Source organism: Argopecten irradians, chromosome 7 (assembly GCF_041381155.1).
Source record: "Argopecten irradians isolate NY chromosome 7, Ai_NY, whole genome shotgun sequence".
Lineage (NCBI taxonomy): Eukaryota > Metazoa > Mollusca > Bivalvia > Pectinida > Pectinidae > Argopecten > Argopecten irradians.
Genome location: NC_091140.1, coordinates 1406496 through 1550674, shown reverse-complemented (window position 1 = coordinate 1550674; position 144179 = coordinate 1406496). Strand labels below are relative to the sequence as shown.

Here is a 144179-nt window from a genome sequence, read left to right as displayed (position 1 = left end):
TACGTAATACCCTTTGAGTACGATACTCTACTTAACTTTACCTAGTCTACCTAGGTAGTGTATCGTACGTAATACCCTTTGTGTACGATACTCTACTTAACTTTACCTAGTCTACCTAGGTAGTGTATCGTACGTAATACCCTTTGAGTACGATACTCTACTTAACTTTACCTAGTCTACCTAGGTAGTGTATCGTACGTAATACCCTTTGAGTACGATACTCTACTTAACTTTACCTAGTCTACCTAGGTAGTGTATCGTACGTAATACCCTTTGAGTACGATACTCTACTTAACTTTACCTAGTCTACCTAGGTAGTGTATCGTACTAAATACCCTTTGAGTACGATACTCTACTTAACTTTACCTAGTCTACCTAGGTAGTGTATCGTACTAAATACCCTTTGAGTACGATACTCTACTTAACTTTACCTAGTCTACCTAGGTAGTGTATCGTACGTAATACCCTTTGAGTACGATACTCTACTTAACTTTACCTAGTCTACCTAGGTAGTGTATGTACTAAATACCCTTTGAGTACGATACTCTACTTAACTTTACCTAGTCTACCTAGGTAGTGTATCGTACGTAATACCCTTTGAGTACGATACTCTACTTAACTTTACCTAGTCTACCTAGGTAGTGTATCGTACGTAATACCCTTTGAGTACGATACTCTACTTAACTTTACCTAGTCTACCTAGGTAGTGTATCGTACGTAATACCCTTTGAGTACGATACTCTACTTAACTTTACCTAGTCTACCTAGGTAGTGTATCGTACGTAATACCCTTTGAGTACGATACTCTACTTAACTTTACCTAGTCTACCTAGGTAGTGTATCGTACGTAATACCCTTTGAGTACGATACTCTACTTAACTTTACCTAGTCTACCTAGGTAGTGTATCGTACGTAATACCCTTTGAGTACGATACTCTACTTAACTTTACCTAGTCTACCTAGGTAGTGTATCGTACGTAATACCCTTTGAGTACGATACTCTACTTAACTTTACCTAGTCTACCTAGGTAGTGTATCGTACGTAATACCCTTTGAGTACGATACTCTACTTAACTTTACCTAGTCTACCTAGGTAGTGTATCGTACGTAATACCCTTTGAGTACGATACTCTACTTAACTTTACCTAGTCTACCTAGGTAGTGTATCGTACGTAATACCTTTGAGTACGATACTCTACTTAACTTTACCTAGTCTACCTAGGTAGTGTATCGTACGTAATACCCTTTGAGTACGATACTCTACTTAACTTTACCTAGTCTACCTAGGTAGTGTATCGTACGTAATACCCTTTGAGTACGATACTCTACTTAACTTTACCTAGTCTACCTAGGTAGTGTATCGTACGTAATACCCTTTGAGTACGATACTCTACTTAACTTTACCTAGTCTACCTAGGTAGTGTATCGTACGTAATACCCTTTGAGTACGATACTCTACTTAACTTTACCTAGTCTACCTAGGTAGTGTATCGTACGTAATACCCTTTGAGTACGATACTCTACTTAACTTTACCTAGTCTACCTAGGTAGTGTATCGTACGTAATACCCTTTGAGTACGATACTCTACTTAACTTTACCTAGTCTACCTAGGTAGTGTATCGTACGTAAATAACATTTGAGTACGATACTCTACTTAACTTTACCTAGTCTACCTAGGTAGTGTATCGTACGTAATACCCTTTGAGTACGATACTCTACTTAACTTTACCTAGTCTACCTAGGTAGTGTATCGTACGTAATATACCCTTTGAGTACGATACTCTACTTAACTTTACCTAGTCTACCTAGGTAGTGTATCGTACGTAATACCCTTTGTGTACGATACTCTACTTAACTTTACCTAGTCTACCTAGGTAGTGTATCGTACGTAATACCCTTTGAGTACGATACTCTACTTAACTTTACCTAGTCTACCTAGGTAGTGTATCGTACGTAATACCCTTTGAGTACGATACTCTACTTAACTTTACCTAGTCTACCTAGGTAGTGTATCGTACGTAATACCCTTTGAGTACGATACTCTACTTAACTTTACCTAGTCTACCTAGGTAGTGTATCGTACGTAATACCCTTTGAGTACGATACTCTACTTAACTTTACCTAGTCTACCTAGGTAGTGTATCGTACGTAATACCCTTTGAGTACGATACTCTACTTAACTTTACCTAGTGTACCTAGGTAGTGTATCGTACGTAATACCCTTTGAGTACAATACTCTACTTAACTTTACCTAGTCTACCTAGGTAGTGTATCGTACGTAATACTCTTTGTGTATCCAAACAAACCTAAGACTTCATGTCTATAACTATGTGTTCATATAGGTATTGCGAGCAGATCAGGACCGGAATGGAAGATACACAGAACATTCGCCATTTCAGGAATGAGGGACTTTGGCTTCGGCAAGAAAAGTCTAGAAGGGAAGATAATGGAAGAGGTGGAAGTATTTCTGAATGTTCTGGACAAGACGGAAGGACAACCAATCCACCCAGAACAATGCATTCAGACCAGTGTGGCTAATATTATATGTGCTATAATATTCGGCAAGAGGTTTGAGCACGAAGACCCCCTGTTTAAGGAGCTAGTAGATATGATCAATGAGAATATGTCTCTTATTGGTGCCGCCGGACTCCTCAACATCATACCTAGTCTCCGACATATCCCAGGGGACCCTGTCGGCGTAAAGAAAGTTCTGGGTAATGCAGCCAAAGTCATCAAATACCTTTATAACGTTATCGACGCCCACAAAAAGGACTACGACGAGGAAAACATCAAAGATTTTATCGACGTTTACCTGAAGGAGATAAAGAGTAAAGAAGGACAGGACACTTCCTTCACAGGTGTGTTTATACATTTGATAATAATGATGCTATCATTGTCTCATGTTGATACTAAGGATTAACACGAAACGTGTGTAATATAATCACCAGGTTTTGTTTCTGTTTTTACCCGTTATCGTGATGAATATTATTTCTCTCTCTTTTTTTTCTGGCGTAACCCAACACCTATTATATTGATTCCTTTTTAGCAATTGAAACCAAGCTATTAATCAGCATTATCAACAATATCAACAGTGAAATTCGATTGACAGTGTTTACCCATTACAATTGTTAAGTCATCAAATCAGTATTCTTATTTACAATGGAAAGTAATTCATACTCTAATAAGAAAATGCCTGAACAGACACTTGGTGGTAAAATTTATCCGAAAACTTTATATGATTACATAAATTACATCAGAGGAAAATAGTAGAGTATCTGTTTAAAACGTTTTTGGTTATTTCTAATGCACAAAAGATCGAGATTTTTAGTCTTTAATGTAAAATAGCCTAAATATGACTATCTTTTATATTGCAGTGTCACAGCTGATGAATTCAATAGCAGATTTATTTCTTGCTGGCATGGAAACCACAACTACCACTCTCGCTTGGGCGATTTTGTTCTTCATGCACAACCCGGACGTACAAGAACGATGTTACGAGGAAGTAAGGAGGGTGATAGGTGAAGGTCGTTTCCCCTCTCTGTCAGACCGACCAGACTTGCCGTACATTGAGGCCACCATCACTGAGATCCTCAGACGTGGCGATATTGCACCGCTAGGTGTGGCTCATGCCACGAGTGAAGATGTCATCTTCAAAGGACATTTGATTCCCAAAGGAGCCATGTTAATTCCACTTATTCACTCTGTGCACACTGACCATGAGCTATTCCCAGAGCCGAAAAAATTCAATCCATCAAGGTTCATCGACAAGGAGGGAAATTTCCAGGGATCGGATCATGTCATACCATTCTTCTTCGGTAAATACAATTATTTTTATAACCTTGCGATTTGATGTTATGTTTTAATCGAATAAAAGTGTATGTGTCAATTACATATGCTATAGTATGGAATCATCTGTTTTAATTGTGCTGCCTTTTACTTCAGGTCGCCGTGTGTGTATGGGTGAGGCCCTGGCCAGGTCAGAACTGTTTCTCTTCCTCACCTCCATGGTACAACGGTTCCAGTTTAAGCCAGTCGATCCTGATAATATCCCAACTCTCAAAGGCCTTCTCGGTGCGGCATATAAACCCTGTCCGTATACATGTGTCGCTCAGAAAAGAATTTAGAATGATCGCTGACTTGTTTTCGACAACTAAGTATCACCAAAACGTTCATCTACTTAACCTTCCTATGTTGACGGCAAAAATGAAACGAACATATGCAAGACTGAAGACCCGGATGACCAGGAGAAAGTCATTCGCAAGAAAGAATTATATTAATAAGATTTTCTCAGCAGAAATGCATTTTAAGCTGTTTTGAAATAGTAATGTACTGAAAGCACTTTAACGTCATGTGGGAAAAAGGGGAAAATATCCCATTCAAGTTTGACATTGGTTTTGACTAAAACAGATTCAATTTGAAAAAGGAACATATAAGGGGTTGTCCACAAGTGTTGACATCTGCTACTATAATTCGGGATTATCGTGGATATGCATATATATGTAAATATGTCACTAAGAAGAAAATTTAGAATGAACAATGAACCTTGTCTTTTGTTTTCGGTCGCTAAGTATCGCCGAAATGTTCATGTATATAACCCTCCTATGTTGACGGCAAAACTGAAACGAACATTTGCAAGAAGCCTCAGATGACCTGGAAGGAAGCTAAACGAGGGAAAGGATTATATGAACATTTGATAAGTAGACATATTTGAAAAGTGGTTTAGCATCAACTACTGCCGTCGTTTGTAGGAAAGGTTAAATAGTTGATGACATTACTCTGAGCATATTCTCTCTCACAAACACACACCCAACCTCCAAAACCCCCTCTCTAAACTGCAATGCGTAATAATATGTATTGTATGTCACTGTGAATATGTTATTTCTTGGGAACGGGCTTCCTAACAGTTGTATGACTTGTACCTGATTCCATTGACCATATAGCAATGAAATATGGTTCAATCATGATCAATAATTCATATAAGTTACACGTAAAAGAAATACATAAAAATGTAAGGAAAGTGTCATTTATTTCCTTTCATAAAAAATGCACATATTTTTTATACAAGAAATAAATAAATCTTTAAAACTTTGTACCTCTTCAATATTTTGTGAGAGAAAAAAACCAACTAGACAACATGAAATTTGTTTAAGTTGGTTTAGGACCAAAAAAAAATAAAAAAGAAACGGAAACGGATGACAACAACTGAAAGAATATGTAATTAGCCTTGGCGCTAGAATCTAGGACATTACGTTGTGTCTTCTTCAGGATTACAATGATCACTGTACCCAACCGGATGTGGGTAACTGTAGTTACGCTCTACAAAAATGTTTAGAGTGATTTAGGTCAGATTCACTCAGATTTCGCATGCCTCATCCCAATCTTTGATGGTTTCCTCGTCGTAGTCCTTCTTGTATGATAGAGTTATAGTACCCACCAATAGTCATCTTCAGCTGTCCCGGAAGAGAAAGGTGTTGCTTATTATAAATGTCTGCCTTACAAATCCATGATTAATCCGGGTACAATCACAAATAAGAATCGGGCGGCATCGACAGATTAATTAAACTTAGGTAGGCATTGTAAAACTAATAGGATCTTCTTTCGAATACCGGGTATATGGTGGCTGGAAACGGACATACAAAATAAAAATTATTGCGTGGAAACGAAATATCAAGGAGCTTATTATCATTATAAAAATATGAATAAAAAAATATTGTTGTGTTGGAACGAAATATCTTTTTAGTTGGGAACGAAATAACCATTGCGCTCTTTGTTAAACAACAATGTTTCACCTATGGCTATTTCAAATGTTGCAGTCTGCAATTACATCTATGTATATCATATCAATAGTCTTTGCGATTAGTCATTAATAATAATTTTGTGTTTAGTTTATTAATATTGTATATTTTGTATGTATAATCGTTAATTTGAAGTTTACAGTGTATATTTTTGAATTTTGTATTTTGCCTTCAATATTTTGTATTAAAACTGTACAAAACCTCGTATATGTTTTATATTTAAATAAAATTAAATGACTAATTATTAATCAAAGATAACCTTTGTTGTAACACAACTGCACACAATCAAATGGAATATAGAAACATAATAAACCAATGTACTAAAGCCATATATGTAGTATACAAATGTTTTTGATATGAAGCATGTTGTTATTTAAGTGAATATGAATATATAATACGAAATATGGAAACATTTAATTGGATAATGTAACATGTTGTCGGTCATATCCATCAATAGTGACTTGATTACTATCATTTCGTTCATATGTGATAATAGCTCAATAATAATTTCGATCCAACGCAATAATTATTCCTTTTCCTCGCAATAATATTTCGTTCAAACGCCAAATTTTGGTCCATTGCAATAATTTTGTTCATGTCCGTTCCCAGCCACCGTATTTATAGTATTATTTTTTTCAAGACTTGTTTACTGTTTTATGCTATGTATTATCATATTCGCTGAAATAATAGCTTCCTATGTGCTTTTAGATATAATATATACGGATCTAATACATTGTACTATTATGGTTCAATATTTCCTTTTGCTTGTATGCAATTGTATTACAACGAAAGCTATATATCTGTGATCAATAATTAGTTTAAAAAACAAAACATAAATATGCAAGGTTTGAGTGAGTTTTTGTTAACAAAATATGATGTTGAAAAAAAGCTATCAATTAGAAATGGATGTATTGAGAAATTTGATCAAATATGGATCAATTGGAAATATATTTTTGAATAGTTCTTGAATACACAAATATTCTATTCACTCCACTACAAATATTAAACCAAAATAATTAAATTCCAAATCTTAATGTGAACAGAATACTCAATACACAAGTAATTTTCTTAAAAAAATTGTCCCCTTTAACTATAATGGCTCTAAAAATATATATATTTATTGTTTAAATTGATGCATGCTGTGCGAGAGCCCTCCTGAACGAGGACATTATTGTTCGGGGAGTTGACCACAGGGCACCCCAACCCTGGCAGCTCTCACCAAATTACTGATGTTTATATACATTTGTTGCTATGCCACAAATGTATATACACATCATATACAGCTGGGGGAATAAAATATTTGTACTATGAAAAAAAAAAAAATTAGTATTTTAGAAAGCAAAATAACGAATTGAAAGAGTTTTTTCTACTATTTTATTGTAAAACGTTGAATGAAAATACTTTGAATACAAATTCAAATAATATAAACCACAAGCTTTAAATTAATGAATTCAAAATAAACTACATATTTATATTCGTTTACCAGAGATTTTTTTCTTATAATTTTGTTCGGCATAATAAAATAATTATGTCACTATGTGTCGGGATACATCTAGAATTGTCCCCATGGAACGAACTATTTTCTCTCGGGCCTCGCCCTCGAGAAAAATGACTCTTTCCAGGGAGACAATTCAAGATGTATCCCTCCACAGAGGGCCATAATTGTATAATGCAAACACAAAGGCACTTTTAATGACTAATTACAAAGAATAGTGATATGAAATAATTGCAGAATATAACATTTGACAGAGCCAAAGGTGAAACATTGTTATTTTGTTCAAACGCAAAATTATTTCTTGAGAATGTAATGATATTCTGTTTTCACGAAATAATTATTTCATTCCCACACAATGATATTCGTTCGGGTGCAATATTATCTCGTTATAACGCATCAATATTTTGTTCCCACGCAATATTACTTCTCTCGAACGCAATCATATTTCGTTTCCACGCAATATTATTTTTCTCGAACACAATAATAATTCGTTTCCACGCAATATTATTTCTCTTGAACACATTAATAATTCGTTCTCATATTCTCGTAATATTTCATTCGAACGCGGTTTTGTTTTTGTTCGTTCCCAGCCATCGTAGAAATGTTACTTAGGAAACCGAAGTTATTCCTGGTGGCAGTTATTGTAAATCTTCCCCAGACTTGTCAACTTATCGGACATACTACTTGTGTACCTACTCTTTGAACTCTTCGAATTTTGACAGATGACATTATTTCTCGGAAATTGATCAAATGGACATTGAATGTTCTTACATCGTGATGCCATATTGCTTGAATTAAAGACCATATTACCTATAAACATCTTGGATGGTACTGATGCGTCATTTTTGGTCCCGTCATCATGTGAATCCTCCTTCCTTGGTTGTTTCGGCGCTGTTCACTATAACCTCCGGAGGTGCGCCGACTGGGGTGATCAGGTCCTAGCCCGGAACCACTCAGCTGTCCGCTAGTATATTGCAACACTGTTGTTCTGATAGGTAATGTTTATACACAACTTGATGTTACTGGTGTTGCCCTCTCCACTGCTCCTCTCTCTTCTTCCACAGTCACATTGATGATACTTCAGCCTTTCTGTAGAGCCGCCATATCAATCTTCTTCTCTCTATGCCAGCGATGCTGATGATCCGCAGGGCCCTCCACATAGACTGCCCAACGAAACCACGAAAACCAACCTCTACAGGAAGACACTACAATCTCCATCCCCGTTGGTGACAGTCTGATACCAAATCTTGGTATTTTGCTTGTTTTCGCTCGTAGGCGTCGTTGATACGATCTTTCCACGGCAATGTCAACTCCACCAGAGCAGCCTGTTTGGACGATAAAGACCAAATTACTATGTCTGGCCTTTGATTGGTTACTGCTATTTTTGGTGGAAACGTCATCCAGCCACTCAGATCTGCCCTCAGCTGCCAATTCCTTCAACACCGCATTTCACAGTTTGTTCTGCGACCTTGACGAAATTGATAAATTTCAAGCCGCCTTTGTCCCTCTTTGGTCTCTTTCTGCTGCTCTCCAAAGTATCTGAAAGTACAGAAAGAACCTTGTCGCCAGGTGTACCGTCCATCCTCTAGGGCCACTCAGCTAGAAGAAAGGATATGTTCTTAATGGGCTGATCTTCCACAGAGTTTGCAAGCTGGGTCGTCTGTCATTCCCCACGTTGCCACGTTAGATGGAGTCGGCAATACGTCGTATACAGACTTTATTGGAATTGCAGTCTCTGAGGCTCCATGCACCAAATATCATTCCATGACAATTTCTTTTGTCGAGCGCCTTCCCAGTTCAGCCAACTTCCTTGTTTCTTCATACCAGTGGCTCTAACCATTGGTGACTGTTCTTCCATTGCACGAACTTCCTTCTAAACATAATGTCTCCTCTCCTTCCTCTCCTTCTAGTTTGATGTCCTCCACTGTTCCCCTGTTGTCACTCCAAGCCCTTGTCTGCCCAAAACTACTGTTCCAAACATGTCCCCATGTTGAATTGGTGATTCTGCCTCTTCCATAGTCTTCTTTGCTGACCATATACGTCCTGTCCTGATGTTTACTCTTGCCTTGACATTCCGGCTGTCCCTCAGCATGAGTAACTGCCTGACCTTTGTCACCTTGAATTCATCCATCAATGATGTGAGAGGAAGTTGCAGCCTACTTCCAGAACTGTAAAGTCCTATGCTACTGAAGCTTCGTTGAACAGACGATATCTCCTAAGGTATCTACTTGCCAGCCTTTCCATTGACTCGACAGTTGTCATTGGTACGTCATAGACTAACAGCAGCCACATAACCCTTGGTAATGCTCAATGTTGGTATATCCAGGTCTTGTATTTTCCTGGTAAGCCACTCCTATCGATAGTGTCCATCCATTTCTCAAGCTGCCTCTGTGTGTTGTTAACGTTGCCAGTATCGCTGAGTGAGTCGTCAAAGCATTTTCCCAGGCACTTAACTGGCTTATCGGAAACTGTTGGAATAGTTTCCTCTGCAGTCTAGAATGCTTCGTTCTTGATTTTTCCCTTCTTCAGAACTAGACTTCTGGACTTGGATGGTTTAATATTCATACCGGCCCATACAATTATATCTTCAATTTCCTGAAGAGTCCGTCGTGGTGCCTCTATGACTGTCTTTGTGCTGATGGTCACGTCATCCATAAATGCCCTTACTGGGGTTTGTCTAACTCCAGCTCCCATCCATGGTCCCCTACTCATCTTCTCTGCTGATTTTACCATTAGGTTCATGGCTGCAGCAAAGAGAATCACTGACATCGTACAGCCCGTGACTATCTCGACCTCTTAACGTTGCCACGAGGTTGTGTAGTCCTGGACTGTGAATCTAAGCTCTAGCTTATCAAAGTAACTTTCCAGCAGATGTCGTGTCTTTTCCGGCATATGATACCGTTCCAGTTTAAGTTGGACCAGCTTGTGCGGCATGGAACCGTATGCATTAGCTAGATCTAGCCAAATGACAGCGAGCTCTCCTTTCATCTCCTTTGCTTCTTTGATTATCTGCGTCAAGACGCTGGTATGTTCCACACATCCTGACACACATGGAACCCCTCCTTTCTGTACAGATATGTCGATATAGTTGCTATGCAACATGTAATTGGTCATTCTCTTCGCTAGTATTGCAGAAATATCTTTCCTTCGATGTTCAATAAGGATATGGCCCGGAATTGCTTGAGTGTCTCAGATTGTTCCTCTTTTGGTATGAAGCTTCCCGCTGCCTGGTGCCAATAGTTTGCCAGCTTTCCTCTTCTCTATACTATCCTCATAAGCCGCTACGGTCGCTTTGTCAATCTTGGGAAATTCTTATATACTCTAAAAGGTAAGCCGTTGGGACCTGGTGATTATGCTGTTCTTGCTTTCCTGATGACATCTTTTACTTCCTTCAACTTTGGTTCAGACTCATCAAACAAATGTTCTGGTTCTTCTGCCGAATTAGTTTTCGTTGTTCTCAAGCTCCTCATCCCTCTTAGAATCGCTGTGCGTGTCGTGCTGATGCTTCTCGACCTCTTCCCTCTTTGCTTTCAATGTTCCAGACCCTTTGCTGCCAAGGAGGTGTGATGTAGATTGGAAAGGGTTGGCTGTGAATCTTGCGCATGCTCTCTCCCTATCCTTCCTTCTTCGTCTACTCCTTCAGCTCTTCTTAAAAGTTTCAACTCTGATGTTTCTGAAAAGTTCTGACAATGCAGGTCTTTCTTCAGTTGCACCCCTGAATGATTTTGCAAGCCGTCTCAGATCATTCCTGTTGCTCCCATTCTTAGCATACTTTGGTTGTTTTCTCTCTTCTGCACCATATCTATCAAAACCTATATTATACATTATCGATGTCATGCCTTAGATCTTCCTAACGACTCCTCCTGCCAAAAATGCGTTTAAAATAGCATCTTCATCCACATCAAACTTCTCAAACTCTGCTTTGTTTGCACTTGGTAGCCACTTAATCTTTGCTTCCCTGCTATCAGCCAGGTTTGGTTCCTGTAACCCGACCTCCGAGGTATGTTGACGGCGGTTTTCTGTTGTTGACTCATCATTCAGGTTGGCCTCATCATTGTCTGACAAATGGACGCTGTTGTCACCTTCTCCGTCTCATCTCCACCTCAGTCTCACCAGGTTGACTTGCGCGTTGTGTCAAACGCAGAATAGGTGCCCGGTGTGGATCTTAAGTTCCCGTTCATTTTTCAAGGTCTTACCACAACTACAAGTACTGCCATTGTTCAATCTCTCAGGCCTTGATCGATCCGGTGTCGTATCACTTGTGTCCTCCAGATTAGGTCGCTCATCCTCCCCCGCTCTCGCGCGACCTCGGGGGTATTTCTCGAAATATCTGTCTATAGCGGAATCAAAAGTTTCTCCTCGCGGAATATGTGCTTCAGTCTGCTAAGCCTTCACACCCTTGGTTGCTGTCTTTCCAGACTGCCTCCTGTCTATCCAGGTTGTCTCTGCCCTATTCGCAGTCGTCATCCAGACTTTCCTGGCGGTCATCGGCCAGATGATAAAGTTTCGAATTCCAATGGCTATCTAACGCAATTCCAGTTTTTTTTATATTTGTTGAATATTTTGTAATGACTAACCAGTTTTTATGATTATTTATGGCACGTATAATTTTAAACACTGATACTACTAGCTTTCAATTTCACTGTGGTAAGAATTTCTAGCGGATTCATACAACAATTTACAAGCGTATTTTTCACTTCTTTATTTATTGACTTCACTAGCTCTTGGTGGGAAAATATGTTTGCAAAGTATGATTCCATAGAATATACCAAAAGCTTGAAATCTTTATTTTCCTAATAGGATGAAAAATAATGAAAAATAGTGATTATCAAGTCTAAAAAATAAGACTCGTTTAATGTATAATTTCCTTTATATCAAAGCTTTTTTCTGGAGTTTACTTCCTTGATATCAAAGCTTTTTGTCTGGAGTTTACTTCCTTGATATCAAAGCTTTTTTTCTGGAGTTTTCTTCCTTGATATCAAAGCTTTTTTTTCTGGAGTTTTCTTCCTTGATATCAAAGCTTTTTTCTGGAGTTTTCTAAATCAACAAGCAACGACAGTGATAGTGTGGTGTAACAACTGTATTACACGTAAAGGTATTGATCCTGCATGCTAACAATCATCAGTGATTATCATTTATTAATTTTATTTGTTTACTTACTTACTCTTTTGCTCCATCAATATTCCCTGTTGGTTCTGTAATAGTATTGCGTTTGAAAGGAAATCTAATACAAATTAAAAGTCACAGATGTTGCAATTGACAACCTTTATTAAAACAAAACTGTGTTCCCACATATAAATAAAATAACAGCATTTTCTTTAGTGTGTCACACAAACATGTAAAATCATCAATGTTATTTCAGCTATTTTTGACATAATCATTTTGTCAGAGTTCTCCAAACTGTATTCTATGAAAAATTCCTAGTGCCCCTAAATACCTGATACAAATGACTTCGATAATACCCTGTGTCCCATATTCAATATACTAAAGTAACTTTTTGTACTTTCATTTATTTAAAGTGAACAAACCTAAAAATTATTTAGAACATAATTTCTTTTCTTTTTATGTGATTTTCTTAATATTTTTTTTTTGGTCTGGACATGTCTTTCTTTCATGTCTTTCGTATCTTTTTTTCAAGAATAATAATATCATTTTTTAACATCTTCAAGGATAACATTATCATTTTCAAGCCTTCAACGATAATATAATTTTTACACACCTTCAAGTATAATAGTATAATTTTTTCACGTCTTCAAGGATAATATAATTTTTTCACGCATTCAAGGAAAATATTATCATTTTTCACGCCTTCAAGGATAATATTATCATTTGTTTCACGCCTTCAATGTCTTGAAGAATAATATTATCATTTTTTCACATCTTCAATAATATTATCATTTTTTCATGCCTTCAAGGATAACGTCATTTTTTCACACCACCTTCAAGGATTATATCTTTTTTCATGCCTTTAAGGATAATATTATATTTTTACACGCCTTCAATGATAATATTATCCTTTTTTTCACACCTTCAATGATATTATCATTTTTTTCACACCTTCAATGATAATATATCTTTTTTTTTCACACCTTCAATGATATTATCATTTTTTTTCACACCTTCAATGATTCCTTTTTTTTCACGCCTTCAATGATAATATTATCCTTTTTTTCACACCTTCAATGATAATATTATATTTTTACACGCCTTCAATGATAATATTATCCTTTTTTTCACACCTTCAATGATAATATTATCCTTTTTTTCACACCTTCAATGATATTATCATTTTTTTTCCATGCCTTCAATGATAACGTTATTATTTTTTTACACCTTAAAGAATAATATTGTCATTTTTTCACATCTTCAATGATAAAATCATTTTTTCACACCTTCGAGGATAACATTATCACTTTTTTAAACCTTAAACTGCTTTCTTTTAATGTATTTCCTGTGTTGATAACAGTGATAAATATATATAGGTATTATATCATGCAAATTATTATTTTTTTTTTTTTATTCACACCAAATAAAGTTAGTATTCATTGTAATAACAAAAATGGCCAGCCAAATAAAATATTGTATAAATAGCTAAAAGTGCCAGCATTTTATAACATTCTAGATTCATCATAAAAAAGAAGGTTTTAGGAAGGAACATTGTTGTTTTTATTTATACAGGTAACTGTTGTTTTTTATTTATACAGGTAACTGTTGTTTTTATCTATACAGGTAACAACAAATAGTGACACTCTGTAGATTGATATGATTCCATTAGGCAGATGGAGAAGGCCTGGGTACCTTATCATACATTTCTGTGACAAATGAGGACAGATGGAGAAGGCCTGGGTACCTTATCAATGATATATTTCTGTGACAAATGAGGGCAGAATTCAATCTGTAAATCTGCTTCACAGTATTGGATTCAATAATGCTTACATGAAATTATCATAGAAACATTGATTGTATTCAAACGTTTCTTCATTTGTATATTTTCGTGTTCATCTTTTACCTGATTCAACAACTTCTTCTGATTCAAAGAGGAAAAAACAAATGGTTATTCACAAATACCACCCCACAGATATGTTTGAACTCTTCCTATTCTTTGTCTGGAATAGTTGATTATCAAATACCAGGTACACACTTGCACACCATGAAATTCACTTACACACAATCAAACTCAACAAAACATATTGATTTAAAAATTCCCCATAACATTTATGGCATTTCCACAATATTTCAAGATTTCAGCCACACAGGTAAATTTGTGCCAAAAAATAATTAATGAAATGTTTTTGGAGCACATTGATTAATAGTTTAATATAATATTTTAAATAGCACCAAGAAACAGTTTTTTTTATATGAAAATAAATGGACCAAATCACTGAGTCAGTATGGATCTATTAGGCTACAATAATAGAACAAGAGATCCCAGACGGATCTGGGCGCCAACCAATGAATGATCTATGTCTGACAATAGAAAGAGGGATCTGGGCGCCAACCAATGAATGATCTATGTCTGACAATGGAAAGAGGGATCTGGGTGCCAACCAATGAATGATCTATGTCTGACAATGGAAAGAGGGATGTGGCTGCTAACCAATCAATGATCTATGTCTGACAATGAAAGAGGGATCTGGGTGCCAACCAATGAATGATCTATGTCTGACAATGAAAAGAGGGATCTGGGTGCCAACCAATGAATGATCTATGTCTGACAATGAAAGAGGGATCTGGGTGCCAACCAAAGAATGATCTATGTCTGACAATGAAAAAAGGGATCTGGGCGCCAACAAATGAATGATCTATGTCTGACAATGGAAAGAGGGATCTGGGCGCTAATTAATGAATGATCTATGTCTGACAATGAAAAGAGTGATCTGGGCGCCAACCAAAGAATGATCTATGTCTGACAATGGAAAGATGGATCTGGGCGCCAACCAATGAATGATCTATGTCTGACAATGAAAAGAGGGATCTGGGCGCCAACCAAAGAGTGATCTTTGTCTGACAATGAAAATAGGGATCTGGGTGCCAACCAAAGAATGATCTATGTCTGACAATGGAAAGAGGGATCTGGGCGCCAACCAAAGTATGATTTATGTCTGACAATAGAAAGAAGGATCTGGGCGCCAACCAATGAATGATCTATGTCTGACAATGGAAATAGGGATCTGGGCGCCAACCAAAGAATGATCTATGTCTGACAATGGAAAGAGGGATCTGGGTGCCAACCAATGAATGATCTATGTCTGACAATGAAAAGAGGGATCTGGGCGCCAACCAAAGAATGATCTATGTCTGACAATGAAAAGAGGGATCTGGGCGCCAACCAATGAATGATCTATGTCTGACAATGGAAAGAGGGATCTGGGTGCCAACCAAAGAATGATCTATGTCTGACAATGAAAAGAGGGATCTGGGCGCCAACCAATGAATGATCTATGTCTGACAATGGAAAGAGGGATCTGGGTGCCAACCAAAGAATGATCTATGTCTGACAATGGAAAGAGGGATCTGGGCGCCAACCAAAGAATGATCTATGTCTGACAATGGAAAGAGGGATCTGGGCGCCAACCAATGAATGATCTATGTCTGACAATGGAAAAGAGGGATCTGGGCGCCAACCAAAGAATGATCTATGTCTGACAATGAAAAGAGGGATCTGGGCGCCAACCAAAGAATGATCTATGTCTGACAATGGAAAGAGGGATCTGGGCGCCAACCAATGAATGATCTATGTCTGACAATGAAAAGAGGGATCTGGGCGCCAACCAATGAATGATCTATGTCTGACAATGGAAAAAGGGATCTGGGTGCCAATTAATGAATGATCTATGTCTGACAATGAAAAGAGGGATCTGGGCGCCAACCAATGAATGATCTATGTCTGACAATGGAAAAGGGATCTGGGTGCTAATTAATGAATGATCTATGTCTGACAATGAAAAGAGGGATCTGGGTGCCAACCAAAGAGTGATCTATGTCTGACAATGGAAAGAGGGATCTGGGCGCCAACCAAAGAATGATCTATGTCTGACAATGGAAAGAGGGATCTGGGTGCCAACCAATGAATGATCTATGTCTGACAATGAAAAGAGGGATCTGGGCGCCAACCAAGAGTGATCTTTGTCTGACAATGAAAAGAGGGATCTGGGCGCCAACCAAAGAGTGATCTTTGTCTGACAATGAAAAGAGGGATCTGGGTGCCAACCAATGAATGATCTATGTCTGACAATGAAAAGAGGGATCTGGGCGCCAACCAAAGAATGATCTATGTCTGACAATGAAAAGAGGGATCTGGGCGCCAACCAAAGAATGATCTATGTCTGACAATGGAAAGAGGGATCTGGGTGCCAACCAATGAATGATCTATGTCTGACAATGGAAAGAGGGATCTGGGCGCCAACCAATGAATGATCTATGTCTGACAATGGAAAGAGGGATCTGGGCGCCAACCAATGAATGATCTATGTCTGACAATGAAAAGAGGGATCTGGGTGCCAACCAATATGAATGATCTATGTCTGACAATGAAAAGAGGGATCTGGGCGCCAACCAATGAATGATCTATGTCTGACAATGGAAAAAGGGATCTGGGTGCCAATTAATGAATGATCTATGTCTGACAATGAAAAGAGGGATCTGGGCGCCAACCAATGAATGATCTATGTCTGACAATGGAAAAGGGATCTGGGCGCCAACCAATGAATGATCTATGTCTGACAATGAAAAGAGGGATCTGGGTGCCAACCAAAGAGTGATCTATGTCTGACAATGGAAAGAGGGATCTGGGCGCCAACCAAAGAATGATCTATGTCTGACAATGGAAAAGGGATCTGGGTGCCAACCAATGAAATGATCTATGTCGGACAATGAAAAGAGGGATCTGGGCGCCAACAAAAGAGTGATCTTTGTCTGACAATGAAAAGAGGGATCTGGGTGCCAACCAATGAATGATCTATGTCTGACAATGAAAAGAGGGATCTGGGTGCCAACCAATGAATGATCTATGTCTGACAATGAAAAGAGGGATCTGGGTGCCAACCAATGAATGATCTATGTCTGACAATGAAAAGAGGGATCTGGGCGCCAACCAAAGAATGATCTATGTCGGACAATGAAAAGAGGGATCTGGGTGCCAACCAATGAATGATCTATGTCTGACAATGAAAAGAGGGATCTGGGCGCCAACCAAAGAATGATCTATGTCGGACAATGAAAAGAGGGATCTGGGTGCCAACCAATGAATGATCTATGTCTGACAATGAAAAGAGGGATCTGGGTGCCAACCAATGAATGATCTATGTCGGACAATGAAAAGAGGGATCTGGGCGCCAACCAAAGAATGATCTATGTCTGACAATGAAAAGAGGGATCTGGGTGCCAACCAATGAATGATCTATGTCTGACAATGGAAATAGGGATGTGGCTGCTAACCAATCAATGATCTATGTCTGACAATGGAAAGAGGGATCTGGGTGCCAACCAAAGAATGATCTATGTCTGACAATGAAAAGAGGGATGTGGCTGCTAACCAATCAATGATCTATGTCTGACAATGGAAAGAGGGATCTGGGTGCCAACCAATGAATGATCTATGTCTGACAATGGAAAGAGGGATCCTTTCTACGCTTTTCAAACTTCAAGTACAAAATACATATGAAATTTGAAAAAGATCTCTTCTGCACTTTGAGAAATAGTGGTAACAAACTTCAACTATCAAAATCCAAGATGGCTGTCGGTCCCAAAATGCAATAAGCACAACTAGAGCTGGAGGGGATCATGATTATGAAATTTGAGAAAAATCCCTTCAGCACTTTCTGAGAAATAGCGGTGACAAGGATTGTTAACAGAAAGAAGGACAGACGATCGGGCGACGGACCATGGAGAAAAGGCGATTTGAGTAGTCCACCATCTGATGAAAAAGAGAAAACTTAATTAAAAGTAACACGATAAAGCTATTAAAGATCCCCATCCTATTTCAACATTATATGTTTATTAGATGAGGGCCATCCATTATACCAGGTGTCCATCCACAGCTACTGAAAAGATCCTCTGTACGTTGATACAAGATGTGCCATCTTCACACAACAACAAGATTCTCTGTAGATTTGATACAAGATGTGCCATCTTCACACACCAACAAGATCCTCCGTAGATTTGATACAAGGTGTGCCATCTTAACACAACAACAAGATCCTCCATAGATTGGATACAAGATGTGCCATCTTCATACATCAACAAGATCCTCTGTAGATTGTATACAAGATGTGCCATCTTCACACAACAACAAGATTCTCTGTAGATTTGATACAAGATCTGCCATCTTCACACATCAACAAGATTCTCTGTAGATTTGATACAAGATCTGCCATCTTCACACAACAGCAAGATCTTCTGGTAGATTTGAAACAAGATGTGCCATCTTTACACAACAACAAGATTCTCTGTAGATTTGATACAAGATGTGCCATCTTCACACAACAACAATATTCTCTGTAGATTTGATACAAGATGTGCCATCTTCACACAACAACAAGATTCTCTGTAGATTTGATACAAGATGTGCCATCTTCACACAACAACAAGATCCTCTGTAGCTACTGAAACAAGATGTGCCATCTTCACACAACAACAAGATTATCTGTAGATTTGATACAAGATGTGCCATCTTCACACATCAACAAGATCCTCTGTAGATTTGATACAAGATGTGCCATCTTCACACATCAACAAGATCCTCTGTAGATTTGACTACTTTCATCTTTCTAAATAGATTCTCTATCATTTTCTTCGCAATTTCTTTCACTGCAAATCATATAAAGGTAGTTTTTAACACCAAAACGCTTCAATGATTTTCTTTCTCTACATATTTTACAATCTTTATTCTTATATTATTCTTATATTTATCCACATCCTAATCAATATGACCACCAATGATAGTTTCTAATGTCGGTAAAAACATTAAAATGATTAAATAATTGACAATAAATATCCCACTGTAGAACAGACAGTCATGTATTTAGATACACATACAACACATGGTATCACAGACAATAAATACCTTTCTCTGGTTTTCCAGTGCCTCCTGGTTTTTCTGTTACCTTATGAGATAATGCTCTCGCAACACTTTTGAATGCATCCTAGGTTTAAATACAAAAAAAAAAAAATAAAAAAAAAATAATAAGATAATTTCTTCAATGCAACACATCTAATAGCTGTGAACATGCATGTACTTGTGATTAGAGTTACCTCCCTTGATAGTTTTAATCAATAAAATAATTGAAATAATAGCTTATTGTAAAAAAATCAATTACAGAAACCTAAGATTTGCTTACACACCTACATGTTGAATAGCAATAAATTAAAATGCTAACACAAGTAAAGGGAAAAATTGGAATATATAGCAATATAGGCATAGAAATGTCAAACAAATCAACTCTTGTACAATACACCATATAAGATATCTCGTAAATGTATTTTTAAGTACTGATACAAAATTTCCTTATATAGTTCCAGAGGTACCATATTCACCGTAATCAGCACCCCGTCTCTAAGGATTTAAAGTTATATAAATGATAAATGCCCCAATTTCCTTGATATTATTTTACCCCCACCCCCCTTTGTTAAAATTTGTGAAGCGCCCTGGGCACTAATTACATGGAATATAGTACTATTATTAAGTCACCTTTGTGGGTATCCTGCCTGCCTTATAGTGTGGTGTCAGGTACTTCACAACAAAGTCAGCTGCAACCTTCCTTTTCTCCACACTAACCACCCCGGAGGTTGAGGGATCTTCAGATGACCTTGAACTCTGACTTACAGTATTTTGTCCATTCGATATTGATTGATTTTCTGATGACCTCGAGCTGTGACGTTCAGTGCTTTCTCCCCTGGGCCCTGAGGTTTCTGTAGATGATGTTTTGGAACCTAAGTCCGATTCCAGTCTACTTTTCTTTGGTTTACTGGCACTTACCTAGTATTATAGAACTATTATTTAATACATTAGATTTACATCTTCATATCAATATTCTTTTCATAATTAACTTCTTAAGACAAATGACATTTTCTTTCTTTACACCTATAATTTGTCAGTATCAAAAAGCATTTAAAGATACCAGAAATGACAGGCCTGGGAATTCGAACAAACCCATGGATACAGAGGTTTGAAATTCTTAATCACTAAAAAGATAAATGTTTTCCTCAAATTGTATTGATTTTTCACAATTATGTCATTACTACATGCAGCAAATGCAAGAAATAGAAAAATCATATATTTGTGTCTCAAAATCTATGGGATAATTAAAAGTCTTTGAAAGTGTAGAAATCAAACTGTTTATACAATTCATAATGTTCATAGTTACAAAACATGGCAATGGCTGCTCATCATTATCAAAATTACCTTGTCGTCTAACTTTCTCTTTTGGCACAGTTTGATGTCTGATGGAGGTTCATGGCCGTTGACAGGTTTTATAATATCACAGTTTCTGACCTCGGTATCATTGTCTGTATTGGAATTCATCTTCATCTTAATATTGGAAGTCAAATCACAACCGGAGTTCCCTAAACTATCGTCCTCATCATCACATCTCTTGGAGAAAAAGTTTGTGATCTGTGGGACATTCTTGCTTGTTTTGTCTTTTGTTTTTAAGTTAGATTTTCCCGACTTGGATTTTGATTTTGTTGAGTTTGAAGCTTCTTTCTGATCAAAATCAAATGTTACTTTTTTAGATATCACGGTGCTGGCTTTTTGAAATCCAGAGAATTTTGTTTCTTTACTGGAATGAGAAACACTTGGCTTGATGACAGCTGGCATCACATTGTTATTTCCTATAGTGGTAAAGAGTCCAGGAGATGAGGAGGGACTTGGCCCATTCTCCGACTTAATATTCCCAACACAAACTGGTGACTTAGAACTTTCATCACTGTCAGACCGCCATAAACTTGGCAGAGGGGGATCACTCTTCTTGTGGTCCTTTCTCAACATTTCCGCTGCTGAGAGAAAAACAGCTGGCTTTGATTTGCTTTCTGTTTCTTCTGCCTTTACACTAGCAAGCATGTCTGAAGCGGTAGTGAACCCACAACCCTTTGAGTCGGAAGGGGAAGTTTTTACGTCTCCGGGGTCAGATTTCGGTACTAAAGACACATGGAGGTCTTTAGAAGACGTACACTTCTTTATCTCATTTGTTGTTCTCATCACTGCTGCCTTGTAAATATTGGCCATCTTGTTGACCTTGAATATGTCATACTCAAGGTCAATGGCACAACATCTTGGTTCGTAGTCCTGTCCTTCAAGTTTGTGGGGTACATCCTTGTAATACTGACTGAAGTTATCCCTCATTGCCTTCTCTAACATCCCCATACAATACTCTCTACCCTGGAATATATATATAATATATTACATAAGTTTGTGGAGTACATCCTTGTAATACGGACTGAAGTTATCCCTCATCGCCTTCTCTAACATCCCCATACAATACTCTCTACCCTGGAATATATATATATGTATAAATAGTATCATAAGTTTGTGGGGTACATCCTTGTAATACTGACTGAAGTTATCCCGCATCATCGCCTTCTCTAACATCCCCATACAATACTCTCTACCCTGGAATATATATAAATATTAACATAAGTTTGTGGGGTACATCCTTGTAATACTGACTGAAGTTATCCCTCATCACCTTCTCTAACATCCCCATACAATACTATCTACCCTGGAATATATATAAATATTAACATAAGTTTGTGAGGTACATCCTTGTAATACTGACTGAAGTTATCCCTCATCGCCTTCTCTAACATCCCCATACAATACTCTCTACCCTGGAATATATATAAATAGTAACATAAGTTTGTGGGTACATCCTTGTAATACTGACTGAAGTTATCCCATCGCCTTCTCTAACATCCCCATACAATACTCTCTACCCTGGAATATATATAAATATAACATAAGTGTGGGTACATCCTTGTAATACTGACTGAGTTATCCCTCATCCAATACTCTCTACCCTGGAATATATATAAATATAACATAAGTTTGTGGGTACATCCTTGTAATACTGACTGAAGTTATCCCTCATCGCCTTCTCTAACATCCCCATACAATACTCTCTACCCTGGAATATATATAAAATATTAACATAAGTTTGTGGGTACATCCTTGTAATACTGACTGAAGTTATCCCTCATCGCCTTCTCTAACATCCCCATACAATACTCTCTACCCTGGAATATATATAAATATTAACATAAGTTTGTGGGGTACATCCTTGTAATACTGACTGAAGTTATCCCTCATCGCCTTCTCTAACATCCCCATACAATACTCTCTACCCTGGAATATATATAAATATTAACATAAGTTTGTGGGGTACATCCTTGTAATACTGACTGAAGTTATCCCTCATCGCCTTCTCTAACATCCCCATACAATACTCTCTACCCTGGAATATATATATAATGTATAAATAGTAACATAAGTTTGTGGGGTACATCCTTGTAATACTGACTGAAGTTATCCCTCATCGCCTTCTCTAACATCCCCATACAATACTCTCTACCCTGGAATATATATAAATATTAACATAAGTTTGTGGGGTACATCCTTGTAATACTGACTGAAGTTATCCCTCATCGCCTTCTCTAACATCCCCATACAATACTCTCTACCCTGGAATATATATAAATAGTAACATAAGTTTGTGGAGTACATCCTTGTAATACGGACTGAAGTTATCCCTCATCGCCTTCTCTAACATCCCCATACAATACTCTCTACCCTGGAATATATATAAATAGTAACATAAGTTTGTGGGGTACATCCTTGTAATACTGACTGAAGTTATCCCTCATCGCCTTCTCTAACATCCCCATACAATACTCTCTACCCTGGAATATATATAAATATTAACATAAGTTTGTGGGGTACATCCTTGTAATACTGACTGAAGTTATCCCTCATCGCCTTCTCTAACATCCCCATACAATACTCTCTACCCTGGAATATATATAAATATAAGTTTGTGGGGTACATCCTTGTAATACTGACTGAAGTTATCCCTCATCGCCTTCTCTAACATCCCCATACAATACTCTCTACCCTGGAATATATATAAATATTAACATAAGTTTGTGGGGTACATCCTTGTAATACTGACTGAAGTTATCCCTCATCGCCTTCTCTAACATCCCCATACAATACTCTCTACCCTGGAATATATATAAAATATTAACATAAGTTTGTGGGGTACATCCTTGTAATACTGACTGAAGTTATCCCTCATCGCCTTCTCTAACATCCCCATACAATACTCTCTACCCTGGAATATATATAAATAGTAACATAAGTTTGTTTGGTACATCCTTGTAATACTGACTGAAGTTATCCCTCATCGCCTTCTCTAACATCCCCATACAATACTCTCTACCCTGGAAATATATATAAATATAAACACAAGTTTGTGTGGGGTACATCCTTGTAATACTGACTGAAGTTATCCCTCATCACCTTCTCTAACATCCCCATACAATACTCTCTACCCTGGAATATATATAAATATAAACATAAGTTTGTTGGGTACATCCTTGTAATACTGACTGAAGTTATCCCTCATCGCCTTCTCTAACATCCCCATACAATACTCTCTACCCTGGAATATAAAACCAAGAGGCCCATGGGCCTTAACGGTCATCTGACTATTAGTACAATACAACATAATCGTTTAAAGATTTTAGCCTATTTGACCACTGTGACCTTGATTGAAGGTCAAGGTAATTCATTTGAAACAAACTTGGTAGTCCTTCATCCCAGCATGCTACATGCCCAATATCAGTACCCTGGGCCTTCTGGTTCTTAAGAAGAATTCATTTAAAGATTTTAGCCTATTTGACCCCTGTGACCTTGAATGAAGATCAAGGTCATTCATTTGGACAAACTTGGTAGCCCTTCATCCCAGCATGCCACAGGCCTAATATCAGGTCTCTAGGCCTCTTAGTTATTCACAAGAATTTGTTTAAATGATTTTAGCCTATTTGACCCCTGTGACCTTGAATGAAGGTCAAGGTCATTTATTTGAACTAACTTGGTAGCCCTTCATCCCAGCATCCTACAGGCCAAATATCAGTACCCTGGGCCTTCTGGTTCTTGAGAAGAAGTCGTTTAAAGATTTTAGCCTTTTTGACCCCCGTGACCTTGAATGAAGGTTAAGGTCATTCATTTGAACAAACTTGGTAGCCCTTCATCCAAGCATGTCACAGTCCCAATATCAGTACCCTGGGCCTTCTGGTTCTTGAGAAGAAGTCGTTTAAAGATTTTAGCCTATTTGACCCTCGTGACCTTGAATGAAGGTCAAGGTCATTTATTTGAACAAACTTGGTAGCCCTTCATTCCAGCATCCTACAGGGCAAATATCAGTACCCTGGGCCTTCTGGTTCTTGAGAAGAAGTTGTTTAAAGATTTTAGCCTTTTTGACCCTCGTGACCTTGAATGAAGGTCAAGGTCATTTATTTGAACAAACTTGGTAGCCCTTCATCCCAGCATGCCACAGGCCTAATATCAGGTCTCTAGGCCTCTTAGTTATTCACAAGCAGTTCTTTAAAGGATTTTAGCCTATTTGACCCCTGTGACCTTGAATGAAGGTCAAGGTCATTTATTCGAACAAACTTGGTAGCCCTTCATCAAAGCATGTCACAGTCCCAATATCAGTACCCTGGGCCTTCTGGTTCTTGAGAAGAAGTCGTTTAAAGATTTTAGCCTATTTGACCCTCGTGACCTTGAATGAAGGTCAAGGTCATTTATTTGAACAAACTTGGTAGCCCTTCATCCCAGCATCCTACAGGGCAAATATCAGTACCCTGGGCCTTCTGGTTCTTGAGAAGAAGTTGATTAAAGATTTTAGCCTTTTTGACCCTCGTGACCTTGAATGAAGGTCAAGGTCATTTATTTGAACAAACTTGGTAGCCCTTCATCCCAGCATCCTACAGGGCAAATATCAGTACCCTGGGCCTTCTGGTTCTTGAGAAGAAGTTGTTTAAAGATTTTAGCCTATTTGACCCTCGTGACCTTGAATGAAGGTCAAGGTCAGTTATTTGAACAAACTTGGTAGCCCTTCATCCCAGCATGCCACAGGCCTAATATCAGGTCTCTAGGCCTCTTAGTTATTCACAAGAAGTTATTTAAAGGATTTTAGCCTATTTGACCCTCGTGACCTTGAATGAAGGTCAAGGTCATTTATTCGAACAAACTTGGTAGCCCTTCATCCCAGCATCCTACAGGGCAAATATCAGTACCCTGGGCCTTCTGGTTCTTGAGAAGAAGTTGTTTAAAAATTTAAGCCTTTTTGACCCCTGTGACCTTGAATGAAGGTCAAGGTCATTCATTTGAACAAACTTGGTAGCCCTCCATCCCAGCAACCTACACGCCAAATATGAGTACCCTGGGCCTTCTGGTTCTTGAGAAGAAGTCGTTTGAATAAAAAGTTTACGCACGGCGCACGGCGGACGGCGGACGGCGACGGACGGCGCGGACGGCGCACGGCGCACGGCGCACGACGACGGACGGTGCATGATGACAATAGGTCATCCTGACCCTTCGGGTCAGATGACCTAAAAATATCAACATAAGTTTGTGGGGTACATCCTTGTAATACGGACTGAAGTTATATCCCTCATCACCTTCTCTAACATCCCCATACAATACTCTCTACCCTGGAATATATATAAATATTAGTTTGTGAGGTACATCCTTGTAATACTGACTGAAGTTATCCCTCATCGCCTTCTCTAACATCCCCATACAATACTCTCTACCCTGGAATATATATAAATATTAACATAAGTTTGTGGGGTACATCCTTGTAATACTGACTGAAGTTATCCCTCATCACCTTCTCTAACATCCCCATACAATACTCTCTACCCTGGAATATATATAAATATAAACATAAGTTTGTTGGGTACATCCTTGTAATACTGACTGAAGTTATCCCTCATCGCCTTCTCTAACATCCCCATACAATACTCTCTACCCTGGAATATATATAAATAGTAACATAAGTTTGTGGGGTACATCCTTGTAATACTGACTGAAGTTATCCCTCATCGCCTTCTCTAACATCCCCATACAATACTCTCTACCCTGGAATATATATAAATATTAACATAAGTTTGTTGGAAATACTCAGGAAATACTAATGTTTTTATGTCTTGGTTTACATGAATGTTTCGACATAGCATTGATATCAATCCATGTACTATAATTTTTACTATTTGACACATCTACCTATTTACTATTTAGTTTTACTTTGTCACCCAAAACATCGTTATAAATCATATTGGACAGTTGTATCACCTTGATGGTCAGTTTTGGAATCTTGTGATTGGCAGCGTCCCTGAGAGGACAGTCAGGGTCGGGTTCTTCATCAGGCTCCTCCGTCACAGTCGAGGTGGACGAATCATCGCCTCCCTGGATAAAACACACATTACATATTTAAAGTTCATTTTTAGTTATACAGGTCTGGAGATTATTCAGCTATCTACACAACACTATACTCGACATAGTTATATAGGGGAACGTATTGATACAAGTTCTCCCCCAATAGTTTAATTATACATGCTTATTACATTTTTTGTATGCACATATCAGAACTTACAAAACTGTTTCATTGATCTCAAAACTAACTATACTATACAATGTATTCAGCTATTGACAAAATGTCTGGTACTCAATTAGACAATGAATCAATATTCTTTTTTTTTTCAACTCGATAGATAAACATTTTTGATAATCAATAAATTGTACATAGTTATATTTGATAAGAACACAAAGTGACATCACTTGAGCGATGATAAACAAATTATATTTCCATATTAACCATAAATGGTGAAACTGTATTTACCCCTTTTCTCTTTTTGAATTCTCTCATTATGAAATTGTGTCGTTGTTTTTTCTCTAGCTGTTCCTTCTTCTCTCGTCGGTAAGCTGCATCATCATCATCATCAGCACCATTATCATATGATCTACTATAACTGTCATACTCGCTGTAAACAGAAATATAAATAATGCTGAACTCAAACAATCTACAATAACTGTCATACTCGCTGTAAACAGAAATATTTTAAATAATGCTGTACTCAAACGATCTACAATAACTGTCATACTCACTGTAAACAGAAATATAAATAATGCTGAACTCAAACAATCTACAATAACTGTCATACTCGCTGTAAACAGAAATATTTTAAATAATGCTGTACTCAAACGATCTACAATAACTGTCATACTCACTGTAAACAGAAATATAAATAATGCTGTACTCAAACGATCTACAATAACTGTCATACTCGCTGAAAACAGAAATATAAATAATGCTGTACTCAAACGATCTACTATAACTGTCATACTCGCTCTACTCAAACGATCTACAATAACTGTCATACTTGCTGTAAACAGAAATATAAATAATGCTGTACTCAAACGATCTACTATAACTGTCATACTCACTGTAAACAGAAATGTAAATAATGCTGTACTCAAACGATCTACAATAACTGTCATACTCACTGTAAACAGAAATATAAATAATGCTGTACTCAAACGATCTACAATAACTGTCATACTCACTGTAAACAGAAATATAAATAATGCTGTACTCAAACGATCTACAATAACTGTCATACTCGCTGTAAACAGAAATATAAATAATGCTGTACTCAAACGATCTACAATAACTGTCATACTCACTGTAAACAGAAATATAAATAATGCTGTACTCAAACGATCTACAATAACTGTCATACTCACTGTAAACAGAAATATAAATAATGCTGTACTCAAACAATCTACAATAACTGTCATACTCACTGTAAACAGAAATATAAATAATGCTGAACTCAAACGATCTACAATAACTGTCATACTCGCTGTAAACAGAAATATAAAATAATGCTGTACTCAAACGATCTACAATAACTGTCATACTCACTGTAAACAGAAATATAAATAATGCTGTACTCAAACGATCTACAATAACTGTCATACTCACTGTAAACAGAAATATAAATAATGCTGTACTCAAACAATCTACAATAACTGTCATACTCACTGTAAACAGAAATATAAATAATGCTGTACTCAAACGATCTACAATAACTGTCATACTCACTGTAAACAATAATATATAAATAATGCTGTACTCAAACGATCTACAATAACTGTCATACTCGCTGTAAACAGAAATATAAATAATGCTGTACTCAAACGATCTACAATAACTGTCATACTCGCTGTAAACAGAAATATAAATAATGCTGTACTCAAACGATCTACAATAACTGTCATACTCGCTGTAAAGTACACATAGTTATCATCTACATCCTACTCAAATAATCTATATATGAAGTGAACTGTTCAAGGTTTGTCAAGTAAGATACACTAATAATGATATCATATCAATTCCTTGTGTTAGATCTATTGGGAGACAACTTGCATCACTACCTTCCCCTATATAACTATATCGAGTATAGCTTCAATGGTATGACTAGTTTAACGGTGTGTACCTCTTTGCACCCCTCCTCCCTCCCCCATACATTCCAGGGTCATCGTCGTCATCATCATCCTCGTAGAAGTAGATCCCACCGCCGCCACCTTTTTTGTTGTTGAAGTTAGCGTAAGAGCCCGTCTGTAGATCGTGGATGGCTTTTGCCACCCTCTTTGGTTCCTTACAAACATCACATGATCCCTCACACTCCGGCTTCACGTCTCCAAAGTAACGAGCTATCGCCCAGTGTCTGCAACTACAAATGAAACAATAGAACTAGGATCTTAAATGTGTGTTCATTTCATATGAAATTTCATAAAACTTGCCAAGGTTTGCAAAATAAAAAACGTTGAGATGAGTTTCATAAAATCTCATATATAATGAACATAAATTTAAGACATTTTATTAATTATAGCAAGAACTTAAACGCCAAATTATAGCAAGAACTTAAACGCCAAAACATGCTGCAAAAATCTAGCTGAGGCAGCCATTTTGTCTGGCTATCCTCGAAATCTTGATGTCCTGACATCATTTTAATGTTTCCGTCATGATGTCATAATGGATTTCCTGCTTGGCACAGATAATGAAAATCGAATTGGCTTTCGTTTTTTTTTTTTTGTGTTTAAAGAAATGTATGACTGACTCTATGTTCCTGTTCCATAAACATTTCTTAATACAGAGATCGTCATAAGTTGCCTGTAATATTTACTCTGTAAGGGGACACCTAAATAGGTCACATGCAGTTTTAACACTAAATACTGTATCCTACAATAGGCTAGGATAAAAACAGCCTAGTTTTGTTTGAGGTACAGAGAGACCATTGTTAAACTCGGAGTTGTCTGAATATGAAGGAGAATCACTTATAGTTCATATCTCGTTATAAAGATCACTTACTCTTGGTCCTCACAGTACTTAACTATTGCCTCAAAACTTTTCTGGGCAGCTTTCTGCTTTTCAGCTGTAACAGCTTTGTCAGCTTTCTGGAAACAACACATGTATTACTTATAGATCATACAGCTTTATCTTTGATCAACCCTCTTGAAGCCATCTGGAAACAACACATGTATTACTTATAAATCATACAGCTTTATCAGCCATCTGGAAACAACACATGTATTACTTATAAATCATACAGCTTTATCAACCCTCTGGAAACAACACATGTATTACTTATAAATCATACAGCTTTATCAACCCTCTGGAAACAACACATGTATTACTTATAGATCATACAGCTTTATCAGCCATCTGGAAACAACACATGTATTACTTATAGATCATACAGCTTTATCAGCCATCTTGAAACAACACATGTATTACTTATAGATCATACAGCTTTATCAGCCATCTGGAAACTACACATTTCATACAATCAGAATATCTTAATCACAATTGATTAAAAACACTTGTCAGGATGGACTTCTGTTGGACATGTTTGTATTTGGTCCACGAGTAGACCCCCAGTGAAGTGTACAGATGAAAATTTCCAAAAGATTGATCTCAATGTCATATGTCATAGAATTCCATTAAACATCTTTGACAATGTTCCACTCACGCTAAATTTTGTTGTTTCTTTCTGAATCAGGAAGGCAACTGTGTCTCTTTCATTTCTGGCGTAGTAAAGCCTACAGTAGGACTTGTTTCCATCCCTTCCTGCTCGACCTGACTCCTGGTAATAGCCAGCCATAGATTTAGGCAGAGTCCAATGGGCTACAAATCTGTAACAATAGTAATAAAATTGGACTTTTCTCAACAAGATTTCTCAGTACAAAACTTCTAGGAACATTATTTCTATGAACAAGAATTTAAAATTAGATTTCGTTAAACAACACTTTTCAGAACAAAATTTCTCTGAACAAGACTTTAATAAACATGACTTATGGTATCTGAATATTATTTCCCTGGACAAATCTCCTAACAACATTCAGACTTTTCTGAAACAAGATGCTATTTCTTACCTGACATTGGCCTTGTCAACCCCCATACCAAAACTAATAGTAGCTGCTATAATGGGGAAGTTTCCCTCCATCCAGGAGGACTGAATCTCCTCTCGGACATCGTTCTTCAGACCAGCGTGGTAAGGTTTGGACGGCATACCAAGGCGAGTGAGGTGAGAGGCCACTTCATCACAAGCATTTCTAGTTCTACAGTACACGATACCACAGCCAAACTCACTCTGTAAATAAGTATAAGGTTATGATCAATAGTTGATAAATATAGCTATGATATTTTAAATTTGATTAGTTAATGATCTATGACATCCTCAAACTCTCAACTTTATTTGTGATGTGGTACAGCTGAGCTGCGCCATGTGAATACAGAAATTAAATGTCCCTACAATATACATATTGTACATTAATATTGATATTCAAATTAGTTAAAAGACTGGGTATACATTTATTGGCAAATCATAGGTAAAGACCATCACTTTTCAAGTGCTAATTTCAATTAATATTGTCAGAAATAAATATATCCTGTTTCATCAAATAAATACTATTAAACCATGTGTTTGTTGAACAGGTGCTCAGCCCTTGAAAAATTTTCAAAGATTCATTTTTAAGTAATATATAATCATATATTTTTTCAATTAGATATTGCTATCAAAAACCACTTTCATAAAAATTCAAAATGCTGAAAATTAAGGAAATTAGTCAAAAATGTCATTAATATGCATTATTTGTCATAGTTTGAGATCAGACATTTTGACTGTTAATGATCGATCGCGACCAACCTCAGATTAATGGAACACCCTGTATTCCTCGAACTATTGATCTGGTCCCCTGCTGTTTGAGTTATGGGGGTTTTACTGTATTCCTAGAACTATTGATCTGGTGCCCTGCTGTTTGAGTTATGGGGGTTTTACTGTATTCCTAGAACTATTGATCTGGTCCCCTACTGTTTGAGTTATGGGGGTTTTACTGTATTCCTAGAACTATTGATCTGGTCCCCTACTGTTTGAGTTATGGGGGTTTTACTGTATTCCTAGAACTATTGATCTGGTCCCCTGCTGTTTGAGTTATGGGGGTTTTACTGTATTCCTAGAACTATTGATCTGGTGCCCTGCTGTTTGAGTTATGGGGGTTTTACTGTATTCCTATAACTATTGATCTGGTCCCCTGCTGTTTGAGTTATGGGGGTTTTACTGTATTCCTAGAACTATTGATCTGGTCCCCTGCTGTTTGAGTTATGGGGGTTTTACTGTATTCCTAGAACTATTGATCTGGTCCCCTGCTGTTTGAGTTATGGGGGTTTTACTGTATTCCTAGAACTATTGATCTGGTCTCCTGCTGTTTGAGTTATGGGGGTTTTACTGTATTCCTAGAACTATTGATCTGGTCCCCTGCTGTTTGAGTTATGGGGGTTTTACTGTATTCCTAGAACTATTGATCTGGTCCCCTGCTGTTTGAGTTATGGGGGTTTTACTGTATTCCTAGAACTATTGATCCGGTCCCCTGCTGTTCCAGTTATGGGGGTTTTACTGTATTCCTATAACTATTGATATGGTCCCCTGCTGTTTGAGTTATGGGGGTTTTACTGTATTCCTAGAACTATTGATCTGGTCCCCTGCTGTTTGAGTTATGGGGGTTTTACTGTATTCCTAGAACTATTGATCTGTTCCCCTTCTGTTCGAGTTGTTGGGGTTATACTGTATTCCTAGAACTATTGATCTGGTCCCCTGCTGTTTGAGTAATGGGGGTTTTACTGTATTCCTATAACTATTGATCTAGTCCCCTGCTGTTTGAGTTATGGGGGTTTTACTGTATTCCTAGAACTATTGATCTGGTCCCCTGCTGTTTGAGTTATAGGGGTTATACTGTATTCCTAGAACTATAGATCTGGTCCCCTGCTGTTGGAGTTATTGGGGTTTTACTGTATTCCTAGAAATACTGATCTGGTCCCCTGCTGTTTGAGTTATGGGGGTTTACTGTATTCCTAGAACTACTGATCTGGTCCCCTACTGTTTGAGTTATGGGGGTTTTACTGTATTCCTAGAACTACTGATCTGGTCCCCTGCTGTTTGAGTTATGGGGGTTTTACTGTATTCCTAGAACTACTGATCTGGTCACCTACTGTTTGAGTTATGGGGATTTACTGTATTCCTAGAACTACTGATCTGGTCCCCTACTGTTTGAGTTAAGGATGTTTTACTATATTCCTAGAGCTACCGATCTGGTCCCCTGCTGTTTGAGTTATGGGGGTTTTACTGTATTCCTAGAACTATTGATCTGGTCCCCTACTGTTTGAGTTAAGGATGTTTTACTGTATTCCTAGAACTACTGATCTGGTCCCCTACTGTTTGAGTTAAGGATGTTTTACTGTATTCCTAGAACTATTGATCTGGTCCCCTACTGTTTGAGTTATGGGGGTTATAGTGTATTCCTAGAACTACTGATATGGTCCCCTGCTGTTTGAGTTATAGGGGTTATACTGTATTCCTAGAACTACTGATCTGGTCCCCTGCTGTTTGAGTTATAGGGGTTATACTGTATTCCTAGAACTATTGATCTGCTCCCCTGCTGTTTGAGTTATGGGGGTTTTACTGTATTCCTAGAACTATTGATCTGGTGCCCTGCTGTTTGAGTTAAGGATGTTTTACTGTATTCCTAGAACTATTGATCTAGTCCCCTGCTGTTTGAGTTATGGATGTTTTACTGTATTCCTAGAACTATTGATCTGGTCCCCTACTGTTCGAGTTATGGGGGTTTTACTGTATTCCTAGAACTACTGATCTGGTCCCCTCCTGTTTGAGTTATGGGGGTTTTACTGTATTCCTAGAACTACTGATCTGGTCCCCTCCTGTTTGAGTTATGGGGGTTTTACTGTATTCCTAGAACTATTGATCTGGTCCCCTGCTGTTTGAGTTATGGGGGTTTTACTGTATTCCTAGAACTATTGATCTGGTCCCCTGCTGTTCGAGTTATGGGGGTTTTACGGTATTCCTAGAACTATTGATCTGGTCCCCTGCTGTTTGACTTATGGGGGTTTTACGGTATTCCTAGAACTATTGATCTGGTCCCCTGCTGTTCGATTTATTGGGGTTTTACAGTATTCCTAGAACTATTGATCTGGTCCCCTGCTTTTCCAGGGTTTTACTATATACATGTATTATACTTTGGTCAACACAGATTCTGATTCCAACCTAAGATTTTTTATTAAAATATCAATTTCTCCTTATGATACAGAAATAAGACACAAACTAATTTTAACTATATATAGCGCCGTAACGGGCGCTATTCTATTTATCTGCCACCCAGATTGCATTTATATCTCCAATAAATGCAATCTAACAATCCTTTAAGTGTTAAATATATACAGAGACTGGAGTGCACCAATAGACCAGACACCTATACATGAGGATGCCACACTATATGTAGTGTACCGGACACCTATACATGAGGATGCCACACTATATGTAGTGTACCGGACACCTATACATGAGGATGCCACACTATATGTAGTGTACCGGACACCTATACATGAGGATGCCACACTATATGTAGTGTACCGGACACCTATACATGAGGATGCCACACTATATGTAGTGTACCGGACACCTATACATGAGGATGCCACACTATATGTAGTGTACCGGACACCTATATACATGAGGATGCCACACTATATGTAGTGTACCGGACACCTATACATGAGGATGCCACATATATACGTAGTGTACCGGACACCTATACATGAGGATGCCACACTATATGTAGTGTACAGGACACCTATACATGAGGATGCCACACTATATGTAGTGTACCGGACACCTATACATGAGGATGCCACACTATATGTAGTGTACCGGACACCTATACATGAGGATGCCACACTATATGTAGTGTACCGGACACCTATATACATGAGGATGCCACACTATATGTAGTGTACCGGACACCTATACATGAGGATGCCACACTATATGTAGTGTACCGGACACCTATACATGAGGATGCCACACTATATGTAGTGTACCGGACACCTATACATGAGGATGCCACACTATATGTAGTGTACCGGACACCTATACATGAGGATGCCACACTATATGTAGTGTACCGGACACCTATACATGAGGATGCCACACTATAGGTAGTGTACCGGACACCTATATACATGAGGATGCCACACTATATGTAGTGTACCGGACACCTATACATGAGGATGCCACACTATATGTAGTGTACCGGACACCTATACATGAGGATGCCACACTATATGTAGTGTACCGGACACCTATACATGAGGATGCCACACTATATGTAGTGTACCGGACACCTATACATGAGGATGCCACACTATACGTAGTGTACCGGACACCTATACATGAGGGATGCCACACTATATGTAGTGTACCGGACACCTATCATGGATGCCACGGAACTATCGAGGCACACTATACACACCTATACATGAGGATGCCACACAATATGTAGTGTACCGGACACCTATACATGAGGATGCCACACTATATGTAGTGTACCGGACACCTATACATGAGGATGCACACTATAGTAGTGTACCGGACACCTATACATGAGGATGCCACACTATATGTAGTGTACCGGACACCTATACATGAGGATGCCACACTATATGTAGTGTACCGGACACCTATACATGAGGATGCCACACTATTGTAGTGTACCGGACACTATACATGAGGATGCCACACTATATGTAGTGTACCGGACACCTATACATGAGGATGCCACACTATAGTAGTGTACCGGACACCTATACATGAGGATGCCACACTATATGTAGTGTACCGGACACCTATACATGAGGATGCCACACTATATGTAGTGTACCGGACACCTATACATGAGGATGCCACACTATATGTAGTGTACCGGACACCTATACATGAGGATGCCACACTATATGTAGTGTACCGGACACCTATACATGAGGATGCCACACTATATGTAGTGTACCGGACACCTATACATGAGGATGCCACACTATATGTAGTGTACCGGACACCTATACATGAGGATGCCACACTATATACGTAGTGTATACCGGACACCTATACATGAGGATGCCACACTATATGTAGTGTACCGGACACCTATACATGAGGATGCCACACTATATGTAGTGTACCGGACACCTATACATGAGGATGCCACACTATATGTATGTACCGGACACCTATACATGAGGATGCCACACTATATGTAGTGTACCGGACACCTATACATGAGGATGCCACACTATATGTAGTGTACGGACACCTATACATGAGGATGCCACACTATATGTAGTGTACCGGACACCTATTACATGAGGATGCCACACTATATGTAGTGTACAGGACACCTATACATGAGGATGCCACACTATATGTAGTGTACAGGACACCTTTACATGAGGATGCCACACTATATGTAGTGTACAGGACACCTATACATGAGGATGCCACACTATATGTAGTGTACCGGACACCTATATACATGAGGATGCCACACTATATGTAGTGTACAGGACACCTATACATGAGGATGCCACACTATATGTAGTGTACCGGACACCTATACATGAGGATGCCACACTATATGTAGTGTACCGGACACCTATTCATGAGGATGCCACACTATATGTAGTGTACAGGACACCTATACATGAGGATGCCACACTATATGTAGTGTACCGGACACCTATACATGAGGATGCCACACTATATGTAGTGTACAGGACACCCTATACATGAGGATGCCACACTATATGTAGTGTACCGGACACCTATACATGAGGATGCCACACTATATGTAGTGTACCGGACACCTATACATGAGGATGCCACACTATATGTAGTGTACCGGACACCTATACATGAGGATGCCACACTATATGTAGTGTACAGGACACCTATACATGAGGATGCCACACTATATGTAGTGTATCTACCATACATAGACATAACAATCAGCCATAAAAGCTATACTACACAACTGATTTAAGCATTGAACGTCTTTCAGTTGGCATTCATAGCCAATATGAATGCCAACTGAACAGAGGAAAATTCCATGAAGCGCGCTAGCATTTCATTTAGAATTTGCCTTTGTTCAGTTGGCATTCATTTTGGCTATGAATGCCAACTGAAAGACGTTCAATGCTTATATTTACATTTGGTTACAATTCTATGATGAAATCCCAAGGAATTTTGCATCTATAGTGAAATATAATCATTCATTATCGTCATGGATGGAACAGCCATTTGAACAGCTGTCTTCCGCAATCGCTGGCACGACAATTGTGTGGTCATAATGATAATAACATCACAATAGGTGCTTGAAGTTCATTGTCTATATGACTGCCAACTGCGCTTGGTATTAAAGGTTACATAGTGGGACTGCAGTGAAAATGTTAATATATAGTCATGAATCAATCCCCACAGTAATTTCAGATATCGGTCATCTGAAGTTTGGACATCAATATCTGTAAAACCACTTACCCAGTTATCAATCTCTGATTCGTGTCCCTTCAAACAATTCAGTGCAGTCCTTGCAAACTGATTAAGGTCTCCATATGGATTTCCAATCACTTCTTTCATGGCAACATCATAAAATAGATTTGATCGGAAACAGCTAGACTTGAATTTCTTTACAGGAGTTTTCAGCTGAAGTTGTTTCTCGATGTCTGTAACCACCTGAGCTGTTGCCGTAGCTGTAAGAGCAATACAGGGAATACCTGGCATCTTTTTACGTAGCTGGCCCAGTTTGAGGTAGTCCGGTCGGAAATCATGTCCCCACTGTGATACACAGTGAGCTTCATCAACCACCAAATATCGCAACAGGTTTTTCTTGATGAGGCTATCAGCAACTGCTTTGAAGCCGTCAGTGGCAGCCTGTTCTGGAGTTATATACAGGAGCCTTGTTCGAGGTTTGGCACTGTTTAGGTCTCCAAGGACACGCTTTTTTTCCTTTACAGTCTGTTTGGAGTTCAAAGTTTCCGAAGGAATCTTCAAATGATCCAGATGTTCCAACTGATCCTGCATTAGCGCTATCAAGGGGGAGACGACTAGTGTAACACCAACTTTTCCATATCTTGCTGGCAACTGATAGCATAAGGATTTTCCTGCTCCAGTGGGCATAGAAATAAAAACATCATGGTTTCCTGAAATGGATCATAGTATTGTAAGCAAAGTTTTGTGTAGAAATGAAATACCGTATTCGACCTAATAAGAGCTGCCCATGTCCCTATAAGGGCCCTCCCCTTTTTTGAGGCCTCATTTCAATGCCCAGACATAAGACCCAAGCTATCAAAACTGTATGGGTTTGTAATAATTTCGTCTTTGAAAGCACCTTTTCATTTTTTTATCATTTAAATGCCCTGGGCAGTTATTGGGTCGAATACAGTACATAGAATGCATGAAGGTAATTGTCTATCCTAAAGTAATTTGAAATTTGCATTAATTAATATAAAGATGCCAACACTAAATATAGTGTTATCATGCATATAACACTTCAATTTTAATGGAGTGAAAAAGAAATTTTTAGTCAAACTCGTTTTTTAATTTTGAACTTCTTTTTTGACAAAGAGTACAGTATGCTAAAAACAAATTAGCCCTGCTTATGAAAAACCACAAATTTTCTGGGAACCAACTATATTTGGATTCAGTAATCTCTGTCTTCAGTATAATCTGTTCATTAAGTTATACTAGAACTAGTTCTACTATTAGCGTTTCTACTTCATAAAAGATGGAATACTAATGCAATTATGTGCACTGATTAAATTATTGAATGTACAAATAGACAGTGCAGGATCATTCTAGGAAAGTTTTTTTCTTTTTTTTTCTTTTCTTTTTCTTTTCTTTTTTTCTTTTCTTGCAGAATTGTGGCTTTTCAAGATAGGGTTTGAAAATATAGAAAATGTCAGAGAGACAATTCTTGCAGGTTTGTGGATTTTCAAGATAGGTTTTGAAATGATAGAAAATTGAAAAGAGACGGACAGACAAAATATTATTATATTGAATATCATTAATCATAGAAAGGTGGGTATCTCTGCGGCAAGTCACTATATAGACTCTACCACTGCCGAATGTCTATATATAGTTTGAACATTTGAGGTTTTACTTTCGCCGTTGGTGAAGAAGCATGAAGCCTGCTGCTGAACCATCTCTACTTGGACTACAGTGTATGTCCTTTTTCAGGTAACATAATGATCTCATCTCAAGCCACACTTGTATATTCAAGTTTAATCCTGACCAGAGCTTAAAATTTATATGCCTTTTCCTTGATCTTATCATAGTGAATATTTTCCTTATAGTGGTATTTTCAGAAACATATATACATAGAGATTGGAAACTCCTTCTTTGCCTTTGTTGACAGGCAGCTGGACCTCTGGTTTATAGGCATTTTCCCTTGGCTATAACTACTTTCAAGAGTATTTTCTTAAACATGATATTTTGGCATCAATACAAAGTTTAAACATTATATTATGGTTTGATGTGACCAGTTTTTTTGAAAGCATGAAAATCGGCAATTTTACCTGGTTTTTCGAAAATCAGACATTCAAAACCGGAAGTGCATTTTGTTTTATTAATATATAAGTTAGAATATTATTTTTTCTTTCCAAAATCGTCCACAAACCATCTGAAAATTACTGAACTTTTATAACATTTCAAAGTTATTCTGCTGTATTCAACTATTTAAAAGTTTATCTAAATACCCCTAAGCACATACAGAAGTACATCTGCTGATAGTAAAAATGGCAGAATTGCCAATCTTTATGTATATATGTTTCTGGTATTTTCCCTTATCAAACCTCACAATTATTAGATGAATTGGACTAAGCTGATCATCGGTGACTGGGTACTTCAAAACTTGAGCATCTGACTAGTGTACCCCAGCAATGTTTGAGTTAAAGCACGAAGAGAGCATTTTGAAACATTACAACAGGGACTTCTTCTTCTTCTTTGGTTTGTCACCAGCCGTCAATAGTGACGATTTTAGGTGAGTGATTGGCTCAGTGGCGTGGGGGAAGGGGTTATATACAGTACTTAGGACTTAGATATAATACTTTAAGTACTATATATGTCACTGATTACATGTACAAATTCATGTACATGTACATTGTGAGTAACCTTTAACTTTCAATAGGAGATTTACCAAATGCTAAGGGTTACATTTTCAAAATTTCGATTGTGGCAATATAAAACATTTAAATTACATTCTCAAAATCAACCATGCCAAATGCCTACCACTTATCAGAATAATAAATGCCTGAATCAATGTAATAAAAAATATATCACATTGAACCAATTCTATATGGGTCAAACAAAGCTACGTACAAGGCATATCTGTTTTCGATGCTACTCTATATATAGTATAAATGTGTCTGTATAAGTAGTTATGACACATGTGAGAAAGGGGTTTACATCTGTTACATTCAACATAGCATAACGTAAGTCAAATGACATAGCCTAGTTACCGTGTAAAACACATCGAGTTGCTTGTTTTTGTAATTTGGATTTAAAATCCTTGTGCTTAAAAACTGTTGTTAACACTTGGTACATGGAGTCATCCATGTCATCTTCCTTTTTAGACATGTTGAGATCAAACAGCTGACACACACTTCTGACGAAAAGAGCAGGCGGAAGTTTACAACATGACTAAGATCGACGTCATCGAGACGCGTAATTTCGACCGCTTCTTTCAATCGCTTTAATGACCGAGATGAACACCTGTGCTTCCTGTCCAATTTTCCTTCCTGTCGAAGATTTTAGACATTAGATGCGGTAAGATTGTTGAGGGTGGCACTGTGGAAACTGAATAACCGAGACAAAAGAGACGGTAAGTTTCAGCACATCTATGTTTACATTATCCGTTGAGGTTTTCAGTAATAAGACGTCACCAAAATCAGCTGGTAAACGCGATCAGCTGATCACAAATTGACACAATATGAAGTTGATAAACTTGCTGCTGAAACTGCAATGAAACTCGTAATAATGTCACTGACCGCTGCCTCTTTTACAGGTTCGACTACTGATCACTTAGTTAATATAAACAATCCATACTGGCGCACTGTATGCTAACAGTTCAACTCTAACTTGCTGAGATAGCTTGGATATATATATAAAAACTATGATGTAACGTTATCTTATTCAGTAACATTGTATTATTATAAACGGATGAATACAAATCCATCAATAGCGACGATTGCATGTTGGCAACGTGGATTGACAAGAGTGTTCTTAGTGTGTTAAGTTATGTGATATACAGTGCATGTGTAAATTTTTTTTCTAAGTAATAAAAAGGCAAGGGAAATTTAGGGAGTGGAATTGACATCTTCAGGTCCTACATTTTGGATATGTGACTTGGAGACATCTAGTGTAATGCTTTGTACTGTATATAGCCACTGGAGAATGTTCCGTTGTTTTGTAGATAGAGAACACTATATATACAAGCTACACCGACCCACTCCTTTTACAGTTTGATTGTGTGAGAAAAGATGATGAGTGATAATTGGTCATTTATATCTTTGAATGTCATAAAAGAAGAAATCATTACAGAAAATCCAGGGCAGAATATTGTATTGGTAGAAGTTATGTAGTATGTAATATATGTATCAACTAAGACAATAGTCAACATAATAATGAACTCCCTCAACTTATACATATACATACATATATATATATATATATACATTGTATACATGGTATAACAATGGTCCCACATGGCTTAATGTTCAAGTCATTATGTACCGACACGTTAACATACATCTTTAAAATTCTGTTTATGAGTGATAACATCTGTAATATTAGAAATTGAGATAATTTCCTCATTAACCATGTTAAAAATTTCTTTGCTGGTCCCTTGTGATATGCAGAAAGTTTGGTTTTCTATATACTAGAATATACAAGGTGGCATGGCCAATATTCATTGTAACATATGATGAGGGATAAAAACCTAATGTTGTACAAATTAGTATATAGTTTGATGATAATCTTTCTGTGTGTTCTCTCAATACACAGAGTTGTCAGTACACAATACCATATATGATTCAGAAATGTATTTGTGTAACTCATCCAGAAAATGTTTAGTCCAGAATATGCATCGGTAAGCCAAAGAAAGTTGCCAGATTATTGAAGGTTATTGTTATCTTCTTTAGATACAGATAAGTGTTTGTTAACACATACAAAAGAAAATCCACATTGAGTTATTATGGGATGCTGCTTGGGGCATAGGACATTCCACTGACGATTGGTTAACAAACATCTGGTCATATCTCTGTAAATGATCTCACTTTGACCTCCATGCATATCTATTGAGTGACCATAGGTAATGTCTTTATCTGCCTTGAAATGTGTAAGACTGATCACCATTTACTGACCATTTACTGACCATTGAGGTTGAATATAAATAGAAGATGTATTATGTTAATTTACTTTATTGTGGTTTAGGTACAGTAAGGATGGGAAGGAGATCACAACATTTATAGACAATGAACTGATATAATTATCAAGCATTGTTTATATCATACTGATAATAGAGTCAATATATTTATTTAAGAATTTATCTTAAAGATGCTCCACCGCTGACAATTGGTACTTTTTCACTATCAAAAACAGGAGTAGATGATTTAGTAATTTTCTTCAGTTACAAAAGTTACTTAATTTACAACATTACCACCATTGAAAAGTTTGAGCTTCTAATTTTACTTCAAGTTAAAAATATAAAATAGAATTAATTGCATCTTGAAAAAAATCTGTGGCACTATATCCTATATGGAATGAAGTGCTGATTGCGCATGCACGAAAGGCAGAACAGATTTTTTTATATTATTTTTTGTGTTAATTAGACATATATATACATTATAAAACATTGTTCTAATGACGAATGTCATTTATGCTCTATCGGCGATGGAGTATCTTTAATGAATACCAGTTACCGGTTTGTCTTACAAATTCTGACTATACATTGAAAAGATTTTCTCTGATGAAGTTTTCTGTATCATTTCTGTGCATATATTTGAATATAAATCATCTGTTAAGCAGAGATATTAAACAGTGTTACTTAGAAGATTTGCCCAGAAACATTTAGTTAAGATAAAAAAAATGTCCAATTAAATGGCTAGATGGCTATCAGTAGAGCTTAGAGCCGTTGTTGTTCCATTCCGATGACAGAGCGTAATCGAACGCCTGAGGAAAGTTTGATCAATGATGACAAGATAAACCTGCTTCTTTGTTCACGCTTTAACGGAAATGATGTCAACAGCATGTGTGTCAAGCTCTACTGACGATGTGGAACTTAATTGTATAATTAGTAAGTCCCAGAGGGGACATGTATTAATGTAATCGACCTCCGTCTGAGGCTGTGTGCACCTGTGACCTTTACATGTTTTACCAGTTTATATTTTACCTGTACATGTTTTACTTGCATGTTCATATCTTACCTATACTGATATTAAGGATAAATGGTAAGTAAGATCTCAATTAGACAAACAATAAGATTTAAAACTATTGTTTAACCTTAAGATAAACTTGTATAAGGAAATGAAGATAGTTGCATTGATATGCAAAGAAATCTTTCGTTTATTTATTTACAAGTTTTGGTATATGTATATATATGTATACATTTATGATTGTTTTATCATATTCCTAATTATCTTACATGTTTTTGTTTCAAAAGTTGTTGAGGGAAGTAAGCGAATATTTGACTAGACATAGTTGATAAGTGATAATGGAACATTGACTTGGGATGGGTTGATAGTTATATCTTTTGGGCCTGTTGTGATGTCCAGATCTAAGTCTTAACTCTCATATGCATCCTACCATTGTAACAAGACCTTTCAGTACTGCCAAGTATTTATGTCAGAGAAAAGTCAAGATCTTCTAAGTATCTGAATCAGCCTTTGTCTATCAATTTTTAGGTCACAAGCTTAAGACTTACACACAGTTGGTCTGACCTAGTTGCTTTTAGAACCATATGTAATATGTATTCGACCCAATAAGCGCCCATGTCCTATAAGCGCCCTTCCCCTTTTTGAGGCCTCGATTTCAATTGTCCACGCACAAATAAAGGCCAAATCTAAAAAAAAACTGTCTAGATTTGCAATAATTTCGTCTTATTAGCATCTTTTAATTTTGTTAATTTTTTAAACGCCCTGGGCAGTTATTGGGTCAAATACAGTATCCATAGTATACACTGATGGAGATACCGATCAGGGATATCCATATATCACAACTTATATTATCTTGATATATATTTATCATTTAGAGTATAAATAAGGGTTTCAGAAAATTGAAGAATATGTTATAGTCCCAGAAAGAATGTCAACACCCAGATAACTTCTTATAGAGGACAGAATTGTCTATTTAGTAACATAGCAATTACTACTTAGTCTTACAAAGAAAGAAAAAAAAAAAATTATCTTAAATTGTTTGCTGACAATATCTTAATGGTAAATACAGAGTTAGACATTTTTAGAGGACGAGGATAATGTTGTAATTATACAGTAGTGTAGCAGGATGTATACATAGGTAATGTGATATAATGGATTGTTTATTGTTAGTTTGATATTAAATTTTGTGTTACCTACTTGTCTGTCTGTCCTGAGCCTGTATGATACGTAGGTAATGTGATATATGGAATGTTTATATTGTTAGTTTGATATTAAACTTTGTGTTAATTACCTCCTTGTATGTCGGTCCTGAGCCTGTATGATACGTAGGTAATGTGATATATGGAATGTTTATATTGTTAGTTTGATATTAACTTTGTGTTAATTACCTCCTTGTATGTCGGTCCTGAGCCTGTGTACGTAGGTAATGTGATATATGGAATTTTTATATTGTTAGTTTGATATTAAATTTTGTGTTAACTCCTTGTCTGTCCTGAGCCTGTATGATACGTAGGTAATGTGATATATGGAATGTTAATATTGTTAGTTTGATATTAAATTTTGTGTTAACTCCTTGTCTGTCTGTTCCTGAGCCTGTGTACGTAGGTAATGTGATGTATATGAATGTTTATATTGTTAGTTTGATATTAAATTTTGTTTTGTTACCTCCTTGTCTGTCTGTCCTGAGCCTGTGTACGTAGGTAATGTGATATATGGAATGTTTATATTGTTAGTTTGATATTAAATTTTGTGTTAACTCCTTGTCTGTCTGTCCTGAGCCTGTGTACGTAGGTAATGTGATATATGGAATGTTTATATTGTTAGTTTGATATTAAACTTTGTGTTAACTCCTTGTCTGTCTGTCCTGAGCCTGTATGATATGTAGGTATAAGAGATAGGAGATAAGGGACAGCAGGACCTGTATAACATGTAAGAGTGTAAGTTTGTGGTGTTGTGTACTATGTCTTATGATCAGCTGATCGTGTTTAGAGGGGGTATATACTAATTTATCTATAACACCTTGGCCTTCCCACGGCAGATCACGGGGCCAGGTCTGATGGCATTCACAGATCAGATAGATTCTGGTAATGATAAGTCGTGGGTATATATATACCCCAAGACCAGTAACGTCAGATAATTAATTACTGTGTGTAGATCTAGAGCAGCTTACTAGCCAATTATTGATGTGATTGATATGAGGAAAGATGCATGCATGCAGCAGTTTGATTGACATTATGATATAACCTTATACCAGATTTCTATAGTCAGAATCAATATAATTAGATTTAGTCCTCAAAATGTGCATATAATTTGTCTGTCGGTGTCAGGTATGACATATATAAGGTGTGTACTACTAAAGGGATTACAGCTGTGTCAGTGAAATGACCATACAAGTAATATCTTAATGCTTACAAGGATCGAGGACAACTTGATCTGCAGTGTATTTGCTAGTACCAGACTCCTTGTGGTAAGCCCAGTCAGTGTTATTATCGTTGTAAGAGATTCCTTCCTGCAGGAGATGTGTAAATGATGATACAACCTGCTTATATTACATTACATTAATTACCATGAATGTATAATTAATTATGTGAATATCATGGTGCATCAGTGGTACATTTGGTCTACTTGACACCCGTTATTTATATCATTGATGTATTTAAGAACAGTAAAGGTACAATTCTAGAACTCCTCGATTTTTAAGTGCCGCGGTGGTCAAGTTGTTCAAATGTCTCAACATATTAATGCAAGCCCTCCACCTCTGGGTCATGGTGGCTGAGTGGTTAAGATGTCTCAAAATATTACCACAAGTTCTGACCCCTGGGTCGCGGTGTCCAATTGGTTAAGATGTCTTGACATATTACCGAAAGCTCTCCATTCCTTGGTCGCGGTGGCCAAGTTGTTAAGATGTCTTGACATATTACCGAAAGCTCTCCATTCCTTGGTCGCGGTGGCCAAGTTGTTAAGATGTCTTGACATATTACCGAAAGCTCTCCATTCCTTGGTCGCGGTGGCCAAGTTGTTAAGATGTCTTGACATATTACCGAAAGCTCTCCATTCCTTGGTCGCGGTGGCCAAGTGGTTAAGATGTCTTGACATATTACCGAAAGCTCTCCATTCCTTGGTCGCGGTGGCCAAGTGGTTTAGATGTCTTGACATATTACCGAAAGCTCTCCATTCCTTGGTCGCGGTGGCCAAGTGGTTAAGATGTCTTGACATATTACCGAAAGCTCTCCATTCCTTGGTCGCGGTGGCCAAGTTGTTAAGATGTCTTGACATATTACCGAAAGCTCTCCATTCCTTGGTCGCGGTGGCCAAGTGGTTAAGATGTCTTGACATATTACCGAAAGCTCTCCATTCCTTGGTCGCGGTGGCCAAGTTGTTAAGATGTCTTGACATATTACGGCAAGCCCTAGGCCTCCACCTCCTGGGTTGTGAGTTCAAATCCTATGAGGGGCAGTGGTCAGGTCCATAGTTTTTCTGTGCCAAACTGGCTTATTCTCCAACATTTTAAACCTGGCAACCATTCATGACTGTGGCTGTCAATAGGACGTTAAACTTACTAATCCTACGAAACCACTGTCTGCTAAAATTATTAAATGAATTATCAATGAAACATGGCAGTGCATCTTACTGAGAGAGATGCATGGCCTAGCTGTTACAGAATCTAGTTCTGTAGAATTGATGAAGAGTTACTGTAATAGTGTGTTACAAGATAGAAGTCTTGATCAATATTGGAGATCATACAAAATTCATGTGACGAAGGAATAAAGTTAAAGTACGTATATCATAAAACAGACTGGGAGTTAGTAATAGAGTATTCCATGGAGGAGGTGAAGGTCAGAACTGTTTACCTGTGTGTCACTGAAGGGCAGAACTGTTTACCTGTGTGTCACTGAAGGTAAGAGCTGTTTACCTGTTTGTCACTGAAGGTCAGAACTGTTTGCCTGTGTGTCACTGAAGGTCAGAACTGTTTACCTGTTTGTCAGTCAGAACTGTTTACCTGTGTGTCACTGAAGGTCAGAAATGTTTACCTGTGTGTCAGTCAGAACTGTTTACCTGTGTGTCACTGAAGGTCAGAACTGTTTACCTGTGTGTTAGTCAGAACTGTTTACCTGTGTGTCACTGAAGGTCAGAACTGTTTACCTGTGTGTCACTGAAGGTCAGAGCTGTTTACCTGTATGTCACTGAAGGTCAGAACTGTTTACCTGTGTGTCACTGAAGGTCAGAACTGTTTACCTGTGTGCCACTGAAGTTCAGAACTGTTTACCTGTGTGTCAGTCAGAACTGTTTACCTGTGTGTCACTGAAGGTCAGAACTGTTTACCTGTGTGTCACTGAAGGTCAGAGCTGTTTACCTGTATGTCACTGAAGGTCAGAACTGTTTACCTGTGTGTCACTGAAGGTCAGAACTATTTTCCTCTGTGTGTCACTGAAGGTCAGAACTGTTTACCTGTGTGTCACTGAAGGTCAGAGCTGTTTACCTGTGTGTCACTGAAGGTCATAACCTTTTATCTGTGTGTCACTGAAGGTCAGAACTGTTTACCTGTGTGTCACTGAAGGTTAGAACTGTTTTCCTTTGTGTCACTGAAGGTCAGAACTGTTTACCTGTGTGTCACTGAAGGTCAGAACTGTTTACCTGTGTGTCACTGAAGGTCAGAACTGTTTGTCTGTGTGTCACTCAAGGTCAGAACTGTTTACCTGTGTGTCACTGAAAGTCAGAACTGTTTACCTGTGTGTCACAAAAGGTCGGAACTGTTTACCTGTGTGTCACTGAAGGTCAGAACTGTTTACCTGTGTGTCACTGAAGGTCAGAACTGTTTACCTGTGTGTCACTGAAGGTCAGAACTGTTTACCTGTGTGTCACTGAAGGTCAGAACTGTTTACCTGTGTGTCACTGAAGGTTAGAACTGTTTTCCTTTGTGTCACTGAAGGTCAGAACTGTTTACCTGTATGTCACTGAAGGTCAGAACTGTTTACCTGTGTGTCACTGAAGGTCAGAACTGTTTGTCTGTGTGTCACTGAAGGTCAGAACTGTTTACCTGTGTGTCACTGAAAGTCAGAACTGTTTACCTGTGTGTCACAGAAGGTCGGAACTGTTTACCTGTGTGTCACTGAAGGTCAGAACTGTTTAACTGTGTGTCACTGAAGGTCAGAACTGTTTAACTGTGTGTCACTGAAGGTCAGAACTACCATATTTTCTCTATTAAGAGCGTCTCCTTCTAATAAGGGAGGACCCACAATTTTTGTTGAATAAAATCAACCATTTTCGTACAATCTTTGTGCCAGATTGTGATGATTTGTCACATCAGTCTGATGCTTAACAGGTATCTGATCATCTTTTATAAACACTAAATTTATTGCATTGGACAACTTAAGACATTTTTGCTAAGTGTTTACACATTAAAACAGCGAGAATGCCATGTTCAAAACAAAATGTGTCACTTGAATGTCCCACACACATGTTTGGATGAGGATGAAGACTAACTGGCAACAATATTTTAGTGATGTCTATACAGGTTTTATGAATACTTACTGTATATCTATGATGAAGGTTCCTAAATGACAGGAATGTTATCATTTCTAAACATTTTATTGTGTGCTGTTTTTGGTATTTCCCATTTGCCACAAAACAAAAACAGCGATCAAAAGCACTGTATGCAATTTTGTGTATGCATATGGTAAGCAAACAGACTAGCATGAAATGCCAAAATTCCGTGGAACAGACACATTTAACCAACGTTTAATAATTCTGATGCATACATTTCTTCATAATTATGTAAATTCAATACTACTTTACTTCACAACTTAAGTTGGTTATAGTAAGTTTCAGAGAAACACGAAACTATAAGCAAGATGACTAAAGTCTGTTTCAGAAAAAAAACCTAAAAATGGTCTGAAATAATGTCACCTCCCTCGGCCATTAATTTACCTGCGCCCGGCGCCCTTATTAGGGAAAATACAGTATTTACCTATGTGTCACTAACAATGTGGATATAACATTTCATTTCCTTCTGTTTTTTATGTTCTGTGACATGATTAATGGTTTATTTAGAAAATGACTGATTTTGTTACTGTTATCAGGGGACATTAATATTTGTGCACATGTAAATTATGTAATCTCAGCAATTTAAGCCATGTTACATAAAATGTACACAGACTTAATTAGGGCCCCGCATGGCCCATCGAGATGCGGGTGCCCTATAGTAATCAGGTTGTCCGTCTGTCTGTCCGTCCCGTCTGTCTGTCCGTCCGTCCGTCTGTCTGTCCGTCCGTCCGTCTGTCCGTTTTTTTTCTTTTGCACATTAATGATGGAAGGGAGTGGAGTATTTTCCCCATATTTTACATGATGATTCCCCATCCATCCTAGATCTGCTTGGTAATTTTTCAGGCTGAAATTAAATTAAAAAATCGGCCATCTTGGATTTTAACATTTAAAAAAATCACAATGTTGTTGCTCTTAACTAATAAACATTTTGTTATAACATTATGATGCAAAGTTGTTCAGAATTAAACAAGGAGTTGACTGTCCAAAGGTAAGGTCATGGGCCAAGGTTACTAAGTCAAAGGTCAAGGTCAAATTTAAAAAAATTATTTTCTCATGAACATTTTGCTACAACATTTATAATGAAGCAGAGTTGTTCAGAATTAAACAAGAAGTCAACTCACCAAAGTTTTGACTGACCAAAGGTAAGATGATGGGGTCACTGCATCAAAGATTGTGGACACATTTTCCATTTTTGGACTTATTAACAATTTGTTATGACATAATAAATAAAATTATTCATTGCTTAATATATTAATTAAAGTCAATATGATTTGAATCAAAATGGCTACATGATATGATTAGAATAAAAAAGGATTCAAGTTTAATACTTGGAAGACTTTTTCCAAAGAATTATAATAATGTACCATAATCGGTTTCCCAATTAATGTTGACATTAATTATTTATTAGCAACATATAGCTAACACGGAAGAATTCGTTGTCAAAATACTACTTTTCCACTTAAGCACGTCAGACACATAGCGGGGCCCTTTCTGACGTGTCAGTGTTCTAGTTATTGTTACATTCACTCTACACCCTAAACAAAAGGTGTTTCCTTTACATACCTGTATTTACAGCTTTCTGTGTAAAGAAAGCCTTCTACTTTTGGTCGTTACCAATGTATGATATTATTGTTGACAGGAAGTGTCGATGGCCGTTACCAATGTATGATATTATTGTTGACAGGAAGTGTCGATGGCCGTTACCAATGTATGATGTTATTGTTGACAGGAAGTATCATTGATGGCCGTTACCAATGTATGATGTTTTTGTTGACAGGAAGTGTCGATGGCCGTTACCAATGTATGATATTATTGTTGACAGGAAGTGTCGATGGCCGTTACCAATGTATGATATTATTGTTGACAGGAAGTGTCGATGGCCGTTACCAATGTATGATGTTATTGTTGACAGGAAGTATCATTGATGGCCGTTACCAATGTATGATGTTTTTGTTGACAGGAAGTGTCGATGGCCGTTACCAATGTATGATATTATTGTTGACAGGAAGTGTTGATGGCCGTTACCAATGTATGATGTTATTGTTGACAGGAAGTATCATTGATGGCCGTTACCAATGTATGATGTTTTTGTTGACAGGAAGTGTCGATGGCCGTTACCAATGTATGATATTATTGTTGACAGGAAGTGTCGATGGCCGTTACCAATGTATGATGTTATTGTTGACAGGAAGTGTCGATGGCCGTTACCAATGTATGATGTTATTGTTGACAGGAAGTGTCGATGGCCGTTACCAATGTATGATGTTATTGTTGACAGGAAGTGTCGATGGCCGTTACCAATGTATGATGTTATTGTTGACAGGAAGTATCATTGATGGCCGTTACCAATGTATGATGTTTTTGTTGACAGGAAGTGTCGATGGCCGTTACCAATGTATGATGTTATTGTTGACAGGAAGTGTCGATGGCCGTTACCAATGTATGATGTTATTGTTGACAGGAAGTGTCGATGGCCGTTACCAATGTATGATGTTTTTGTTGACAGGAAGTGTTGATGGCCGTTACCAATGTATGATATTATTGTTGACAGGAAGTATCATTGATGGCCGTTACCAATGTATGATGTTTTTGTTGACAGGAAGTGTCGATGGCCGTTACCAATGTATGATGTTATTGTTGACAGGAAGTGTCATGATGGCCGTTACCAATGTATGATGTTATTGTTGACAGGAAGTGTCATGATGGCCGTTACCAATGTATGATGTTTTTGTTGACAGGAAGTGTCGATGGCCGTTACCAATGTATGATGTTATTGTTGACAGGAAGTGTCGATGGCCGTTACCAATGTATGATGTTTTTGTTGACAGGAAGTGTCGATGGCCGTTACCAATGTATGATGTTATTGTTGACAGGAAGTGTTGATGGCCGTTACCAATGTATGATGTTATTGTTGACAGGAAGTGTCGATGGCCGTTACCAATGTATGATATTATTGTTGACAGGAAGTGTCGATGGCCGTTACCAATGTATGATGTTATTGTTGACAGGAAGTATCATTGATGGCCGTTACCAATGTATGATGTTTTTGTTGACAGGAAGTGTCGATGGCCGTTACCAATGTATGATGTTATTGTTGACAGGAAGTGTCGATGGCCGTTACCAATGTATGATGTTATTGTTGACAGGAAGTGTCGATGGCCGTTACCAATGTATGATGTTATTGTTGACAGGAATTGACAGGAAGTGTCGATGGCCGTTACCAATGTATGATGTTTTTGTTGACAGGAAGTGTCGATGGCCGTTACCAATGTATGATGTTATTGTTGACAGGAAGTGTTGATGGCCGTTACCAATGTATGATGTTATTGTTGACAGGAAGTGTCGATGGCCGTTACCAATGTATGATGTTATTGTTGACAGGAAGTGTCGATGGCCGTTACCAATGTATGATGTTATTGTTGACAGGAAGTGTCGATGGCCGTTACCAATGTATGATGTTATTGTTGACAGGAAGTGTCGATGGCCGTTACCAATGTATGATGTTATTGTTGACAGGAAGTGTCGATGGCCGTTACCAATGTATGATGTTATTGTTGACAGGAAGTGTCAGATGGCCGTTACCAATGTATGATGTTATTGTTGACAGGAAGTGTCGATGGCCGTTACCAATGTATGATGTTATTGTTGACAGGAAGTGTCGATGGCCGTTACCAATGTATGATGTTATTGTTGACAGGAAGTGTTGATGGCCGTTACCAATGTATGATGTTTTTGTTGACAGGAAGTGTCGATGGCCGTTACCAATGTATGATGTTATTGTTGACAGGAAGTGTCGATGGCCGTTACCAATGTATGATATTATTGTTGACAGGAAGTGTTGATGGCCGTTACCAATGTATGATGTTTGTTATTGACAGGAAGTGTCGAATGGGCCGTTACCAATGTATGATGTTATTGTTGACAGGAAGTGTCGATGGCCGTTACCAATGTATGATGTTATTGTTGACAGGAAGTGTGATGGCCGTTACCAATGTATGATGTTTTTGTTGACAGGAAGTGTTGATGGCCGTTACCAATGTATGATGTTATTGTTGACAGGAAGTGTTGATGGCCGTTACCAATGTATGATGTTATTGTTGACAGGAAGTGTTGATGGCCGTTACCAATGTATGATGTTTTGTTGACAGGAAGTGTTGTTACCAATGTATATTATTGTTGACAGGAAGTGTTGATGGCCGTTACCAATGTATGATGTTATTGTTGACAGGAAGTGTTGATGGCCGTTACCAATGTATGATGTTATTGTTGACAGGAAGTGTTGATGGCCGTTACCAATGTATGATATTATTGTTTGACAGGAAGTGTCGATGGCCGTTACCAATGTATGATGTTATTGTTGACAGGAAGTGTGGGCGTTACCATGTATGATATTATTGTTGACAGGAAGTGTCGATGGCCGTTACCAATGTATGATATTATTGTTGACAGGAAGTGTCGATGGCCGTTACCAATGTATGATGTATTGTTGACAGGAAGTGTTGATGGCCGTTACCAATGTATGATATTATTGTTGACAGGAAGTGTCGATGGCCGTTACCAATGTATGATGTTTTGTTGACAGAAAGTGTATGGCCGTTACCAATGTATGATGTTATTGTTGACAGGAAGTGTCGATGGCCGTTACCAATGTATGATGTTATTGTTGACAGGAAGTGTTGATGGCCGTTACCAATGTATGATGTTATTGTTGACAGGAAGTGTCGATGGCGGTTACCAATGTATGATATTATTGTTGACAGGAAGTGTCGATGGCCGTTACCAATGTATGATGTTATTGTTGACAGGAAGTGTCGATGGCCGTTACCAATGTATGATTTTTTGTTGACAGGAAGTGTCGATGGCCGTTACCAATGTATGATGTTATTGTTGACAGGAAGTGTCGATGGCCGTTACCAATGTATGATGTTTTTGTTGACAGGAAGTGTCGATGGCCGTTACCAATGTATGATGTTATTGTTGACAGGAAGTGTTGATGGCCGTTACCAATGTATGATGTTATTGTTGACAGGAAGTGTCGATGGCCGTTACCAATGTATGATGTTATTGTTGACAGGAAGTGTCGATGGCCGTTACCAATGTATGATGTTATTGTTGACAGGAAGTGTCGATGGCCGTTACCAATGTATGATGTTATTGTTGACAGGAAGTGTCGATGGCCGTTACCAATGTATGATGTTATTGTTGACAGGAAGTGTTGATGGCCGTTACCAATGTATGATTTTTTTGTTGACAGGAAGTGTCGATGGCCGTTACCAATGTATGATGTTATTGTTGACAGGAAGTGTTGATGGCCGTTACCAATGTATGATGTTATTGTTGACAGGAAGTGTCGATGGCCGTTACCAATGTATGATGTTATTGTTGACAGGAAGTGTTGATGGCCGTTACCAATGTATGATTTTTTTGTTGACAGGAAGTGTGTCGATGGCCGTTACCAATGTATGATGTGAGTGTCTTTCTCACTTTTGTGTGATCGCCTGGCTTATTACTGTCTACGTTTTGTCATACACAGGTCAGTTGTTTAAACACGTATGAATCTTTTATATATAAATGGTGTGCCCTGTGTTTATTATCTACTCGTGTTTACAACAGGTTTTTTAATTTTACACTACTGTTGTAATCTGTTTTTGATATACACTGTTGCTCACAAGTTTTGTGTTTATACACTAGCTGTTGCTCCACATAGTTTTGTGTTTATACACTAGCTGTTGCTCCACATAGTTTTGTGTTTATACACTAGCTGTTGCTCCACACAGTTTTGTGTTTATACACTAGCTGTTGCTCCACATAGTTTTGTGTTTATACACTAGCTGTTGCTCCACATAGTTTTGTGTTTATACACTAGCTGTTGCTCCACATAGTTTTGTGTTTATACACTAGCTGTTGCTCCACATAGTTTTGTGTTTATACACTAGCTGTTGCTCCACATAGTTTTGTGTTTATACACTAGCTGTTGCTCCACATAGTTTTGTGTTTATACACTAGCTGTTGCTCCACATAGTTTTTGTGTTTATACACTAGCTGTTGCTCCACATAGTTTTGTGTTTATACACTAGCTGTTGCTCCACATAGTTTTGTGTTTATACACTAGCTGTTGCTCCACATAGTTTTGTGTTTATACACTAGCTGTTGCTCCACATAGTTTTGTGTTTATACACTAGCTGTTGCTCCACATAGTTTTGTGTTTATACACTAGCTGTTGCTTCAGTTTTGTTTTATACACTAGCTGTTGCTCACTAGTTTTGTGTTTATACACTAGCTGTTGCTCCACATAGTTTTGTGTTTATACACTAGCTGTTGCTCCACTCAGTTTTGTGTATATACACTAGCTGTTGCTCAACTCAGTTTTGTGTTTATACACTAGCTGTTGCTCCACATAGTTTTGTGTTTATACACTAGCTGTTGCTCCACATAGTTTTGAGTTTATACACTAGCTGTTGCTCCACATAGTTTTGTGTATATACACTAGCTGTTGCTCAACTCAGTTTTGTGTTTATACACTAGCTGTTGCTCCACATAGTTTTGTGTTTATACACTAGCTGTTGCTCCACATAGTTTTGTGTTTATACACTAGCTGTTGCTCCACTCAGTTTTGTGGATATACACTAGCTGTTGCTCAACTCAGTTTTGTGTATATACACTAGCTGTTGCTCCACATAGTTTTGTGTTTATACACTAGCTGTTGCTCCACATAGTTTTGTGTTTATATACACTAGCTGTTGCTCCACATAGTTTTGTGTTTATACACTAGCTGTTGCTCCACTCAGTTTTGTGTTTATACACTAGCTGTTGCTCCACATAGTTTTGTGTTTATACACTAGCTGTTGCTCCACATAGTTTTGTGTTTATACACTAGCTGTTGCTCCACATAGTTTTGTGTTTATACACTAGCTGTTGCTCCACTCAGTTTTGTGTATATACACTAGCTGTTGCTCCACATAGTTTTGTGTTTATACACTAGCTGTTGCTCCACATAGTTTTGTGTTTATACACTAGCTGTTGCTCCACATAGTTTTGTGTTTTTACACTAGCTGTTGCTCCACATAGTTTTGTGTTTATACACTAGCTGTTGCTCCACATAGTTTTGTGTATATACACTAGCTGTTGCTCCACATAGTTTTGTGTTTATACACTAGCTGTTGCTCCACATAGTTTTGTGTTTATACACTAGCTGTTGCTCCCACATAGTTTTGTGTTTATACACTAGCTGTTGCTCCACATAGTTTTGTGTTTATACACTAGCTGTTGCTCCACATAGTTTTGTGTTTATACACTAGCTGTTGCTCCACATAGTTTTGTGTTTATACACTAGCTGTTGCTCCACATAGTTTTGTGTTTATACACTAGCTGTTGCTCCACATAGTTTTGTGTTTATACACTAGCTGTTGCTCCACATAGTTTTGTGTTTATATACACTAGCTGTTGCTCCACATAGTTTTGTGTTTATACACTAGCTGTTGCTCCACATAGTTTTGTGTTTATACACTAGCTGTTGCTCCACATAGTTTTGTGTTTATACACTAGCTGTTGCTCCACATAGTTTTGTGTTTATACACTAGCTGTTGCTCCACATAGTTTTGTGTTTATACACTAGCTGTTGCTCCACATAGTTTTGTGTTTATACACTAGCTGTTGCTCCACATAGTTTTGTGTTTATACACTAGCTGTTGCTCCACATAGTTTTGTGTTTATACACTAGCTGTTGCTCCACATAGTTTTGTGTTTTATACACTAGCTGTTGCTCCACATAGTTTTGTGTTTATACACTAGCTGTTGCTCCACATAGTTTTGTGTTTATACACTAGCTGTTGCTCCACATAGTTTTGTGTTTATACACTAGCTGTTGCTCCACATAGTTTTGTGTTTATACACTAGCTGTTGCTCCACATAGTTTTGTGTTTATACACTAGCTGTTGCTCCACATAGTTTTGTGTTTATACACTAGCTGTTGCTCCACATAGTTTTGTGTTTATACACTAGCTGTTGCTCCACATAGTTTTGTGTTTATACACTAGCTGTTGCTCCACATAGTTTTGTGTTTATATACACTAGCTGTTGCTCCACATAGTTTTGTGTTTATACACTAGCTGTTTGCTCCACATAGTTTTGTGTTTATACACTAGCTGTTGCTCCACATAGTTTTGTGTTTATACACTAGCTGTTGCTCCACATAGTTTTGTGTTTATACACTAGCTGTTGCTCCACATAGTTTTGTGTTTATACACTAGCTGTTGCTCCACATAGTTTTGTGTTTATACACTAGCTGTTGCTCCACATAGTTTTGTGTTTATACACTAGCTGTTGCTCCACTCAGTTTTGTGTTTATACACTAGCTGTTGCTCCACATAGTTTTGTGTTTATACACTAGCTGTTGCTCCACATAGTTTTGTGTTTATACACTAGCTGTTGCTCCACATAGTTTTGTGTTTATACACTAGCTGTTGCTCCACATAGTTTTGTGTTTATATACACTAGCTGTTGCTCCACATAGTTTTGTGTTTATACACTAGCTGTTGCTCCACATAGTTTTGTGTGTATATACACTAGCTGTTGCTCCACATAGTTTTTGTGTTATACACTAGCTGTTGCTCCACATAGTTTTGTGTTTATACACTAGCTGTTGCTCCACATAGTTTTGTGTTTATACACTAGCTGTTGCTCCACATAGTTTTGTGTTTATACACTAGCTGTTGCTCCACATAGTTTTGTGTTTATACACTAGCTGTTGCTCCACATAGTTTTGTGTTTATACACTAGCTGTTGCTCCACATAGTTTTGTGTGTTATACACACTAGCTGTTGCTCCACATAGTTTTGTGTTTATACACTAGCTGTTGCTCCACATAGTTTTGTGTTTATACACTAGCTGTTGCTCCACATAGTTTTGTGTATATACACTAGCTGTTGCTCCACATAGTTTTGTGTTTATACACTAGCTGTTGCTCCACATAGTTTTGTGTATATACACTAGCTGTTGCTCCACATAGTTTTGTGTTTATACACTAGCTGTTGCTCCACATAGTTTTGTGTTTATACACTAGCTGTTGCTCCACATAGTTTTGTGTTTATACACTAGCTGTTGCTCCACATAGTTTTGTGTTTATACACTAGCTGTTGCTCCACATAGTTTTGTGTTTATACACTAGCTGTTGCTCCACATAGTTTTGTGTTTATACACTAGCTGTTGCTCCACTCAGTTTTGTGTTTATACACTAGCTGTTGCTCCACATAGTTTTGTGTTTATACACTAGCTGTTGCTCCACATAGTTTTGTGTTTATACACTAGCTGTTGCTCCACATAGTTTTGTGTTTATACACTAGCTGTTGCTCCACATAGTTTTGTGTTTATACACTAGCTGTTGCTCCACATAGTTTTGTGTTTATACACTAGCTGTTGCTCCACATAGTTTTGTGTTTATACACTAGCTGTTGCTCATACACTAGTTTTCCACTGTTTGTGTTATATACACTAGCTGTTGCTCCACATAGTTTTGTGTTTTATACACTAGCTGTTGCTCCACATAGTTTTGTGTTTATACACTAGCTGTTGCTCCACATAGTTTTGTGTTTATACACTAGCTGTTGCTCCACATAGTTTTGTGTTTATATACACTAGCTGTTGCTCCACATAGTTTTGTGTTTATACACTAGCTGTTGCTCCACATAGTTTTGTGTTTATACACTAGCTGTTGCTCCACATAGTTTTGTGTTTATACACTAGCTGTTGCTCCAGTTTGTTACATGCACATAGTTTTGTGTTTATACACTAGCTGTTGCTCCACATAGTTTTGTGTTTATACACTAGCTGTTGCTCCACTCAGTTTTGTGTTTATACACTAGCTGTTGCTCCACTCAGTTTTGTGTTTATACACTAGCTGTTGCTCCACATAGTAAGTTTGCTCACATAGTTTTGTGTATACACTAGCTGTTGCTCCACATAGTTTTGTGTTTATACACTAGCTGTTGCTCCACATAGTTTTGTGTTTATACACTAGCTGTTGCTCCACATAGTTTTGTGTTTATACACTAGCTGTTGCTCCACATAGTTTTGTGTTATACACTAGCTGTTGCTCCACATAGTTTTGTGTTTATACACTAGCTGTTGCTCCACATAGTTTTGTGTTTATACACTAGCTGTTGCTCCACATAGTTTTGTGTATATACACTAGCTGTTGCTCCACATAGTTTTGTGTTTATACACTAGCTGTTGCTCCACATAGTTTTGTGTTTATACACTAGCTGTTGCTCCACATAGTTTTGTGTTTATACACTAGCTGTTGCTCCACATAGTTTTGTGTTTATACACTAGCTGTTGCTCCACATAGTTTTGTGTATATACACTAGCTGTTGCTCCACATAGTTTTGTGTTTATACACTAGCTGTTGCTCCACATAGTTTTGTGTTTATACACTAGCTGTTGCTCCACATAGTTTTGTGTTTATACACTAGCTGTTGCTCCACATAGTTTTGTGTTTATACACTAGCTGTTGCTCCACATAGTTTTGTGTTTATACACTAGCTGTTGCTTCACTCAGTTTTGTGTTTATACACTAGCTGTTGCTCCACATAGTTTTGTGTTTATACACTAGCTGTTGCTCCACATAGTTTTGTGTTTATACACTAGCTGTTGCTCCACATAGTTTTGTGTTTATACACTAGCTGTTGCTCCACATAGTTTTGTGTTTATACACTAGCTGTTGCTCCACATAGTTTTGTGTTTATACACTAGCTGTTGCTCCACATAGTTTTGTGTTTATACACTAGCTGTTGCTCCACATAGTTTTGTGTTTATACACTAGCTGTTGCTCCACATAGTTTTGTGTTTATACACTAGCTGTTGCTCCACATAGTTTTGTGTATATACACTAGCTGTTGCTCCACATAGTTTTGTGTTTATACACTAGCTGTTGCTCCACATAGTTTTGTGTTTATACACTAGCTGTTGCTCCACATAGTTTTGTGTTTATACACTAGCTGTTGCTCCACATAGTTTTGTGTTTATACACTAGCTGTTGCTCCACACTAGTTTTGTGTTTATACACTAGCTGTTGCTCCACATAGTTTTTGTGTTTATACACTAGCTGTTGCTCCACATAGTTTTGTGTTTATACATTAGCTGTTGCTCCACATAGTTTTGTGTTTATACACTTGCTGTTGCTTCACTCAGTTTTGTGTATATACACTAGCTGTTGCTTCACTCAGTTTTGTGTTTATACACTAGCTGTTGCTTCACTCAGTTTTGTGTTTATACACTAGCTGTTGCTCCACACAGTTTTGTGTTTATACACTAGCTGTTGCTCCACACAGTTTTTTGTTTATACACTAGCTGTTGCTCCACACAGTTTTGTGTTTATACACTAGCTGTTGCTCCACACAGTTTTGTGTTTATACACTAGCTGTTGCTCCACATAGTTTTGTGTTTATACACTAGCTGTTGCTCCACATAGTTTTGTGTTTATACACTAGCTGTTGCTCCACATAGTTTTGTGTTTATACACTAGCTGTTGCTCCACATAGTTTTGTGTTTATACACTAGCTGTTGCTCCACATAGTTTTGTGTTTATACACTAGCTGTTGCTCCACATAGTTTTGTGTTTATACACTAGCTGTTGCTCCACATAGTTTTGTGTTTATACACTAGCTGTTGCTCCACATAGTTTTGTGTTTATACACTAGCTGTTGCTCCACTCAGTTTTGTGTTTATACACTAGCTGTTGCTCCACTCAGTTTTGTGTTTATACACTAGCTGTTGCTCCACTCAGTTTTGTGTTTATACACTAGCTGTTGCTCCACTCAGTTTTGTGTTTATACACTAGCTGTTGCTCCACACAGTTTTGTGTTTATACACTAGCTGTTGCTCCACATAGTTTTGTGTTTATACACTAGCTGTTGCTCCACACAGTTTTGTGTTTATACACTAGCTGTTGCTCCACTCAGTTTTGTGTTTATACACTAGCTGTTGCTCCACATAGTTTTGTGTTTATACACTAGCTGTTGCTCCACATAGTTTTGTGTTTATACACTAGCTGTTGCTCCACATAGTTTTGTGTTTATACACTAGCTGTTGCTGTTGCTCCACTCAGTTTTGTGTATATACACTAGCTGTTGCTCCACACAGTTTTGTGTTTATACACTAGCTGTTGCTTCACTCAGTTTTGTGTATATACACTAGCTGTTGCTCCACATAGTTTTGTGTTTATACACTAGCTGTTGCTCCACATAATTTTATGTTGATACACTAGCTGTTGCTCCACATAGTTTTGTGTTTATACACTAGCTGTTGCTCCACATAGTTTTATATTTACACTTTCTAGGCTTGGTCACTATACGCTAATACTAGCCGATTTTGTTTACCATAACTGCATGGTAACATTGAACTTTGAACTTGCGTAAGGAAATGTTCTGTGCAACGTAAAAGGACTACTTTTTTTAAAAGAAACACATGGCTTTGTTTACATTTTGACGCAACATTACGTGTATATTGTTGTTTTTCATAGAATTTTGGAAAAATGTAAACGATATATACATGTTTTATATTTATATATGATTCAAACAATTTTAAAATTAACAATTGTATAAAGAAACGGAAAAATATCCCGACCGGGGCGACGTGCTTTCATTTTTGTTAAAAATGATGGTTGTCAAATGTAAACATTACCTCTGTGCCTATGTTCGTCCTACGATCGAGTCTTTGGGATGGACGGGCGTGAGACCCTCTGATAGAGGTCAGTTATAAACATATCCTCTTGTCTTTGTTCTTTGAGTATTTAATCATGTGTATTATAAAACATGCACCGCTAATAATCCACGTGTTGACAGTTACGCGTCACCACAAATACATTGTACATATCCATCGAACACAAGTGAATTTGTTTCATCTATCGATGGCGATATGGATCTAAGCGTAGATTATATAATCACATGGCTACCAAGGATGTAATACCGTCAAGTCAGACGACATCTCAAACACATTGAGCTACTTAAAAATCGGTGTTTTGCCAACTTCGGCAAACTAAAGTGTGTAAGCGTGCGTCAGCTTCGCCTCGCTGCACAATAACGGTCACCGAGTTCACACATGTGGCCGTGTACAAATTCTTTATGTTATTACGCTATATATTAACTTTTAGCAAAATTGAATATATATTTAAAGTTCTGATCTGATTAAATAAAATTATCTCTGAAATTTACTTTGTTTGTCATGTTTATTTTACACTAAAATATTGAACTTTTTTGTCTTCGCGGATGAATAATTCTACCTTACGTGAAGCGTCATCATTCGCTGTTCAAATGAGTAAGCTCCTCCCACTTTTGACCGACTTTTATTGAATAATTACGTCACTTTCAAATGACGATTTTATTGCATAAAATATAAATAAAAAGTCGTGTGAGTGTAAATATAGGGATTGGATTTCGTTTTTATGTTAACCATGCTTGTATGGAGCAATTCCTCTAAGAATATATTCAATATGGGGCGCTAACGCACCCCATAGAATATATTCTTAGAGGAATTGCTCCATACAAGCATGGTTAACATAAAAACGAAATCCAATCCCTATGTGTTTATACACTAGCTGTTGCTCCACATAGTTTTGTGTTTATGCACTAGCTGTTGCTCCACATAGTTTTGTGTTTATGCACTAGCTGTTGCTCCACATAGTTTTGTGTTTATATACTAGCGGTTGCTCCACATAGTTTTGTGTTTATATACTAGCGGTTGCTCCACATAATTTTGTGTTTATACACTAGCTGTTACAGTATCATATGTATCCTGTTCTCATTTACAAGCCCATAAATTAGAGGTTGACTTAGGTCCTGATTACTTTAATTACCGATTGGTGAACAAGATGGCCGATAGGCAGCCATCTTGGATTTTGATAGTTGAAGTTTGTTACCGCTATTTCTCAGAAAGTACTGAAGCAATCTGTCTCAAAGTCTATATGCAGGTTCCTCTAGGACCTTAGTTGTGTATATTGCATTTTGGGACCGATCGGTCAACTAGATGGCTGATAGGTATAGCCATCTTGGATTTTGATAATTGAAGTATGTTACCGCTATTTCTCAGAAAGTACTGAAGGGATCTGTTTCAAATTTCATGTGCAGGTTTTCCTATAGCTAGGACTCTAGTTGTGCATATTACATTTTTGGACTAATCGGTGAACAAAATGGCCGACAGGCAGCCATCTTGGATTTTGATACTTAAAGTTTATTACCGCTATTTCTCAGAAAGGACTGAAGCAATCTGTCTCAAATTATAGTATGTAGGTTGCTCTAGGGCCCTAGTTGTGCATATTACATTTTAGGACTGATTGGTGAACAAGATGGCCTACAAAGGCGACCATTTTGGATTTTGATAGTTGAAGTTTCTTACCTCTTTTTCTCAGAAAGTACTGAAGGGATCTGTTTCAAATTTCATGTGCAGGTTTTCCTATAGCTAGGACTCTAGTTGTGCATATTACATTTTTGGACTAATCGGTGAACAAAATGGCCGACAGGCAGCCATCTTGGATTTTGATACTTAAAGTTTATTACCGCTATTTCTCAGAAAGGACTGAAGCAATCTGTCTCAAATTATAGTATGTAGGTTGCCCTAGGGCCCTAGTTGTGCATATTACATTTTAGAACTGATTTGTGAACAAGATGGCCTACAGGCCACCATCTCAGAAAGTACTGAAAAGATCTTTGTCATATTTCATGAGACTCACATAAGTAATTGGCATCTGAGATCCTTGCTAGAAGATAAGGATATACTTGTACATGTATTTTCATATTCCAAGTCTGAGACTTACAATGTTCGTGTCGTGAGAGACTCGTACAATGTTTGTGTTGAGAGAGACTTGTACAATGTATATGTCGCGAGAGACTCGTACAATGTTTATATTGCAAGAGACTCGTACAATGTTCGTGTCGCGAGAGACTCGTACAATGTTTGTGTAGCGAGAGACTTCTACAATGTTTGTGTCACGAGAGACTCGTACAATGTTTGTGTCGCGAGAGACTTCTACAATGTTTGTGTTGCGAGAGACTCGTACAATGTTCCTGTCGCGAGAGACTCGTACAATGTTTGTGTTGCGAGAGACTCATACAATGTTTGTGTTGCGAGAGACTCATACAATGTTTGTGTTGCGAGAGACTTGTACAATGTTTGTGTTGCAAGAGACTCATACAATGTTTGTGTTGCGAGAGACTCATACAATGTTTGTGTCGCGAGAGACTCGTACAATGTTTGTGCTGCGAGAGACTCGTACAATGTTTGTGTGGCGAGAGACTCATACAATGTTTGTGTGGCAAGAGACTCGTACAATATTTGTGTGGTGAGACTCGTATAATGTTGGCGTCGCGAGAGACTCGTACAATGTTTGTGTTGCGAGAGACTTGTACAATGTTTGTGTTGCTAAGACTCATACAATATTTGTGTTGCGAGAGACTCATACAATGTTTGTGTTGCAAGAGACTCGTACAATGTTTGTGTCGCGAGAGACTTGTACAATGTTTGTGTTGCGAGAGACTCGTACAATGTTTGTGTCGCGAGAGACTCGTACAATGTTTGTGTTGCGAGAGACTCATACAATGTTTGTGTCGCAAGAGACTCGTACAATGTTTGTTTTGCGAGAGACTTGTACAATGTTTGTGTTGCGAGAGATTGTCCCAGAGGACACTGGACAATTAGCTATATAGCCAGATTGTTTGTCCCAGAGGACACTTGTCAATTAGCCAGATTGTCTGCATAGGTCCATCCTCTTCTGCAGCAGAAACAACTCATGTACTGCATTATAAGCCTTTAGACCAGAACATCTTTAGAGTTATTGCATGTCTGGTCAGATAAAGGACGGTACATTAAAATTCTGACTTTAATTTATAATAAGTATACCTAATATGACCAGTTTCCGTATAGGTAATACATGTATAAAATAAATGTGCCATAAAAAAGGCCATCTCTTTGGATTGATTTAGTATGAAATGAATTCACAGTACTATATACCTTTCTTTTGAAATTGAATAAATCAGTGATAGAGCAGGAAATTAGTTTGAATAAATGATGTATAAATTGAATCATAATGGCCTTTTATCTTTCATGTTGATATAAATATATCAGCTAATATATAGGATCTTACAGAAATGGTTTTATAGAATATCAATCAAGTTGAGAATTAGCTATAGCTACGACATGAACAGACCAGAAGAACTCTCACGGTCCTGACACATATGTTAATGATTTATGGGAGGGTGTAAATCACCTATATGTAAATGATGATAAGTTAGGATTTATGGGAGGGTGTAAATCACCTATATGTTAATGATGATAAGTTAGGACTTATGGGAGGGTGTAAATCACCTATATGTTAATGATGATAAGTTAGGATTTATGGGAGGGTGTAAATCACCTATATGTTAATGATGATAAGTTAGGATTTATGGGAGGGTGTAAATCACCTATATGTTAATGATGATAAGTTAGGATTTATGGGAGGGTGTAAATCACCTATATGTTAATGATGATAAGTAGGACTTGTGGGAGGGTGTAAATCACCTATATGTTAATGATGATAAGTTAGGATTTATGGGAGGGTGTAAATCACCTATATGTTAATGATGATAAGTTAGGACTTATGGGAGGGTGTAAATCACCTATATGTTAATGATGATAAGTAAGGACTTGTGGGAGGGTGTAAATCACCTATATGTTAATGATGATAAGTTAGGATTTATGGGAGGGTGTAAATCACCTATATGTTAATGATGATAAGTTAGGATTTATGGGAGGGTGTAAATCACCTTTATGTTAATGATGATAAGTTAGGACCTGTGGGAGGGTGTAAATCACCTATTTGTTAATGATGATAAGTTAGGATTTATGGGAGGGTGTAAATCACCTATATGTTAATGATGATAAGTTAGGATTTATGGGAGGGTGTAAATCACCTATATGTTAATGATGATAAGTTAGGATTTATGGGAGGGTGTAAATCACCTATATGTTAATGATGATAAGTAGGACTTGTGGGAGGGTGTAAATCACCTATATGTTAATGATGATAAGTTAGGACTTATGGGAGGGTGTAAATCACCTATATGTTAATGATGATAAGTAGGAACTGTGGGAGGGTGTAAATCACCTATATGTTAATGATGAAAAGTTAGGATTTATGGGAGGGTGTAAATCACCTATATGTTAATGATGATAAGTTAGGATTTATGGGAGGGTGTAAATCACCTATATGTTAATGATGATAAGTTAGGATTTATGGGAGGGTGTAAATCACCTATATGTTAATGATGATAAGTTAGGACTTGTGGGAGGGTGTAAATCACCTATATGTTAATGATGATAAGTTAGGATTTATGGGAGGGTGTAAATCACCTATATGTTAATGATGATAAGTAGGACTTGTTGGAGGGTGTAAATCACCTATATGTTAATGATGATAAGTTAGGATTTATGGGAGGGTGTAAATCACCTATATGTTAATGATGATAAGAAGGACTTGTGGGAGGGTGTAAATCACCTATATGTAAATGATGATAAGTTAGGATTTATAGGAGGGTGTAAATCACCTATAAGTTAATGATGATAAGTTAGGATTTATGGGAGGGTGTAAATCACCTATATGTTAATGATGGTAAGTAGGACTTGTGGGAGGGTGTAAATCACCTATATGTTAATGATGATAAATTAGGATTTATGGGAGGGTGTAAATCACCTATATGTTAATGATGATAAGAAGGACTTGTGGGAGGGTGTAAATCACCTATATGTAAATGATGATAAGTTAGGATTTATGGGAGGGTGTAAATCACCTATATGTAAATGATGATAAGTTAGGATTTATAGGAGGGTGTAAATCACCTTTAAGTTAATGATGATAAGAAGGACTTGTGGGAGGGTGTAAATCACCTATATGTAAATGATGATAAGTTAGGATTTATAGGAGGGTGTAAATCACCTATATGTTAATGATGATAAGTTAGGATTTATGGGAGGGTGTAAATCACCTATATGTTAATGATGATAAGTTAGGATTTATGGGAGGGTGTAAATCACCTATAAGTTAATGATGATAAGTTAGGACTTGTGGGAGGGTGTAAATCACCTATATGTTAATGATGATAAGTAGGACTTGTGGGAGGTTGTAAATCACCTATATGTTAATGATGATAAGTTAGGATTTATGGGAGGGTGTAAATCACCTATATGTTAATGATGATAAGTTAGGATTTATGGGAGGGTGTAAATCACCTATATGTTAATGATGATAAGTTAGGATTTATGGGAGGGTGTAAATCACCTATATGTTAATGATGATAAGTTAGGATTTATGGGAGGGTGTAAATCACCTATATGTTAATGATGATAAGTAGGACCTGTGGGAGGGTGTAAATCACCTGTATGTTAATTATGATAAGTTAGGATTTATGGGAGGGTGTAAATCACCTATATGTTAATGATGATAAGTTAGGATTTATGGGAGGGTGTAAATCACCTATATGTTAATGATGATAAGTAGGACTTGTGGGAGGGTGTAAATCACCTATATGTTAATGATGATAAGTTAGGACTTGTGGGAGGGTGTAAATCACCTATATGTTAATGATGATAAGTTAGGATTTATGGGAGGGTGTAAATCACCTATATGTTAATGATGATAAGTTAGGACTTATGGGAGGGTGTAAATCACCTATATGTTAATGATGATAAGTAGGACTTGTGGGAGGGTGTAAATCACCTATATGTTAATGATGATAAGTTAGGACCTGTGGGAGGGTGTAAATCACCTATATGTTAATGATGATAAGTTAGGATTTATGGGAGGGTGTAAATCACCTATATGTTAATGATGATAAGTTAGGATTTATGGGAGGGTGTAAATCACCTATATGTTAATGATGATAAGTTAGGATTTATGGGAGGGTGTAAATCACCTATATGTTAATGATGATAAGTAGGACCTGTGGGAGGGTGTAAATCACCTGTATGTTAATGATGATAAGTTAGGATTTATGGGAGGGTGTAAATCACCTATATGTTAATGATGATAAGTTAGGATTTATGGGAGGGTGTAAATCACCTATATGTTAATGATGATAAGTTAGGATTTATGGGAGGGTGTAAATCACCTATATGTTAATGATGATAAGTTAGGACTTGTGGGAGGGTGTAAATCACCTATATGTTAATGATGATAAGTTAGGATTTATGGGAGGGTGTAAATCACCTATATGTTAATGATGATAAGTAGGACTTGTGGGAGGGTGTAAATCACCTATATGTTAATGATGATAAGTTAGGATTTATGGGAGGGTGTAAATCACCTATATGTTAATGATGATAAGAAGGACTTGTGGGAGGGTGTAAATCACCTATATGTAAATGATGATAAGTTAGGATTTATAGGAGGGTGTAAATCACCTATAAGTTAATGATGATAAGTTAGGATTTATGGGAGGGTGTAAATCACCTATATGTTAATGATGGTAAGTAGGACTTGTGGGAGGATGTCAATCACCTATATGTTAATGATGATAAGTTAGGATTTATGGGAGGGTGTAAATCACCTATATGTTAATGATGATAAGAAGGACTTGTGGGAGGGTGTAAATCACCTATATGTAAATGATGATAAGTTAGGATTTATAGGAGGGTGTAAATCACCTATATGTTAATGATGATAAGTTAGGATTTATAGGAGGGTGTAAATCACCTATAAGTTAATGATGATAAGTTAGGATTTATGGGAGGGTGTAAATCACCTATATGTTAATGATGATAAGTAGGACCTGTGGGAGGGTGTAAATCACCTGTATGTTAATGATGATAAGTTAGGATTTATGGGAGGGTGTAAATCACCTATATGTTAATGATGATAAGTTAGGATTTATGGGAGGGTGTAAATCACCTATATGTTAATGATGATAAGTAGGACTTGTGGGAGGGTGTAAATCACCTATATGTTAATGATGATAAGTAAGGACTTGTGGGAGGGTGTAAATCACCTATATGTTAATGATGATAAGTTAGGATTTATGGGAGGGTGTAAATCACCTATATGTTAATGATGATAAGTAGGACTTGTGGGAGGGTGTAAATCACCTATATGTAAATGATGATAAGTTAGGATTTATGGGAGGGTGTAAATCACCTATATGTAAAATGATGATAAGTTAGGATTTATAGGAGGGTGTAAATCACCTATAAGTTAATGATGATAAGTTAGGATTTATGGGAGGGTGTAAATCACCTATATGTAAATGATGATAAGTTAGGATTTATAGGAGGGTGTAAATCACCTATATGTTAATGATGATAAGTTAGGATTTATGGGAGGGTGTAAATCACCTATATGTTAATGATGATAAGTTAGGATTTATGGGAGGGTGTAAATCACCTATAAGTTAATGATGATAAGTAGGACTTGTGGGAGGGTGTAAATCACCTATATGTTAATGATGATAAGTTAGGACTTGTGGGAGGGTGTAAATCACCTATATGTTAATGATGATAAGTTAGGATTATATGGGAGGGTGTAAAATCACCTATATGTTAATGATGATAAGTTAGGATTTATGGGAGGGTGTAAATCACCTATATGTTAATGATGATAAGTAGGACCTGTGGGAGGGTGTAAATCACCTATATGTTAATGATGATAAGTTAGGATTTATGGGAGGGTGTAAATCACCTATATGTTAATGATGATAAGTTAGGATTTATGGGAGGGTGTAAATCACCTATATGTTAATGATGATAAGTAGGACTTGTGGGAGGGTGTAAATCACCTATATGTTAATGATGATAAGTTAGGACTTGTGGGAGGGTGTAAATCACCTATATGTTAATGATGATAAGTAGGACCTGTGGGAGGGTGTAAATCACCTATATGTTAATGATGATAAGTTAGGATTTATGGGAGGGTGTAAATCACCTATATGTTAATGATGATAAGTTAGGATTTATGGGAGGGTGTAAATCACCTATATGTTAATGATGATAAGTTAGGATTTATGGGAGGGTGTAAATCACCTATATGTTAATGATGATAAGTTAGGACCTGTGGGAGGGTGTAAATCACCTATATGTTAATGATGATAAGTTAGGATTTATGGGAGGGTGTAAATCACCTATATGTTAATGATGATAAGTTAGGATTTATGGGAGGGTGTAAATCACCTATATGTTAATGATGATAAGTAGGACTTGTGGGAGGGTGTAAATCACCTATATGTTAATGATGATAAGTAAGGACTTGTGGGAGGGTGTAAATCACCTATATGTTAATGATGATAAGTTAGGATTTATGGGAGGGTGTAAATCACCTATATGTTAATGATGATAAGTAGGACTTGTGGGAGGGTGTAAATCACCTATATGTTAATGATGATAAGTTAGGACCTGTGGGAGGGTGTAAATCACCTATATGTTAATGATGATAAGTTAGGATTTATGGGAGGGTGTAAATCACCTATATGTTAATGATGATAAGTTAGGATTTATGGGAGGGTGTAAATCACCTATATGTTAATGATGATAAGTTAGGATTTATGGGAGGGTGTAAATCACCTATATGTTAATGATGATAAGTTAGGATTTATGGGAGGGTGTAAATCACCTATATGTTAATGATGATAAGTAGGACTTGTGGGAGGGTGTAAATCACCTATATGTTAATGATGATAAGTTAGGACTTATGGGAGGGTGTAAATCACCTATATGTTAATGATGATAAGTTAGGATTTATGGGAGGGTGTAAATCACCTATATGTTAATGATGATAAGTTAGGACTTATGGGAGGGTGTAAATCACCTATATGTTAATGATGATAAGTTAGGATTTATGGGAGGGTGTAAATCACCTATATGTTAATGATGATAAGTTAGGATTTATGGGAGGGTGTAAATCACCTATATGTTAATGATGATAAGTTAGGATTTATGGGAGGGTGTAAATCACCTATATGTTAATGATGATAAGTTAGGATTTATGGGAGGGTGTAAATCACCTATATGTTAATGATGATAAGTTAGGACTTATGGGAGGGTGTAAATCACCTATAACCCGGTGTATATGTCGATTAATGAGATGTTGGCTTGTTTTGAGAAATATAACCGATGGATATTATACGAGCTATAGAACATTTTACAATTTTACACCTCAAGTCTCCCGTCATGAGGGGACATGCAGTGTAAATAATGTTTATCAGCCTACACTAAATTCTACCATTTCAGTTGTCAACAGCATATAAACGGTAACAAGCATTTGATCTCCTCTTCCTCTGTAAACAAGATGGTATTCTTATGTTAATTATTGATTGACCATTTTCAACCAATTGAAAAATTTCATGTTTCCTACAAGCATCTCTGGTATGAATACAATCTTGCTTTAAGAGTTAGTTTAAAACGATTCACACAAAACATTTCATGTTAAGTGGGGGGATCTGAAGTGTGCTTCTACATACTGATATATACTTCTACTGATATAGGACAATAATTAAAAAGGTCAAGTGATCTATTGTATGGCTATCAACATGACCCAGTAGGGAAAAAGCTGATGTTACCCATTTCTGGGCCAAGGCTAGAAAAGGGAGACAACTTTTAAATCTATTGTTTTAACCTACTCGGTGTAAAATGTAAGGGTGTCATGTCTGTATTCTCAATTTAAATCAGTTAAAACTTCTCAAAATAAATGAAAGGGAATATTAGGTAAATAACTCTAACCCATATTCTTCATTGGTTATATTAGTTCATCATTTATTGTGATCCCTAAACAAATTCTTCGTAACCTCGTAGATAGAATTAAAAAAGTTTATATTTTCTATGAGTCCTAAGATCATGAATTAGTTGTAAGTCTATAACAGGCCTAAATTTACACTTATAACCACATACATAAGGAGGTTACAAAGGTGTCATTGAAATTTTATCACTAAACAAAAATTCAAGTCCAAGATAAATTCATAATTTATAAATATAAATTCAGCGTCTGTTAACGTTAACGTAATTTATGTGTTTGGGGGATTTCACTTAGACTTTAACTTAGTGCAGATTATAATGGTATACGCTGAAGTGGAAACCTATCTGGTTTTAATTATGTTTATGTTATTCAAGCTTACTTTCTGTGTTTATCATAGATGCGAACTACGAACAGCTTCTGGAGCAAAGATTCTCTGACCTTAGGCAGAAGCTACAAACGGCAGAGATTCTCAACCGACAGCGAGAGAACGATTTACACATGGTCCGCAGTCAGTTCACACACCTTCTACAGACCTTAATCCCACAACAATGTCACTAACAGGTATGTCCTACTAATTATAATCCACAACAATGTCACTAACAAGTAAGCCCTACTAATTATAATCCACAACACAATGTCACTAACAAGTAAGTCCTCTAATTATAATCCACAACAATGTCACTAACAAGTAAGTCCTACTAATTATAATCCACAACAATGTCACTAACAAGTAAGTCCTACTAATTATAATCCACAACAATGTCACTAACAAGTAAGTCCTACTAATTATAATCCACAACAATGTCACTAACAGGTAAGCCCTACTAATTATAATCCACAACAATGTCACTAACAAGTAAGTCCTACTAATTATAATCCACAACAATGTCACTAACAAGTAAGTCCTACTAATTATAATCCACAACAATGTCACTAACAAGTAAGTCCTACTAATTATAATCCACAACAATGTCACTAACAAGTAAGTCCTACTAATTATAATCCACAACAATGTCACTAACAAGTAAGTCCTACTAATTATAATCCACAACAATGTCACTAACAAGTAAGTCCTACTAATTATAATCCACAACAATGTCACTAACAAGTAAGTCCTACTAATTATAATCCACAACAATGTCACTAACAAGTAAGTCCTACTAATTATAATCCACAACAATGTCACTAACAAGTAAGTCCTACTAATTATAATCCACAACAATGTCACTAACAAGTAAGTCCTACTAATTATAATCCACAACAATGTCACTAACAAGTAAGCCCTACTAATTATAATCCACAACAATGTCACTAACAGGTAAGCCCTACTAATTATAATCCACAACAATGTCACTAAGTAACAAGTAAGCCCTACTAATTATAATCCACAACAATGTCACTAACAGGTAAGCCCTACTAATTATAATCCACAACAATGTCACTAACAAGTAAGTCCTACTAATTATAATCCACAACAATGTCACTAACAGGTAAGCCCTACTAATTATAATCCACAACAATGTCACTAACAAGTAAGTCCTACTAATTATAATCCACAACAGTGTTACTCAAATAAGTAAGTCCTGCTAATTATAAGTCAATTAGGATTTCCCCCTGGGGTAAAGAAAACCATCAATTTAATACAATGATAATAAATGTGTGCAATGACATAAAAGTATATTACTGTTAGTCAGATTTGAATGAATTATCCATTAGATATAGTTTTGGTTTACAAAATTGATTGTGCTTTTTCCTCAGTGTTAATCATATGTTAGTCTTTGGATAATTAGATAAAATCTATCCTCGTTCTATAAAGACGTTTGATTTAATCCAATAAATATTTAAGACTTATTTTCACACAGATACCTATCTAGAAAATCGTTCAGGTATATTTGGATTTTCTTTCTATCCCTGATAAAGATTAAAGTTTTAAGTTACCTGGTATTTTTTTTCTTTTGCTTTTCACATTCTTGTTATTCCAAATTGAAACACTGTAGATCAGCGTCTGTGCTGTCATCACTGTAGATCAGCGTCTGTGCTGTCATCACTGTAGATCAGCGTCTGTGCTGTCATCACTGTAGATCAGCGTCTGTGCTGTCATCACTGTAGATCAGCGTCTGTGCTGTCATCACTGTAGATCAGCGTCTGTGCTGTCATCACTGTAGATCAGCGTCTGTGCTGTCATCACTGTAGATCACTGTAGATCAGCGTCTGTGCTGTCATCACTGTAGATCAGCGTCTGTGCTGTCATCACTGTAGATCAGCGTCTGTGCTGTCATCACTGTGGTTTTCAAGGATACTTTACATATTGAAGGGAAAAAAAGAATTTTTTTTTGCACTTTTGACGTATATTAAGGTAATTTTTTACCACAATGATGAGCACCTGTAATTGTTATATGTGCATGTTTTATGATATTGATTTGGTGTATATATGTAGGTGCTTTGTCTGTGATATTACACTTGTACTGCACAGCTGCTACACTGTACTGTTCCTGTCTAACAGTTATGTGGGCACTAAAATACTACTCTATTAAGTGTGCATTAAAGTTGACTACATCTGATGTTGTACAGAGAAGAGAGTATACAGTCATTCGGGTTTATATTTCCCAAACTGTTATTCATGAATTAAAAACATACACTGTACGAAACACGTAATACAGTTGTTCACTGGGACATCAGCGTCTGAACTGTAATCTCATGTGATCAGCCAAGTGGTTTTTCTGATCAGCGTCTGTGCTGTCATCACTGTATGCATTGGGTGCGTTGTGCCTAAGTTCATCACTGTTGAGCAGTCTCAGGATGCCTAAGGTTTTCCATCACTCTGGAGTTCAGCGACGTGCTGTAATCAATGGAGTACAATCAGACTCTGGTCCAGTCAATAAATATACACGTCTGTATGCCTGTGCATCACAGTAGTAAATTGAATAGTCAAATCTCTCACTGCTGATCATCAGTATCACTGAATATCAGCGTCCTGTGCTGTCATCACTGTAGATCATAGCGTGAATTTGCTGTTCAGTCACTGAGTAGATCATAGTCTGTGCTGTCATCAACTGTAGATCAGCGTCTGTGCTGTCATCACTGTAGATCAGCGTCTGTGCTGTCATCACTGTAGATCAGCGTCTGTGCTGTCATCACTGTAGATCAGCGTCTGTGCTGTCATCACTGTAGATCAGCGTCTGTGCTGTCATCACTGTAGATCAGCGTCTGTGCTGTCATCACTGTAGATCAGCGTCTGTGCTGATCATTCACTGTAGATCAGAACGTCTGTGCATCACTGTCATCTATACTGTAGAAATGATCAGCGTATATTCTGTCATCACAGTCTAGATTCAGCGTCTGTGCTCGTCATCACTGTGGTTTCAAGGATACTTTACATATTGAAGGGAAAAAAAGAAAATTTTTTTTGCACTTTTGACGTATATTTAGGTAATTTTTTACCACAATGATGAGCACCTGTAATTGTTATATGTGCATGTTTTATGAATATTAGATTTGGTGTATATATGTAGGTGAGCATTTGTCTGTGATATTTACACTTGTACTGCAAATTCATGCATTTCTACTGTACTGTTTTCCTGTCTAACAGTTATGTGGGCACTAAATACTACTCTCTATTAAGTGTGCATTTCAAAGTTGACTAAATCAGAAGTTGTACAGAGAAGATTAGAGTATACAGTCATTCGGGTTTATATTTCCCAAAACTGTTATTCATGAATGGTATGATAGTTCACACATAACACACATACAAGGGTTTCTCACTAAGATCGTAAGTCAGGTTGCTAAGGGTTTTTTCATGATCAGTTAGTCTAAGGGTTTCCATATCTGGTGTTCAGGTTGGCATAATGGTTTATGATCTGTGTTCAGGTTGCCTAAGGGATTTCCTTGATATTTCAGGTTGCCTAAGAATTTCCTTGATAAGTCAGTTTGATATTGCCTAAGGGTTTCCGATGTCTGGAGTTCTGTTGACTAAGGTTTAATGATCTGAATTTCAGAGTTGCCTAAGGGTTTTCCATGATATGTAGTTCAGGTTGGCTAAGGATTTCCATGATACGCAGTAACGGTTTGGTTAGGGTTTCCATGATCTGAGTTCATGTTTTATAAGCGGTATCCATGATATTAGTTCTGGTTGATACAGGATATGATATGCGTTCAGGTATGGCTATAGGTTTCCATGATCTGGACGTTCAGGTTGCCTAAGGGTTTCCATGATATGCAGTTCAGGTTGCCTAAGGATTCCATGATATGCAGTTCGGTTGGCTTAGGTTTCCATGATCTGAACGAGTCCATAGTTATTGATATTTAAGTAAAAAGAATATATACAGTCTAGATTGATATTTATAGTAAATAGAATATACATAGCCTGGATTTGATATTTCAGTAAATAGAATTTACATATAGTCTGGATTGATATTTCAGTAAATAGAATTTACATATAGGAGATTGTCAGAAAAGATGGCGATGACGTCACACAAATGAACATCCGGGGCTCAAAGGTACAACTCTTATATCTGTACACATAAAACATTGTGTGAACACAGCCGCTTGTGGGATGTTTGGTTTACATTTTATTGTAATAAATAGTAACGCCAATTCCGAAAATATTGCGTTATTTACATTTCAAAAAGTGTAAATAAAAATATTTTACAATAATATATAAATTGTAAAACATATAGTATTCATATATTTTACTTCTGTTTATACTCCATTTTCTACCAGCTACGAGAAACACAATATTTCAGGTCGCCAATACGAAATAAACCATTGACTTGATAATTGAAATTTCAACTAAAATTGACAAATTGAAATACAAAGTCCCTCAAAAAATAATTATAAGCAATTAATGTATTTCGAATAGTCCTGAATGGTAAAAACACTTTACGAATGTATGATTAGATCAAAATTAAACATTTGCTATCGATATGATATTTCAAGCCCACGGCAGCCATAAACAGTACAGTCCGAGAACCCGGAATTTTCGATATTTTCAAGGTCAAAAATTACGTATTTATACATAAGTTTTGTCATCATATTTTTGGGTAAATAGAATATATACATACAAATGAGATTGATATTGTTTGTAGTAAAGTAGAATATACATAGTCTGGTTTGATATTTCAAAAAATTGAGTATACAAAGTTCTGGATTGCATAATGTAGTCGGCATTTACAGTAACTACGATCTGTAATTTATATCAATTTAAATTAAGTCTACCTAATATGTATTCCAATTATCTAAAAGTAATACCACTTCAGTTTGAGACTTAACATAGCAGCCCATGGCATAAAAGCGGCTGAAAATGAAATATTGAAAATGAAATCTGCAGCATGAAATTCACCATATTATTTTACGAGATCGGCAGCCAAGACGTGTACGTGTAAAACAGTAGTTTAATTACTATTCGTAATTTTTTGTTATGATACAAGAGTATTCCATTAAAACAACATGTACATATTAAATAACAAATATATATCTTAAACAAGTACTTTTTGAGATAAAAGTGTTGGTATTTATAAATATGATTTATTTCCCCAACAATGCTGTGGCCTGCGGTGATCTACATGTACCAGCGACGAAGCCATACACGAGCGGCCCGTGGTCTGGTCAGGTGGTTTCATGTTTTTGTTTATAATCATATCGTATTGTGAACAGTTTTTCATGTATAATAGAAACATTATACATTGAAATAGATCATACACCCTTTTCACAACCTGAATTTAATACGTATGAACAAAATCGGGTAGGCCTACGTGTGATGGCCCGGCAGCGCTTCGATAGGTGGCTTCGACACTAAGATTTACACAATAAACAAATGAAAATATAAAAATGTTAACATCCTTAACCTGTGAAACAATAAGAAACCATTTTCAAAATCAGAATTTGCAAGTTTAAAAACGTAAAATTTTGACAAAGTATCGAATATGAAGCAGAGATGTACGTATCTGTCTATTGTTTTCATCAGTCGCCATACTGTGTTTGTACCTTTGAGGACAGTAATAAACTTTCTGTGACGTCACGCCATCTTTTCTGAAATATACTATAGTCTGGATTATATTTCAGTAAATAGAATATACAAAGTCTGCATTAATATTTCAGTAAACAACAGGACCTGTGTTAGTTTATATTGATAAATACATACCTGCATTAATAGCACATTTACATTATATGCACATTATGTAGGTGTTGTTATTTTTATTTCATTTTTAACACAATCATCAGGTTCTAGAGTATTTATGGGCTAGTATCAGCTGTATTTACATAAATACAATGTAGCATTTATAATAGTTTATGATTCCATAAAAAGTTAATTACGCTGTACAATTGTATATCATGTTCATTACAAGTCAGTCGTATAAATGAATTGGATCCTGTCTCTGTATAATGTTATCAACAGGAAAATGTATGTCTGAATGAGAACATGATTATTATTAATTTAATAACAAGAATTTCTTAAATAAGTGAAGTCAAGTGATATGATGTATTGGATGGTTAACTGAAGTGTTAGTGTTTGAAATATGTTTCTTCTTATAATAACTATAAAATATACAAAATAAAATCTTAGTTTACATATTTACTTAGATAAGACTATTAACTGTATACATCTCTGTTCATCCAGTCGTGTGTACTGTATACAGTAATATAAATCTCATGACACAGAAAGTCGTCTATCATTGTGATAACTTACTTTTAGATGTACAATCAAAGTCTCAATTTTCTTGACTTGAAAAACCAGCAGTTTGATAAAGTTATGACCATCCATTTCTACCTGATGATGAGGAATGTTGAATCTCAGGTATTTTATCGTTGTTAATCTTATCTCTCTGACCATACATTGTTTGTCTGAATCTCAGGTATTTTAGTGTCCTTAATGTAAACTCTCTGACCATACATTGTTTGTCTGAATCTCAGGTATTTTAGTGTTGTTAATCTTAACTCTCTGACCATACATTGTTTGTCTGAATCTCAGGTATTTTAGTGATGTTAATCTTAACTCTCTGACCATACATTGTTTGTCTGAATCTCAGGTATTTTAGTGTCCTTAATGTAAACTCTCTGACCATACATTGTTTGTCTGAATCTCAGGTATTTTAGTGTTGTTAATCTTAACTCTCTGACCATACATTGTTTGTCTGAATCTCAGGTATTTTAGTGATGTTAATCTTAACTCTCTGACCATACATTGTTTGTCTGAATCTCAGGTATTTTATTATCGTTGTTAATGTTAACTCTCTGACCATACATTGTTTGTCTGAATCTCAGGTATTTTATCGTTGTTAATCTTAACTCTCTGACCATACATTGTTTGTCTGAATCTCAGGTATTTTAGTGTTGTTAATCTTTCTCTTGACCATACATTGTTTGTCTGAATCTCAGGTATTTTAGTGTTTAATCTTAACTCTCTGACCATACATTGTTTGTCTGAATCTCAGGTATTTTAGTGTTGTTTAATCTTAACTCTCTGACCATACATTGTTTGTCTGAATCTCAGGTATTTTAGTGTGTTAATCTTAACTCTCTGACCATACATTGTTTGTCTGAATCTCAGGTATTTTAGTGTTGTTAATCTTAACTCTCTGACCATACATTGTTTGTCTGAATCTCAGGTATTTTAGTGTTGTTAATCTTAACTCTCTGACCATACATTGTTTGTCTGAATCTCAGGTATTTTAGTGTTGTTAATCTTAACTCTCTGACCATACATTGTTTGTCTGAATCTCAGGTATTTTAGTGTTGTTAATCTTAACTCTCTGACCATACATTGTTTGTCTGAATCTCAGGTATTTTAGTGTTGTTAATCTTAACTCTCTGACCATACATTGTTTGTCTGAATCTCAGGTATTTTAGTGTTGTTTAATCTTAACTCTCTGACCATACATTGTTTGTCTGAATCTCAGGTATTTTAGTGTTGTTAATGTTAACTCTCTGACCATACATTGTTTGTCTGAATCTCAGGTATTTTAGTGTTGTTAATCTTAACTCTCTGACCATACATTGTTTGTCTGAATCTCAGGTATTTTAGTGTTGTTAATCTTAACTCTCTGACCATACATTGTTTGTCTGAATCTCAGGTATTTTAGTGTTGTTAATCTTAACTCTCTGACCATACATTGTTTGTCTGAATCTCAGGTATTTTAGTGTTGTTTAATCTTAACTCTCTGACCATACATTGTTTGTCTGAATCTCAGGTATTTTAGTGTTGTTAATCTTAACTCTCTGACCATACATTGTTTGTCTGAATCTCAGGTATTTTAGTTGTTGTTAATCTTAACTCTCTGACCATACATTGTTTGTCTGAATCTCAGGTATTTTAGTGTTGTTAATCTTAACTCTCTGACCATACATTGTTTGTCTGAATCTCAGGTATTTTAGTGTTGTTAATCTTAACTCTCTGACCATACATTGTTTGTCTGAATCTCAGGTATTTTAGTGTTGTTAATCTTAACTCTCTGACCATACATTGTTTGTCTGAATCTCAGGTATTTTAGTGTTGTTTAATCTTAACTCTCTGACCATACATTGTTTGTCTGAATCTCAGGTATTTTAGTGTTGTTAATCTAAACTCTCTGACCATACATTGTTGGTCTGAATCTCAGGTTTTTATGTTGTTAATCTTAACTCTCTGACCATACATTGTTTGTCTGAATCTCAGGTATTTTAGTGTCCTTAATCTTAACTCTCTGACCATACATTGTTTGTCTGAATCTCAGGTATTTTAGTGTTGTTAATCTTAACTCTCTGACCATACATTGTTTGTCTGAATCTCAGGTATTTTAGTGTTGTTAATCTTAACTCTCTGACCATACATTGTTTGTCTGAATCTCAGGTATTTTAGTGTGTTTAATGTTAACTCTCTGACCATACATTGTTTGTCTGAATCTCAGGTATTTTAGTGTTGTTAATCTTAACTCTCTGACCATACATTGTTTGTCTGAATCTCAGGTATTTTAGTGTTTAATGTTAACTCTCTGACCATACATTGTTTGTCTGAATCTCAGGTATTTTAGTCGTTGTTAATGTTAACTCTCTGACCATACATTGTTTGTCTGAATCTCAGGTATTTTAGTCGTTGTTAATCTTAACTCTCTGACCATACATTGTTTGTCTGAATCTCAGGTATTTTAGTGTTGTTAATGTTAACTCTCTGACCATACATTGTTTGTCTGAATCTCAGGTATTTTAGTCGTTGTTAATCTTAACTCTCTGACCATACATTGTTTGTCTGAATCTCAGGTATTTTAGTGTTTAATGTTAACTCTCTGACCATACATTGTTTGTCTGAATCTCAGGTATTTTATGTTGTTAATCTTAACTCTCTGACCATACATTGTTTGTCTGAATCTCAGGTATTTTAGTGTCCTTAATGTTAACTCTCTGACCATACATTGTTTGTCTGAATCTCAGGTATTTTAGTGTTGTTAATCTTAACTCTCTGACCATACATTGTTTGTCTGAATCTCAGGTATTTTAGTGTTGTTAATCTTAACTCTCTGACCATACATTGTTTGTCTGAATCTCAGGTATTTTAGTGTTGTTAATCTTAACTCTCTGACCATACATTGTTTGTCTGAATCTCAGGTATTTTATCGTTGTTAATCTTAACTCTCTGACCATACATTGTTTGTCTGAATCTCAGGTATTTTAGTGTTGTTAATCTTAACTCTCTGACCATACATTGTTTGTCTGAATCTCAGGTATTTTAGTGTTGTTAATCTTAACTCTCTGACCATACATTGTTTGTCTGAATCTCAGGTATTTTAGTGTCGTTGTTAATGTTAACTCTCTGACCATACATTGTTTGTCTGAATCTCAGGTATTTTAGTGTTGTTAATCTTAACTCTCTGACCATACATTGTTTGTCTGAATCTCAGGTATTTTAGTGTTGTTAATGTTAACTCTCTGACCATACATTGTTTGTCTGAATCTCAGGTATTTTATCGTTAATGTAACTCTCTGACCATACATTGTTTGTCTGAATCTCAGGTTATTTTAGTGTTGTTAATCTTAACTCTCTGACCATACATTGTTTGTCTGAATCTCAGGTATTTTAGTGTTGTTAATCTTAACTCTCTGACCATACATTGTTTGTCTGAATCTCAGGTATTTTAGTGTTGTTAATCTTAACTCTCTGACCATACATTGTTTGTCTGAATCTCAGGTATTTTAGTGTTGTTAATCTTAACTCTCTGACCATACATTGTTTGTCTGAATCTCAGGTATTTTAGTGTCCTTAATGTCTTAACTCTCTGACCATACATTGTTTGTCTGAATCTCAGGTATTTTAGTGTGTTAATCTTAACTCTCTGACCATACATTGTTTGTCTGAATCTCAGGTATTTTAGTGTCCTTAATGTTAACTCTCTGACCATACATTGTTTGTCTGAATCTCAGGTATTTTAGTGTCCTTAATGTTAACTCTCTGACCATACATTGTTTGTCTGAATCTCAGGTATTTTAGTGTCCTTAATGTTAACTCTCTGACCATACATTGTTTGTCTGAATCTCAGGTATTTTAGTGTTGTTAATGTTAACTCTCTGACCATACATTGTTTGTCTGAATCTCAGGTATTTTAGTGTTGTTAATCTTAACTCTCTGACCATACATTGTTTGTCTGAATCTCAGGTATTTTAGTGTCCTTAATGTTAACTCTCTGACCATACATTGTTTGTCTGAATCTCAGGTATTTTAGTGTTGTTAATGTTAACTCTCTGACCATACATTGTTTGTCTGAATCTCAGGTATTTTAGTGTTGTTAATGTTAAACTCTCTGACCATACATTGTTTGTCTGAATCTCAGGTATTTTAGTGTTAACTCTCTGACCATCTTTCTGAATCTCAGTATTTAGTTTTAATTAACTCTCTGACCATACATTGTTTGTCTGAATCTCAGGTATTTTAGTGTTGTTAATGTTAACTCTCTGACCATACATTGTTTGTCTGAATCTCAGGTATTTTAGTGTCCTTAATGTTAACTCTCTGACCATACATTGTTTGTCTGAATCTCAGGTATTTTAGTGTTGTTAATCTTAACTCTCTGACCATACATTGTTTGTCTGAATCTCAGGTATTTTAGTGTCCTTAATGTTAACTCTCTGACCATACATTGTTTGTCTGAATCTCAGGTATTTTAGTGTTGTTAATCTTAACTCTCTGACCATACATTGTTTGTCTGAATCTCAGGTATTTTAGTGTCCTTAATGTTAACTCTCTGACCATACATTGTTTGTCTGAATCTCAGGTATTTTAGTGTTGTTAATGTTAACTCTCTGACCATACATTGTTTGTCTGAATCTCAGGTATTTTAGTGTCCTTAATGTTAACTCTCTGACCATACATTGTTTGTCTGAATCTCAGGTATTTTAGTGTTGTTAATCTTAACTCTCTGACCATACATTGTTTGTCTGAATCTCAGGTATTTTAGTGTCCTTAATGTTAACTCTCTGACCATACATTGTTTGTCTGAATCTCAGGTATTTTAGTGTCCTTAATGTTAACTCTCTGACCATACATTGTTTGTCTGAATCTCAGGTATTTTAGTGTGTTAATCTTAACTCTCTGACCATACATTGTTTGTCTGAATCTCAGGTATTTTAGTGTCCTTAATGTTAACTCTCTGACCATACATTGTTTGTCTGAATCTCAGGTATTTTAGTGTTGTTAATCTTAACTCTCTGACCATACATTGTTTGTCTGAATCTCAGGTATTTTAGTGTCCTTAATGTTAACTCTCTGACCATACATTGTTTGTCTGAATCTCAGGTATTTTAGTGTTGTTAATTTAACTCTCTGACCATACATTGTTTGTCTGAATCTCAGGTATTTTAGTGTTTAATCTTAACTCTCTGACCATACATTGTTTGTCTGAATCTCAGGTATTTTAGTGTCCTTAATGTTAACTCTCTGACCATACATTGTTTGTCTGAATCTCAGGTATTTTAGTGTTGTTAATGTAACTCTCTGACCATACATTGTTTGTCTGAATCTCAGGTATTTTAGTGTCCTTAATGTTAACTCTCTGACCATACATTGTTTGTCTGAATCTCAGGTATTTTAGTGTCCTTAATGTTAACTCTCTGACCATACATTGTTTGTCTGAATCTCAGGTATTTTAGTGTCCTTAATGTTAACTCTCTGACCATACATTGTTTGTCTGAATCTCAGGTATTTTAGTGTTGTTAATCTTAACTCTCTGACCATACATTGTTTGTCTGAATCTCAGGTATTTTAGTGTCCTTAATGTTAACTCTCTGACCATACATTGTTTGTCTGAATCTCAGGTATTTTAGTGTCCTTAATGTTAACTCTCTGACCATACATTGTTTGTCTGAATCTCAGGTATTTTAGTGTTGTTAATGTTAACTCTCTGACCATACATTGTTTGTCTGAATCTCAGGTATTTTAGTGTTGTTAATCTTAACTCTCTGACCATACATTGTTTGTCTGAATCTCAGGTATTTTAGTGTCCTTAATGTTAACTCTCTGACCATACATTGTTTGTCTGAATCTCAGGTATTTTAGTGTTGTTAATCTTAACTCTCTGACCATACATTGTTTGTCTGAATCTCAGGTATTTTAGTGTTGTTAATCTTAACTCTCTGACCATACATTGTTTGTCTGAATCTCAGGTATTTTAGTGTTGTTAATCTTAACTCTCTGACCATACATTGTTTGTCTGAATCTCAGGTATTTTAGTGTTGTTAATCTTAACTCTCTGACCATACATTGTTTGTCTGAATCTCAGGTATTTTATCGTTGTTAATGTTAACTCTCTGACCATACATTGTTTGTCTGAATCTCAGGTATTTTAGTGTTGTTAATCTTAACTCTCTGACCATACATTGTTTGTCTGAATCTCAGGTATTTTAGTGTTGTTAATCTTAACTCTCTGACCATACATTGTTTGTCTGAATCTCAGGTATTTTAGTGTTGTTAATCTTAACTCTCTGACCATACATTGTTTGTCTGAATCTCAGGTATTTTAGTGTTGTTAATCTTAACTCTCTGACCATACATTGTTTGTCTGAATCTCAGGTATTTTAGTGTCCTTAATGTTAACTCTCTGACCATACATTGTTTGTCTGAATCTCAGGTATTTTAGTGTTGTTAATCTTAACTCTCTGACCATACATTGTTTGTCTGAATCTCAGGTATTTTAGTGTTGTTAATCTTAACTCTCTGACCATACATTGTTTGTCTGAATCTCAGGTATTTTAGTGTCCTTAATGTTAAACTCTCTGACCATACATTGTTTGTCTGAATCTCAGGTATTTTAGTGTTGTTAATGTTAACTCTCTGACCATACATTGTTTGTCTGAATCTCAGGTATTTTAGTGTCCTTTAATGTTAACTCTCTGACCATACATTGTTTGTCTGAATCTCAGGTATTTTAGTGTTGTTAATCTTAACTCTCTGACCATACATTGTTTGTCTGAATCTCAGGTATTTTAGTGTCCTTAATGTTAACTCTCTGACCATACATTGTTTGTCTGAATCTCAGGTATTTTAGTGTTGTTAATCTTAACTCTCTGACCATACATTGTTTGTCTGAATCTCAGGTATTTTAGTGTCCTTAATGTTAACTCTCTGACCATACATTGTTTGTCTGAATCTCAGGTATTTTAGTGTTGTTAATGTTAACTCTCTGACCATACATTGTTTGTCTGAATCTCAGGTATTTTAGTGTCCTTAATGTTAACTCTCTGACCATACATTGTTTGTCTGAATCTCAGGTATTTTAGTCGTTGTTAATGTTAACTCTCTGACCATACATTGTTTGTCTGAATCTCAGGTATTTTAGTGTTGTTAATCTTAACTCTCTGACCATACATTGTTTGTCTGAATCTCAGGTATTTTAGTGTCCTTAATGTAAACTCTCTGACCATACATTGTTTGTCTGAATCTCAGGTATTTTAGTCGTTGTTAATGTTAACTCTCTGACCATACATTGTTTGTCTGAATCTCAGGTATTTTAGTGTCCTTAATGTTAACTCTCTGACCATACATTGTTTGTCTGAATCTCAGGTATTTTAGTGTCCTTAATGTTAACTCTCTGACCATACATTGTTTGTCTGAATCTCAGGTATTTTAGTGTTGTTAATGTTAACTCTCTGACCATACATTGTTTGTCTGAATCTCAGGTATTTTAGTGTCCTTAATGTTAACTCTCTGACCATACATTGTTTGTCTGAATCTCAGGTATTTTATCGTGTTTAATCTTAACTCTCTGACCATACATTGTTTGTCTGAATCTCAGGTATTTTAGTGTTGTTAATCTTAACTCTCTGACCATACATTGTTTGTCTGAATCTCAGGTATTTTATCGTTGTTAATCTTAACTCTCTGACCATACATTGTTTGTCTGAATCTCAGGTATTTTAGTGATGTTAATCTTAACTCTCTGACCATACATTGTTTGTCTGAATCTCAGGTATTTTAGTGTTGTTAATCTTAACTCTCTGACCATACATTGTTTGTCTGAATCTCAGGTATTTTATCGTTGTTAATCTTAACTCTCTGACCATACATTGTTTGTCTGAATCTCAGGTATTTTAGTGTCCTTAATGTTAACTCTCTGACCATACATTGTTTGTCTGAATCTCAGGTATTTTAGTGATGTTAATCTTAACTCTCTGACCATACATTGTTTGTCTGAATCTCAGGTATTTTAGTGTCCTTAATGTTAACTCTCTGACCATACATTGTTTGTCTGAATCTCAGGTATTTTAGTGTCCTTAATGTTAACTCTCTGACCATACATTGTTTGTCTGAATCTCAGGTATTTTAGTGTTGTTAATCTTAACTCTCTGACCATACATTGTTTGTCTGAATCTCAGGTATTTTAGTGTTGTTAATCTTAACTCTCTGACCATACATTGTTTGTCTGAATCTCAGGTATTTTAGTGTTGTTAATCTTAACTCTCTGACCATACATTGTTTGTCTGAATCTCAGGTATTTTAGTGTCCTTAATGTTAACTCTCTGACCATACATTGTTTGTCTGAATCTCAGGTATTTTAGTGTTGTTAATCTTAACTCTCTGACCATACATTGTTTGTCTGAATCTCAGGTATTTTAGTGTCCTTAATGTTAACTCTCTGACCATACATTGTTTGTCTGAATCTCAGGTATTTTAGTGTTGTTAATCTTAACTCTCTGACCATACATTGTTTGTCTGAATCTCAGGTATTTTAGTGATGTTAATCTTAACTCTCTGACCATACATTGTTTGTCTGAATCTCAGGTATTTTAGTGTCCTTAATGTTAACTCTCTGACCATACATTGTTTGTCTGAATCTCAGGTATTTTAGTGTCCTTAATGTTAACTCTCTGACCATACATTGTTTGTCTGAATCTCAGGTATTTTAGTGTTGTTTATCTTAACTCTCTGACCATACATTGTTTGTCTGAATCTCAGGTATTTTAGTGTCCTTAATGTTAACTCTCTGACCATACATTGTTTGTCTGAATCTCAGGTATTTTAGTGTTGTTAATCTTAACTCTCTGACCATACATTGTTTGTCTGAATCTCAGGTATTTTAGTGATGTTAATCTTAACTCTCTGACCATACATTGTTTGTCTGAATCTCAGGTATTTTAGTGTCCTTAATGTAAACTCTCTGACCATACATTGTTTGTCTGAATCTCAGGTATTTTATCGTTGTTAATCTTAACTCTCTGACCATACATTGTTTGTCTGAATCTCAGGTATTTTAGTGTCCTTAATGTTAACTCTCTGACCATACATTGTTTGTCTGAATCTCAGGTATTTTAGTGTTGTTAATCTTAACTCTCTGACCATACATTGTTTGTCTGAATCTCAGGTATTTTAGTGTTGTTAATCTTAACTCTCTGACCATACATTGTTTGTCTGAATCTCAGGTATTTTAGTGTTGTTAATGTTAACTCTCTGACCATACATTGTTTGTCTGAATCTCAGGTATTTTATCGTTGTTAATCTTAACTCTCTGACCATACATTGTTTGTCTGAATCTCAGGTATTTTAGTGTTATTAATGTTAACTCTCTGACCATACATTGTTTGTCTGAATCTCAGGTATTTTAGTGTTGTTAATCTTAACTCTCTGACCATACATTGTTTGTCTGAATCTCAGGTATTTTAGTGTTGTTAATCTTAACTCTCTGACCATACATTGTTTGTCTGAATCTCAGGTATTTTAGTGTCCTTAATGTAAACTCTCTGACCATACATTGTTTGTCTGAATCTCAGGTATTTTAGTGTTGTTAATCTTAACTCTCTGACCATACATTGTTTGTCTGAATCTCAGGTATTTTAGTGTCCTTAATGTTAACTCTCTGACCATACATTGTTTGTCTGAATCTCAGGTATTTTAGTGTCCTTAATGTTAACTCTCTGACCATACATTGTTTGTCTGAATCTCAGGTATTTTAGTGATGTTAATCTTAACTCTCTGACCATACATTGTTTGTCTGAATCTCAGGTATTTTAGTGTCCTTAATGTTAACTCTCTGACCATACATTGTTTGTCTGAATCTCAGGTATTTTAGTGTTGTTAATCTTAACTCTCTGACCATACATTGTTTGTCTGAATCTCAGGTATTTTAGTGTTGTTAATCTTAACTCTCTGACCATACTTTGTTTGTCTGAATCTCAGGTATTTTAGTGTCCTTAATGTTAACTCTCTGACCATACATTGTTTGTCTGAATCTCAGGTATTTTAGTGTTGTTAATCTTAACTCTCTGACCATACATTGTTTGTCTGAATCTCAGGTATTTTAGTGTTGTTAATGTTAACTCTCTGACCATACATTGTTTGTCTGAATCTCAGGTATTTTATCGTTGTTAATCTTAACTCTCTGACCATACATTGTTTGTCTGAATCTCAGGTATTTTAGTGTCCTTAATGTTAACTCTCTGACCATACATTGTTTGTCTGAATCTCAGGTATTTTAGTGATGTTAATCTTAACTCTCTGACCATACATTGTTTGTCTGAATCTCAGGTATTTTATCGTTGTTAATCTTAACTCTCTGACCATACATTGTTTGTCTGAATCTCAGGTATTTTAGTGTTGTTAATGTTAACTCTCTGACCATACATTGTTTGTCTGAATCTCAGGTATTTTATCGTCGTTGTTAATGTTAACTCTCTGACCATACATTGTTTGTCTGAATCTCAGGTATTTTAGTGTTGTTAATCTAAACTCTCTGACCATACATTGTTGGTCTGAATCTCAGGTATTTTAGTGTTATTAATCTTAACTCTCTGACCATACATTGTTTGTCTGAATCTCAGATATTTTAGTGTTGTTAATTTAACTCTATATATACATTGTTTAAGTTTTGAGAAATTGCTTTATTTTTTTGACCATAGGTAAACAAACAAAATGTTCAGTTCTAATGTTTAGAAAGTTATAATTCCACTGATTTGTTTCCAAATATAAGACTACTGAATGAGAGCTGTTCCTTCTGACTGCCTTATCATACAGGCCATCTATTTGTATTTCAGGACCTCCACTAACCTTGACCTATTTGTATCATGGCTAATGACCTATATTCCTGTATTTCAGGACCTCCACTAACCTTGACCTACTTGTATCATGGCTAATGACCTATATCCCTGTGTTTCAGGACCTCCACTAACCTTGACCTACTTGTATCATGACTAATGACCTATATCCCTGTGTTTCAGGACCTCCACTAACCTTGACCTACTTGTATCATGGCTAATGACCTATATCCCTGTGTTTCAGGACCTCCACTAACCTTGACCTACTTGTATCATGACTAATGACCTATATCCCTGTGTTTCAGGACCTCCACTAACCTTGACCTACTTGTATCATGGCTAATGACCTATATCCCTGTGTTTCAGGACCTCCACTAACCTTGACCTACTTGTATCATGACTAATGACCTATATCCCTGTGTTTCAGGACCTCCACTAACCTTGACCTACTTGTATCATGACTAATGACCTATATCCCTGTGTTTCAGGACCTCCACTAACCTTGCCCTACTTGTATCATGACTAAAGACCTATATCCCTGTGTTTCAGGACCTCCACTAACCTTGACCTACTTGTATCATGGCTAATGACCTATATCCCTGTGTTCCAGGACCTCCACTAACCTTGACCTACTTGTATCATGGCTAATGACCCATATCTCTGTGTTTCAGGACCTCCACTAACCTTGACCTGCTTGTATCATGGCTAATGACCTATATCCCTGTGTTCCAGGACCTCCACTAACCTTGACCTACTTGTATCATGGCTAATGACCTATATCCCTGTGTTTCAGGACCTCCACTAACCTTGACCTACTTGTATCATGGCTAATGACCTATATCCCTGGGTGCAGGACCTCCACTTACCTTGACCTACTTGTATCATGGCTAATGACCTATATCCCTGTGTTTCAGGACCTCCACTAACCTTGACCTACTTGTATCATGGCTAATGACCTATATCCCTGGGTGCAGGACCTCCACTAACCTTGCCCTACTTGTATCATGACTAATGACCTATATCCCTGCGTTTCAGGACCTCCACTAACCTTGACCTACTTGTATCATGACTAATTACCTATATTCCTGTGTTTAAGGACCTCCACTAACCTTGACCCTGGTATGCTAGTAACCTTACTGAAGTAATCATGACATCTTATATTTTGTTATTTACGACCTCTGACAAACTTGACCTACTTATGTCATGAGAAATAACCTATATTCCTGTGTTCAGGACCTCCATTGACTTTGACCTTGACCTGTTATTATCATTACAGGTGATATCTGATTTCCACTGAACATAATCATGATTTTCTCGATGAAGTATAGTTACCAATGTTGTCTTAAGTTCCTGTGTTTCAGGACTGACTTTGACATTGACCTGCTAGTGTTTTCACTAATTACTTATATTTCTGTTTCCAGGACGTCCGCTGACCTTGGCCTTGGTCTGCCAGTGTCCAGTCTACAGAACATCAGTGACCTATATTCCCAGGGATCTCTTCATCTCCCTAGTCTCTTTACTTATCTTCCTCACCTCATCGGCAAACCAGAAAGTCTGAAACCCCTTTATCAACTTACTAACAGTAGATACGGCAGTAAGTATGAAATAAACTGTATCACATACACCAGAAAGTCTGAAACCCCTTTATCAACTTACTAACAGTAGATACGGCAGTAAGTATGAAATAAACTGTATCACATACACCAGAAAGTCTGAAACCCCTTTATCAACTTACTAACAGTAGATACGGCAGTAAGTATGAAATAAACTGTATCACATACACCAGAAAGTCTGAAACCCCTTTATCAACTTACTAACAGTAGATACGGCAGTAAGTATGAAATAAACTGTATCACATACACCAGAAAGTCTGAAACCCCTTTATCAACTTACTAACAGTAGATACGGCAGTAAGTATGAAATAAACTGTATCACATACACCAGAAAGTCTGAAACCCCTTTATCAACTTACTAACAGTAGATACGGCAGTAAGTATGAAATAAACTGTATCACATACACCAGAAAGTCTGAAACCCCTTTATCAACTTACTAACAGTAGATACGGCAGTAAGTATGAAATAAACTGTATCACATACACCAGAAAGTCTGAAACCCCTTTATCAACTTACTAACAGTAGATACGGCAGTAAGTATGAAATAAACTGTATCACATACACCAGAAAGTCTGAAACCCCTTTATCAACTTACTAACAGTAGATACTGCTGTAAGTATGAAATAAACTATATCACATACACTGGAGAGTCTGAAATATGTAACATATAATCTCATAAACCCTTGTTAATGTGTAGCCATCTACCTCAGTGCTGGTACAGACTATTGTTGATTGTTTAACATACATCATGAAATATATTTTATATTTATTTGTATTACAGCTTCTATCGTATTTGGTATCCCCACAATTTAGGGAGAGTTTGTATTTATTTGTATTACAGCGTCTATCGTATTTGGTATCCCCACAATTAAGCGAGAGTTTGTATTTATTTGTATTACAGCGTCTATCGTATTTGGTATCCCCACAATTAAGCGAGAGTTTGTATTTATTTGTATTACAGCTTCTATCGTATTTGGTATCCCCACAATTAAGGGAGAGTTTGTATTTATTTGTATTACAGCGTCTATCGTATTTGGTATCCCCACAATTAAGCGAGAGTTTGTATTTATTTGTATTACAGCGTCTATCGTATTTGGTATCCCCACAATTAAGGGAGAGTTTGTATTTATTTGTATTACAGCGTCTATCGTATTTGGTATCCCCACAATTAAGCGAGAGTTTGTATTTATTTGTATTACAGCGTCTATCGTATTTGGTATCCCCACAATTAAGGGAGAGTTTGTATTTATTTGTATTACAGCGTCTATCGTATTTGGTATCCCCACAATTAAGCGAGAGTTTGTATTTATTTGTATTACAGCGTCTATCGTATTTGGTATCCCCACAATTAAGGGAGTGTTTGTATTTATTTGTATTACAGCATCTATCGTATTTGGTATCCCCACAATTAAGCGAGAGTTTGTATTTATTTGTATTACAGCGTCTATTGTATTTGGTATCCCCACGATAAAGCGAGAGTTTATATTTATTTGTATTACAGCGTCTATCGTATTTGGTATCCCCACAATTAAGGGAGAGTTTGTATTTATTCGTATTACAGTGTCTATCGTATTTGGTATCCCCATAATTAAGCGAGAGTTTGTATTTATTTGTATTACAGCGTCTATCGTATTTGGTATCCCCACGATAAAGCGAGAGTTTGTATTTATTTGTTTTACAGCGTCTATCGTATTTGGTATCCCCACAATTAAGCAAGAGTTTGTATTTTTTTTGTATTACAGCGTCTATCGTATTTGGTATCCCCACAATTGAGCGAGAGTTTGTATTTATTTGTATTACAGCGTCTATCGTATTTGGTATCCCCACAATTAAGCGAGAGTTTGTATTTATTTGTATTACAGCTTCTATCGTATTTGGTATCCCCACAATTAAGCGAGAGTTTGTATTTATTTGTATTACAGCGTCTATCGTATTTGGTATCCCCACAATTAAGCGAGAGTTTGTATTTATTTGTATTACAGCGTCTATCGTATTTGGTATCCCCACAATTAAGCGAGAGTTTGTATTTATTTGTATTACAGCTTCTATCGTATTTGGTATCCCCACAATTAAGCGAGAGTTTGTATTTATTTGTATTACAGCGTCTATCGTATTTGGTATCCCCACAATTAAGCGAGAGTTTGTATTTATTTGTATTACAGCGTCTATCGTATTTGGTATCCCCACAATTAAGGGAGAGTTTGTATTTATTTGTATTACAGCGTCTATCGTATTTGGTATCCCCACAATTAAGCGAGAGTTTGTATTTATTTGTATTACAGCGTCTATCGTATTTGGTATCCCCACAATTAAGGGAGAGTTTGTATTTATTTGTATTACAGCGTCTATCGTATTTGGTATCCCCACAATTAAGCGAGAGTTTGTATTTATTTGTATTACAGCGTCTATCGTATTCGGTATCCCCACAATTAAGCGAGACAATGTGAGTTATTTAACAGCCACTGTTAAATCGCTCATCAACGGTATGTCACCCAAGGAACAAGACGATAGTTTGATCGTGATCTTTGTAGCTGAGGTAAGTTTTAGTTACAGTAAAATCTGTCTAAGTGACCACCTCCATATGAAAACCACTTTCTTAATCAGACCAAAGTCATGGGTTCAAAATTGCCAATTTCAACACAAATTGAAATACGTAAAGAAGTCACATGACTTTTATGACCGTTCTATCTTTGTCCTTAAGGTGGTTTTATAGACTGATAGGACTGCAGTAACTTTTAATGTAGTGATGGAAACCTGAATGACTGGTGGAATATCAGAAATATAAGATATTAATAAATATGAAATAAACTAAGTGAATTGTTTATGCTGACACTCCTACTACTTATTGTCTCCCAATAGGATCTCTTATATAATGGTCCACAAATGTCTCAGAACAATGACTAGATGAACCCCTAAAATAATCAAATGAAATAAATATGTTGTCAATTTTTGTGCAGATTTTATAATCAATCAATTGATAACCTTTGATTTATGTTTTAGCCCTGGAATGTAGAATATGTGGAGGAAGTAGGAAAACTGATACAATCCGAGTGAGTATTATGTTTTTCTGGGAAACTTGCTGTTTTTTGTCGATGTGTATGTTGTGGTTGGGGTCTGTCACTCTCCCTATCCCTTTCTAGTTTCCTTGTCTCCCCAAGTTCTGTCTAATTGTAATAACTACATTGGAAATTCATAGTCCCGGCATAGGCTTTCCATGTCCCTTGTACATGTGAAGAGATATAGAACTAAACTACACTAGGTATAATGTCATTACAGTAATACCCAATAAATCTGACGAAGATAATAAGTGCTGTAGAAGTTGACGAGGTCCACATGTTGTCCCCGAGTTAATTACCCCTATCATCAGCATTATTGATTCAGTACTTATACAGCTTCAGTTACCACGGTACATAAGTCACTGTGTCTCAGTTACTATGGCTACTTTAGTCTCTGTGTCTCAGTTACCATGGCTACTTTAGTCTCTGTGTCTCAGTTACCATGGCAACTTAAGTCTCTGTGTCTCAGTTACCATGACTACTCGAGTCTCTGTGTCTCAGTTACCATGACTACTTTAGTCTCTGTGTCTCAGTTACCATGGCTACTTTAGTCTCTGTGTCTCAGTTACCATGACTACTTAAGTCTCTGTGTCTCAGTTACCATGACTACTCGAGTCTCTGTGTCTCAGTTACCATGACTACTCGAGTCTCTGTGTCTCAGTTACCATGGCTACTTAAGTCTCTGTGTCTCAGTTACCACGACTAATTGAGTCTCTGTGTCTCAGTTACTATGGCTACTTTAGTCTCTGTGTCTCAGTTACCACGACTTCTTTAGTCTCTGTGTCTCAGTTACTATGGCTACTTTATTCTCTGTCTCAGTTACTATGACTACTTTAGTCTCTGTGTCTCAGTTACCACGACTACTTTAGTCTCTGTGTCTCAGTTACCACGACTACTTGAGTCTCTGTGTCTCAGTTACCACGACTACTCGAGTCTCTGTGTCTCAGTTACCACGACTACTCGAGTCTCTGTGTCTCAGTTACCACGACTACTTAAGTCTCTGTGTCTCAGTTACCACAACTACTTAAGTCTCTATGTCTCAGTTACCATGACTACTTAAGTCTCTGTGTCTCATTTACCACTGCTACTTTATTCTCTGTGTCTCAGTTACTATGACTACTTTAGTCTCTGTGTCTCAGTTACCATGACTACTTTAGTCTCTGTGTCTCAGTTACCACGACTACTTGAGTCTCGGTGTCTCAGTTACTATGGCTACTTGAGTGTCTGTGTCTCAGTTACTATGGCTACTTAAGTCTCTGTGTCTCAGTTACCACGACTACTTGAGTCTCTGTGTCTCAGTTACTATGGCTACTTTAGTCTCTGTGTCTCAGTTACCACGACTTCTTTAGTCTCTGTGTCTCAGTTACTATGGCTACTTTATTCTCTGTGTCTCAGTTACTATGACTACTTTAGTCTCTGTGTCTCAGTTACCACGACTTCTTTAGTCTCTGTGTCTCAGTTACTATGGCTACTTTATTCTCTGTGTCTCAGTTACTATGACTACTTTAGTCTCTGTGTCTCAGTTACCACGACTTCTTTAGTCTCTGTGTCTCAGTTACTATGGCTACTTTATTCTCTGTGTCTCAGTTACTATGACTACTTTAGTCTCTGTGTCTCAGTTACCACGACTACTTGAGTCTCTGTGTCTCTGTTACCACGACTACTTGAGTCTCTGTGTCTCAGTTACTATGGCTACTTGAGTCTCTGTGTCTCAGTTACCATGGCTACTTAAGTCTCTGTGTCTCAGTTACCACGACTACTCGAGTCTCTGTGTCTCAGTTACCATGGCTACTTTAGTCTCTGTGTCTCAGTTACCATGGCTACTTTAGTCTCTGTGTCTCAGTTACTATGGCTACTTTAGTCTCTGTGTCTCAGTTACTATGGCTACTTTAGTCTCTGTGTCTCAGTTACCATGGCTACTTGAGTCTCTGTGTCTCAGTTACCATGGCTACTTTAGTCTCTGTGTCTCAGTTACTATGGCTACTTGAGTCTCTGTGTCTCAGTTACTATGGCTACTTTAGTCTCTGTGTCTCAGTTACTATGGCTACTTGAGTCTCTGTGTCTCAGTTACCACAATTACTTTAGTCTCTGTGTTTCAGTTACCATGACTAATTTAGTCTCTGTGTCTCAGTTACCATGGCTACTTTAGGTTGTAATGATTCAGATGTTTGTTCCCCATTACTTGTGTTACTATCCTTCTACCTTATCGTTTAAGTCACCGGTATAGACCGGTTTACAAGAGATTTCTCCCCTTATCAATTTGTAAGGTTTGGTGAGCATGTAGAGAATGGCTAACTAGAGATTATCTCCCTTATCAATCTGTACTATACCTTTGTATTTGATTGGACAGGTTTGGTGAGCATGTAGAGAGCGGCTTACTAGAGATTATCTCCCTTATCAATCTGTACTAAACCTTTGTATTTGATTGGACAGGTTTGGTGAGCATGTAGAGAATGGCTAACTAGAGATTATCTCCCTTATCAATCTGTACTATACCTTTGTATTTGATTGGACAGGTTTGGTGAGCATGTAGAGAATGGCCTACTAGAGATTATCTCCCTTATCAATCTGTACTATACCTATGTATTTGATTGGACAGGTTTGGTGAGCATGTAGAGAGCGGCTTATTAGAGATTATCTCCCCTTCGCCAGAGTTTTACCCAAACCTCGACAACATACCACAGACATATGGGGACACCAAGGACCGTGTTAAGTATGAATGTTTAATTATTTCAGTCTTTCAGTCTTATTTCCTCCCTTTATTTAGAGTTATCTTTCTTATTGATCATCTCTGAAACATATTGCCAACTGATCATTGTATATATCTTTGTTTCCATCTGTCATCACTGTATACAACTTGAATGCTAAATAAATATAAGCTTATTATAATTACAAACCTATTGACCAGCTCATCAGCTTATAAGGTACAACCATCTCATATAAAGCAGATAACAGTTGGGTGTATAAAAACCTGGACCCATGCTTTAGAATATGGTTGTTACACACTTCAAGATTAAAAAGGTTTTGTTGACTTATTACTTTGTAGATGGAGAACCAAACAGAACCTTGATTTCTCGTTCCTGATGTTGTACGCGAGGAGTCGCGGCGTTTATTATGTACAGGTATTTATATATAATATAATAGCTAGCAGGACATCTCATCCAAAGAATATCAATGTATGTCCTCTATTGTACGTAAACTTTTCATTCAAACAAATTCTTATCAATATCTGAAAATCCTGGTGTACTGATATTAGGCTTGTAACAATCTGGAATGAATGGCTACCAAATGTGTTCAACAAATGACCTAGACTTTTATTCAAGGTCACAGGGGTCTAATAAACTACAAACTTTAAACAACTTCCAATAACTAAGAGGCCTAGTGACTTGATATGGGGCATGTAGCCTTTTTGTATAAGGTCACAGAGGTCAAATTTGTGAAAATTTCTCAAGAAAACTCTCAATAAAAGAAATTCTTCAGCATGCTGAATGAAGCATTTCATGTTTGTCAATGAATGACCTTTGAATGACCTTGACCTATTTTCAAGGTCACAGCAGTAAACTATCAGAAACTATCTTCTACTTCAAGACCAATGGTCTTTGTAATAGAATTCTGTTGAGATATGTAGTTGGTCAGAGTTCAAGGTAAATGTTATTGAATCCAGGATTTTAAAGCACAAATCAAAATTTCAACACAGTTTATATGTATTTTATTTACTATAACCTGGACCCAGTTCTATCTTTAAAAGGAAACTCATTGACTTAAGAATCAATGACAGAAATTTACAACAAAGAGAACTCCTCAACTGTGTCTCAATGTTAAAAAGTTAGGGGGCCAGGGGCATGTCCTACAAAACTTCTAACATATTTTATTAGCCCCACCATCATTAGATGGTGGGCTATTCAAATCGCCTTTCGTCCGTGGTCCGTGGTCCGTCCGTCCTTCCGTCCGTTCCGTCCGTCCGTCCGTTAACAATACTTGTTACCACTATTTCTCAGAAAGCACTGAAGGGATCTTTCTCAAATTTCATATGTAGGTTCCCCAAGGGCCCTAGTTGTGCATATTGCATTTTGGGACCGATCGTTCAACAAGATGGCCGACAGGCGGCCATCTTGGATTTCGATAGTTAAAAAATTGTTACCGCTATTTCTCAAAAAGTACTGAAAGGATGTTTCTCAAATTTCATATACAGGTTCCCCTAGGACCCCTAGTTGTGCATATTGCATTTTAGGACCGATCGGAGAACAAGATGGCCGACAGGTGGCCATCTTGGATTTTGATAGTTAAAATTTGTTACAGCTATTACTCAAAAAGTACTCAAGGGGTCTTTCTTCTCGAATTTCGTATATATAGGTTCTCCTAGGGCCCTAGTTGTGTATATTGCATTTTGGGACGGATCGTTCAACAAGATGGCCAACAGGCGGCCATCTTGGATTTTGATAGTTAAAGATTGTTACCGCTATTTTTCTCAAAAGTACTAAAGGTATCGTTCACAAATTTCATATGAAGGTTCCCCAAGGACCAAAGTTGTGCATATTGTTATTTGTGACCGATCGGGTAAACAAGATGGCCGAGGCCGTGACGGCCATCTTGGATTTTGATTGTTTATTAAGTTTGTTACCGCCGCTATTTCTCAGAAAGTACTGAAGGGATTTCTCAAATTTTATGTGTAATTTTGTGCACTTTTAGGGACATGCATAATGATGGATGATCGGTAAACAAGAAACCGGCCGCCATTGCATTGTTGAAGTTTGTTACAATATACTATAGCGATTCGAAAAAAGTTTGAAAAGCAGGGAAAAGATCATTGTCACCACCATTTGGGATCTCTTGTTTTTTTTTTAATTTACTTACATAAGAAATCATGAATTGCCACAATATTTCGAACACACCACCATTTATGAATTATGGTTCAATGTCTGTTGTTTTCCAGTTTGTGTTTCCATTAAAGTATTCACAATTTTATTGAATTGATGTGAGTGATTTTGTTCACACACACCCATCTTGTACATGTATATGTTTTTTCTCCTATATTCACTAGCACTTATTTTTAAATGATAACTGCATTTTGTTTGTGAATTCATAGTTTGAGTCAGAATTCAGTGACACATACATGATGAAATATATGGAACTCTATCTGATTATCAGGTCATCTGCACACTCGTAATTGTTTTAAAAATAATTAATTAATCAATTTCATAAATAACTCAGCTACCTTTTCTTTAACGCTAATTGATTGAAATTATTGATGCTGACATTACTGATGAAACAGTGGCAGAGTTCTATACAATGTTTGTGATGTCCATATTGCCTGGTCGTTAATTAGACCTTTCGTCTACATATCCTGTACACTGTTGCTTTCAGCCGTAAGACCTGCCGTCATTTTCCGGTAAATGTCATCTTGTGGTTCATACTGTTGGTTTTCATTTAACGCTTTTGTTCTCACAATTAAGACACATCAGTAGTTACATACTACCATAGACACATCAGTTCCATAGGAGACAATTAAGACACACATCAGTAGTTTAGACAACTGTTGACCAATATAATAGTACTAACTTGTTGGGCAAAATATGAGTGTTCATTGTAAGCTATTTATACGATAAAAACCATTTCAGCTGAACAACTGCGTTGGGGCAAAACTCATTCAAGCGACAAGATAAACTTTCTTTCATTAATCTGGAGATGGCTTTTTTCCACTTTATCATGTAAAGATTTCATGGCTTCTACGTCCATGCTATTTCATGGGTTTAAATCTTTGCCTACACCAGTAGTAGAAAATATCAAACATGTAAATATTTAGCTCTTACCATCACACTTTTACATGACTTATATTTTTTTTCAGATCTGACAAAGTCTAGGGATGTTTTAATGTTGAAATTAAAATTGATGAATATTGAAACAAACTGATATCCCCCTCCAATAAATTTTGTCTCGACTTTTGAACGCTTGTCCGAGATGGCAGTGGCGAAAGTGGATGCTTCGTTGCAACTCACTTCAACATTTGGATTGAAGGTCAACTTTGATTAAAGTTAATCAAGCATCCAATTGAATTCAGTCAAGTTACTCATCTGTCAGGAATACATGTACAGAGATCAAAGAGAATTCTGGTATTTTTGGGGCTTAAACATTAAATGGATTTTTAGGTCACCGTGAGACGAAGTCTCAAGTGACCTATTCTAATTCGCACTTTTGTCCGTCGTCGTCCGGTCGTCCGTCGTGCGTCGTCCGTCGTGGCGTCGTATGTCCGTAAACAATTTACATTTTCGACTTCTTCTCACAAAACTGCTGAAGCAATTTCAATGAAATTTTGCACAAACCTTCTAAGGCATAAGGCCAATCAAAATTGTGAATTATATGGTCCCCACCACCCAGGGGGCTGTGGGAGGGGCCAAAAGGGGTAAAATTGAGTAAAATTTCAAAAATCTTCTTCTCTACTCCACAGAATGTGGTAAGAGATCAAGATACTCTTCATAGATAGAACGGTCTTAAAGGTTCTATACAAAATTTGTGAATTATATGACCCAGGGGTCCTCTAGTTTTCCCCCTGGTGAGGGGGTTCAGTTTACAAGAACTTATATATTGAGAAAGACACTGGATAGGGCATATTGCGGGAGAGGTTTAATGCGCATTTTTGAGTGGTCATTTGTAATAGTATGAATGGAGTCAAATGTTGTCAGAAATATCAGTATGACATGGCCATTTAATCCCTATTAAACAAATGTTTCTATGGACTGACCGCCCAGAGGGCCTTAATGGCAGGGGTCAAACACGGGGTCAAACTAGGCTAAAAACTTTCGAAAACTCTTCTTCTGAAATTCTGGAAATGGTTAGAAGTCAAATAGACTTCTTCAAAAATTGAAAGGTCTTAATGGTTCCTTTACAAAAATATGTGAAATTATGTATGAACCCTGGGGTCTCACTTTTCCCCCCTGGGGAGGGGTGTCCAGGTTTACTATAGTTTATCTAGGGAAAACACATTTTATGATGCATTTTTTGCTCAATTTTCATTGGAAACGAGTCAAACTAAACTTGGTTTAAAATTATTAACCTGAGATAGCATTTTAATATCATATCCATATTGGTCCAGGCCGCGACCCCTGGGGGCAGAGGAGGCGGGGCCAAAAAAGGGCCAAATAGGCTAAAACTTCAAAAAAATTCTTTTTAAAATTCTGGGAAAATGTATAATCAAATACACTTAATAGATAAAAAGGTCTTAAAGTTTGTTTATAAAATCTGTACAATTATATGACCCTGGGGATCTCCTGTTTCCCCTTAGGGAGGGGGTCCAAGTATTATCTGTATGATTATACAGGAAAACACACGAAAATAATGAGATTTTTTGCGTGATTTTATTGGAAATGAAGATTTCAAACTTGGTTAGAATTATTATCTGAGATAGCATTTTAATTTCATATCCACATTGGTCCCGGGCGCTGATTGGACGATTGAACACCCGGGGAAGGATTCGCGAGGGGGAAAATACGGAACCCGACAGATTGAGGGAGGCCTGATCCGCCGTGGGGAGGTAGAGGGTGGGGCTAAAAAAAGGTCAAATAGGCTAAAACTACTCAAAAAATCTCTAAGAAACTGGATATAGTAGAATCCAAATAATTATAGATTGGAAGGTCATCAGGTGTTAATTATAAAAACTAGTTGGAATTATATATTACCTTGGGGTCTTTACGGTTAACCGCCATTGGGGAGGGTACAAGTTTTGCTATAGTTTATATAGGAAAAACATATATTGTGAACAGTTATTTGCCCAATTTCTCGTTAGGAATATTATTAGTCAAAACTTTGATTAGAATTATTAGGGCCTAAGATATAGCATTTTTAAACATCCATATACCTCCTCTGATGACCCCCTGGGGGACCAGAGGGGCAGGACCCAAATAGGGTCAACATTGATTAGAAAATTTCGCAAAAACATTACCTCTCCCTAATGTTGCACAAGGTTTGATGGACGCAAAATACTCTTCATAGTCTAAAAAGGTCAAATTTCGTAAAATCTACTTGAACCAACTTCAAGGCCTAACAGTCAATAGAGCATAGTAGTGTTTATTATGTGCTATCATAAGGATTTTATTATTTGTTGTTATTATTATATTCTAACCTCAGGTGACCGTTAAGGCCCATTGGGTGCCTCTTGTTAGAATTAGTGTAAAATAATTGTCAATTGTTCTGAAAATTTGTCAAGATATCACTCTGTATCCTTCAGAACACGATGAACAAAGATCAGAGAAAAAAGATTTTTTCGTTGTGTCAAGGTACTTTTTGGTAATTTTTGAGAATTGTGTATTAATGATCTTCTTTTTGACAAAGTTATCATCTAATTTGCTATCAATACTTCAGCAGAACTTGGTCAAATCAATCTGTCCTGTATGTGTCTGTCATATGAGGACTCTTTTGAAAATAGACTTTACCATCAAATAATAACATTTCTTGTGACTTAACGTTTTGTTTTTTCTGTTTATATGTAATATGCTTGGGGAATGTTTTTTTTTATACACTACATAGTAATCTACTTGGTGCATGACGTTTGGTACTGAACAGTGTATGTGTAGTGAATGATTTCCCATTGGTTTACACAACGTTATAGCATACAAACAGCAAGACGTGTGCTGAGAAACGTTTGGAAATAATTTCTATTAACGACTTTTACTAGTATACAACAACTTATTGTGAAATATATACAAATAAATCGATAGATTTCTATAGTTATTAGACAACCATGAGGACATGAAGTAAGAAGGTAGTAGCACTGTTAGAAATAATGTACATGTTTGTTATAAACCTCAGTTGTTTATACAGTATGTGAATATTTAACAAGGGAATGAAAGATGCTGGATGATCTGACGTTATTTGATAATACATCAGCATGAGGTTTTTATCAATTCTGTAATCTATATGTGTTGATGTGCGTGTAGTAAATAATGTACATGTGTATACACCATGTTATAATCTACATCAGCATGACGTTTGTTATTAACCTCAGTTTATATGTATGTGTAGTAAATAATGTACATGTGTATACACCATGTTATAATCTACATCAGCATGACGTTTGTTATTAACCTCAGTTTATATGTATGTGTAGTAAATAATGTACATGGGTATACACAACATTATAATCTACATCAGCATGACGTTTGTTATTAACCTCAGTTTATCATAATCAACATTTGTTTTGCTATTCATGTCCCTCTGTAATCGTTTTTCCTCAATTAGCCAAATTTTAAAGAATAAGTTTATTTTAATTTGATAATTTAAACCAAGTGAGCATGTACCTGTATGATTGGTTCCTGTGAATCTTGTTCCAAAGCTTGTCATTGTCAGTGTGGTGCATGCTATATGTACACTTGGAATATGTCTCGTCTATTTGGTTTATGCTTAAAATACAAATTGGCAAAAATTTAATTGATACACAATCATGTCATATTGTAATATGTCTACCCCTAATATCACTTTAAAAACCCAGTGTACGATGTTTCTAATGTTATTGTAATTATGTCTACCCCTAATATCACCAATTTGAAAAACCCAGAGTACTGTGTTTCTAATGTTATGTTTTCTAATGTCTATGTACTATACTTCTACCCTCAGTATACGAGAATGTTTCTAATGTTATTTATCCCTGGTGTTAATGTTATCGCCAAAACCTTTTATGTCTCCATCATGAAAAAGTCCTTTTATTAAAAAAAATGCTTGAAGATGATGTATCTGCCTAAACCTGGTTATTTCTCCATCATGATAAAGTACCAATTTGAATTTTATTCTTAGTTCGCCATAAAAAGCGCAACCAATCCCATTTATTTTACACTCACGCGACTTTTTATTGTATTCTTACGCAATAAAATTGTCAACATCAGGATGACGGAGTATGTTACTGAAGTTCTCTGCCAAAGTAAAATTTTTGAGTAATTTTATTTAATCAGATCAGATTTTTAAATTTAATTCAATTTTACCCCCCCCCCCCCCCCCCCCCCCCCCCCCCCCCCTAATAAGGTTTTATTGTTGAAGTTTGCAAGTTGACAAAAAACGGTTTTCAAGTAAATGTGTTTGAGAGACAATACATCATTGGGAGGTGATATATATATATTACCTTAGATCCATCGATAGATGAATAACTTCACTTGTGTTCGATGGATTATAGCTGTGTTGCGGCGGTAACTGGGGAGCGGTACTGGGATTAAATTCTCAAAGAACAGAAGACAAGAGGTTATGTTTATAACGATATTTGGGTGTGATTCTATTTTTAACATAAGTGAATGCACGTCGCCCCGTCGGGAATATTGGGGGTATAAATAAAAACTTATATGATTGTTCAGTGGTTGCGTCTAGATAGCCCCTTTATTTTTGAAGTTCAAAGTTCAACATTGCTATACAAGCGCCGCTTTTATGTTAACCATGCTTGTTTGGAAATATAAGAATATTTTATGGGGCGCCGTTATATTGAATATATTCTTAGAGGCTGGCTATATTGACACCTGTTTTTTCATATATTTTATGTTGTCTGTGATCGTACCATATTATGATATAGCAAGTAAAAATAAACATGATTCTTTCAGAGATACAGGGATTATATTTTTTTTGCCGTTTGTAGGACATCAATTACGCTCTTACACACTCTGGAGATGCTGCAAATATTAAAACCATATGATGATTCACTTATATATTCGATAGGATACAATGTTACTGGAGTTCTTATATTTTTGTGATTCTGTAGGAAACTTTCTGTAGTGGGAACATAGGGAATAATCTGTAGGGACGTTTGATTTTTGAATTTAAATTGCTTGATTATCACATATACATGGTAAATTCTTCCAAAAGACTATGAAATCAACAATCTATAGTACTGGCTAAACCAAAGCCATTGGCTTATTTTATGTATATATGTTTGTTGTGACAGAACATTTTATTACCAAGTAAAGTTCATGACCATACTACCGTTAACAAGTTGATACTTACTTACCCAGGATTAAAATATATGATGATTTGTGATTCTTATATTTTTGTGTTTTGTTAGGACATCAATTTGCTGCAAATATTAAACCATATGTACTCTTACAGTGAAATTGCAAATCAATTTAAAATTTAAATGTTCTCGATGTGAAATGGTTCAACCTTATCAATAACTAATTGTGAATTAAAAGTTGTACAAACTGGACATCATGAAATAATTGTTTCTTTTCCAGGCAAGATGTTTAAATCTGTTGATCTGCCATTAGTCGTGGAGTTTTTCCTCATGTTTCACCGCGATAAACCTATTGACTGGCTTCTCGACTATCTCCTGTCTGTCAAAGTCTGTAACCCAGAAAAAGACTCGGTAAGTCTGACCAATCTATTAACTGACTTCTCATCTATCTCCTGTCTGTCAAAGTCTGTAACCCAGAAAAAGGACGCGATAAAATTGACCAACCTATTGACTGACTTCTCGACTATCTCCTGTCTGTCAAAGTCTGTAACCCAGAAAAAGACTCGGTAAGTCTGACCAACCTATTGACTGACTTCTCGACTATCTCTTGTCTGTCAAAGTCTGTAAACCAGAAAAAGACTTGGTAAGTCTGACCAATCTATTGACTGACTTCTCGACTATCTCCAATCAGTCAAAGTCTGTAAACCAGAAAAAGACGCGGTAAGTCTGACCAACCTATTGACTAACTTCTCGACTATCTCCTGTCTGTCAAAGTCTGTAACAGTAAGTCTGACCAATCTATTGACTGACTTCTCGACTATCTCCTGTCTGTCAAAGTCTGTAAAACAGAAAAAGACTTGGTAAGTCTGACCAACCTATTGACTGGCTTCTCGACTATCTCCTGTCTGTCAAAGTCTGTAAACTAGAAAAGGACGCGGTAAGTCTGACCAACCTATTGACTAACTTCTCAACTATCTCCTGTCTGTCAAAGTCTGTAACAGTAAGTCTGACCAATCTATTGACTGACTTCTCGACAATCTCCAGTCAGTCAAAGTCTGTAACCCAGGAAAAGACTCGGTAAGTCTGACCAACCTATTGACTGACTTCTCGACTATCTCCAGTCAGTCAAAGTCTGTAACTGTAAGTCTGACCAACCTATTGACTGACTTCTCGACTATCTCCTGTCTGTCAAAGTCTGTAACCCAGAAAAAGGACGCGATAAAATTGACCAACCTATTGACTGACTTCTCGACTATCTCCTGTCTGTCAAAGTCTGTAACAGTAAGTCTGACCAACCTATTGACTAACTTCACGACTATCTCCTGTCTGTCAAAGTCTGTAACAGTAAGTCTGACCAATCTATTGACTGACTTCTCGACTATCTCCTGTCTGTCAAAGTCTGTAACCCAGAAAAAGACTCGGTAAGTCTGACCAACCTATTGACTGACTTCTCGACTATCTCCTGTCTGTCAAAGTCTGTAACCCAGAAAAGGACGCGGTAAGTCTGACCAACCTATTGACTGACTTCTCGACTATCTCCTGTCTGTCAAAGTCTGTAAACCAGAAAAGGACGCGGTAAGTCTGACCAACCTATTGACTAACTTCTCGACTATCTCCTGTCTGTCAAAGTCTGTAACTGTAAATCTGACCAACCTATTGACTGACTTCTCGACTATCTCCTGTCTGTCAAAGTCTGTAAACCAGAAAAGGACGCGGTAAGTCTGACCAACCTATTGACTACCTTCTCGACTATCTCCTGTCTGTCAAAGTCTGTAACAGTAAGTCTGACCAATCTATTGACTGACTTCTCAACTATCTCCTGTCTGTCAAAGTCTGTAACAGTAAGTCTGACCAATCTATTGACTGACTTCTCAACTATCTCCTGTCTGTCAAAGTCTGTAACAGTAAGTCTGACCAATCTATTGACTGACTTCTCAACTATCTCCTGTCTGTCAAAGTCTGTAACAGTAAGTCTGACCAATCTATTGACTGAGTTCTCAACTATCTCCTGTCTGTCAAAGTCTGTAACTGTAAGTTTGGCCAACCTATTGACTGACTTCTCGACTATCTCCAGTCAGTCAAAGTCTGTAAACCAGAAAAGGACTCAGTAAGTAAGACCTAAACCATTTTATATCCATAAGAAAATCTACTGATTTCTATGAAATGAATTTAACAAAGGACCTGATATAAAAAAATAGACTGATTTCTGTGATATGAGTTACACACCAGACCTGATGTAGAATTAACTTGATTCCAGAGACACTGTAGTAGGATGAAGGCGACCGTGAGGAGACGCTATAAACCCTCACTGTTCCAACATGTCGGCATGAAATCATCCCTCAAGGGCAAAGTTCAAAAGTTGAAGGTCAGTGATATAGATTACTGCATAACTGGAGTGAGAATTTGGTATTAAACGCTTCAGATATGAGAGAGATTAACAGATATTGAAATATAACTAACCAGTAGTCTTGGAGGATCAGGACACTAGGCTGCAGGATCTTAGGCTCAAGTTTAAACTTAGCCAATCATTAATGATGTAAGCTTTTGTAACCTCACCTTTGATTGGCTAAGTCTAAACTTAAGACAGTTTTGAACTTGAGATTGTTTCATGATCCTGAGGCCCAGTAGTCTTAGAGAATCAGGACACCCGGTAGTCTTGGAGAATCAGGACACAAGGTAGTAATGGAGAATCAGGACACCTGGTAGTCTTGGAGAATCAGGAAACGCGGTAGTCATGGAGAATCAGGACACCGGGTCTTGGAGAATCAGGACACCCGGTAGTCTTGGAGAATCAGGACACCGGGTAGTCTTGGAGAATCAGCACCGGGTAGTCTTGAGAGAATCAGGACACCGGGTAGTCTTGGAGAATCAGGACACCCGGTAGTCTTGGAGAATCAGGACACCTGGCAGTCTTGGAGAATCAGGACACCCGGTAGTCTTGGAGAATCAGGACACAAGGTAGTCATGGAGAATCAGGACACCTGGTAGTCTTGGAGAATCAGGACACCGGGTAGTCTTGGAGAATCAGGACACCTGGTAGTCTTGGAGAATCAGGACACCTGGCAGTCTTGGAGAATCAGGACACCCAGTAGTCTTGGAGAATCAGGACACCTGGTAGTCTTGGAGAATCAGGACACCTGGTAGTCTTGGAGAATCAGGACACCCAGTAGTCTTGGAGAATCAGGACACCTGGTAGTCTTGGAGAATCAGGACACCTGGTAGTCTTGGAGAATCAGGACACAAGGTAGTCTTGGAGAATCAGGACACCTGGTAGTCTTGGAGAATCAGGACACCTGGTAGTCTTGGAGAATCAGGACACCGGGTAGTCTTGGAGAATCAGGACACCTGGTAGTCTTGGAGAATCAGGACACCCGGTAGTCTTGGAGAATCAGGACACCTTGGAGTCTTGGAGTAATCAGGACACCTGGTAGTCTTGGATGAATCAGGACACCGGGTAGTCTTGGAGAATCAGGACACTCAGTTGTCTTGGAGAATCAGGACACCTGGTAGTCTTGGATAATTAGGACACCCAGTAGTCTTGGAGAATCAGGACACCTGGTAGTCTTGGAGAATCAGGACACCCGGTAGTCTTGGAGAACCAGGACACACGGTAGTCTTGGAGAATCAGGACACCTGGGTAGTCTTGATGCAGAAATTTGAAGTCGCCTTTATAGAACTGGTTTGATGGTTCAGAGATTGAAAAATGAAGGAAATCAAGATTGATTCATAAAACGTAGTTTTATGAACATTTGTTAAGTTGTGACACTAAACCTTGTACTATTCATAAGTTTTTCTTACTGTTCCAGGATAAAGACTTCGGGAAGCAGATGCTCCACCGAGCTCATACTAACCCAGGCGCTGACCTCTCTTCCAGCCTAAAGATGTACCAGAAATACTCTTTCCAGAAAGCCTATATTGGCCAGGATATTTTCTGGGCCACGGAACCAAAGACTGGAGACATAATCAACATTAAATTTAAATCTCCCATGGAACTGGACGGGTAATTAATATATATTGAAATGTTTTGCTATAATAATTGATAAGAATATACATGACAAGTATTCCTCACAAGGTGAGAAGGGTGCTAGGGAAAGATAACTCTGTCTTTCACCATGCTCTAGACTATGATGTGACATGCGGCAGCCATTATTGACGACCTCATTAATTCTGATGTATTGCAACGTCCCTGTGATGATGGGGCTATAAAAATGTTTCTAATTAATGGAATTTTCACAATTTTTCCTGAAACTATGGGAGATTAAGAATCAAACTTTGTGAAAGATTTTGGCCGTTAATCCTTGGTAAGCCTCGGGTTGACTAACCAACAGATTTGGCTCATATATCTACGTGAAACATTAATTTAATCTAATATGATATGCATCATGGGAAGATCACAAAGATTTATCTCAAAGGCAGTGCTTTGTGATTAAATGATTGGACTTTTTCACTTTCTCTCCTTAATAAGACTGATATTTTTGTTGAAAGTGTGTACATTTTAGTTAATTTTTGTGAGTGATATTTTCTTTGCTTGATTTCACATTAATGTGACTAATATCTGGTAAAGTGTTGACTGAAGTTCTGGTACAGCCCAGTAATGTAACAAACACCAGGTAAATACGCTGAAACCTGTCTAATGTGACACCTGACTTTTCTGATATCCTGTCAAATCTGTACAGTATTCCTGTGAACAACAATAGTCAACAACATTACCTGACTTTTTTAATACCCAGGCTAAATCTAATATGCCCTAAAGAGTCGCTTCTCATGGTGTCTGATTGTACAAGTTTCACTGTGTATAAAGCAAGACTTTCTAAATCTTATTCATATTAATTAACTATGCATCATATAACACAAGGCCCAAGGGTTGATTAATATAGGACAATATTTCTATAAATGTCTAATATTTTTTCCAGGATTTTGTTTAGGAGTGGAAACCCCGCCCACCTGTCCGACATTTTCTACAACACGAGTGTAGAGATTGTCCCTGTGAACTCGGAGGATGAGAAAACTTTAACAAGACATAGATTTGTTAAGACTTCAGACGGATACTTCACAGTGTGTTGGTTTGATGAGGAAGGACTCGCTGATTGTACGATTCCATCGGACGTTGGGAAAATCTCAGATGTCAGAATAAATGTTCACTCTAACAGTAAAAACTGGGTTATACTCAGTGAGGTAGGTACAGTTATATAGTACAAACAATATAAATCTGGGCTTAGGTAGGTACAGTTATATAGTACAAACAATATAAATCTGGGCTTAGGTAGGTACAGTTATATAGTACAAACAATATAAATCTGGGCTTAGGTAGGTACAGTTATGTAGTACAAACAATATAAATCTGGGCTTAGGTAGGTACAGTTATATAGTACAAACAATATAAATCTAGGCTTAGGTAGGTACAGTTATATAGTACAAACAATATAAATCTGGGCTTAGGTTGGTACAGTTATATAGTACAAACAATATAAATCTAGGGGCTTAGGTAGGTACAGTTATATAGTACAAAACAATATAAATCTGGGCTTAGGTTGGTACAGTTATATAGTACAAACAATATAAATCTGGGCTTAGGTAGGTACAGTTATGTAGTACAAACAATATAAATCTGGGCTTAGGTAGGTACAGTTATATAGTACAAACAATATAAATCTGGGCTTAGGTTGGTACAGTTATATAGTACAAACAGTATAAATCTGGGCTTAGGTTGGTACAGTTATGTAGTACAAACATAGTATAAACAATATAAATCTGGGCTTAGGTAGGTACAGTTATATAGTACAAACAATATAAATCTGGGCTTAGGTTGGTACAGTTATATAGTACAAACAATATAAATCTGGGCTTAGGTAGGTACAGTTATATAGTACAAACAATATAAATCTGGGCTTAGGTAGGTACAGTTATATAGTACAAACAATATAAATCTGGGCTTAGGTAGGTACAGTTATATAGTACAAACAATATAAATCTGGGCTTAGGTAGGTACAGTTATATAGTACAAACAATATAAATCTGGGCTTAGGTAGGTACAGTTATATAGTACAAACAATATAAATCTGGGCTTAGGTAGGTACAGTTATATAGTACAAACAATATAAATCTGGGCTTAGGTAGGTACAGTTATATAGTACAAACAATATAAATCTGGGCTTAGGTAGGTACAGTTATATAGTACAAACAATATAAATCTGGGCTTAGGTAGGTACAGTTATATAGTACAAACAATATAAATCTGGGCTTAGGTAGGTAAAGTTATATAGTACAAACAATATAAATCTGGGCTTAGGTAGGTACAGTTATATAGTACAAACAATATAAATCTGGGCTTAGGTAGGTACAGTTATATAGTACAAACAATATAAATCTGGGCTTAGGTAGGTACAGTTATATAGTACAAACAATATAAATCTGGGCTTAGGTAGGTACAGTTATATAGTACAAACAATATAAATCTGGGCTTAGGTAGGTACAGTTATATAGTACAAACAATATAAATCTGGGCTTAGGTAGGTACAGTTATATAGTACAAACAATATAAATCTGGGCTTAGGTAGGTACAGTTATATAGTACAAACAATATAAATCTGAGCTTAGGTAGGTACAGTTATATAGTACAAACAATATAAATCTGGGCTTAGGTAGGTACAGTTATATAGTACAAACAATATAAATCTGGGCTTAGGTAGGTACAGTTATATAGTACAAACAATATAAATCTGGGCTTAGGTAGGTACAGTTATATAGTACAAACAATATAAATCTGGGCTTAGGTAGGTACAGTTATATAGTACAAACAATATAAATCTGGGCTTAGGTAGGTACAGTTATATAGTACAAACAATATAAATCTGGGCTTAGGTAGGTACAGTTATATAGTACAAACAATATAAATCTGGGCTTAGGTAGGTACAGTTATATAGTACAAACAATATAAATCTGGGCTTAGGTAGGTACAGTTATATAGTACAAACAATATAAATCTGGGCTTAGGTAGGTACAGTTATATAGTACAAACAATATAAATCTGGGCTTAGGTAGGTACAGTTATATAGTACAAACAATATAAATCTGGGCTTAGGTAGGTACAGTTATATAGTACAAACAATATAAATCTGGGCTTAGGTAGGTACAGTTATATAGTACAAACAATATAAATCTGGGCTTAGGTAGGTACAGTTATATATAGTACAAACAATATAAATCTGGGCTTAGGTAGGTACAGTTATATAGTACAAACAATATAAATCTGGGCTTAGGTAGGTACAGTTATATAGTACAAACAATATAAATCTGGGCTTAGGTAGGTACAGTTATATAGTACAAACAATATAAATCTGGGCTTAGGTAGGTACAGTTATATAGTACAAACAATATAAATCTGGGCTTAGGTAGGTACAGTTATATAGTACAAACAATATAAATCTGGGCTTAGGTAGGTACAGTTATATAGTACAAACAATATAAATCTGGGCTTAGGTAGGTACAGTTATATAGTACAAACAATATAAATCTGGGCTTAGGTAGGTACAGTTATATAGTACAAACAATATAAATCTGGGCTTAGGTAGGTACAGTTATATAGTACAAACAATATAAATCTGGGCTTAGGTAGGTACAGTTATATAGTACAAACAATATAAATCTGAGCTTAGGTAGGTACAGTTATATAGTACAAACAATATAAATCTGGGCTTAGGTAGGTACAGTTATATAGTACAAACAATATAAATCTGGGCTTAGGTAGGTACAGTTATATAGTACAAACAATATAAATCTGAGCTTAGGTAGGTACAGTTATATAGTACAAACACAATATAAATCTGGGCTTAGGTAGGTACAGTTATATAGTACAAACAATATAAATCTGAGCTTAGGTAGTACAGTTATATAGTACAAACAATATAAATCTGGGCTTAGGTAGGTACAGTTATATAGTACAAACAATATAAATCTGGGCTTAGGTAGGTACAGTTTATATAGTACAAACAATATAAATCTGGGCTTAGGTAGGTACAGTTATATAGTACAAACAATATAAATCTGGGCTTAGGTAGGTACAGTTATATAGTACAAACAATATAAATCTGGGCTTAGGTAGGTACAGTTATATAGTACAAACAATATAAATCTGGGCTTAGGTAGGTACAGTTATATAGTACAAACAATATAAATCTGGGCTTAGGTAGGTACAGTTATATAGTACAAACAATATAAATCTGGGCTTAGGTAGGTACAGTTATATAGTACAAACAATATAAATCTGGCTTAGGTAGGTACAGTTATATAGTACAAACAATATAAATCTGGGCTTAGGTAGGTACAGTTATATAGTACAAACAATATAAATCTGGGCTTAGGTAGGTACAGTTATATAGTACAAACAATATAAATCTGGGCTTAGGTAGGTACAGTTATATAGTACAAACAATATAAATCTGGGCTTAGGTAGGTACCACCAAGTTTGTATAGAACACCACACAGTTTGTATAGTACAAACAATATAGACCATCAAGTTTGTAGAGACCACCAAGTTTGTATAGTATCAAGTTTGTATAGACACCAAGTTTGTATAGATCACAAGTTTGTATAGACCACCAAGTTTGTATCAAGTTATCAAGTTTGTATATGACTGCCAAGTTTGTATAGACCACCAAGTTTGTATAGACCACCAAGTTTGTATATAGACCCACCAAGTTTGTATAGACCACCAAGTTTGTATAGACCACCAAGTTTGTAAAGATTATCAATTTTGTATAGACCACCAAGTTTGTATAGAGACCACCAAGTTTGTATAGTCCACCAAGTTTGTATAGACAACCAAGTTTGTATAGACCACCAAGTTTGTATAGACCGCCAAGTTTGTATAGATTATCAATTTTGTATAGACCACCAAGTTTGTATAGATTATCAATTTTGTTTACCAAAAGTTTGTTAGTCCCACCAAGTTTGTACCAATTTTTTGTATAGACCACCAAGTTTGTATAGACCACCAAGTTTGTATAGACCGAAGTTTGTATAGATTATCAATTTTGTATAGACCACCAAGTTTGTATAGACCACCAAGTTTGTATAGATTATCAATTTTGTATAGACCACCAAGTTTGTATAGATTATCAATTTTGTATAGACCACCAAAGTTTGTATAGACCACGCCAAGTTTGTATAGATTATCAATTTTGTATAGACCCATACCAAGTTTGTATAGACCACCAAGTTTGTATAGACCACCAAGTTTGTTGTATAGATTATCAATTTTGTATAGACCACCAAGTTTGTATAGATTATCAATTTTGTATAGACCACCAAGTTTGTATAGACCACCAAGTTTGTATAGATTATCAATTTTGTATAGACCACCAAGTTTGTATAGACCACCAAGTTTGTATAGTATAGTATAGACACCAAGTTTGTATAGACCAACCAAGTTTGTATAGACCACCAATTTTGTATAGATTAGACCACCAAGTTTGTATAGATTATCAATTTTGTATAGACCACCAAGTTTGTATAGACCGCCAAGTTTGTATAGATTATCAATTTTGTATAGACCACCAAGATTGTATAGACCACCAAGTTTGTATAGACACCACCAAGTTTGTATAGATCACCAAGTTTGTATAGACCACCAAGTTTGTATAGACAACCAAGTTTGTATAGACAACCAAATTTGTATAGACCACCAAGTTTGTATAGACAATCACCAAGTTTGTATAGACAACCAAGTTTGTATAGACACACCAAGTTTGTATAGCCCACCAAGTTTGTATAGACCACCAAGTTTGTATAGACCGCCAAGTTTGTATAGATCACCAAGATTGTATAGATCACCAAGTTTGTAAAAACAACAAAGTTTGTATAGACAATGAAATTTGTATAGACCACCAAGTTTGTATAGATCACCAAGTTTGTATAGACAACCAAGTTTGTATAGACCACCAAGTTTGTATAGACCACCAAGTTTGTATAGACCACCAAGTTTGTATAGACAACCAATTTTGTATAGACCACCAAGTTTGTATAGACCACCAAGTTTGTATAGATTATCAATTTTGTATAGACCACCAAGTTTGTATAGACCACCAAGTTTGTATAGACCACCAAGTTTGTATAGATTATCAATTTTGTATAGACCACCAAGTTTGTATAGACCACAAGTTTGTATAGATAACCACCAAGTTTGTATAGACCACCAATTTTGTAAAGATTACAATTTTGTATAGACTGCCAAGTTTGTATAGACCACCAAGTTTGTATAGACCACCAAGTTTTGTATAGACCACCAAGTTTGTATAGATTATCAAGTTTGTATAGACCACCAAGTTTGTATAGATTACAAGTTTTGTATAGACCACCAAGTTTGTATAGATTATCAAGTTTGTATAGACCACCAAGTTTGTATAGACCACCAAGTTTGTATAGACCACCAAGTTTGTATAGATTATCAAGTTTGTATAGACTGTATAGACCACCAAGTTTGTATAGACCACCAAGTTTGTATAGACCACCAAGTTTGTATAGACCACCAAGTTTGTATAGACCACCAAGTTTGTATAGACCACCAAGTTTGTATAGACCACCAAGTTTGTATAGACCACCAAGTTTGTATAGATTATCAATTTTGTATAGACCACCAAGTTTGTATAGACCACCAAGTTTGTATAGATTATCAATTTTGTATAGACCACCAAGTTTGTATAGACCACCAAGTTTGTATAGACCGCCAAGTTTGTATAGATTATCAATTTTGTATAGACCACCAAGTTTGTATAGACCACCAAGTTTGTATAGACCACCAAGTTTGTATAGATTATCAATTTTGTATAGACCACCAAGTTTGTATAGACCACCAAGTTTGTATAGACCACCAAGTTTGTATAGACCACCAAGTTTGTATAGACCACCAAGTTTGTATAGACCACCAAGATTGTATAGACCACCAAGTTTGTATAGACCACCAAGTTTGTATAGACCACCAAGTTTGTATAGACCACCAAGTTTGTATAGACCACCAAGTTTGTATAGACCACCAAGTTTGTATAGATTATCAATTTTGTATAGACCACCAAGTTTGTATAGACCACCAAGTTTGTATAGACCACCAAGTTTGTATAGACAACCAAGTTTGTATAGACCACCAAGTTTGTATAGACCACCAAGTTTGTATAGACCACCAAGTTTGTATAGACCACCAAGTTTGTATAGACAACCAAGTTTGTATAGACCACCAAGTTTGTATAGAACAACCAAGTTTGTATAGACCACCAAGTTTGTATAGATCACCAAGTTTGTATAGATCACCAAGTTTGTATAGACAACCAAGTTTGTATAGACCACCAAGTTTGTATAGACCACCAAGTTTGTATAGACCACCAAGTTTGTATAGATTATCAATTTTGTATAGACCACCAAGTTTGTATAGACCACCAAGTTTGTATAGACCACCAAGTTTGTATAGACCACCAAGTTTGTATAGACCACCAAGTTTGTATAGACCACCAAGTTTGTATAGACCACCAAGTTTGTATAGACAACCAAGTTTGTATAGACCACCAAGTTTGTATAGACCACCAAGTTTGTATAGACCACCAAGTTTGTATAGACCACCAAGTTTGTATAGATTACCAAGTTTGTATAGACCACCAAGTTTGTATAGACCACCAAGTTTGTATAGACCATCAAGTTTGTATAGACCACCAAGTTTGTATAGACCACCAAGTTTGTATAGACCACCAAGTTTGTATAGACCACCAAGTTTGTATAGACCACCAAGTTTGTATAGACCACCAAGTTTGTATAGATTATCAAGTTTGTATAGACCACCAAGTTTGTATAGACCACCAAGTTTGTATAGACCACCAAGTTTGTATAGACCGCCAAGTTTGTATAGATTATCAAGTTTGTATAGACCACCAAGTTTGTATAGACCACCAAGTTTGTATAGACCACCAAGTTTGTATAGACCACCAAGTTTGTATAGACCACCAAGTTTGTATAGACCACCAAGTTTGTATAGACCACCAAGTTTGTATAGACCACCAAGTTTGTATAGATTATCAAGTTTGTATAGACCACCAAGTTTGTATAGACCACCAAGTTTGTATAGACCACCAAGTTTGTATAGACCACCAAGTTTGTATAGACCACCAAGTTTGTATAGACCGCCAAGTTTGTATAGATTACTCAATTTTGTATAGACCACCAAGTTTGTATAGATTATCAATTTTGTATAGACCACCAAGTTTGTATAGACCACCAAGTTTTGTTGTATAGACCACCAAGTTTGTATAGACCACCAAGTTTGTATAGACCACCAAGTTTGTATAGACCACCAAGTTTGTATAGATTATCAATTTTGTATAGACCACCAAGTTTGTATAGACCACCAAGTTTGTATAGATTATCAATTTTGTATAGACCACCAAGTTTGTATAGATTATCAATTTTGTATAGACCACCAAGTTTGTATAGACCACCAAGTTTGTATAGATTATCAATTTTGTATAGACCACCAAGTTTGTATAGACCGCCAAGTTTGTATAGATTATCAATTTTGTATAGACCACCAAGTTTGTATAGACCACCAAGTTTGTATAGACAACCAAGTTTGTATAGACCACCAAGTTTGTATAGACCACCAAGTTTGTATAGACAACCAAGTTTGTATAGACCACCAAGTTTGTATAGACCAACCAAGTTTGTATAGACAATCACAAGTTTGTATAGACCACCAAGTTTGTATAGACCACCAAGTTTTGTATAGACATATAGACCACCAAGTTTGTATAGCCACCAAGTTTGTATAGATTATCAATTTGTATAGACCACCAAGTTTGTATAGACTGCCAAGTTTGTATAGATTATCAATTTTGTATAGACCACCAAGATTGTATAGACCACCAAGTTTGTAGAGACAACCAAGTTTGTAAAGATTATCAATTTTGTATAGACCACCAAGTTTGTATAGACCACCAAGTTTGTATAGATTATCAATTTTGTATAGACCACCAAGATTGTATAGACCACCAAGTTTGTATAGACAACCAAGTTTTTATAGATTTGTATAGACCACCAAGTTTGTATAGATCACCAAGATTGTATAGAGCACCAAGTTTGTATAGACAACCAAGTTTGTATAGCCCACCAAGTTTGTATAGACCACCAAGTTTGTATAGACTGCCAAGTTTGTATTGACAATGAAGTTTGTATTGACAATGAAGTTTGTATAGACCGCCAAGTTTGTATAGACCGCCATGTTTGTATAGATCGCCAAGTTTGTATAGACCACCAAGATTGTATAGAGCACCAAGTTTGTATAGACCACCAAGTTTGTTTAGACCACCAAGATTGTATAGACAACCAAGTTTGTATAGCCCACCAAGTTTGTATAGACCACCAAGTTTGTATAGACTGCCAAGTTTGTATTGACAATGAAGTTTGTATTGACAATGAAGTTTGTATAGAGCACCAAGTTTGTATAGACCGCCAAGTTTGTATAGACCACCAAGATTGTATAGACCACCAAGTTTGTATTGACAATGAAGTTTGTATAGACTGCCAAGTTTGTATAGACCACCAAGTTTGTATAGACTACCAAGATTGTATAGACAACCAAGTTTGTATAGCCCACCAAGTTTGTATAGACCACCAAGTTTGTATAGACCGCCAAGTTTGTATAGACCGCCAAGTTTGTATAGACCACCAAGATTGTATAGACCACCACGTTTGTATAGATCACCAAGATTGTATAGACAACCAAGTTTGTATATAGACAACCAAGTTTGTATAGACCACCAAGTTTGTATAGACCACCAAGTTTGTATAGACCACCAAGTTTGTATAGACCACCAAGTTTGTATAGACCACCAAGTTTGTATAGACCACCAAGTTTGTATAGACCACCAAGTTTGTATAGACCACCAAGTTTGTATAGCCCACCAAGTTTGTATAGCCCACCAAGTTTGTATAGACCACCAAGTTTGTATTGACAATGAAGTTTGTATAGATATGGTTTAACAAGCAACAATGGCACTATGCACTATATGAAATGAAGTACTGTTTGTGCATGTACGGTATGAAAAACAAAATAAATTATAATTTTGTTTTATTGTTTGTGTTAAATAGAGATACATTTACATGAATAAACACCAATTATTGTTCAAATAATGAATATTGTTTATGCTCTGGCAGCAGTGGAGCATCTTTAATTATGGAATGTTGAACAGGATTGTTACTTGTATTTTTGTTTTTCTAGGTTCACATGAAGACAAAAGAGTCTGGTAGCTGACAGTCCTTGTAACATAGGACCATATACAGTAATACTAGTGCTCCTCGTAAATCATTGTGGCTAGTGCAATAGGAACAGGGGACTCCCCAAGTGGAAGGGAACTCAGCGAGTGGGAGTCTCACCTCGTCAGTTCCGTAGTCCTAAAATCTGTGGAACTACAACGATTTAGACAAAGCTTTAATATACATCAGAAACAGAGTAGTTAATGAATCAGCATTAACATTTGTAAGCACTCATTTTAATTCTGAATTTTACTGGATTTATCAGAAGATAACTTTTTTTTTCCATTGAAAACGATAATCTTGTATATGCTTATTTAAATAAGCAAAAAATTAGCTGTGCATTATATTCTCCAAAGATCTAATGCTTCATTTAGTATTGAACACCATTTTTTGTTCATGTATATATCAGTATTACAGCAGGAAGTTACAACGAACAGGGTAAAATAACTCACATGTGAACTGGTATCACTGTCAGCATTTTTTAGCCCACCATCATCATCATTTTTGGATTCTGTTATTTTTCACAATGACCAAATATTTTTTAGCTTTTTTAATCACAGTGAGTGGTAGACCACATTAGTCACCATTATATTAGTTAGGTACTGTTATATGTCTAATCAAACATTTATTTGACAATACAGCCACACTGCTGGTGATCTCACATATTTTATCACCATCGTTCAGATTATACCTAGTCTTACAGTGATATAGCTCATCAGACATACTGACTCCCCAAACATACATTAATGTTGGTTTATCATTTACTATAATCTTTTTAATCTTTCATGACTTTTTAAACATTAAGTGACCATAATAAAGCTGTACTGTACTAAACTGTGTCTGCTATGTCCAACAAGATGTGCTGTATCTGGTTAAGATATGTTAGCATTAAAGGAGATAAAAGTATGGGGTCCTACCCCAGCAGAAAGTATCACACTTAACCTGTGTAACTGCTGGCCCCACAAACTTTCTGCTGTCGGTATATATGTCTTAGAAAGTCTATATATTGACAGGATCTTCATCATATAGGTGTATATAGTGATAGTCTAGGTGAGGGGGGATGGTCAGTTTGAGGATATTTTATATTCCCATATTGAAAAATATGAAACCATGTTATTAATTAATATTTGTTTATATTCTTCATCAATTTTAAACATAAACATTTTTCTGAAGATATTTGTACAATTTTAGACAAAACATTTTTCAGAAGATATAATTGAAAGTCAAAGTGTAATATGTGTTAACGTCAATAAGATTTGTAAAGAGACAACGAATGTAAGCTATGTAAATGATTTTTGTGAATTTACCCCAGTAACTTGTGACTGACAATCGAGAATGTATGTATGACTGTGTATGTTCTAGTCAATGTTCATTTGTACAAAGAATGTAATGTATGTATGTATGTATGACAAAAGTATGTGTAAAGGTCAAATTCAAGTGGTGTGACGGTTCAATTCAAGTGGCGTGAAGGTCCAATTCAAGTGGCGTAAAGGCCGTATTCAGGTAGTGTGTAGGTCATATTCAAGTGGTGTTAGGTCATATTCAAGTGGTGTTCGGTCATACTTGAATGCATATTCAAGTGGTATGAAGGTCATATTCAAGTGGTGTGAAGGTCATATTGAAGTGGTGAGAAGGTCATATTGAAGTAGAAGATATAATTAAGCCAGGACAATGATCACATATTCTTTCAATCATAAGGTGAGTGCCATAGAATACTTTACATACCTAAATGTATAGAAATCATGTCTGCCTGCTCCATCATAATGAGGAGGAATTTATTAGGGTAACAAATCTATTACACCATAAAACACTTAAAAGCAGATAGATCTTCAATAATATGCTAATTAAATAGATTATAAAGAAACCTAGACAGTAAATTGATTATAAACACAGAAACCGTGATAGAAAGTGAACATCAATACGCTATAACCATGAATGTTTTGAAAGTGTACTTGCTATAAACATGTTTTACTATATTGGGAAGGCGGATATTGTTTCAAACATAGAATTATACATCTGTATGTAAGAACCTTTGTCACTTTACAGTATGTTTTGGCCAAACTGGGAGGCATCATACTGTATAACCTGTCATAACTGTGTTACTCAAATCCCTGTCTATTTTGGCATATTTTTACCTTTTTATTCTATCTATAACAACCAAATATCATGGACCTGATGATTTTTGGTTTGGACAAGTTGTATTGTCATATATGATGTAGATTGCCCTGGCAGATTTGGTGTCATGATATATAGTGAAGGATAATAATGTATTTGAGCCAGAATGACAGAGCTGGTGTCTGCATGGAAAGCATTGTAATGTTTGGATATTTGGATAGGAAGCATTGTAACATTTGGATATCTGGGTAGGAAGCATTGTAACGTTTGGATATCTGGGTAGGAAGCATTGTAACGTTTGGATATCTGGGTAGGAAGCATTGTAACGTTTGGATATCTGGGTAGGAAGCATTGTAACGTTTGGATATCTGGGTAGGAAGCATTGTAACGTTTGGATATCTGGGTAGGAAGCATTTTAATGTTTGGATATCTGGGTAGGAAGCATTTTAATGTTTGGATATCTGGGTAGGAAGCATTGTAATATTTGGATATCTGGGTAGGAAGCTTTGTAATATTTGGATATCTGAGAAGGAAGCATTTTAATGTTTGGATATCTGGGTAGGAAGCATTTTAATGTTTGGATATCTGGGTAGGATGCATTGTAATGTTTGGATATCTGGGTAGGAAGCATTTTAATGTTTGGATATCTGGGTAGGAAGCATTGTAATGTTTGGATATCTGGGTAGGAAGCATTGTAATGTTTGGATATCTGGGTAGGAAGCATTTTAATGTTTGGATATCTGGGTAGGATGCATTGTAATGTTTGGATATCTGGGTAGGAAGCATTAGAATGTTTGGATATCTTGGTAGGAAGCGTTGTAACATTTGGATATTTGGGTTGGAAGCATTGTAATATTTGGATATCTGGGTAGGAAGCATTGTAACGTTTGGATATTTGGGTAGGAAGCATTGTAATGTTTGGATATTTGGGTAGGAAGCATTGTAATGTTTGGATATCTGGGTAGGAAGCATTTTAATGTTTGGATATCTGGGTAGGAAGCATTTTAATGTTTGGATATTTGGGTAGGAAACATTGTAATATTTGGATATTTGGGTAGGAAGCATTGTAATATTTGGATATTTGGGTAGGAAACATTGTAATATTTGGATATTTGGGTAGGAAGCATTTTAATGTTTGCATATCTTGGTAGGAAGCATTGTAATGTTTGGATATCTGAGAAGGATACATAGAGTTCTGTGAGTGAATTGCTGTTACACTATAGATGTCTGATCTGTGTTTGTTTGGTGTATAGATTTTGTATATTGATGATTTACACTATAGATGTCTGATCTGTGTTTGTTTGGTGTATAGATTTTGTATATTGAGGATTTAACCTTTGCTGCTATGAAGATTGTTGCTATTTATATTGTAATGCTTGGTACCTTTGTGTCAGAATGATAGATTGTTTGTCTCTAATTAGATAGACCAAATCGGTGTATGTCTCTAATTAGATAGACCAAATTGGTATCTGGTGTATGTCTCTAATTAGATAGACCAAATTGGTATCTGGTTCATATTGGGGAGACTTGTAATGTTTGATACTGAGAGATTTGTATCTGGATGGAAGAACTGTTAACAATATCATATATCATCTCCTGGCCTGAATGAAGTTTTGTATTTGGATGATAAAATCTGTTGTTGCTATGATGATTGGTCAAGTGTCAGTTTGAATGTTTGGTGATTAGAGTTGTGTATGTGTATGATATCTCAGCATCACCCCATGATAAAGCTTTATTGACAATCATTATAGTGTACTGACAGAAGTATAGGATTAGTGTGGTTTATAATGCTGCCGTACCATTCACAGCGGATCATTTGTAATTTTTAATATTGAACTTCTTAATTTACAAACGTATTCAATATCTTATTGTTTTTAATTCTTAAAGTTCAACCTTTTAATCTTTTAATCAATAAAATAAGTTACAAGATGACCCAATCCACCAACAGTTTCATTATCTAGCTACTTACATAGTGATGTTTGACAGTTGACAGGATTTTACTAGCGGTTATATAATTATATATATATATATATTTTTTTATTTCTCCTTTTTTACATTCATGTCATTGAACTTTGTCCTTTTCTACATCCCCACAATGATGACCATCTATCACTTTATGATAAATACTGTGACCTTTAGTCTGTACACCAGTGGTAGGTATTTACAGAGTAATGCCAAAATTAGTGATAGATTACAGTGTATGTAATAACCTTATCCGAACTGGTGAAGAAAAATTCTATGATTTCTCTCCCTTTCAATTCTTTATTTATGTGAAAAATGTTTGTTTAGTATTTGATTAGGGAATCAGTTATATTGTATTTTTCAATGCTATTCTTACATGATACTTTAACATTAAGATTGAAATCTGGAACAATATTGTGTTAGACAGAGAGATCTAGAGCACACTTGTATCCTATCTCTAAAACAACCGTATTGGACTCAATAAGCGCCCAGGGCGCTTAAAAAATTGATAAAAATGAAAAGGTGTTAATAAGTCAAATCTACACTGTTTTATGTAGTTTTGGTACATATTTATGCCTGGGCAATGGAAATTGAGGACTCAAAAAGGGGGAGGTGCGCTTGTAGGGACATGGGCGCTTATTGGGTCGAATACGGTACTATTATTATTACAGAACATTGTCATGTTCCTCATGTTCCGGTTTTGGAAGTATGTTTTTAACTTTTTTTTTTTTTATCTTTTGGTTTAGTTTAGTGTGTTAAAATCTTTTAAGAGTTGTATCACAGAATTTTATGTTTTACATCATTTTCATTGTTGTATAGCATTGTTCATTGTTTGATGAATGGTTGATGTATAACGTTTATGAATAATATCGAGGGGTATGATAATTCAAAATAAAAGATACACATTCACTGATAATATATGTAGTGTAGAATTCAAAAATAAAAATGCAATAAAGTTAAAACATAAGTTATAAGAATTAAAGAGATATATAAATTGTATTATTTATTTGATTTTGTTGAATTTAAAAGTTTTAAAGATAAAACCCGGTAGTCTGATCAAGATGTAGTTTTAGTAATTAACGATGATTAAAGAAGATATGTATAGAATATTGAGAGAAGACAGAGGTAAACTTGTACAGTATTTTGTTTACAAGGATTCCAAAAATGCTTTAATTTCATACAGTCACAGGAACATGACAAAACAATTTATAAGTACATACATGCATTATGTACCTATAAAATGCACAGTTTCAGGTGCTGAATTTTGCCTTGTTCCTGTGATGAAATTTTATGAAGTTTTTTTTTGTATTATTGACACATATTTACATTAAGTATATTATTTACACAATTGATACCAAAGGGTATAATTATATCTGCTGAGTGGTGATGTATGTGTAGAATGTGTATATACACACATTTATTGGTATATTTATATTTTGTTCATAGGGTTAAAATTAAATCACTAAGATGCCACTGGATACTACACTAGATTATACAAACATATAACGAGGAGCATGACTGATTAACAAACTTTATTTAACAGAGTATTTTAACATTTTAGATGTAAACAGCAGCGGTGAAGCTTTGCTTGCTTGTATCACATCAGTTAGTAAACTCCCTCTGTACAGTAAAGACACACTTCCTTATTCCATTCAGGTATTGTGCATTTGTCTGATAGAATTATATTTGTATGAGTTTGGTGGTATTGCCTGTTGCTCAAATTTCTTTAAATGCAGGAACTTAATTGCCAGAATGTCAAAATCTGGTAACAGGTTCAGAGGAAACACAGACTTCACCAGATCTTTTCCAATGTCTAAGTGTGGTGGGTAGGGCAGAGGAAATTTGGGATGCACCAAATACCTACATGTAACAATGTCTAATTGTGGTGATAAGGACAGAGGAAAATGGGGACTGATCCAGGCCTGTAACAATGTTTTAATGATTTTGGTGCTTAGATCAGAGAAAACTAGAGCTATACATGGCTATTCCTTTAACTAACTGATGTGATCCAGCCCTAGATGCTGAACTTTAACTAACTGATGTGATCCAGCCCTAGATGCTGAACTTTACATGCACAGTGATATAATGTGTTCTCTCCCACCAGAAATTACATTGTCGGATTATAGTCATTGTTTTGTTTAATTGTTATTGTCCTTTGTGTTAATCCTCAGTGCCATTACTGCTGTTAATTATCACAGGGACTTGGCAAATATTTCCAACCTACAGATCTAGTTATGATATGAGTTGGTTAGCAATGTTTACAAGTCCCTGTGGAGCTGCTACTGACTGTACATCCCCAGTGTTGTGAGAAATCATTCACATATCTGCTCATCTCCTTATTACGATACATCATAAATTGGTTAATTTAGTTTTCTCCTTATTAGGATACATCATAAATTGATTAATTTACTTTTCTCCTTATTAGGATACATCATAAATTGGTTAATTTACTTTTCTCCTTATTAAGATACATCATAAATTGGTTAATTTACTTTTCTCCTTATAAGGATACATCATAAATTGGTTAATTTACTTTTCTCCTTATTAAGACACATCATAAATTGGTTAATTTACTTTTCTCCTTATAAGGATACATCATAAATTGGTTAATTTACTTTTCTCCTTATTAGGATACATCATAAATTGGTTAATTTACTTTTCTCCTTATTAGGATACATCATAAATTTACTTTTCTCCTTATAAGGATACATCATAAATTGGTTAATTTACTTTTCTCCTTATTAAGACACATCATAAATTGGTTAATTTACTTTTCTCCTTATAAGGATACATCATAAATTGGTTAATTTACTTTTCTCCTTATTAGGATACATCATAAATTGGTTAATTTACTTTTCTCCTTATAAGGAAACATCATAAATTGATTAATTTACTTTGCTCCTTATGAGGATACATCATAAATTGGTTAATTTACTTTTCTCCTTATGAGGATACATCATAAATTGGTTAATTTACTTTTCTCCTCATTAGGAAACATCATAAATTGGTTAATTAACTTCTCTCCTTATTAGGATACATCATAAATTGGTTAATTAACTTCTCTCCTTATTAACTTGAAACATTTTGAAATGAAAAATTAACAAATTAGGATACTTGAACAGATCCTGTCATATTTTCCCTGTCCTTTGAACAGTTTATGTTCATGAAAACTCCTGTGCTTACTCAGGTATTTTTTTCAGAAAAACATTCTAGCCAGTGGTTTGGTAACAAGTAAAATATAATAAAATTTATATCTCTGCAGGGAAACACAACACTGGGGATTTACATCTTTGTTTTTAGTTCAGAATTTTTTTGAATGCTTTATTATTATTTTAGTAATGATTTATTTGTATATTTTCCACTTTTTACTACCGGTATTGAATCATAGATGTTTTAATTATGTGAATCATTATATTTACCTAATAATGAAAGTGCAATGAATTTAGAATCATATTATTTGTAATCAAGATGTTTACATTGGTATTAAATTAGAATTGTACTGCCAGTAATGAATATTCATGTAGATCTTGAATATTCATACAGTGTTCATTATGAATGTCTTTAAGTCATGTTGCACAGTGATAATGAATATTCATGTCTTTAATAGCCATTAGAGAAGGACAATTTGTATCTTGTCCTTGGTCATAATTAAACAATTTAACTGGAGTTCATGATGATTGTTCACATTTCTCAGAATGAAAATAAAGTGTAAAAGGAAAATTCAATGCTCTAGTTTTCATTTATACCTTTATTTTATCTTTTCATTGCTGACAAACTCAACTATCATGGTAATATTCATAATAACTTAGTCACAACATTAACTTATTCACTCTAACAGACAAATTTGAACTCTTAGTTAAATATAAAATTTAGTGGTGAGTGAATTCTAACATCACAGATTTAACACAATAATGTTTTGACATTATACTAACATTACCACAACCCATATAGCTAGTGATACGAGATTCTGATTATCTGGCAGTACACTGGGACAGTAGAATACGAAATGCTGTAATCTGACATTAGAACATGAAATGCTGTAATCTGACATTAGAACATGAAATGCTGTAATCTGACAGTAGAATACGAAATGCTGTAATCTGACAGTAGAACATGAAATACTGTGATCTGACAGTAGAACATGAAATGATGTAATTTGACAGTAGAACATGAAATGATGTAATCTGACAGTAGAACATGAAATGCTGTAATCTGACAGTAGAACATGAAATACTGTAATCTGACAGTAGAACATGAAATGATGTATTTAGACAGTAGAACATGAAATGCTGTAATCTGACAGTAGAACATGAAATACTGTAATCTGACAGTAGAACATGAAATACTGTAATCTGACAGTAGAACATGAAATGATGTAATTAGACAGTAGAACATGAAATGCTGTTATCTGACAGTAGAACATGAAATGCTGTAATCTGACAGTAGAACATGAAATGCTGTAATCAGACAGTAGAACATATAATGCTGTAATTGGAATGTGTAATATGTTTATATGGCACCAATATCCTATGTAGATTTACTTTTATAAATTGAAAACAAGAGCTCAAATAAAGTTAAATAAAAAGAAAATACACAGAACACATTTTCTCTGTAATTGCCATATTGTACAAAGCCAAAGTAACAAAATTAACATAACCAACAAATTGAGCTTTCTACCCAGGCAGTAAGTCGATTTACACACCCCACACAAATTTTGGCTATTCACATGCCAGATTTGATTGAAGGTGTGAAAGATAGGGCCATTTCAATTGGTCCAAGCTGACCAAATGACCAATGACAAATTTTGTCCTTGCATCAATTGACAAATTATAATTAAAATGTATAATTTGACCATGTCAGATCCAAGATTGTCCAAATTTCTGTAAGATTTGACCATTTCAGATCCAAAATTGTCCAAATTTTCGTAAGATTTGGCCATTTCAGGTCCAAGATTGTCCAAATTTCTGTAAGATTTCCACCATATCTTCATCCTCAGATAATTTGGCTTCCTGTAAAATTGTGTGTCCCTCTACATTTGTGATGTTTTTATCTGCCCCTGATTTGAGAAGCAGCCTCATGATGTCAGTACTGCTGTTACTGTAGGCGTGCCAAAGGGCCGTCCAACCATCACTATCCTGGGCGTTTACATCACACTGAAACTACAAAACAACAAAAATAACTTCTTACATGTGTTGTACATATTAAACTTTCATACCTAACATGTAAATGATTCCTTCACAAGCATTCCCAACACTGATCCAATTAGACAATTACATTCACCATTTAATCAATTTCAATTTTGAGCTAAAGTTTCTGGTTCATGGATATTATAACACAGGGGTTTTCAGATCCCAAAACATCATGGGTAAAGTAAGATAACCATCAATAATAGTCCCACTTTCCTGTGATAGTGTCATAAAAATCATGTCAAATGATGACATCATAATCATATGATAATGGGACTAATGGACAATAAATTGTACTTGACTCACGTCGGTTTGGGATCTAAAAACCTCTGGATTGACCATGACAGATAGGTAGATTGATCTACCCCAAATGCTGTAGCATTAGCATGAACATTTAGTTACTTATGATGTTTCAAAGTCAAATTTCTATCATTAATGCATACAACAACCAATAAAAAGTTAAATTAAATCCTATTGTGTACTTTGTATACTCATTAAAGGTAATAAGTTTGACTCCGAACTGCTTCTTTAGAGAATTGTGTGATAAGGAGACTTGCCAATCAAGGGTTGCTGTCCATTTTCTCCCAAAAATGTGTTTTACGAAACAAGATTTTATGAAAAATTTAACGCTTTTGCCAAAATGGATCAATGAAATAGAAAATATGGTAGAAAGCTGGATTTTTTGGTATTAAAGTGGTAGGTGGTAGATTGGTCATGGAAGCGGTAATCTTATGAGTTAGTTGAGAATATTATTTGGCATCAATTAAAAGGTATTCCAGTGTAATGTAATATGTTATTTATTAAAAATTTGACAAGTGTAAGTAACTTACCTTTAGTAATATTCGGATCACGTCTGTGTGGTCGTGTGAAGCAGACACAATCAGCGGTGTCTGTAGACCGAACTCTTTACATACGATATTACAGTCTGCCCCAGCCTCCAGTAGGGTCTGAGCTAGACGGGCATGACCTTCCCTTGCAGCCATAAACAGGGGCACGCTGCCATTGTCAGAGCGAGTATCGACGGAGGCCTTACCTGGACAAATCAAACAGAATTAAAAGTACAGAAACATTGCAACCATATACTGGGGCACAATGTCATTGTCAGGGCGAGCATCGACAGAGGCCTTACCTGGACAAATCAAACAGAATTAAAAGTATGGAAACATTGGTACCATAAAATGGGGCACGCTGCCATTGTCAGAGCGAGGCCTTACCTGGACAAATCAACGAATAAAAGAGGCCTTACCTGGACAAATCAAACAGAATTAAAATTGTAACCTGGTAATGTCATTGTTAGGCCACAGCATGTCAGGAGCATCGACAGAGGCCTTACCTGGACAAATCAAACAGAATTAAAAGTATGGAAACATTGTAACCATAAACTGGGGCACAATGCCATTGTCAGGGCGAGCATCGATGGAGGCCTTACCTGGACAAATCAAACAGAATTAAAAGCATGGAAACATTGTAACCATAAACTGGGGCACAATGGCATTGTCAGGGTGAGCATCGATGGAGGCCTTACCTGGACAAATCAAACAGAATTAAAAGCATGGAAACATTGTAACCATAAACTGGGGCACAATGCCATTGTCAGAGCGAGCATCGATGGAGGCCTTACCTGGACAAATCAAACAGAATTAAAAGTATGGAAACATTGTAACCATAAACTGGGGCACAATGCCATTGTCAGGGTGAGCATCGATGGAGGCCTTACCTGGACAAATCAAACAGAATTAAAAGTATGGAAACATTGTAACCATAAACTGGGGCACAATGCCATTGTCAGAGCATCGATGGAGGCCTTACCTGGACAAATCAAACAGAATTAAAAGTATGGAAACATTGTAACCATAAACTGGGGCACACCGTCATTGTCAGGGTGAGCATCGATGTGGAAACATTGTAACCATAAACTGGGGCACAATGCCATTGTCAGGGTGAGCATCGATGGAGGCCTTACCTGGACAAATCAAACAGAATTAAAAGTATGGAAAACATTGTAACCATAAACTGGGGCACAATGTCATTGTCAGAGCGAGCATCGATGGAGGCCTTACCTGGACAAATCAAACAGAATTAAAAGTATGGAAAAATTGTAACATAAACTGGGGCACACCGTCATTGTCAGAGCGAGCATCGATGGAGGCCTTACCTGGACAAATCAAACAGAATTAAAAGTATGGAAACATTGTAACCATAAACTGGGGCACACCGTCATTGTCAGAGCGAGCATCGATGGAGGCCTTACCTGGACAAATCAAACAGAATTAAAAGCATGGAAACATTGTAACCATAAACTGGGGCACAATGCCATTGTCAGGGTGAGCATCGATGGAGGCCTTACCTGGACAAATCAAACAGAATTAAAAGTATGGAAACATTGTAACCATAAACTGGGGCACACACGTCATTGTCAGAGCGAGCATCGATGGAGGCCTTACCTGGACAAATCAAACAGAATTAAAAGTATGGAAACATTGTAACCATAAACTGGGGCACAATGTCATTGTCAGGGTGAGCATCGATGGAGGCCTTACCTGGACAAATCAAACAGAATTAAAAGTATGGAAACATTGTAACCATAAACTGGGGCACACCGTCATTGTCAGAGCGAGCATCGATGGAGGCCTTACCTGGACAAATCAAACAGAATTAAAAGTATGGAAACATTGTAACCATAAACTGGGGCACACCGTCATTGTCAGAGCGAGCATCGATGGAGGCCTTACCTGGACAAATCAAACAGAATTAAAAGTATGGAAACATTGTAACCATAAACTGGGGCACACCGTCATTGTCAGAGCGAGCATCGATGGAGGCCTTACCTGGACAAATCAAACAGAATTAAAAGCATGGAAACATTGTAACCATAAACTGGGGCACACCGTCATTGTCAGAGCGAGCATCGATGGAGGCCTTACCTGGACAAATCAAACAGAATTAAAAGTATGAAACATTGTAACCATAAACTGGGGCACACCGTCATTGTCAGAGCGAGCATCGATGGAGGCCTTACCTGGACAAACAAACAGAATTAAAAGATGGAAACATCGATGAGGCCTTACCTGGACAATCAAACAATTAAAGATGAAACATTGTAACCATAAACTGGGGCACACCGTCATTGTCAGAGCGAGCATCGATGGAGGCCTTACCTGGACAAATCAAACAGAATTAAAAGTATGGAAACATTGTAACCATAAACTGGGGCACACCGTCATTGTCAGAGCGAGCATCGATGGAGGCCTTACCTGGACAAATCAAACAGAATTAAAAGTATGGAAACATTGTAACCATAAACTGGGGCACACCGTCATTGTCAGGGTGAGCATCGATGGAGGCCTTACCTGGACAAATCAAACAGAATTAAAAGTATGGAAACATTGTAACCATAAACTGGGGCACACCGTCATTGTCAGAGCGAGCATCGATGGAGGCCTTACCTGGACAAATCAAACAGAATTAAAAGTATGGAAACATTGTAACCATAAACTGGGGCACAATGCCATTGTCAGGGTGAGCATCGATGGAGGCCTTACCTGGACAAATCAAACAGAATTAAAAGTATGGAAACATTGTAACCATAAACTGGGGCACACCATCATTGTCAGAGCGAGCATCGATGGAGGCCTTACCTGGACAAATCAAACAGAATTAAAAGTATGGAAACATTGTAACCATAAACTGGGGCACACCGTCATTGTCAGAGCGAGCATCGATGGAGGCCTTACCTGGACAAATCAAACAGAATTTAAAGTATGGAAACATTGTAACCATAAACTGGGGCACAATGCCATTGTCAGAGTGAGCATCGATGGAGGCCTTACCTGGACAAATCAAACAGAATTAAAAGTATGGAAACATTGTAACCATAAACTGGGGCACAATGCCGTCATTGTCAGAGCGAGCATCGATGGAGGCCTTACCTGGACAAATCAAACAGAATTAAAAGTATGGAAACATTGTAACCATAAACTGGGGCACACCGTCATTGTCAGGGTGAGCATCGATGGAGGCCTTACCTGGAGAAATCAAACAGATTTAAAAGCATGGAAACATTGTAACCATAAACTGGGGCACAATGGCATTGTCAGGGTGAGCATCGATGGAGGCCTTACCTGGACAAATCAAACAGAATTAAAAGTATGGAAACATTGTAACCATAAACTGGGGCACACACCGTCATTGTCAGAGCGAGCATCGATGGAGGCCTTACCTGGACAAATCAAACAGAATTAAAAGTATGGAAACATTGTAACCATAAACTGGGGCACAATGTCATTGTCAGAGCGAGCATCGATGGAGGCCTTACCTGGACAAATCAAACAGAATTAAAAGTATGGAAACATTGTAACCATAAACTGGGGCACACCGTCATTGTCAGGGTGAGCATCGATGGAGGCCTTACCTGGAGAAATCAAACAGAATTAAAAGCATGGAAACATTGTAACCATAAACTGGGGCACAATGGCATTGTCAGGGTGAGCATCGATGGAGGCCTTACCTGGACAAATCAAACAGAATTAAAAGTATGGAAACATTGTAACCATAAACTGGGGCACAATGCCATTGTCAGGGTGAGCATCGATGGAGGCCTTACCTGGACAAATCAAACAGAATTAAAAGTATGGAAACATTGTAACCATAAACTGGGGCACAATGCCATTGTCAGGGTGAGCATCGATGGAGGCCTTACCTGGACAAATCAAACAGAATTAAAAGTATGGAAACATTGTAACCATAAACTGGGGCACACCGTCATTGTCAGAGCGAGCATCGATGGAGGCCTTACCTGGACAAATCAAACAGAATTAAAAGTATGGAAACATTGTAACCATAAACTGGGGCACACCGTCATTGTCAGAGCGAGCATCGATGGAGGCCTTACCTGGACAAATCAAACAGAATTTAAAGTATGAAAACATTGTAACCATAAACTGGGGCACAATGCCATTGTCAGAGCGAGCATCGATGGAGGCCTTACCTGGACAAATCAAACAGAATTAAAAGTATGGAAAACATTGTAACCATAAACTGGGGCACACCGTCATTGTCAGAGCGAGCATCGATGGAGGCCTTACCTGGACAAATCAAACAGAATTAAAAGTATGGAAACATTGTAACATAAACTGGGGCACAATGCCATTGTCAGGCACATTGGAGGCCTTACCTGGACAAATCAAACAGAATGGTATGAAAACATTGTAACATAAACTGGGGCACCTCATTGTCAGAGCGAGCATCGATGGAGGCCTTACCTGGACAAATCAAACAGAATTAAAAGTATGGAAACATTGTAACCATAAACTGGGGCACAATGCCATTGTCAGGCGAGCATCGATGGAGGCCTTACCTGGACAAATCAAACAGAATTAAAAGTATGGAAACATTGTAACCATAAACTGGGGCACACCGCATTGTCAGGACGAGCATCGATGGAGGCCTTACCTGGACAAATCAAACAGAATTAAAGTATGGAAACATTGTAACATAAACTGGGGCACAATGTCATTGTCAGGTGAGCATCGATGGAGGCCTTACCTGGACAAATCAAACAGAATTAAAAGCATGGAAACATTGTAACCATAAACTGGGGCACACCGTCATTGTCAGAGCATCGATGGAGGCCTTACCTGGACAAATCAAACAGAATTAAAAGCATGGAAACATTGTAACCATAAACTGGGGCACACATGGCATTGTCAGAGCGAGCATCGATGGAGGCCTTACCTGGACAAATCAAACAGAATTAAAAGCATGGAAACATTGTAACCATAAACTGGGGCACACTCATTGTCAGGGTGAGCATCGATGGAGGCCTTACCTGGACAAATCAAACAGAATTAAAAGCATGGAAACATTGTAACATAAACTGGGGCACAATGCCATTGTCAGGGTAGCATCGATGGAGGCCTTACCTGGACAAATCAAACAGAATTAAAAGTATGGAAACATTGTAACCATAAACTGGGGCACACCTGCATTGTCAGAGCGAGCATCGATGGAGGCCTTACCTGGACAAATCAAACAGAATTAAAAGTATGGAAACATTGTAACCATAAACTGGGGCACACATGCCATTGTCAGGGTGAGCATCGATGGAGGCCTTACCTGGAGAAATCAAACAGAATTAAAAGTATGGAAACATTGTAACATAAACTGGGGCACACCGTCATTGTCGAGCGAGCATCGATGGAGGCCTTACCTGGACAAATCAAACAGAATTAAAAGTATGGAAACATTGTAACCATAAACTGGGGCACAATGCCATTGTCAGGGTGAGCATCGATGGAGGCCTTACCTGGACAAATCAAACAGAATTTAAAGTATGAAAACATTGTAACCATAAACTGGGGCACAATGGCATTGTCAGGGTGAGCATCGATGGAGGCCTTACCTGGACAAATCAAACAGAATTAAAAGCATGGAAACATTGTAACCATAAACTGGGGCACACCGTCATTGTCAGGGTGAGCATCGATGGAGGCCTTACCTGGACAAATCAAACAGAATTAAAAGCATGGAAACATTGTAACCATAAACTGGGGCACACCCTCATTGTCAGAGCGAGCATCGATGGAGGCCTTACCTGGACAAATCAAACAGAATTAAAAGCATGGAAACATTGTAACCATAAACTGGGCACACCCTCATTGTCAGAGCGAGCATCGATGGAGGCCTTACCTGGACAAATCAAACAGAATTAAAAGCATGGAAACATTGTAACCATAAACTGGGGCACAATGGCATTGTCAGGGTGAGCATCGATGGAGGCCTTACCTGGACAAATCAAACAGAATTAAAAGCATGGAAACATTGTAACCATAAACTGGGGCACAATGCCATTGTCAGAAGATCCCATCGATGGATGTACTTACCTGTACAAACCCAGAACACATTACTAATCATCGAAACATTTGTACCACTAATGAATGAGGCACACAAACACTTTGACACAGTGAGCATCCCTTTGGCATTGCATGGTACTAAATCAAATATCCATGTACTAATGAAGAGACCCCAGAACCCCATCAGTGATCATTGACCCTTTGTGGGGCACATGTACTATCAGTGAAGGACCTAGAACCCATCAGTGAATCATATCCCTTTTGTCACATGTACTAATGAAGGACCATTAGAACCCATCAGTGATCATCCCTTTGTCACAAGTACTAATGAAGGACCTAGAACCCATCAGTGATCATCCCTTTGTCACATGTACTAATGAAGGACCTAGAACCCATCAGTGATCATCCCTTTGTCACATGTACTAATGAAGGACCTAGAACCCATCAGTGATCATCCCTTTGTCACATGTACTAATGAAGGACCTAGACCCATCAGTGATCATCCCTTTGTCACATGTACTAATGAAGGACCTAGAACCCATCAGTGATCATCCCTTTGTCACATGTACTAATGAAGGACCTAGAACCCATCAGTGATCATCCCTTTGTCACATGTACTAATGAAGGACCTAGAACCCATCAGTGATCATCCCTTTGTCACATGTACTAATGAAGGACCTAGAACCCATCAGTGATCATCCCTTTGTCACATGTACTAATGAAGGACCTAGAACCCATCAGTGATCATCCCTTTGTCACATGTACTAATGAAGGACCTAGAACCCATCAGTGATCATCCCTTTGTCACATGTACTAATGAAGGACCTAGAACCCATCAGTGATCATCCCTTTGTCACATGTACTAATGAAGGACCTAGAACCCATCAGTGATCATCCCTTTGTCACATGTACTAATGAAGGACCTAGAACCCATCAGTGATCATCCCTTTGTCACATGTACTAATGAAGGACCTAGAACCCATCAGTGATCATCCCTTTGTCACATGTACTAATGAAGGACCTAGAACCCATCAGTGATCATCCCTTTGTCACATGTACTAATGAAGGACCTAGGACCCATCAGTAATCATCCCTTTGTCACATGTACTAATGAAGGACCTAGAACCCATCAGTGATCATCCCTTTGTCACATGTACTAATGAAGGACCTAGAACCCATCAGTGATCATCCCTTTGTCACATGTACTAATGAAGGACCTAGAACCCATCAGTGATCATCCCTTTGTCACATGTACTAATGAAGGACCTAGAACCCATCAGTGATCATCCCTTTGTCACATGTACTAATGAAGGACCTAGAACCCATCAGTGATCATCCCTTTGTCACATGTACTAATGAAGGACCTAGAACCCATCAGTGATCATCCCTTTGTCACATGTACTAATGAAGGACCTAGAACCCATCAGTGATCATCCCTTTGTCACATGTACTAATGAAGGACCTAGAACCCATCAGTGATCATCCCTTTGTCACATGTACTAATGAAGGACCTAGAACCCATCAGTGATCATCCCTTTGTCACATGTACTAATGAAGGACCTAGAACCCATCAGTGATCATCCCTTTGTCACATGTACTAATGAAGGACCTAGAACCCATCAGTGATCATCCCTTTGTCACATGTACTAATGAAGGACCTAGAACCCATCAGTGATCATCCCTTTGTCACATGTACTAATGAAGGACCTAGAACCCATCAGTGATCATCCCTTTGTCACATGTACTAATGAAGGACCTAGAACCCATCAGTGATCATCCCTTTGTCACATGTACTAATGAAGGACCTAGAACCCATCAGTGATCATCCCTTTGTCACATGTACTAATGAAGGACCTAGAACCCATCAGTGATCATCCCTTTGTCACATGTACTAATGAAGGACCTAGAACCCATCAGTGATCATCCCTTTGTCACATGTACTAATGAAGGACCTAGAACCCATCAGTGATCATCCCTTTGTCACATGTACTAATGAAGGACCTAGAACCCATCAGTGATCATCCCTTTGTCACATGTACTAATGAAGGACCTAGAACCCATCAGTGATCATCCCTTTGTCACATGTACTAATGAAGGACCTAGAACCCATCAGTGATCATCCCTTTGTCACATGTACTAATGAAGGACCTAGAACCCATCAGTGATCATCCCTTTGTCACATGTACTAATGAAGGACCTAGAACCCATCAGTGATCATCCCTTTGTCACATGTACTAATGAAGGACCTAGAACCCATCAGTGATCATCCCTTTGTCACATGTACTAATGAAGGACCTAGAACCCATCAGTGATCATCCCTTTGTCACATGTACTAATGAAGGACCTAGAACCCATCAGTGATCATCCCTTTGTCACATGTACTAATGAAGGACCTAGAACCCATCAGTGATCATCCCTTTGTCACATGTACTAATGAAGGACCTAGAACCCATCAGTGATCATCCCTTTGTCACATGTACTAATGAAGGACCTAGAACCCATCAGTGATCATCCCTTTGTCACATGTACTAATGAAGGACCTAGAACCCATCAGTGATCATCCCTTTGTCACATGTACTAATGAAGGACCTAGAACCCATCAGTGATCATCCCTTTGTCACATGTACTAATGAAGGACCTAGAACCCATCAGTGATCATCCCTTTGTCACATGTACTAATGAAGGACCTAGAACCCATCAGTGATCATCCCTTTGTCACATGTACTAATGAAGGACCTAGAACCCATCAGTGATCATCCCTTTGTCACATGTACTAATGAAGGACCTAGAACCCATCAGTGATCATCCCTTTGTCACATGTACTAATGAAGGACCTAGAACCCATCAGTGATCATCCCTTTGTCACATGTACTAATGAAGGACCTAGAACCCATCAGTGATCATCCCTTTGTCACATGTACTAATGAAGGACCTAGAACCCATCAGTGATCATCCCTTTGTCACATGTACTAATGAAGGACCTAGAACCCATCAGTGATCATCCCTTTGTCACATGTACTAATGAAGGACCTAGAACCCAGAACCCCATCATCCCTTTGTCACATGTACTAATGAAGGACCTAGAACCCATCAGTGATCATCCCTTTGTCACATGTACTAATGAAGGACCTAGAACCCATCAGTGATCATCCCTTTGTCACATGTACTAATGAAGGACCTAGAACCCATCAGTGATCATCCCTTTGTCACATGTACTAATGAAGGACCTAGAACCCATCAGTGATCATCCCTTTGTCACATGTACTAATGAAGGACCTAGAACCCATCAATCATCCCTTTGTCACATGTACTAATGAAGGACCTAGAACCCATCAGTGATCATCCCTTTGTCACATGTACTAATGAAGGACCTAGAACCCATCAGTGATCATCCCTTTGTCACATGTACTAATGAAGGACCTAGAACCCATCAGTGATCATCCCTTTGTCACATGTACTAATGAAGGACCTAGAACCCATCAGTGATCATCCCTTTGTCACATGTACTAATGAAGGACCTAGAACCCATCAGTGATCATCCCTTTGTCACATGTACTAATGAAGGACCTAGAACCCATCAGTGATCATCCCTTTGTCACATGTACTAATGAAGGACCTAGAACCCATCAGTGATCATCCCTTTGTCACATGTACTAATGAAGGACCTAGAACCCATCAGTGATCATCCCTTTGTCACATGTACTAATGAAGGACCTAGAACCCATCAGTGATCATCCCTTTGTCACATGTACTAATAAAGGACCTAGAACCCATCAGTGATCATCCCTTTGTCACATGTACTAATGAAGGACCTAGAACCCATCAGTGATCATCCCTTTGTCACATGTACTAATGAAGGACCTAGAACCCATCAGTGATCATCCCTTTGTCACATGTACTAATGAAGGACCTAGAACCCATCAGTGATCATCCCTTTGTCACATGTACTAATGAAGGACCTAGAACCCATCAGTGATCATCCCTTTGTCACATGTACTAATGAAGGACCTAGAACCCATCAGTGATCATCCCTTTGTCACATGTACTAATGAAGGACCTAGAACCCATCAGTGATCATCCCTTTGTCACATGTACTAATGAAGGACCTAGAACCCATCAGTGATCATCCCTTTGTCACATGTACTAATGAAGGACCTAGAACCCATCAGTGATCATCCCTTTGTCACATGTACTAATGAAGGACCTAGAACCCATCAGTGATCATCCCTTTGTCACATGTACTAATGAAGGACCTAGAACCCATCAGTGATCATCCCTTTGTCACATGTACTAATGAAGGACCCAGAACCCATCAGTGATCATCCCTTTGCCACATGTACTAATGAAGGACCTAGAACCCATCAGTGATCATCCCTTTGTCACATGTACTAATGAAGGACCTAGAACCCATCAGTGATCATCCCTTTGTCACATGTACTAATGAAGGACCTAGAACCCATCAGTGATCATCCCTTTGTCACATGTACTAATGAAGGACCTAGAACCCATCAGTGATCATCCCTTTGTCACATGTACTAATGAAGGACCTAGAACCCATCAGTGATCATCCCTTTGTCACATGTACTAATGAAGGACCTAGAACCCATCAGTGATCATCCCTTTGTCACATGTACTAATGAAGGACCTAGAACCCATCAGTGATCATCCCTTTGTCACATGTACTAATGAAGGACCTAGAACCCATCAGTGATCATCCCTTTGTCACATGTACTAATGAAGGACCTAGAACCCATCAGTGATCATCCCTTTGTCACATGTACTAATGAAGGACCTAGAACCCATCAGTGATCATCCCTTTGTCACATGTACTAATGAAGGACCTAGAACCCATCAGTGATCATCCCTTTGTCACATGTACTAATGAAGGACCTAGAACCCATCAGTGATCATCCCTTTGTCACATGTACTAATGAAGGACCTAGAACCCATCAGTGATCATCCCTTTGTCACATGTACTAATGAAGGACCTAGAACCCATCAGTGATCATCCCTTTGTCACATGTACTAATGAAGGACCTAGAACCCATCAGTGATCATCCCTTTGTCACATGTACTAATGAAGGACCTAGAACCCATCAGTGATCATCCCTTTGTCACATGTACTAATGAAGGACCTAGAACCCATCAGTGATCATCCCTTTGTCACATGTACTAATGAAGGACCTAGAACCCATCAGTGATCATCCCTTTGTCACATGTACTAATGAAGGACCTAGAACCCATCAGTGATCATCCCTTTGTCACATGTACTAATGAAGGACCTAGAACCCATCAGTGATCATCCCTTTGTCACATGTACTAATGAAGGACCTAGAACCCATCAGTGATCATCCCTTTGTCACATGTACTAATGAAGGACCTAGAACCCATCAGTGATCATCCCTTTGTCACATGTACTAATGAAGGACCTAGAACCCATCAGTGATCATCCCTTTGTCACATGTACTAATGAAGGACCTAGAACCCATCAGTGATCATCCCTTTGTCACATGTACTAATGAAGGACCTAGAACCCATCAGTGATCATCCCTTTGTCACATGTACTAATGAAGGACCTAGAACCCATCAGTGATCATCCCTTTGTCACATGTACTAATGAAGGACCTAGAACCCATCAGTGATCATCCCTTTGTCACATGTACTAATGAAGGACCTAGAACCCATCAGTGATCATCCCTTTGTCACATGTACTAATGAAGGACCTAGAACCCATCAGTGATCATCCCTTTGTCACATGTACTAATGAAGGACCTAGAACCCATCAGTGATCATCCCTTTGTCACATGTACTAATGAAGGACCTAGAACCCATCAGTGATCATCCCTTTGTCACATGTACTAATGAAGGACCTAGAACCCATCAGTGATCATCCCTTTGTCACATGTACTAATGAAGGACCTAGAACCCATCAGTGATCATCCCTTTGTCACATGTACTAATGAAGGACCTAGAACCCATCAGTGATCATCCCTTTGTCACATGTACTAATGAAGGACCTAGAACCCATCAGTGATCATCCCTTTGTCACATGTACTAATGAAGGACCTAGAACCCATCAGTGATCATCCCTTTGTCACATGTACTAATGAAGGACCTAGAACCCATCAGTGATCATCCCTTTGTCACATGTACTAATGAAGGACCTAGAACCCATCAGTGATCATCCCTTTGTCACATGTACTAATGAAGGACCTAGAACCCATCAGTGATCATCCCTTTGTCACATGTACTAATGAAGGACCTAGAACCCATCAGTGATCATCCCTTTGTCACATGTACTAATGAAGGACCTAGAACCCATCAGTGATCATCCCTTTGTCACATGTACTAATGAAGGACCTAGAACCCATCAGTGATCATCCCTTTGTCACATGTACTAATGAAGGACCTAGAACCCATCAGTGATCATCCCTTTGTCACATGTACTAATGAAGGACCTAGAACCCATCAGTGATCATCCCTTTGTCACATGTACTAATGAAGGACCTAGAACCCATCAGTGATCATCCCTTTGTCACATGTACTAATGAAGGACCTAGAACCCATCAGTGATCATCCCTTTGTCACATGTACTAATGAAGGACCTAGAACCCATCAGTGATCATCCCTTTGTCACATGTACTAATGAAGGACCTAGAACCCATCAGTGATCATCCCTTTGTCACATGTACTAATGAAGGACCTAGAACCCATCAGTGATCATCCCTTTGTCACATGTACTAATGAAGGACCTAGAACCCATCAGTGATCATCCCTTTGTCACATGTACTAATGAAGGACCTAGAACCCATCAGTGATCATCCCTTTGTCACATGTACTAATGAAGGACCTAGAACCCATCAGTGATCATCCCTTTGTCACATGTACTAATGAAGGACCTAGAACCCATCAGTGATCATCCCTTTGTCACATGTACTAATGAAGGACCTAGAACCCATCAGTGATCATCCCTTTGTCACATGTACTAATGAAGGACCTAGAACCCATCAGTGATCATCCCTTTGTCACATGTACTAATGAAGGACCTAGAACCCATCAGTGATCATCCCTTTGTCACATGTACTAATGAAGGACCTAGAACCCATCAGTGATCATCCCTTTGTCACATGTACTAATGAAGGACCTAGAACCCATCAGTGATCATCCCTTTGTCACATGTACTAATGAAGGACCTAGAACCCATCAGTGATCATCCCTTTGTCACATGTACTAATGAAGGACCTAGAACCCATCAGTGATCATCCCTTTGTCACATGTACTAATGAAGGACCTAGAACCCATCAGTGATCATCCCTTTGTCACATGTACTAATGAAGGACCTAGAACCCATCAGTGATCATCCCTTTGTCACATGTACTAATGAAGGACCTAGAACCCATCAGTGATCATCCCTTTGTCACATGTACTAATGAAGGACCTAGAACCCATCAGTGATCATCCCTTTGTCACATGTACTAATGAAGGACCTAGAACCCATCAGTGATCATCCCTTTGTCACATGTACTAATGAAGGACCTAGAACCCATCAGTGATCATCCCTTTGTCACATGTACTAATGAAGGACCTAGAACCCATCAGTGGTCATCCCTTTGTCACATGTACTAATGAAGGACCTAGAACCCATCAGTGATCATCCCTTTGTCACATGTACTAATGAAGGACCTAGAACCCATCAGTGATCATCCCTTTGTCACATGTACTAATGAAGGACCTAGAACCCATCAGTGATCATCCCTTTGTCACATGTACTAATGAAGGACCTAGAACCCATCAGTGATCATCCCTTTGTCACATGTACATAATGAAGGACCTAGAACCCATCAGTGATCATCCCTTTGTCACATGTACTAATGAAGGACCTAGAACCCATCAGTGATCATCCCTTTGTCACATGTACTAATGAAGGACCTAGAACCCATCAGTGATCATCCCTTTGTCACATGTACTAATGAAGGACCTAGAACCCATCAGTGATCATCCCTTTGTCACATGTACTAATGAAGGACCTAGAACCCATCAGTGATCATCCCTTTGTCACATGTACTAATGAAGGACCTAGAACCCATCAGTAATCATCCCTTTGTCACATGTACTAATGAAGGACCTAGAACCCATCAGTAATCATCCCTTTGTCACATGTACTAATGAAGGACCTAGAACCCATCAGTGATCATCCCTTTGTCACATGTACTAATGAAGGACCTAGAAACCCATCAGTGATCATCCCTTTGTCACATGTACTAATGAAGGACCTAGAACCCATCAGTGATCATCCCTTTGTCACATGTACTAATGAAGGACCTAGAACCCATCAGTGATCATCCCTTTGTCACATGTACTAATGAAGGACCTAGAACCCATCAGTGATCATCCCTTTGTCACATGTACTAATGAAGGACCTAGAACCCATCAGTGATCATCCCTTTGTCACATGTACTAATGAAGGACCTAGAACCCATCAGTGATCATCCCTTTGTCACATGTACTAATGAAGGACCTAGAACCCATCAGTGATCATCCCTTTGTCACATGTACTAATGAAGGACCTAGAACCCATCAGTGATCATCCCTTTGTCACATGTACTAATGAAGGACCTAGAACCCATCAGTGATCATCCCTTTGTCACATGTACTAATGAAGGACCTAGAACCCATCATTGATCATCCCTTTGTCACATGAACATGTACTAATGAAGGCCCTAGAACCCATCAGTGATCATCCCTTTGTCACATGTACTAATGAAGGACCTAGAACCCATCAGTGATCATCCCTTTGTCACATGTACTAATGAAGGACCTAGAACCCATCAGTGATCATCCCTTTGTCACATGTACTAATGAAGGACCTAGAACCCATCAGTGATCATCCCTTTGTCACATGTACTAATGAAGGACCTAGAACCCATCAGTGATCATCCCTTTGTCACATGTACTAATGAAGGACCTAGAACCCATCAGTGATCATCCCTTTGTCACATGTACTAATGAAGGACCTAGAACCCATCAGTGATCATCCCTTTGTCACATGTACTAATGAAGGACCTAGAACCCATCAGTGATCATCCCTTTGTCACATGTACTAATGAAGGACCTAGAACCCATCAGTGATCATCCCTTTGTCACATGTACTAATGAAGGACCTAGAACCCATCAGTGATCATCCCTTTGTCACATGTACTAATGAAGGACCTAGAACCCATCAGTGATCATCCC

The 144179-nt window shown here is 37.0% G+C and overlaps 4 protein-coding genes and 1 long non-coding RNA gene across 5 annotated transcripts; 2 read left to right on the top strand and 3 right to left on the bottom strand.

The window, feature by feature from the left end:
- Positions 1-2320: 2320 nt before the first annotated feature.
- Positions 2321-5089, top strand: LOC138326992 (cytochrome P450 18a1-like). The gene is made up of 3 exons (XM_069272951.1): positions 2321-2859; positions 3376-3816; positions 3944-5089. Exons 1-3 carry the CDS (start codon positions 2403-2405, stop codon positions 4123-4125), a joined length of 1080 nt encoding a protein of 359 aa, XP_069129052.1. The 5' UTR covers positions 2321-2402; the 3' UTR covers positions 4126-5089.
- A 7452-nt stretch (positions 5090-12541) lies between these two features.
- LOC138326993 (uncharacterized) lies at positions 12542-17127 on the bottom strand. The gene is made up of 3 exons (XR_011209014.1): positions 13469-17127; positions 13320-13348; positions 12542-13287 (listed from the first exon to the last, which is right to left on the bottom strand). It is a non-coding gene; the product is annotated as an uncharacterized lncRNA (long non-coding RNA).
- Positions 17128-17139: 12 nt separating this feature from the next.
- Positions 17140-40468, bottom strand: LOC138326991 (ATP-dependent DNA helicase Q5-like). The gene is made up of 12 exons (XM_069272950.1): positions 40273-40468; positions 37295-37956; positions 30792-31009; positions 30389-30551; positions 29728-29813; positions 28853-29089; positions 27193-27334; positions 26646-26759; positions 20694-21668; positions 19980-20267; positions 19356-19434; positions 17140-19099 (listed from the first exon to the last, which is right to left on the bottom strand). The coding sequence occupies exons 1-12, from the start codon at positions 40388-40390 to the stop codon at positions 19014-19016; spliced, it is 3168 nt and encodes a 1055-aa protein (XP_069129051.1). The 5' UTR covers positions 40391-40468; the 3' UTR covers positions 17140-19013.
- A 30799-nt stretch (positions 40469-71267) lies between these two features.
- On the top strand, positions 71268-122414 carry LOC138326786 (alpha-1,3-mannosyl-glycoprotein 4-beta-N-acetylglucosaminyltransferase B-like). Its single transcript, XM_069272790.1, is given in 14 exon segments — positions 71268-71275; positions 71845-72010; positions 72012-72031; positions 73333-73356; positions 90376-90548; positions 92971-93104; positions 93569-93618; positions 96224-96337; positions 96671-96746; positions 104741-104953; positions 106800-106907; positions 108349-108542; positions 109456-109717; positions 118797-122414. Coding segments are annotated over 14 exon segments (1575 nt in total). The 3' UTR covers positions 118830-122414.
- Positions 122415-124423: 2009 nt separating this feature from the next.
- On the bottom strand, positions 124424-129168 carry LOC138326990 (ankyrin repeat domain-containing protein 29-like). The gene is made up of 2 exons (XM_069272948.1): positions 128925-129168; positions 124424-128067 (listed from the first exon to the last, which is right to left on the bottom strand). Exons 1-2 carry the CDS (start codon positions 129075-129077, stop codon positions 127849-127851), a joined length of 372 nt encoding a protein of 123 aa, XP_069129049.1. The 5' UTR covers positions 129078-129168; the 3' UTR covers positions 124424-127848.
- Between the last annotated feature and the right edge of the window lie 15011 nt (positions 129169-144179).

Excerpts from the sequence above, each read along its gene's own strand:
- LOC138326992 (XM_069272951.1), top strand. The coding sequence starts at position 2,403 with ATGAGGGACTTTGGCTTCGGCAAGAAAAGTCTAGAAGGGAAGATAATG. Across the intron at positions 2,860-3,375 it reads ACAGGACACTTCCTTCACAG|TGTCACAGCTGATGAATTCA; the intron begins GTGTGTTTATAC and ends TTTATATTGCAG. Across the intron at positions 3,817-3,943 it reads TGTCATACCATTCTTCTTCG|GTCGCCGTGTGTGTATGGGT; the intron begins GTAAATACAATT and ends CTTTTACTTCAG.
- LOC138326991 (XM_069272950.1), bottom strand. The coding sequence starts at position 40,390 with ATGTCTAAAAAGGAAGATGACATGGATGACTCCATGTACCAAGTGTTA. Across the intron at positions 31,010-37,294 it reads AATCAGAGATTGATAACTGG|AGTGAGTTTGGCTGTGGTAT; the intron begins GTAAGTGGTTTT and ends ACTTATTTACAG. Across the intron at positions 29,090-29,727 it reads AAGTACTGTGAGGACCAAGA|TTGCAGACACTGGGCGATAG; the intron begins GTAAGTGATCTT and ends TTTCATTTGTAG.
- LOC138326990 (XM_069272948.1), bottom strand. The coding sequence starts at position 129,077 with ATGGCTGCAAGGGAAGGTCATGCCCGTCTAGCTCAGACCCTACTGGAG. Across the intron at positions 128,068-128,924 it reads TGATCCGAATATTACTAAAG|TTTCAGTGTGATGTAAACGC; the intron begins GTAAGTTACTTA and ends GTTGTTTTGTAG.